Raw genomic sequence first — 126,509 nt, 5'->3', positions numbered from 1 at the left:
CTGCCTCGGTGGAACCTCCAGCCATAGCAGGTGGTCCGGTTTCAGACGCGGATCCATCCTTGCCGGCTTCCTTCCAGACCATGTTGGAGAAGCAATTCATTCAGTTCCTTACTAATATGGGACCTAAGCTGCTTCCTTTCATCCAGCCTGGGCATTCAGCAGACTCCCGCGAGGTCGAGCCGCTTCCTTTGCCTCAGTCTGAGCTTACACACTCTTTGCAGGGAGCAGAGTCTCTGCGAGTGTCTGGTCTGGCATCCAAGCACGTGAAGCAAGAAGCAGAATCTTTGAAAGTGCTTCGGGTTACAACTTGCTTCGCCGGGACAGAGAGGGTAGGAAGGGAGGGGGTGTAGCATTATATACTAAAGATGACATTAAGGTCACGAGAATCTCAGATGTCCAGTATACTGGGGAATCCCTTTGGGTTAATTTGGCCAGAGGGAAGGACAAATGCTTGTATCTTGGCGTAATTTACAGACCCCCAAGACAACAGGATGACCTGGATATGGAAATAATCGAAGATATAGAAAATATCACTTTGCGTGGGGACACAGTATTGCTAGGTGACTTCAACATGCCTGATGTGGATTGGGTTACACTTACCTCTGCTTCCGGCAGCAGCAGGAGGCTATTAAACTCTATGAAAGGAGCAAGCCTCAGGCAACTGGTATTGGAACCGACAAGGGATCAGGCAATACTGGACCTGATACTTACCAATGGAGAAAGTGTCACAGAGGTCTTGGTGGGCGACACATTGGCCTCCAGTGACCACAACATGGTATGGTTCAATATCAGGAAAGGTTTCACTAAATCTACTACACTAACCAAAGTCCTCAAATTCAAGGACACAAATTTCAAAGAAATGGGAGACTTCGTTCACCAGGCGCTACAAAGCCAAGAAGAAACCGATAACGTGGAAGACATGTGGTCGACTTTGAAAGCAACCATACAAGAAGCAACAAACCGCTATGTAAAATCAGTAAGTAAACGGCGAAGGAACAATAAGCCACAGTGGTTTACTGCGGAGATCTCAGACCTGATCAAGGCGAAGAAAAAAGCATTCATCTCTTACAAACAATCAGGGAAGCAGGACTCTAGAGCAGACTACCTGGCCAAATCAAAAGCCGTCAAAACAGCAGTCAGGGAGGCTAAATTCCTCATGGAGGAGTCTCTAGCAAAGAACATCCAGAAGGGAGATAAATCCTTCTTCAGGTATATCAGTGATAGAAGAAAAAACTCAGGCGGGATTGTACGTCTTAGGAAACCAGACGGAGACTATGTGGAAAAGGATTCGGAAAAAGCCCAACTATTAAATGAATACTTCTGCTCAGTCTTCACACGAGAAGCGCCAGGGCTCGGCCCTCAGCTACAGACAAGGGTTGGCTCAGTTGACCCGTTTAGTAACTTTGAGTTTACGCCCAGCAGTGTCTACGGTGAGCTGTCAAGGCTCAAGGTTAGCAAGGCAATGGGGCCGGACAACCTGCACCCCAGGGTGCTTAGGGAGTTGAGTGATGTCTTGGCGGAGCCACTGTCCGCGCTCTTCAACCTCTCCCTTAGTACAGGCAGCGTCCCGTTGGACTGGAGGACGGCTAACGTCATTCCACTCCACAAGAAAGGCTCCAAGATGGAGACAGCAAACTACAGACCAGTGAGTCTAACATCGATAGTGAGCAAACTAATGGAAACTCTAATCAAACACCAATTAGATAAGATCCTGGATGAGGAGAATCTACGGGATCCCCGACAACATGGATTTACTAAGGGGAGATCCTGCCAATCCAACCTGATCAGCTTCTTTGACTGGGTAACGGGGAAGCTGGATATTGGGGAGTCCCTGGACATCGTGTACCTGGACTTTAGCAAAGCATTCGATAGCGTACCACACCGCAGGTTACTGAGCAAGATGAGTTCTATAGGATTAGGTGACACATTGACGAAATGGGTTGGGAGCTGGCTTGGAGGTAGGCTCCAAAGGGTGGTGGTGAACGGCACCCCCTCCGAAATAACGGAGGTGATTAGTGGAGTACCACAGGGCTCAATCTTGGGCCCAATCCTATTCAACATCTTTATAAGAGACTTGGCAGAAGGGCTTCGAGGTAAAATAACATTATTCGCCGATGACGCCAAATTGAGTAATGTAGTGGGCAAATGTACAACAGACGAAGATTCAGTGCCCGACAACATGATGCACAACCTACGAGCGATGGTCTAGGACATGGCAACTCAACTTCAATGCCAAAAAATGCAAAGTTATGCACCTGGGCAGCCAGAATCCATGCAAGTCTTATACCCTTAATGGCGAGATCCTAGCAAAAACGGTAGCAGAACGAGACTTGGGGGTAATCGTCAGTGAGGACATGAAGTCTGCCAATCAAGTGGAGCAGGCTTCGTCCAAGGCAAGACAAATCATGGGCTGCATACGAAGGGGTTTCGACAGTCGTAAGGCGGAAGTCATTATGCCATTGTATAGATCCATGGTGAGGCCCCACCTGGAATACTGTGTGCAATTCTGGAGGCCGCATTATCGCAAGGATGTGCTGAGACTGGAGTCGGTGCAAAGAATGGCCACCCGGATGGTCTCGGGACTCAAGGATCTACCATACGAAAAACGGCTTGACAAATTACAGCTATACTCGCTCGAGGAGCGCAGAGAGAGGGGGGACATGATCAAGACGTTCAAGTATCTTACGGGCCGCATCGAGGCGGAGGAAGATATCTTCTTTTTCAAGGGTCCCACGACAACAAGAGGGCATCCGTTGAAAATCAGGGGCGGGAAACTACGAGGTGACACCAGGAAATTCTTTTTCACTGAAAGAGTGGTTGATCGCTGGAATAGTCTTCCACTACAGGTGATTGAGGCCAGCAGCGTGCCTGATTTTAAGGCCAAATGGGATCGGCACATGGGATCTATTCACAGGGCAAAGGTAGGGGAGGGACATTAAGGTGGGCAGACTAGATGGGCCGTGGGCCCTTATCTGCCGTCTATTTCTATGTTTCTATACAAGGAGCAGAGTCTTTGGGAGTGCATCGAGGTTCATCCACAAAGCCTCTGGAGCTTCGATCTACAGCCTCTAGTCTTATCCATTCTTTGATAGCATCAGCTGCTTCTGTCTCCGAGGCGAAGTCTCCTTGATCTTCGAGATCTGCTTCCAGGCACAGTTCTCACCGACGATCGAGGCCTTCATCGAGGCATACTTCCAGGCATGGTTCTTCTTCTAAAGAATGACCCTCTTCAACTAAGCCTCAATCTACCCCTACTTCGACTAGACCATCGACTCCTCGTTCGAGGTCTTCTCTTCTGAACCTCAAGGATGCAGTGGTTTCAATTGCCTCGTCCAAATCGCCATATTCTTTTGATGCCTTTTTTCCTGCCGAAGCTTCATCTTCGACCCAGGCTGCCTCGACGTCCTCGAGTCCTTCTCGAGGCAAAGTATTGGCGGATCAGCTATCTTTCTCATCTTTTCTTCGACAGATGGCTGTGGACTTGGATCTTCAATTAGATGCTGGTTCCAAATACTCTAAGGAGTACCTCGAAGTCATGCATCTTCCTCAACCTCCGGCAGAGTCACTTAAGCTTCCTCTTCACAAGCTTTTGTCTCAGACTTTTGGTCGATGCCTGGAGACAACTTATACCATACCGGCTGTTCCAGGAAAATTGGACTCTATGTATAAAACTGTACATCGCAAAGGGTTTGACAACTCACAGTTATCTCTTCAATCCCTGCTTGTCGAGTCCTCCTTGAAGAGGTCCCATCCTTCCAAGGTTTATGCCACCGTTCTTCCTGGAAGGGAAGGGAAAACTATGGACAAATTCGGACGTCACATCTATCAAAATGCCATGATGTCCTCTAAAGTCCTCAATTATAATTTTCATTTTATTACTTATTTTGAGTTCCTCATTTCTCTACCAAAGTTCTTGACTTATTTGGATACTCAAAAGCACTTTGAATTTCAAGAAGTCCTTGCTTCTTTATCTCAACTCCGATTACATCTCCTCCAGTCATCTTATGATGCCTTCGAGTTGTCTGCCCAGGCAGCTGCTTGCTCTGTAGCTATGCGTCGCCTTGCCTGGCTTCGTATCATTGACATGGACCCTAATCTTCAAGACCGCTTAGCTAATATTCCTTATGAGGGCAATGACCTCTTTGATGAATCTATCGAGGCAGCCACCAAGAAATTGTCTGAACATGAAAAATCCTTGACCTAAGCCAAAGCCAGCTCCTGCCAAACCTACACGCCCTGCTCCTATCTATCAATGGCATTTTGCTCCGAGGATGGCTCCTTACACTTGCCCTCCTCTTAAAAAACAGCAGCCTCAGAAGCAACAAAAACCTCAACCTTCTGCTGCACCTAAGGCTACTCAGCCTTTTGACTGTTTAACACAGAGCATAACCTCCACTGTTCTGACTCTGTCTTCTTTTCCCCCTATAGGAGGTCTTCTCCATCATTTTTACCACCGATGGATGACTATTACATCTGATCTCTGGGTGCTCACCATCTTCAGGGACGGATACTCTCTTCATTTCACTCAGGTTCCACCAGAGCTTCCTCCAAGACAGTATCCTTCCCAGACCGCCCTTCTTCTTCAGGAAGCTCAAGCCCTGCTTCGTCTCCATGCCATCGAACCAGTTCCTTTGGACCAGCAGAACAGGGGGTTTTTTACTCCCGTTACTTCCTTGTTCCGAAGAAGACGGGCGATCTGTGGCCCATTCTGGATCTCAGGGCTCTCAACAAATTTCTGGTCAAAGAAAAGTTTTAAATGTTGTCCCTAGCATCCCTTTATCCCCTTCTCGAGCAGAACGACTGGTTATGCTCTCTGGATCTCAAGGAGGCCTACACTCATATTCCCATTCATCCGGCCTCCCATCAATACCTCAGATTTCGGGTGGGGAATCTACATAATCAGTACAGAGTGCTGCCCTTTGGCCTGGCTTCATCTCCCAGAGTGTTCACCAAGTGCCTCGTAGTGGTGGCAGCAGCTCTACGGAACCATGGTCTTCAGGTATTTCCTTACCTTGACGACTGGCTCATCAAAGATTCAACTTAACAGGGGGTTATTGTAGCGACCCAACGGACTATGTGGTTCCTACAAAGTTTGGGGTTCGAAATCAACTTTCCCAAATCCCAACTTCAGCCCTCACAGAATATACAATTCATCGGGGCTGTTCTAGATACTGTCCAACTCAGAGCATTCCTTCCACAACAACGTCTGGAAGCTCTTCTTCAACTCTGCCACACAGTGTCTTCTCGCTCTTCCATCTCAGCGAGACACATGATGGTACTCTTAGGTCACATGGTCTCCACAGTACACTTGACTCCTTTTGCCAAACTTCACCTCAGAATTCCTCAGTGGACCCTGGCATCTCAATGGACGCAAGTTTGCGACCCTCTTTCTCGACACATATCAGTCACTCCTTCATTGAAGCAGTCTCTCCGTTGGTGGATGCTCTCTTCCAATCTCTCCAGAGGCTTGCTGTTCTAATCGCCCCCCATCAGAAGGTCCTCACGACAGACTCTTCGACCTACGCTTGGAGCGCTCATTTCGATGGTCTCCGTACTCAAGGCCTCTGGACCAGTATGGATCATCAGTGTCATATCAATCTGTTGGAACTCAGAGCGATCCTCAAAGCTCTCAACGCTTTTCAACATCTTCACGACCAAGTAGTCCTCATTCGGATGGACAACCAAGTCGCCATGTATTATGTCAAACAGGGAGGGACGGGATCTGCCTCCCTTTGTCAAGAAGTTCTGAAGGTTTGGGACTGGGCAATCCGCCACAACACCTTCCTCAAAGCTGTCTACATTCAAGGGGCAAAGAATTGCTTGGCGGACAACTTGAGTCGTCTTCTGCAACCTCACGAATGGACACTCCATTCCTCACCTCTTCATCACATTTTTTCACAGTGGGGAACTCCTCAGATAGACCTCTTTGCAGCTCCCCACAACTACAAACTGCCTCAGTTCTGCTCTAGGATATACTCTCCTCATTGCCTCGAGGCTGATGCTTTTCTTCTGGAATGGACGAATCTATTTCTATATGCATTCCCTCCATTTCCTCTCATTCTCAAGACTCTGGTCAAGTTGAAGAACGATCATGCCACCATGATTCTAATTGCTCCTCGGTGGCCGAGACAACCTTGGTACTCCCTTCTTCTTCAACTCAGTAGCAGGGAGCCATACCTTCTACCAGTTTTTCCTTCTCTGCTTACACAAAGTCAAGGATCTCTGCTTCATCCCATCCTGCAGTCTCTACACCTGACAGCTTGGTACCTCTCAACATAACCCCTCTTCAGTTTTCTCAATCTGTAAGAGACATATTAGAAGCATCTAGGAAGCCTGCCACTAGACAATGCTATCACCAAAAATGGACTAGGTTTTCTACCTGGTGTTTTTCTCATCATAAGGAGCCTCAGCATTCCTCCTTATCTTCTGTTTTGGACTACCTTTTGCACTTATCCAATTCTGGCCTTAAGTCTACATCGATCCGAGTCCATCTCAGTGCAATTGCGGCTTTCCATCAGCCTATTGAAGGGAAACCCCTCTCTGCTCATCCGGTGGTTTCCAGATTTATGAAAGGACTTTTCAATGTCAAACCTCCTCTCAAACCGCCTCCTGTGGTTTGGGACCTCAATGTTATCCTTCCTCAACTGATGAAGCCTCCATTTGAACCTATTGATAAGGCTCATCTGAAGTATCTCACTTGGAAAGTGGTGTTTCTCATAGCCCTCACTTCTGCTCGACGAGTCAGTGAGCTGCAAGCTTTAGTTGCTGATCCACCTTTCACGGTGTTCCATCATGAAAAGGTGGTTCTTCGTACTCATCCTAAATTCCTCCCTAAAGTGGTATCGGAATTTCATCTCAACCAATCCATTGTTCTTCCAGTGTTCATTCCAAAGCCTCATTCTCATCCTGGAGAAGTAGCTCGTCATACTCTGGACTGTAAACGTGCTTTGGCCTTCTTTTTGGAACGCACCACACCACACAGAACTGCTTCTTAACTTTTTGTCTCCTTCGATCCAAATAAGTTGGGACATCCTATTTTTAAGCGTGCCATCTCCAACTGGATGGCTGCTTGTATCTCATTCTGCTATGCCCAGGCTGGATTACCCCTACACAGTAGAGTCACAGCCCATAAAGTTAGAGCAATGTCAGCTTCAGTAGCTTTCCTCAGATCTACTCCTATTGAGGAAATTTGCAAGGCTGCTACTTGGTCCTCGGTTCATACCTTCACTTCTCACTATTGTCTGGATACTTTCTCCAGACAGGATGGACAGTTTGACCAAACAGTATTACAAAATGTATTCTCCTAAATTGCCAACACTCCCACCATCCCATTCTGGTTAGCTTGGAGGTCACCCATATGTGAGAATAGGCTGCCTGCTTGTCCTGGGATAAAGCACAGTTACTTACCGAACAGGTGTTATCCAGGGATAGCAGGCAGCTATTCTCACAACCCACCCCCTCTCCTGGTTGGCTTCTCTGCTAGCTATCTGAACTGAGGAGACGCGCCCTACACTGGGCGGGAAGGCACTCGCACATGCGTGGTGCGGTCGACTCGAAACTTCTAGTTTCTTCAAGCAAGTCTGCTTGTGAGGCATCCGGGCTCCGTCGATGACATCACCCATTTGTGAGAATAGCTGCCTGCTGTCCCTGGATAACACCTGTTACGGTAAGTAACTGTGCTTTTGGGGCTTTATTTGGATATTTGAACAGATTTGTTTGTTGGCTGTGAAGGCTGGGGCGTCGGGCAATATAATAAAAACACTGGGTACTGAAATAAAATCAATTTGGTAATTACATTATGAATACAGTACAAAGTAAATAAATTCAAATTATTAGAATGAGGAAAAAAAATTTCTCCTCCCCTTTTTCAAAAGCGTAGAAGAGGTTTTTAGCACCAGCATGCTGAATGCTCTGCACGTCTCCGAAACTCATAGGAACTCTATGACTGTCGAAGCAGTGCAGAGTAGTGCTGCCCAATTCAGCAAAAAAAGTTTTGATTCGATTTGATTCAGCCTATTGAATTAGTTTTTCGATTCGATTCAATTTTCCTTCCCAATTGGGTGTTTTTTTCAAACATCCTGGTGGGTTTAGTTTATAGCCTTTTCACCCCCTTTGTCCACTCTTACCCACACTGGCGCTGTGGTGTAAACAAAATCAACAAAAAAGACTTTTCATCTCTCTGTTAAATCCTAGCTCACGTTTGCAGTCTAACACCAGCTCTGGCAGGATACACATTTCAAATCTGACAAATTGTAATCACTAAACAGAAAATAAAATTATTTTTCCTACCTTTTGTTGTCTGGTCATTATTCAAATCTTGTTGGTCCCAGGCTCTGGTTGTCTTCTGATAACTTGCTTGCCAGGGTCTCCTTTCTTCTTTCTCCATGCTAACCATCTACCTGCCATCTCTGTCCTCTGTCATCTTTCCTTTTTTTCGTCTCCCTCCACAGATCCACCTTTTCTTAACTACCTTTTCATCCAGCATCTCTACCTCCTTCCCCACCACCCCAGGGTCCACCATCTCTCCCTTTCTTTTCTCAACTACCCTCCTATCCAGTATCTCTATCCCCCCTCCATACCATCCCTTGTGTCCAACTTCTCTCCCTTTCTGTTCCTTCCCTCCCTAAATCTCATTGCCCCTCCCCTTTTTCAAAAGCGTAGAAGAGGTTTTTAGCACCAGCGTGCTGAATGCTCTGCACGGCTCCGACACTCATAGGAACTCTATGACTGTCGAAGCAGTGCAGAGTAGTGCTGCCCAATTCAGCAAAAAAAAGTTTTGATTCGATTCAATTCAGCCTATTGGTTTTTCAATTCGATTCGATTTTCCACATAATCCCTTGTGTCCAACTTCTCTCCCTTTCTGTTCCTTCCCTCCCTAAATCCCATTGTCCATCATCTCTCTTCTTCTCTATTTTTAGACCCATTATTTCTTCCCCCCCAAAGTCCAGCATATGCACGTCTCTTTGAACTCCCCCCTTTCTTCCTTCCCTCTGTGTACTTCTACGCCTGGGACCCTCCCTTGAAGGTTTGCCCCCCCATGAAGCCTGTCCCCTCTTGAAGGCTTGTCCCCCCCTCCTTGAAGGCCTGCTTGTCTCCTCCCTTGAAGGCCTGCCTGCCTGTTCCCCCTAAAGGCCTGTCCCACCCCCCACACCGAAGGACTGCTCACTCCCCCCCAGAAGGCCTGCAAGTTCCCCCTGGCCTCCCACTGGTGTCCGGCTTCCCCCCTGGCCTTCCCACACCATTTACCTTTGAAGAGCAGCCTGCACAGAAGATTGTGGTGTTAGCGATGTTTGCAAACAGCTTCGGAGCTGTTTCCTCTGCCGCGGTCCCGCCCCTTCTCTGACGTCAGAGGCAGGATCGCGGCAGAAGAAACAGCTCCAAAGCTGTTTGCAAACATCGCTAACACTGCGATCTTCTGTGCAGACTGCTTTTCAAAGGTAAACCGTTCAGGGAAGCCAGATGCCAAGGGGGGGGGAAGCGGACGCTGGGGGGGAACCAGATGCCAGGGGGGGAACTGTAGTGAACCGATTAGAATCGTGATTCGGGCAGAACTATTGCAGAGCATTCAGCGCGCCGACTGGTGCTACAAACCTCTTCTGCGCTTTTGTAAATGGGAGAGTGCGAGCACAGGGGTGGATGTGAGGAGGTTGTATGAGCGAGGCGGGAGAAAGTGGATATCTCCTGCCGATCTTCAATTTAATTTTTTTTTTATATGCAGGTGGATTCTGCACATGTGCTGATCACTACCAACAGCAACTCATCTCAAGTAAATTTAGGGAGCCTACACTCCCCTCCATGGACCTTATTTGCATGCGCTGTTTTTGGAGAATGACTCACCTTTCAAAAATCATTAAAAGAACTTCTTGACATCAGCCCGTCAGTTTTTATTGCAAAGCTTTAAGAATCTTCCCCTAAAAGTCCTAATATACACAAACGAAACTCTAAGATGCCAGATTCTGCATGCAGTACACCACCAGAGAAATAGAAACAAATGCATTTCTTCCTGCATAGTGCAGACATATCCTCCTCTCTTTGAAACCCCTCCCCTCAAAGGAGGGGCCTAGGGGATCTGGCCAATTAGAATTTTAGGCCACCCCCAGTGCATCCCAGAATGCACTGTGAGATGGGCTTAAAATTCTGGTTGGCCCAGTTGCCTAAGTCCCCTCCTACAGGAGGGCCTTAAGCGCCTGGGCTAATCAGGGCCTTAGGCCCCTCCCTGGTGCATCCACACCTTTCCAGAAAAGGCGGGCTTCCGAACAGATGCAGGAAGGACCCGTACGTCCATTTAAAAAAAGGTTAGGGGATTATGGGTGGGCTACTTTTGGGTGGGGGGAGATGGCAGAAGGGACTGGAAATCCCTCCTGCCAGAAAGCTTTCAGGGGGGGTGGAAATGTCAGCAGGAGAGATTGGGCATCTCTCCTGCCGGCGAAAGTTGCAGGAGGGGGGGGTTCAAGGGTGTCCGGCAGGAGGGACTGGGCATCCATCCTGCCGGCGAAGGTTGCGGGGGGGTTCGGGGATGTCCAGCAGGAGGGACTGGGCATCCCTCCTGCCAGCAATGCTTGAGGGTTGTGGTGGGTTTGGGCAGGAGGGATTGGGCATCGAAAAATGCCCCTTTTCATTCTGGGAGCACAGCGGCAGTGAAAAGACCTAAGCTGCTTATAGATACATCGTAAACCTGGTTCGATTACACAGGTCAACACATAATTTTCATCAGAGTTAATGTTGGGTGGGTTTTGTAGTATTTTTCATGCTGATTTCAAATCTGTTTTAGTTTTTCACAAGCAGGTCACATTTTTGTAATGAGGCTCATTATATATAATTATAAACATTAATTGGGCGATATATCATGCGTTTATAGGATAAACATATAAGGAAGGTTAACGACAGTTGTCTTTGTTTTTTTATGTTACAGATGGTAATTAATATATCTTTATCATGCCAAGACATTGAACTAATCATCCTGATAGTTTCTGTTACGTCTGTGGTTCATTCACGACGAAAGCACAACGTCGCCCAATTACTGTAGATCTGAAGAAGGTATACAAATTGTACTTGGCTGTCGACTGGGTGACCAGGATAAGTCTTGTGCTCCACATATCATCTGTACCAGTTGTTCCAACGGACTTCGTAACTGGCTGAATCAACGAAAGGCAGCGATGTCATTTGCAGTCCCAATGATATGGAGGGAACCGCGAGACCATATTAAAGATTGCTACTTTTGCCTTGTGAACACAAGTGGATTCTCAACTAAAACTAAGCATAAAATTATATATCCTACTCTGGATTCTGCTATTAGGCCTGTTCCTCATGATAACTCACTGCCTGTTCCTATACCTCCACAAGATGGATTTCCTTCTGTGGAACATGATGAGGAATGTGATGATGATACAGCAGCTGGTCACAATCCAGAATTATCTGATCCTGATTATGTGAATGATGAAGATTCAGAATCAGAAACCTTTACACAAGCTGAGCTCAATAATCTTATTTGTGATCTAAATCTTTCAAAAGAAAAAGCAGAACTTCTTGCTTCAAGGCTTAAGCAAAAGCACTTGCTTGCAAAAGATGCTAATATAACTCATTAAAGAAAAAGGAATCATAACAACATTCTTCACTATAAATGGCTCATTGTGCTTTTGTCATGACATCAACGGGCTCTTCAACAGTTTATCACAAGTGTATTGTCCAGATGAATGGTGTCTCTTCATTGATTCTTCACAGAGAAGTTTGAAGGCAGTGTTACTGCACAACGGAAATTCCAAACCAAGTATACCAATTACCCATTCTGCTCATCTAAAGGAGTCTTATGAAGATATAAATAATTTACTAGAAGCAATGAGTTATAAAGCACATCAGTGGAGCATCTGTGGTGATCTGAAGGTCATTGGCATGCTAATGGGAATGCAAGAAGGATTCACTAAATGCTGCTGTTTCCTGTGGTTGTGGGATAGCAGATCTACAGCTGAATATTATGTGTCTGGCAGCTGAGGAATACTTATAACCCAGGGACAAGCAGTGTGAAATTTATGCCATCGGTGGATCCTTATACAATATTTCTTCCACCTCTTCATATCAAGCTGGGGTTGAAGAAAAACCTGGTAAAGGCCATGGGTAAAAGAACTTCACCAGGTTTTCAATATTTTGTTAAGAAATTTCAAAAAATCAGCACTGCAAAACTGAAGGAAGGGATATTTATAGGCCCACAGATCAAGTCCGTTTTGCAGGATGAAGATTTTAAGCAATCACTCTCAGCAGCTGAGCTTGAAGCTTGGGAGGCATTCAAGTGGTTAGTGGAAAACTTTCTGGACAACCATAAGTCTCCTTAATACAAAGAAGGAGTTCAGAATCTCCTTGACTCATATCAGAAACTTGGCTATCACATGTCATTAAAAATACACTTTTTGCACTCATATCTTGACTTCTTTTTGGAAAATCTTGGTATGGTGAGTGACGAGCAAGGAGAATGTTTTCACCAGGACATTCAGTTAATGGAATGTCGCTACCAAGGTTTCTGGAATGAGAGTATGATGGCTGACTACTGCTGGATGTTGTGTTGTGACAATCCATACATAACTCACAAAAAGAAATCATACTCAAAGCATTTTTGAAGAAATATTGGTTGCTAAGTGACACAGTCCAGTATAATTATGCTATGCTGTGTGCTTATTTGACTTTGGACTGAAGATACTGTTGTTTGTGGGGAAATCTGACCAGGTTAATTGGCCAAAAACATTGAAAGTGATGGATGATGTATTGTTGGTGAGGGAGTCCATGACAGTCCTGGGAGTAAAATTGGACCCAGGGCTTATTATGAGTTGTCAAGTGCAAAACAGTGCAAATATGTTTTGCACAGATACACTTATTGTACCTTGTGAAACCAATGTTATCACCATCTGACTTTCGTGCTGTTGTACAAGCAATGATCTTGTCACGGCTGGACTACTGCAATGTCCTGTAGCTGGGAATAACCAAGACCAGGTGCAGGGCATTGCAGGTGATCCAGAATGCCGCGGCCAGATTGATAACTGGAACATCAAGATATGAGCATATTACTCCATATCTTTGACAATTGCATTGGTTGCCAGTTGCGTTTCAAATTCAATACAAAACAATTATGTTATATCATCAATTTCTATATGGTACGATGCCTGATCAACCACAAAGATCCCTGCCTTTGAAAGTGCCGCATTGCTGAAAACAAATGCTAACCCTAAATATGTGGAAACAAATGCCATGACTTTCACATGTGCAGGAGTCAAGCTATGGAATGGCCTTGTTGGCCAGATTTGAAAATGTGGAGAGAGGAATTCATTTAGGAAAATGTTGAAGACTCAGCTATTTGTTGATGCATTTCTCTGAGCCATTGCTTTTATGTAAGACTGAACTTGTCTGTTTTTATTTTATTTACAATAGACTTAATATTTTATGTATGTAACTCCTTGTAAACCGTTTTGGAAAAAAACAGTATAGAAATAAAAAAATAAAAAAATTTTCTTTAAGTTGATGCTGCAATCCTTAAAACCCTATATGCTAAAACACTATAAACTAACATTAGTCATAACTTTAAAAGTTTACATGACTGAAAAAAACTAATAATAGATCTGAAAAACTGATGTAGAAAAATGTGCTGTGTTGTCAGATGATTTCCCAAAAATTTATTTTCTTGCATTTTTGATCATCCAGGTGCTGATTTAGGTCAGTTTTTAGACGCATTTTCTTTTTGATCGAGCCCCTTAAGGATGACAATATTGAAAATATTTGTCAATGATATATTTTAGTCTCTGTTGTATAGATTCTCACAACATCCCATTTAAAACAAATATAAATTCTTAATAATGTTGGAAAAAAATGGAGGTGTTAAAGAGTTTAACCCATGAATAATTTTAATTTGTGTAGCAAAATATCTTTTCTTTAGTCTTAAGATACAATAAGATTTTAATATATATAAGAAAATACAAGATGAGGTATTTCAGTTCTTACAAAACAGTATGTTACAATAAAGTGCATTATAGTAAAATAGAATTTACTAATTTCAAAACCTATAATATTCTTAATATTTATTTTGTCATTGATTATACACTCTGTAAAATGTGTGTGCACAAATACATGCACACATACTCACACACACACACACACACACACAAACACACACACACACACACATGTACATATATTTTACATTTGTGTACAGAAATAACTTGGAATAGAAATCCAGTTTAGCATGGTTTTTAATAGTATCAGTATCTTCTTTGCAGTCGCGTTCGGCTGTCAGCTGACATGCTGCGATTCCAGTATCCTCCTAATGTGTCTGCAGACTGGGCTGATGTATTTTGGTGAATATTCTTCTAGACAATGATAAACAATAGTTTATTACAATTCTATCATCTTGATATGCTTTGTATGTTAAATCAAAATAAATCTGATGCTTTCATATTAATTATAATAGCTAGGAATGAAATATAAAACAGTGATCACTAAGCACATGAAATGCTTATATATAAATATGTTAATAATGGTTTGCAGAACTTTTTTGTGCTGGTTCTCAGCCAGCTGCTCTAATCATTAGCTACTCCTCCACATCAATATCAATTTGGCTATTTTATAGCATGGACGCCCCTATGTTGCTACAGTGACCTTCGAGAGCCTTGTTTTTACCCTGTTCATAGTTGGAACATTTCAGTTCGTAAAATAGATGTTTATACTGGATCTAGCCAGCACAATTAGATTGTAAGCCTACCGGGACAGATAGGGAAAATGCTTAGAGATTATTATTCAGTGTAAACTGCCTGAACTTCTCCAAGATACAGCGGTATATCAAATGCTAACAAAAAATACACATAAACACTTGGACATCCATTTCTCATGCATTTTAGAATAGGCAGTATGTCAGCAGATCCTTTTCTAAAATACATGAGAAATAGACCTCCATATGTGACAAACTGACTTGGACTTCCTAATTCTGTGTTGGACATCCTTTCTAAAATGTGCTTCTATGTTTCAGTTGAAAATCCATCTTAATTTGCTTAAAAGCCATACTTAAACATTTAGACCTGCCATTCATTTGCCTAGGAGTAGATGAGTCTAATATAGGAGTCTACTGCTAAAAATCAGTGCTAAGCTCTTAATTTCTTTTCCCCCACTATAAATTCATCCTGTTGCCATGCACATTTTGGCCCTGATTCTGTATAGGACGCCCAGGAGAGGTGTCCTATACAGAATCGGTCCTACACTAAACCCCGATTCTGTAAGTGGCGTCCATGGTACAGACGCCGGTTAGAGAATCGGGTTAAATTTGACACAGTCACTACACTTATCGCTGCAAGGGATCTCTCCCTGCTGCAATAAGTATAGCGGCTGCGGCCGCCTGTCCCATCGCCGGCAGGAGGATGCCTTAGGATTAGTGGGGATGGGCGGACCCGCTATGCCTAAGGCCTGATTGGTCCAGGCTTCTAGAGCCTGGGCCAATCAGGCCTTAGATTTAGCGGGGATGGGCCGGGAAGGGGCGGGCCCGTCTCATTTCCACGAGGCAAGCCTGTTGGCGATTACGTGTTGGGGCGGTTCCGGCAAGAGGAGTTGGGCATCCTCCTGCTGGCGATTACCAGTTTGGGGGGGGAGGGGGGTCCGGGGTTCCGACAGGAGGAATTGGGCATCCTCCTGTCGGCGATTACCAGTTTGGGGAGGGGAGGGGGTCCGGGGTTCCATCAAGAGGAGTTGCGCATCCTCCTGCCTGTGATGGGACAGGCGGCCGCGGCCGCTATACTTATTGCAGCAGGGAGATCCCTTGCCGCGATCAGTATAGCTGCCGCGTCTACTTACAATGTAGACCAGCATTTTGCTGGCCTACATTTTAAGCGTCTCTTCCTCTACTAGGAAGACGCGTAGGGCCGCCTAGGTTCGCCTAAGGCCCTTAGGCGAACTTAGGCGTCTTGCGGGCCTCCCTAGGCTCCCGGAGGCGCCTTCAATATAGGCGGCCTGCCTGGGGAGCATTTTTTTTAAAAACGTGCATCCCGATTGGCTGATTAGACAGCTGTAGGACGCCTACAGCTGCCTAAAATTGGGACGCACTTTGTAGAATCAGGGCCTTTGAGTATAAATTTAGACACTCAACCCTAGTAAATTTTCAAAGTGGACACCAATTTAGGAGCATCATTTTTAACATTCAGAATATAAACCTTTTGTATATCAGGCTTTAGGACTCTAATCTCCTCTTACTTTGTTTTATATGAAAGATATTTTTCCAGTTGTGCTGTGTCTAAAAAACATATTGCATACACTAGATATTTACAGGGGATCTTTAGAAATAAAAGAAATCCCCATAACCAATACCTGTGTTTTAAGGACTAAAAATGGCTTCTAAAATTACTCATACAACATATGGAAAAACTTGCAATTTCATATCACAAAAAGCAAGCTCTTTATACTGAAAATAAGTTTTTAAAACCACATTTTTATCATTCTTAGAGGCAAATGATACTATAAGGTAGGTAACTCAAGTATAAAATCCTGGGTTTCCTCAAGAAATTTAATTAAATCCCAAACATCTGATGGAGCACAGATATCCATCTCCCCTTCTACCTCATTTGCCATCTCACTTTACAGAAACAATGTATAACATTTATTGAACACAATCTGATATCCATTAGAAATTTTTAAGACATCCTTAAGATATTTGTTAAATGGGTGCTATCAACCAGATACATGGAAAACTGAAAAAACTGGGTTTTTTCCTTTTGAATTTTAAAAGCGCTGGTGTACTTTTTCATTGTCCGTACCGAGGCTTTGTGGATGACGACACCCACATGTGAGAATATGCTGCCTGCTTGACCCAGGATTATATATTTTCTAGTGGTTCAAATTGAAATGGAGACTAAAACTATCCTTAATCTCAAAAGCATTAACAGCATGGAGTAAAGTCACCTGTGATTCCATAGAGGTTATAGGTTTATCCAAACCTTGTGTTACAAATCCTCTAGTTTTCCTACAGTTTCATTAGTAAATTGCATAGCTGTGCTACATTTCTGTGCAGCATCTCCTCTGTCTGGGAAACAACCTTCTGAATATCTGTTAGTAATATTTCTGTAGCTGATATTGAAGCTACTTTAGGCATTGGTGCATTTTTCATTAATACTGCAGGGGAGGGGCTGGGGGTTCTATTCAAAAATATTTCCTGATACCAAAAAAGACTAGAGGCATCCATATTCAAGACCTCCAAGGCCTAACAAACTTTCTTAGCCTGGGACCAATATGATTTGAATAATAAAATGACCAGGCAACAAAAGGTAACATAGTAAATGACAGCAGATGAAGGAATGGTCCATCTAGTTTGCCCAAAGGTTATATGCATTATAAATTCATGATTAATAGAATGGATATAATGCCAGAGACTGTAGAAGTTTGCCCAGTAGTTCTTAGGTTCCAACTACTGGAGTTGTCGTTGAAGCTCACTCCAACCTATCTAAACCATCCAAAATTACAAGAATTCCCAAAGCCCTCCCCAGCCCATCCTAATCTTATCAGGCATATACATGACACAGACCTTGTAATTCTGCTCATTTGTGGGCCTAGTTCTTCAATTTATACCCCTCACTTTCTAATTAAAGATCCTCTGTGTTCGTCCCAGGATCTACAAAAGCTTATAGAATCGTCAAGTAATTGTCAACTAAGATTTAATGCTAAAAAATGCAGGGTTATGCACTTGGGATGCAAAAATCCAAGAGAGCGATATAGCAAAGTACTTATATGTAAGAAAGAAGAGCAGGACTTAGGGATGATTGTGTCTGATGATCTTAAAGTAGCAAAACAGGTAGAAAAGGTGATGGTTATAGCCAGGAGGATGTTTGGGTGTGTAAGAAGAGGAAAGGCAGTAGGAAAAGAAGTGATAGTGCCTTTGGCTAAGTTTCTGGTGAGGTCCCATTTGGAATACTGTGTGCAATTCTGGAGACTGTACCTTCAAAAGGATAAAAGTAAGATGGAGTCAGTCCAGTGGGCCGCTACAAAATTGGTTATTGGTCTTTGTCATAAAGTATATAGGGACAGACTTAGATACCTCAATATGTATACTCTGGAAGAAAGGTGAATGAAAGGGGATATGATAGAGACTAAATATCTCTGTGGTATTAATGTAAAGGAGGTGAATCTTTTTCAAATGAAGGAAAAATCTGGAATGAGAGGGTATAGGATGAAGTTAAGAGGAGATAGGCTCAGGTGAGATTGACGCGGTTAAATTTCCTGTCGGGCATCTCTTCCCCTTTCCCTTCCAGGGCTGGCGTTAGGATCGTCTGCGGTACTGCTACAACAGACAGCAAAAAGAAACACAGAAGCCGCGGGACTTTTCCTCTTGCCTGCATTGCTATAGGCTCTGCCGATCCTGATCCCGCCCCCCTCTGAAGTGACTTCCTGTGTTTGAGGGGCAGGATTGAGACCGGCAGAGCTTATAGCAAATAGCAATGCAAGCAAGAGGAAAGGTCCCGCGGTTTCTGTCTTCATTCAAGCCGTCTGATTTAGCGGTACCACAATTGAAGGCAGGGCTGATAGCAGTCGAGTACAGGAGAGACATCCCTAAGCCCCATGGAATGGGTGGCTCCCCCACCACTGCAGTTCAGCACTTGTCTGAGGCATGTCCCAGCGAGCAGGGGAGGCAGACAGCAGCATTATTGGGCTTAACTCTGAATGAAGAACAAGCTTTTCAAGTTGCTTTCAGAGTTCTGGGCAAGGGAGCTGTAAGTAAACTGATGTGAGTTAAGAACCAGGCTGCTTCCGATTTAGTGTCAGTTATGGTGAGACCAGCCATTGTGACACTGGAGTCACTCTGGGGCCAGCAGCCAAGGGAGGGAATAAGAGATGCTGGGGGCAGAGAGACATGGAAAATGCTGAACAGGAGGGTGAAGTATGAAGACAGAAGTGAGATGTTGGACATGGGTAGAGGGAATAGGGAGACAGAGGGGATATGCTGGACACGGTGAAGGGGGAATAGAGAGACGAGAAGATGCTGAATAAGGAATGGAGGGAGTAGGGTGATGGAAGGTATCTGCTGGATTAAGATGGGGAAAAGAGGGGAGGTACTGGAATACGTTCAATATAAAATCATAACTGAGGCTTGGATGGGATCAGATGGTTTGCGGGGACCGAGCTTGCGGAGATGGGGCGGAAATGTGGTTTTTCTTAGTAGTTTGCCGGTCCACAAAATAATTCTTTTATTTCTGCCAGTCCACGGGTGTAAAAAGGTTGAAAAACACTGCTCTAGGCAACCTGTCAAAGTTTTCGATTATGGCTGCCAGATGACTAAGTCTAGGTCGGCCTACATCCCCGCACACCTCCCGCCTTACTCACTTCTCCAAAAACGTCCCTTTTTGCTCTGGCGCAAGGAGGCAGGGAAAAGGCCTGAGCTGGTTTTAGATATGTCTAAAACCCTGTTTGATTATCGGTACTTAGACAACCTGTCTTTTGGATCGTCCAAGTACCGATTTAAGTGGGTTTTTAGATGGTTTTTAAAAAAATTATTATTATGAGCCGCATAATAACGTACTAAACAATGGCAGATAAAGACCTGAATGGTCCATCCAGTCTGCCCATCAGCTACACTCATTATAAAAAATTATACTTAAATTGAATCGTCTTTTTTTTTTTTTTTTTTTAATATTCCTGGGTGCTAGACCATAGAAGTCTGCCCGGAACTACATGCTTTCTTGAATTCAGATGCCATCTTGTTTTCCACCACCTCCACCAGGAGGCTGTTCCACACATCCTCCACCCTTTCTGTAAAGATGTATTTCCCTAAGTTACTTCAGAGCTGTAAGTGCTTGTGCAGTAATTCTTTTTAATGACTGCATGCTGGGGCGTGGCTTAACGCGAACACAAAATGGACGTGTGATCGCGACGCTCCTCTTCAACTAGGCAAAGATTATTTAAAAAAAAATTATCCCCTTATTCCCGATTTCAATGGAAAACAATTGAAGTTGATACTGAAATTGTGTGCAGATTAATATTGCCTTACTCTGCCGAAACTGAGACAGAAACTGAGAGAGAGGAGCCAAAAGTAAGATTGCCGATTTTTTCTCAGCGTCGGAACGGAAAGGCATCGGGGACAGATAACTGACTGAGCTTTTAAGATTTCTGTGAAGAAAAACTTGTACCGCTGTTGCTGAAACGGAATCCTGAGGGAGGAGAACTGGCAGATTAATATAACTCTCCTCCGCCGAAACTGAGGCAGGGCTTGAGAGAGAGGAGACAAAAGTAAAATTGCCGGTTTTTTTTTTCTCAGCGTCGGAACGGAAAGGCATCGGGGACAGATAACTGACTGAGCTTTTAAGATTTCTGTGAAGAAAAACTTGTACCGCCGTTGCTGAAACGGAACCCTGAGGGAGGAGAACTGGCAGATTAAAAATTACTCTCCTCCGCCGAAACTGAGGCAGGGCTTGAGAGAGGGGAGCCAAAAAGTAAGATTGCCAATTTTTTCTCAGCGCTGGAACGAAAAGGCATCGGGGACAGATAACTGACTGAGCTTTTAAGATTTCTGTGAAGAAAAACTCGTACCGCCGTTGCTGAAACGGAACCCTGAGGGAGGAGAACTGGCAGATTAATATTACTCTCCTCCACCGAAACTGAGGCAGGGCTTGAGAGAGAGAGGAGACAAAAGTAAAATTGCCGGGTTTTTTTTCTCAGCGCTGGAACGGAGAGGCATCGGGGATAGATAATTGACTGAGCTTTTAAGATTTCTGTGAAGAAAAACTTGTACCGCCGTTGCTGAAACGTAACCCTGAGGGAGGTGAACAGGCAAATTAATATTACTCTCCTTTGCCGAATCTGAGGTAGGGCTTGAGAGAGGAGAGCCAAAAACGTTGGAACGGAGAGACATCAGGGGCAGTTAACTAACAGAGTTTGAAGAGTACTGTGAAGAAATAACTTATGCCTGCCTGAAGCTGGAAAAGAACTCTGAGGGAGGAGAGGAAAAGGGGAAAGAGAAGGAAAGAGAAAAAACTGGTGAAAATAGTGCCAATTAAAATCACTTTCCAACGAAATTAGACAATAACCCTGAAAGACAGGGATCCAAAAAAGTTTGTTATTTCCTCAACAGCATAACATCGAAGGCAAGCTATAGTACATTGTTGTGGACAAAAATTTCATTGAACATAAAGATTGTGGAAAAGGTAAAATCTGTAAAAATATAAAATAAATTCAGGAATATGGCAAGTACCAGACAAAACAAAAATGAGACTAGTATGTCAGCAAAAAGACAAAAACAGGATCAAATAACACCAAGCAAGATCCCACTTCCTACTGAAGAACCAGACATATTGAGTAAAGCAGAAGTTATGGAAGAACTTAGACAAATTAAACAAATGCTTAAGGAAACTGTAACCAATATGTCTGAAATGAAGGAAGAAATATTGAACATCCACAGACAAATGGAAGTTAATAATAAAAGAACAACAGTATTAGAATCTAAAATGGAGGTCATAGAAGGTGAAGCAAATAGATGCAAAAATGACAGTCTGGAATTGAATAAATTGAAAGATCAACTGGAAGACTACGAGAATCGAGGAAGAAGGAAAAACATTAAACTTTTTGGAATACAAGAAAATTTAGAAGGAAAAAATGCTATACATTTTCTAGAAAACTTAATTCCAAAAATATTACAACTGGATTTAAAACAACCACTAGAAATAGAAAGGGCGCATAGGATCCCAGTTAAAAATGTAGAAAATCAAGGCAGGCCAAGACCACTAATATTCAAAATGCTTAGATACCAACAAGCATTAGAAATATTAAATGCTGCCAAGAAAGACAAAAATCTAAATTATAAAGGATCCAGAATATGGTTTTTGCCGGACTTTGCTAAAAATACAGCAAATAAAAGAAAGAGACTATTAGACATGAGACCACAATTAAAAGAAAAAGGATATAAATATGGACTGTATTATCCGGCAAAAATGAGAGTATCATCAGGAGATAAATCCTTATATTTCGAGGATCCAGAAAAACTAAAAGCCTTTCTTTCTAAATCAGAACCTATGACATTTTAACATAAAACATTAAGATTGGTTTTGATGACATAGTGGAAAATTATAAAAATATGAGATATTGAAATACTGAAGTAAGAAAAATATGATCTAAAGAAAAGACAATAAAAATACAAAGAGAGAAAGAATAAGAAATAGAAAAAATATTAATACCATATTAAATATATGTTTAAGATATAAATGTAAGATGTAAAATATAATACTAGAAAATATAAATTAAAATTGATGAAAGAATAAAAATACACTAATGAAATGTTAAGACATAAAAAATGATTAAATATAGTAAAGATTAATATAGATAGATAGAAGGGGATATTGATTGAATATTGGTTGCCTAGGGGGAGGGGAATGTTCGGGTTGCTGTTCCAATGTGTGTCCTTAAGCAGTCATTAAATTGGGTGGGAAAGGGAGGGAAAAAGATGAGAATTATTACAATGATTAAAAAAAAGATTAGTAAGGGATTGGATACTTTAGGGGTAAAAATGTGTGTCATTGAGAATATTTTTTGGATTCTAAATATGAAAGAAGAAGGGAAAAAGATTATAATGATAAGTATTAGAATATATAATGTCTTTTAAGATATATTCTATTAATGTCAATGGCCTGAATCATGTAATTAAAAGGAAAAAAGTATTAGCATTTTTAAAAAAGCAAAATGCGGATATTTACTGTCTGCAAGAGACCCATCTTAATACAAAGGAATCACAGAAACTAACGGGTGGGTGGGTAAAAGAATGTTTATTTGCTCCAGCAGAGGGTAAAAAAGCAGGGGTAGCAATTCTTATAAATAAAAAATGTATGGCCAAGATTAAGGTAATAAATTCAGATACACATGGAAGATGGATACATATTGATATAAGTATGGGAAATAATGCCCTGACGTTGTTTAATATATATGCCCCTAATTCGAATCAATCAGAATTTTTTAAAAAATTACAAAATATGTTATTACCACTGGCTACTTCTAATTTAGTGGTGGCTGGAGATTTTAATGCTGTAATGGATCCATTATTGGATAAAAAACCAGGTAAAAGTATAAAATCTTTAGGTTTAGATAATTTGGCTCAATCATGTGATTTGAAGGATATATGGCGTATTCTTCATTTTAATGATCAGGAATTTTCATTTTGTTCACAGGTTCATAAATCATTTTCAAGAATAGATTATATTTTTGTTTCAACAAATAAAGTACAACAGGTGATTAAAGCTTCCATAGATCCTATTATTATATCGGATCATGCGGGAGTATGGATAGAATTACAATTAGATCAAGTAGAGAATGATAGACCTCTTTGGAGATTTGATAATGCATTGCTTGTGGATGACAAATTTTTGGAAAATTTTAAAACACAAATTAACGATTTCTTTCAAATAAATTTAGTAGAGGATACATCTATTGAGAATGTATGGGATGCATTTAAAGCAACTATGAGGGGTAATATTATATCATATTCAGCTTTTATTAGGAAACAGATTAAAATACAATATATAGAATTAGAAAAAGAAATAAAAATATTAGAAGCTAAATTGGTAAATAAATGGGAATATGAAGTTTTACAAGCTCTTTTGAAAGCAAAAGGTAAATATAATGAATTAACTTCAAGAATGATAAGAAGAGATTTGTTTTCCAAGCAAACAATGTATTATGGAAATTCTAATAAGGCGGGAAGATTATTGGCAAATTATCTTAAAGTAAAAAAAAGAAGAACTAATATAAATGGGATAAAAGATGATAATGGTATAATAACAAATCAAACAAATATAATTTTAAAACAATTTCTAAAATTTTATAAGGACCTGTATTCTTCCGAGCCTTATTTGGAGAGACAAAAAGATGGTAAAAATTTTTTAGATTCTATTAATGGACCTAAGATCCCTGATCATATAAAACGGAGTTTAGATGAACCTATATCATTAAAAGAATTAGAAACAGCATTGAGATCTCTTAGAGTTGGATCCGCTCCAGGTGGTGATGGATATACAGTAGAATTTTACAAAACATTTCAAAATGTCCTTTCCCCATATTTATTAAATTTATATCAGACACATCACACAACTTATAAAAGGTAATATTAAAGGTACTATGGCTGAATCAATAATAATTGTTTTATCTAAGCCAAATAAAGATCCTACTTTGGTTTCAAACTACAGGCCTATATCCTTGATAAATGTGGATAATAAACTTTTGGCGAAAATTTTGGCTTTAAGATTAGCCAAAGCTCTCCCACATATTATAGATATGCATCAAACGGGTTTCGTTGCTAAAAGACATTCCTCTAATAACTCTAGATTATTGTTTCATATGTTAAATTTATCAAAAAAAATGGATGAACCGACTTTTACAGTTTCATTGGATGCAGAAAAAGCATTTGATAGGGTAGAATGGAATTTTATGTATCAGGTTTTAGAATGGTTTGGTATAGGTTCTGGATTTATACAAATGGTAAAAACTTTGTATAGCTTCCCGATTGCAAGACTAAATATTAATAATAAGATATCTGATGGTTTTCAATTGCAGAGGGGAGTTAGACAGGGTTGTCCTTTATCTCCTTTATTATTTGATGTTGTATTAGAACCCTTATTGTTAGCAATACAGCAAACGAGGGAGATACAAGGTATTCCATATTCAGATATGGAATATAAAATTTCGGCTTATGCTGACGATATTTTACTTTATTTGAGAAATCCAGAGTCTACCTTATCTTCTTTATTGGAATTAATTGATAAGTTTGGCAAATTTTCAGGTTATAAAATTAATTGGAATAAATCTGAAATTATACCTTTAAATATTCATTGTGTAAAAGGATTATTTGACACTTTTCCATTCATATGGAAAGAAGAAGGATTTAAATATCTTGGCATTCAAGTTAAAAATACAATTGAAGATACTGTAAAAGAGAATGAAAAATATGTATTAAAAAAAGTTACGGAGTTATGTGAGCAATGGAACCCATTACATATTTCTTGGTGGGGAAGAGTTCAAACTATTAAAATGATGATGTTACCTGTAGTTTGCTACCAAATGAGTATGATACCTATTTATTTTCAGGGGTCCTTTTATAAAAAGCTTAATAGAATTTTAACAAAATTTCTTTGGCTTGGTAAAACACCTAGAATAGCTTTAGTAACTTTGCAAAAATCAATTAAGGAGGGTGGGGTAAATTTTCCAAATTTCTATAGGTACCATCAAGCCTATATTCTACGTCAGGGTATGTATTGGATCCTCCCAGAACTTATGGATAATGCACCGGATTGGTTATATTTAGAATGGCGCCTTATGTTTCCCCTAAATTTAGTTCACCTTCCAAGTATTAACATACCTAGAAGATATAGAGAAAATAAAATATTAATGGATACTTGGAAAACGTTGAGGTTTATTGATAAATTAACACCTATCCCAATAAACAAATCAACTAATCAATCTATATGGATAAACTCCAAGATCAAAATTGGCGGAGCTCAAATCCTTTGGAAGAACTGGATTATTGCAGGCATTAGATCTTTAGATGATGTTATTTCAGAAGGTAAACTGCTGGACTTTTCACAATTGCAACATAGATTTGGTCTTAATAAAACACAAAGTTTTAAATGGTTGCAATTGAAGCAGGCCATTCAGGTTGGGTTCCCTGAATGGAAAATTTTAAATAATCAATATAGTTTAAAGTTCTTATGTTTTCAAGCAGACTTCCTAGGACATCAAGCCGCATTGTGGTATAAATTAATATCTGGATATTTGAATAAAAAACCAAAAAATGGTCTAAGAGACATTTGGAGCATTGAGATTAAGCATCAAATTAATGCATCTCAATGGCCACTAATTTGGTCTTGGAGAATAAGATGTACAGTATCAGCATCTATGAGACAAACTTGGTTCTTTTTATTACATAGAGCTTTTTGGACCCCTACACGTTTGCAAAAATTAGACAGTTCTAAGTCCAATAAATGCTGGCACTGTAATCTGGAACCAAGGACATTAGATCACTTATTATATCATTGTCCCTACATTAAAACTTTTTGGAATTCAATTTGGCCACAAATTAATAAACTGATGGAAAATCATATATCAATATCATATGATACAATATTATTTGGAATGATGATGAGAAAAAAAAGTCAAATTTCGCCAGAAAATAACAAGCTTTTATTAATTATGACAGGAGTTGCCATTCAACATATAACCAATAACTGGAAGAATTATAATAACCTAAATTATACATTTTGGTGGAATACAATTTGTCATATATTCAAAATGGAAAGAGCAATAGCAATACAAAGAGGGACATATATTAAATTTATAAAAATATGGGGGCCATTGACAAAATATTGCAATGAATAAACAATAGAATTTTTCTTCTTCTTTTCTTCTTTTTAATAAATTTTTTAGTGACACACATAGAGGGGAGGTAGTGAAAATAATTTATACATAATATGATATAATATGATATATAATATGTAATATATGATTGAAAAGTAATAGAAGGGTGGGGGGAGGGAGAGGGAGAAAAATATATTTAGAACATGATGTATTAGATATAAAAGTGATATTGTATATTCATTAATTGTATTTTAATAGTTTGTTCACTTTATGAAAAATTTGAAAATAAAAATATTGGGAAAAAAAAAAAATGACTGCATGCTAATGACAACAGCACATGGCCATTAATAGTGAAAAATAGAAAACTGGCCATTTTCTGGCTGTGTAAAAATGGCCTTAGCACACAGGAAAATTGGCATAAGAGAATGCTAAAGCCATTTTGTACTGCAGCTTAGTGAAAGGACCCCTTAACTTCTTAACAGTTGAGTGCTTACCTGTAAAATGCCTGGCACATATGGATTTTTAATAGTGGCTTCTTTGACATCTAGAAATTAGTGGACAAATAAACAAATATCAGTGTTAAACAGATCATGATTTATAAAACAGCAAATAAGGTCTAAACATATACAAGATTTTGCTTTCTTTTGTATTTTCTTTACACATTGTAATATGTAGAAATAAAACAAAAACATAAAGGAAAAACAGAATTCCTTTTTTATTGGACTAAGTATGTAGTTTATGATTATAGCTTTCGAAGGTAACCCCTTCTCCCTCAGATAAGAAATCTATATACATTGTGAAACACTGGGTTAGATTTTAAGATTAGGAAAAAACAAGTGTAAAACTTTGCAAGTTTGTACATAAAAATGTATATCATAACATTGTTGGAAGGGGAAAAATCCCACAGAAGATCTTGTGCAAGTAAAAACTATAAAGCATGAAGTAACAATTTCCACATTTTTATATTTAACTATTATAGCAGTTCTTTAAACTGCTAATCAAAGTAGATGTATTTCCGCCTAAAATAACAAAACCAGGTAGAAAACAATGAAAAGCATAGCTTATGGAAAGATACAATGCGCTGGATTCTACAAACGATGTCCCAATTGTAGGCGGTGGCAGGTATCCTACCACTATCTAACGTACTAATTGGGACACACATTAAAAAAATAAAATTGATGGGGTGAAGGACGCCTACGATGTAGGTATTGTTTGCATGCATATGGAGACATCTAGGTACACCCTATGGATGCCTATGGCCAGTGTAGGCATGGTTTATGCTGGAAGTGGCTTTAGGCATTTGTAGGCATGCCTAAGCACTTTTCGTAGATGTGAGTCAGACACCTTAAACGTAGGTCTGAAAAATGCTGGCCTACATTTAAGGCGTATGTAGAAGAAAATAGACGTGATTCTGGAAACGGTGCCTACTGGTGATTGACAGGAGGTTGGTGCCCATTTTGCAGGTGTCTTCCGCAGCAGGCACTGTTTCAAGAATCAGGCCCAATGAGGCCAGAGAGGACAAATGAAATGATCAAACATGGTTATAGAATAATGACTAGCTATTCAAAAATGCAAAACCCAGAAGATAAGTGACAGAGAAACAAGGAAACAAAGTAGTTAATCTCACTAGTCAATTATGACATTTAATGGTAAAATAATGTTCAGTGTTTTGCTACTTTGAAGTAGTAATGATGACTTAACTCCATAACACATAAATTATACAATTCTGGACATATGCTTTAGAGCAGGAGTTCCCAAATCTGCCCTGACTATGCATGGAAATTTATCTCATGAGTACTCATTATGGAGATCCTGAAAATCCAAATGGCAGGGTGACACCAGACAGCTTTGGGAACCAATGCTTTAGAGAATCAACATATTTACAGATGTGAACAAAATGAACACAGATTAAGCTTTGAAAGGGCAATTTTCAAAGCTTATGTCTAGGGAAATTGGCTTGACAAAGTGGCTGTCCTCACAAGGGTGTGCTTAGATTGGGGATCTCAAAATGTACACAAAAAGGGCAAATAATGTAGATGGCTGCATTTATGCATTCCTTGTGTGCATAAATGAATACAATGCTAACAAAAGTGCCAGCAGGGCATCTGAGCGCAGTTCTATAGCACATGTAAGTGCCATAGTGCATAAATACAAGGAAGCATATACATGGGAAGAATATAGGCAAGTCTCCAACTTTACAGAATACTCTCAATTATGCATTTCGCTGCTGCACTACAGTTACACCAGGACTATGGATGGTATAACTACAGGTGCATAAATGTTATCTATGCTGACACTGGGTTACACTATATTCTATTGCCCATGGGTAGCCAGGTGCTGTTAAAGCAGTGTTTCTCAAACTTTTTTAGCCCTGCCACACTATACAGAGCAAATGTTTTTTACGGCACATTATAATTGAAATTATAAAATTGCAAAACAAACAAAAAATTAAATTTGAGAGTTAGTTATTTAAAGTTCTTTAAGCTATGTATGGATAATTGTAACAATGGTGAAACTAAAGTAGATAGAATTGCTAATCAATGTGATGGATGTACTTGTTTTTGAGTGCAAATTATCTCAAAATGCAGCTTGATAGTCGATAAGCAAACACACATTTCATCATCCACCATCTCCAGTCATTCTCTTTTTTCGATTTAATTTCTGTCAGAGCTGAAAATCCAAGTTCGCAAAGATAATGAGATCCAAACTAGAGAATGACACAGGGGCAATTTTGTCCCTGTCCCTGCTGGAACTCAATTTCCCCTCCCTGTCCCCTTGAATTTTCTCGCTGTTGCTGTCCCTGCCCCATTCCTGTAAGCTCTGCCTTAACAGCACAAGCCTCAAACACTTATGATTTTAAAGTGTTTGAGGCTTGTGCAGATGAGGATGGAGCTTGCAGGAATGGGGCCAGGGACAAGAATAGAACTAGCGGGACGGGGTGTCATTCTCTAATCCAGGGGTCTCAAAGTCCCTCCTTGAGGGCCGCAATCCAGTCGGGTTTTCAGGATTTCCCCAATGAATATGCATGAGATCTATGTGTATGCACTGCTTTCAATGCATATTTATTGGGGAAATCCTGAAAACCCGACTGGATTGCGGCCCTCAAGGAGGGACTTTGAGATCCCTGCTCTAATCCAAACGGTAACAAAGCCTTGACTGCTTTGTTGCTCAAGTTAGGATAACTTTTGCATAAAAACTAAAATTACTTATTGTTAGTTTTCAAGGGCCAATCACATCAAAGAATGATGCTTGTCTGGGCAGTTGTATCCTTACGCACATATAACATTAACAGACTCTTGTATACATGACGTACATGTCATCTATTCTAGTACAGTGGTGCCTCACACAACGGACGCCTTGCACAGCGCACGCTGCGCACAACGAACTTTATGTCTTGATTCGTACAACGAACTTCGTTTCACACAACGAAGTCGCCCGAGCTGCATCCTTCCGTGCAGGCACTGCGCTTAACTGCCCTCTCTCCGCCTGGCTCCCTCTTGCCCCCCCGACTCCCCGACACGATCGGGGCAAAAAGGAGCCCAAGCCCTCTTGCCCCGCCGATTCCCCAACTCCCCGACAATATCGGGCCAGGAGGGAGCCCAAGTCCTCCTGGCCACGGCGACCCCCTAACCCCACCCTGCACTACATTACGGGCAGGAGGGATCCCAGGCCCTCCTGCCCTCGACGCAAACCCCCCCTCCCCCCAACGACCGCCCCCCCCAAGAACCTCCGACCGCCCCCCCAGCCGACCCGCAACCCCCCTGGCCGACCCCCACGACACCCCCAACCCCCTTCCCCGTACCTTTCTGTAGTTGGCCGGACAGACGGGAGCCAAACCCGCCTGTCCGGCAGGCAGCCAACGACGGAATGAGGCCGGATTGGCCCATCCGTCCCAAAGCTCCGCCTACTGGTGGGGCCTAAGGCGCCTGGGCCAATCAGAATAGGCCCGGGAGCCTTAGGTCCCTCCTGGGGGCGGGGCCTGAGGCACATGGGCCCAACCCTACCATGTGCCTCAGGCCCTGCCCCCAGGAGGGACCTAAGGCTCCCGGGCCTATTCTGATTGGCCCAGGCGCCTTAGGCCCCACCAGTAGGCGGAGCTTTGGGACGGATGGGCCAATCCGGCCTCATTCCGTCGTTGGCTGCCTGCCGGACAGGCGGGTTTGGCTCCCGTCTGTCCGGCCAACTACAGAAAAGTACGGGGAAGGGGGTTGGGGGAGGCGTGGGGGTCGGCCAGGGGGGCCGCGGGTCGGCTGGGGGGGCGGTCGGAGGGTCTGGGGGGGGGCGGTCGTGGGGGGGAGGGGGGTTTGCGTCGAGGGCAGGAGGGCCTGGGATCCCTCCTGCCCGTAATGTAGTGCAGGGTGGGGTTAGGGGGTCGCCGTGGCCAGGAGGACTTGGGCTCCCTCCTGGCCCGATATTGTCGGGGAGTTGGGGAATCGGCGGGGCAAGAGGGCTTGGGCTCCCTTTTGCCCCGATCGTGTCGGGGAGTCGGGGGGGCAAGAGGGCTTGAGCTCCCTCTTGCCCCGATCGTGTCGGGGAGTCGGGGGGGCAAGAGGGCTTGAGCTCCCTCTTGCCCCGATCGTGTCGGGGGTGCCAGGGACCACACGGAGTCACCCACCGTACCACCCGATTCGGGTAAGCGCAGGTATCGGTGGGTGGCTTATTTGCGGGGGAGTGCCTTATTTTACATTTTTTTCTAAAAAGGGGGGGCTGTCTTATTTGATGGCCCTGCCTTATCATCGGGGAAACACGGTAGAAAAAAAAAAAATGAACAGTTAAGTCCCAGTTTTTGCCGCTGAGACTCTGCCCTCTCTCACTGTAAAATTAGACTCTACTTAGTCTGTCTTTAAATTTAAAAAATGTGTGTTGTTTTAAAAAACAATTATGTTTTTAGATGTATCTAAATAAAAATAATAACCAAAAATTTATCTTTTTTTATGTCATCTTAGCATATTTTATGCTACAGAACGAATTATTTTTTTTAACATGTATTGTTATGGGAAAACGCGTTTCACATAACGAACTTTTCGCATAACAAACTTGCTCCTGGAACGAATTAAGTTCGTTGTGTGAGGCACCACTGTATATACTTATGAAGGGAAATTTTTTAAATAAAGTAAAATTCTGGAATCTCTCATGGCACACCCGGAATCTCTTCGAGGCACACTACTGTGCCATGGTACACAGTTTGAGAGTCACTATGCTAAAAAATAGACTCCTACTGCATTCCCTGGAGGTGCCTAAATGGAAGCACCCAGATGTAGAATTGTCTACAGACTGTTTCGTCCCCAGTTATCTGCACACATAAAGAGCAGACCCCCAAATTGGTTTTTTTAATGTTCATATTATGCAGCAGCTAATTTTTTTAAATCTACACATGCACAAAAGTGTAAACATACCCTGCATGTGGGCACATTGTTCAAAAAATAGGAGCTGAAAAATATAGGAGCTGGAAAATACATCAGTATTCATAATATACAAATATGCTGAAAATATATATATATGAATATTCATTAGATGCAAATTAGCTGGAGAAATAGATGAATATTCATGATATGCAAATGAGCTAGAAAAAATCCATGAGTATTCATGATATACGAATAAGGTGAAAATATATGAGCCAAATGGAGCTTTGGAAAAAATATGTGCGAAGGGCATAATCAAAAAATACGTCTAAGTCCGTTTTGGGCCTAAGTCACTAGTCGCCCAAAGTTGGACATGTCCAAAGTCCATTCTTGAAAAATACGTCCAAAATATATATTTTTTTAGAATCGTCTACTTGTACGTCCAGCTGTTTGATCATACAGACCACCAAGTCATCTATCTTTATACCCCATTCTCGTCTAAAAATTCATCCCAAGTCAAAAACGCCTAGAACAAGACCTTTTGGACATGGGAGGGGTCAGAAAGTGATGGATTGGACACCCAGACATGGCAACAGAGTAGTGGGCACTACTGCGAACTTCACAAAAAGGGTACCACATAAACATCTCAAAACAACTCCCTTGTAGGTCAAGGTGAGCCCCCCAAAACATCCCAAAAATCTACTATACCTAACTGTCTACCACCCCAATAGACCTTATGGCTGCAGGTGCCACCTATATGGCAGTACAATAAGGTTTTGGGGGATGCATTTGTTTCACCTTGAATGCATTGGTTAGAGTGGCTTATGAGCCTGGGTCCTCCTCTTTATGGTTCACTAGCCCACCCCCAGACAACTTAAGCCACCTCTTTGCAGCTCTACTAGGCTTTCCTATGCCAGATGCTGATGTTCTGGAGGCAGGTATGTACGTATTTATTCTGATTTTTATGGTAGTGTGTGTGTGGGTGTGGGTCTGGGGTCAGTGATCACTGGTAGAGTGTATGGAGGTCTGTACTTTGTGTCAGCAGTGGTTATCTGGTCACTTTGGATACCTTCTGGGCACTTAAACTTGTTTTTAGATCACCTAAGTTGATGCAATGTCTATGTAATATGTAATTTGATTTGATATGTAAGTATGTAATTTGTTATAATCTAATCTAATCTACTATTTCTGCGTCGCTCATACCTAGGCAGGCTGTGAAGTGTTTTGTATGATAAATGTAAATTTTTTATTTTGTATGTTAATATGTAACTCGCCCTGGATAAGGCCGGGTGATAAATAAACAAACAAACTACACATAAGTTCCATCTAGGCAGTTTCATTAAACTTTTGGTTATACTTGCAGTACAACTAAATCTACGTCAGCTTAAGTCCTGCCCAAATCCCACCCTCACCACTCCTTCTAAAATGCCCCTTTCAGCTCTGGGCGTACAGTGGCACTGAAAAAGCCTAAGCTGTTTTTAGATACGTCTAAAACCCGTTTCGATTATCGGTACTTCGATGACCTATCTTTAAGGTCATTCAAGTGCTGATTTGGGTGGGATTTTAGACGTATTTCTGTTTCGATTATGAGCCCCATACTGTATTTTGTATTAAAGTTTTGGGATTGTGGAATGAATCGTCTGAGTTTCCATTATTTCCTATGGGAAAATTTGCTTTGATATACAAGTGCTTTGGATTACAAGCATGCTTCTGGAACTAATTATGATCACAAACCAAGGTTTTACTGTAGTTTAAAATTTAAGATGACTGCCACCAATGAATTTGTGAAAAAAAAAAATCAGCCCGTGGGGGCTCCCCAAAAGACCAAAAAATCTAGGGAAAGAGGTTTTGGAGGTGGGGGACCCTATCTCTGGCCCCAGAAACCTTTAAAAACCAAATTTTCAGATCCCCGATTTTCCCCATAGGGAATAATAGGTATACTCACTGTGCTGATGCCTACCTGTGTCAGCTTTCTCTGCAGCCTGAATGAATGGAGAAGACTTTCTGCCTCAATTCCTGTCAGAATGATCCAAAACTAGAGATCTTTGGACTGCCAATCGGTCTGGCATCGACTGTAAGCTCAATCCCCAAGGATCCTCATGTTGCGATGGGGGAAGCAGAAAACACAGCCAGCTTCCTGAAGCCCAAAGGGACTAACACAGGGGCCCTACAATCTGTGCTCAAGCCTTTGAAAAATCAGAAGGCAAGCTAGTTCCCAGGGAAATGGTCCCAAAAACTTCCAAAATGTACACAGCAGGCAACAGGTACATCTAGGTGTTGCCCTGCGAGCTGCAGACCACCCGTGTGGAATCTATGTCCTCTCCAAGGCAGAGTAGCCCCAAATTGGGGATCTCTAGGCATCTAAGTCTCATGAGATGGCTAAGAATACCAGAAAATAATAAAACTGAACAGAGCAAATCAGAATGTACCTTTTCAGTTCGCTTGCAGAAGGGAAAAACTGAAGAGGGCATTATACTCCACTAGTGAAGGAGAAGGAGCTGAAAGATACGATTGACATCCTTCTGCAACAGAGGATATTCACCTAGAGTACAGACTCCTATGTTTATATAATAGAAAAGAGGTTTCTGTAAAGACTACTATGGATACCATGAGCTTGATTCTATAAATGGTGCCTAACTTGTAAGCATCTGCGCGGTTGTCAATCAACCTCTAGGCATCCTTTATAGAATCATGCCTAATGGTGCCTATGCAACCCTAGGCATCACTTAAGTAGGCACTTTACTGATGCCTACCTTGCATGCCTAGCAATGCCTAGGTTCACCACGCCTATTCTCTGCCCCTAATCATACCTACTTTTCAGGTAGGCATCATTACGTATTGAAGAGTACCTGGACTTAGGTGTCACCAGGCACTGCATGGAAATCCATACACAACTTTAATTAGTAATTAAATAATTGTTTTTAATTGCTTTTTAATGGTGTGGTCAATTACCATGCCATTTAACCAATTAAAAACCAATTTAGTTAGGCACCTATAGTTACCCCTGTGCTTAAAGCCTCTAAATTGGACCCTGCTGAAGTTACAAATTATAGGCTAATCTCTACTTTCCCTTTTCTTTCTAAAATTACTGAAAAGGTAGTAGCAGCACAACTTTGTGATTTTCTTCACTGAACAAAGATGCTTCACATATGCCAAACAGGCTTTCGTTCACAGCACTCAACTGAACATTATCTTCATTTCTGCTTTGGTTATCAGATGGAGTCCCCCTTCCTTTTGTATTTCCCCTATATGGCTCTCTTTCCTATTTTATAATGTACTTCTTTACCTTAATCCTATCGTTCCAGTAGGTCTTAATGTATGTTACCCTATTTTACTATTTTTATTATGTACAAACCGCTTAGAAGACTGATAGGCGGTATACAAATTTTTATTAAACTTGAAACTTGAATATTGTTCCAATAAAATGCACTGTTTCTTCTTCAAAACAGAACATATATAAGAAATAAAATATCTTTGAAAATTCAGAAGAATCCCTATAAAACGATAAAGGGAATTACAAAACCAAGATACAGGAAAGATAATATTGTGAAGAATGTATTAAAAAAAAGCAATAATCTTGCTTTATAAAGCACCTTTTATCCAAATCACACAGCCTTTATTTACAACTTAATACTTTAAAAGTGTAAAAATAAGTGCCACCTGGTAGAAATTATGGCTACTAGTTTTTAATGCTTAATTTATATGACATCTTCCTCTAGGGACAGAAAAGAAGGAATAGAGTTATTATTATGTTTATTATTACTGCTATTACCCTTATCCAAGCAGAATTTGGTAAGCAAAGGCACTAAAAATATAATTCCAGTATGATCTAGGTGCAGGACTCTTAATTAAGAAAAGTATGTTTGTTGTTATTTGTACTTAGCACAGCACAGTACTATACTTACACTGCAACCTTTGATTGAGACGGTCTAGGGACTGAAGAAGCTTCTGTTCTTCAAGCGACAGTGCACTGATGCCTAGATGCTGGGCTTTGTTTAGCAGCATAGTTTGTCTATTTGGTTGCATGGATTCCATAGCAGTCAGGATTTCTCCTTCTGCAGCTGATGTTTCCACCATGTTTTCCGCTAGTAAAAACTGTGCAGTGCTTTCTGAAACTTATATAGTCACTTATAGTATTAATTTTCTCAGGTAAAATACCAAGCACAAAATCATTTCTCTCTAGTTTATGAAGAGGTAATTATTGATTCAAGATATGAAGTCATGTGTCTTATACCACACACAGTCACACTGGCTACCGATATAGAATTACTTTGCTATTATAATTACTGATCCTGCAGAAAACAATAGGCTGTACTGAATTTAAACAGGGATAAACTACAATGAAATCTTCTAGGATCCTTATTTAAAAACATATATCTGATTGTGACTGTAAATACCCCACAGTATTACATATAACAGAAAAAAGTCAAATGTTATTTTAAGGATATGAATTGTATTTTACTGAGAAAACTTTTTCATCAGAATGGAAAACCTCACAAACCTGTAACACGAGCTATACTTTGCTATTATATAACAACCATTGTTTCTATAAAGAATGGTTAAATATACCTTCTTCGGGATCAGTGGTGCCATTCATAGTCTGTCCTGGCTCAACTGCACTTGGAAATGGATTTATCTGGACAGTGTATATTGAATTCTGTAAAAATATAAATTTTGCATAAACATCTTCACACATACAAAATCTTTACATAGAGAATATAAAACACATAGGAGCTTATTTACCAAACTGTGCTAAGCAGTTAACACAAGAATTAAGATAAGCTAATAGTGAAGCAGCTTGACAGTATGCACTAATTCCCGTAACAAAAAATGGCACAGGGACTGTGCCTTACATTTAACATAAAGGAAGTTACCATGTATTAACTGTTACTACATTAGATAACATGGAGCAGTCAACATCACTTCAATGGATGTGGTTAACTGTATCTCACTACCTGCAATGCAGTTAATGCATGGTTAAGTGTATTACCTGTATGTGTAAGAATATCCCTAAATGTTAAACATATGGAGGGGCATAATCAAAAAATACATCTAAGTCCGTTTTGGGCCTAAGCCGCTAGTCGTCCAAAGTCAGACATGTCCAAAGTTCATTCTCGAAAAATATGTCCAAAATATATATATATATATATTTTGAGAATTGTACTTGTACATCTAGCCCTTTGATCGTACAGACCACTAAGTCGTCTATCTTTTACCCATTCTCGTCCAAAAATTAGTCCAAGTAAAAAACGCCTAGAACAAGACCTTTTGGATGTGGGAGGGGTCAGCAAAGAGATGGATTAAACACCCAGAGTAGTGGAGCACCTTACAGGGCACTGCTATGAACTTCACAAAAAGGATGCCACATAAACATCTCAAAACAACTCCCTTGTAGGTCAAGGTGAGCCCCCCATAACATCCCCAAAAACCTACTATACCTACCTGTCTACCACCCCAATAGCCCTTATGGCTGCAGGTGCCACCTATATGGCAGTACAATAGGGTTTTGGTGGGTGCACGTTTCACTATGCAGTGGTTAGACTGGCTTATGGGCCTGGGTCCTCCTCTCTATGGTTCACTAGCTCCCCTCCCCCTCCCCAACTACTTAAGCCACTTCTGTGCAGCTCTACTAGGCTTTCCTATGCCAGGTGCTGATGTTCTGGAGGCAGGTTTGTACGTTTTTATTCCAATTTTTATGGCAGTGGGAGGGGTCTGTGATCACTGGGGATGTGTGTGGGGGGGGTCTGTACTTCATGTCTGGTCACTTTGGGTACTTTCTGGGCATTTAGACCTGTTTTTAGATCGCCTATGTCACTATGTATAAGTTCCGTTTAGGCAGTCTCATTAAATTTTTGGTTATACTTGCAGTTTGACTAAGTCTAGGTCAGCCCACATTCTGCCCAAATCCTGCCCTCATCATTCCTCTTAAAATGCCCCTTTCAGCTCTGGACATACAGCGGCACTGAAAAGGCGTAAGATGTTTTTAGATACGTCTAAAACCTGTTTCGCTTATTGGCACTTGGACAACCTGTCTTTAAGGTCGTCCAAGTACCGATTTGGGTGGGATTTTAGACGTATTTCTGTTTCAGTTAGAGCCCCATAGGTTTTGCAGGTAGCATATGATAACTGTCAACCTTATCATGCCAGTGGTTCCCAAGTCTGGTCCTGGAGACACCCCAGCCAGTTATGTTTTTAGAATATCCACAAAGAATTTTCATGAGAGACATTTGCATATACTACCTTCACTCTATGCACATGCCAATGCATGATCCTTTTGCCACTGAAGAAAATACAAAGCTACCTCTCTAATGTTCCATTCTTCATTGTCCTTTATATCTCGTTCTGGATGCCCTGGTGATACCGTGGACTTAGTCATTACTCTACATATATACTCCAAATCCCCTAACACCAAGAGTTCTACACAAGTTTCACAAGGCTAAAGCACCATGATTTTCATAGGGCTTAATTTTATAAATGGTGCCTAAATTATTGATGCCATTGAAAATGGTCATTCAAAGTTAGGCGTCACTTACAGAATCGTGCCTAGCAGCGTCTAACTCAAGTTAGATGCCAGTATATTAGGCCAGGGAGTTTTCCATTCTATGCCTAAACTCCGCCCCCTAACCACATCCACTTTTTGAATAGGCACCAGTAGGTGCTTCTTTGTAGACACCTACATGGCACCTACCGAATTAGGCACCTGCCCGAAAATTAATTTTTTTAATGTTTTAAAATTGTTTTTTAATGGCGTTGATTTATTAAGAATGCCACTTGACACAATAAAAAAAATTAAGTTTAGCAAATTGGCTTCTTTCATGTATAAAGGTTTGATATGAACCAGCGAAGAGAGAGAAGAAAGGAAGGGAACAATATTTGAGGGGTGTGGGATAGCAGATAGGGAGGAGAGGAAACAATTTTTTGTGAGGTGGGGGGCATTGACTCCCAAATGCTGAATTGGGGGCACTGGGATTGGTTGAATATGGGAAATGATTGAAGCTTGATTAATTGGGCAATATGAAATACAGCGGAAAGTGTTACAAGAGAAATGGCCACTTCATAACATATGTAGCTATGGCTTGAAGTTCTGGTTTTTGCAGGCAATGAGAAAAAGATAGTATTTGGAAGATAGTTCCCCCCCCCCCCCACAAGCTAATGACCAATTAGCTCTGTAAGGCATGCATACATTTGCAAAAAGTCTGGTATGCTTGGAAATACTGAAGTGACTTGCCAAAATCAGAATGGAATGGGATGATTCATTGCAGGACGTTATCATGGGATGCGTTAGCCATAGAAATTGACTTTAGCCAGTGCGTTAGCCATAGAAATTGGTTTTTAGAAAACTGCCCACTCCATATATAAGTAAAAGTATATGAATAGATTCAGGTTTACCACAGTAGGATGGAGGCTTCCTTGGTGGTGAGGTTTCAAAATGTATGTAGTTTGGAATTTTCAACAATGTGTATTTTGGACCGAAGAGGTACTCATGCAAATTATGGGTACTTTTCTGTAGGCAACTTTCAAAGTGGCATATCTTCATATTTTCAGGGCACTCTGAAATTATCCCCTATACAGCTAAAATATGCACATAAATTACTTTGAAAATTTATTTCTGGATTTAGCAAGAACTGCATACCTTACTTCATTGCGAAGTCAATCTCTTAAATCTACAAAGTTCAAGATGTAATTTTAAAAATCTATTTTTCAATGATTTTTGTCATAAGCACTTACTGTAACAATTTTTTCTGAAAATGAGTTGTTTAGTTTTCATGATAACTACCTGAGAATGTTGAGCAAGCCGTCGTGTTACAGAGCCTATTTGTCTTCTCTGCTCTAAAAGAGCTCTGTGTTTATTTTCATTGCTGTCCACAGTTGGTTTTCTTCTTGTAATGGCAACAGTCCCTAAATGAGTACCAAAAATTTCTCAATTACAAAAAAGATAAGTAAAGGCATCATCTTTTGATTAAGCAAAATAACTGACCTACTTTTTCCTTTACTTTTTCACAGCAATGTTGGCATCTTTTAATTTCAAGTATGGGATTCTTAAAATATGTGCGACCTATCACCATATTCTATATACAGTACTCCCTCGATATTTGCGGGGGTTCCATTCCAGGAACCCCCGTGAATCTCAAAAAAATGCAAATATAGTTTTTCATGGGGGAGCCTGGAGGATAGCAGGAGAGCAGCCGGAGCGCCGCAAGTGCAGGAAATCACTCGCGGTATGCTCTGACCGCCTCTTCCTGCACTAAGTCGGGCCTTATCTAATCAGGAGCTGCGTGTCAAAGCAGCTCCTGATTGGATAAGGCCCGATTTAGTGCAGGAAGAAGTAACTGGAGCATACCGCGAGTGATTTCCTGCACTCGCAGCGCTCCGGCTGCTCTCTCCTGCCTCTCCCACTGCCCTCTCCTTGTCGGCGGTTCACGGTCGGAAAATACCGTGAATGACCGGGACCGTGAACCGCCGACCGCGAACGACTGGGGGAACACTGTATAATTTGTTCCATTTACAGTATGTTTTGTACACTTTTGAGTGTTATAAGGTTATTTCATTCTCAGTTCCAGTTCCTTAAATGAGGATTGTATCTGAACTCAAAAAGCATGCGATAAACATAGAGGATCTCTAGTGGTTGATATGGATGGACAGACTAGATAATCTATGTGGTCTTTATCTGTCATTTTCTGGTTGGTCAATATTCATTTATCGAGGACATGCAGGCATAATATATTCCTGCTGTCCTCAGAGAACACCTGCTACAGGTAAGTAGCTTTTGATGGAGTGGGAGGCATTGACCCCCAAATGCCGAAGTGGGGGCACTGGGATTGGCTGAATATGGGAAATGACTGAAGCTTGATTAATTTGGCAATATGAAATACAGCTGAAAGTGTTACAAGAGGATTGGCCATTTCATAACATATGGAGCTATGGCTTGAAGTTCTGGTTTTTGCAGGCAATGAGAAAACATCAAGGCTGGCCTAGGCACTAAATAAACTAGGTAACTACCAAGAATAGTAGGATTTTGAGGGCAAGCAGATTGGAAGTGAAGTAAAACACTACTGTCAGAGGAGAAAAGATAGAGCTGAGGAACTTGATCCTGTTGCAAGAAGGAGTACAAGAGCGAAATGATCATGACCTGACCGGGGGAGGGGAGGGGGGGGGGAGAAATTGACCTTTACAGCAGTGAGATGAGGAGACACAGTCACTGTGGCTACCTATAGTATGGCCTCTTCTCCCGGTTCTCTATGCTATACTTACTTCCCAGCAGGAAGAGATAAATAAGCAGTATTTATCTGCTGCTGCTTTCTCTGGCTGTAGTTCTTCTGTTAGCTATGGCTTCCCTTTGAAGTTGAAAAATACAGAATTGGTAGGTTTTAAGAGATTATAAGGCCCTGTCTGATTAACTTTATAGGAAGGTAGAGCTGGCAGAGAGGGAGGAGGGAGTAGTTGATTAAAATGCTACTTCCCACAATTACTCTTGCCAATTAGAGGTGATCTAGAAATGGAACAGGGGAAAGTGATTATGCTTGAAAAGCTGAGAGGAGGTGCAAGGTTCACCTACAGTGCCAAATATGCTGGTTCATAGTCATTGGCGTGTGGGACTTCGGCACGCCAATATTGCAGCGCAGAGAATTTGGCGCAAGACCCAAGCGCGCCGCCTATAAACTTACTTTTAAAGAGTTCTGACTGCGGGGTGTGAGTGGGGAACCCCCCCCCAGTTTACTTCATACTCTTCGCGCTGTCGTTGGGGGGATTGGGGGGGTTGGAACCCTCCATTATATAGTAAACTTAACTTTTTCCCAATTTTTAGGAAAAAATTAAGTTTTCTCTATAATGTGGGGGGTTGCACCCCCCCTACCCCCCTCCATGGCAGCGCAAAGAGTATGAAGTAAAGTGGGGGGGGTTTCCCCCCACCCCCCATCGGATCTCTTTAAAAGTTTTTAGGCGGCGCACTTGGGTCTTGTGCCAAATTATCTGTGCTGCAATGTCGGTGCGTCAAAGTCTCGCGCGCTTTTGTCCCGTTACTAAATATGCTTGCAGTGGCCCTGTTTGACACATGGCTGCACTAGAATGCAGAGGGGGGAGTTTTAAAATTGCCATTTAATGTGGGTAAAATGATGTTTTAATCTGTGTAAGTGGCTCTGAAAATTGCTTCCATCATGGTTTTGACATTAACTACATAAATAATGCTAGTGATTCTTACCACTAGGAGGAGAAGAGAAAAATCCATTCATTCTAGACGCAGCTCTAAGGTTGCTCAGCAAGCTTCCTCCATCGATAGTAACATGGGAAATATTAGGTCGAGAAGATTGCACATTGGTAGAATAGGGAATATTGCAGTGCCCATCAAAATAATGGAAATCACCTGAAAAATTGAGAATGAGATTAAATTCTTTGCAAAGTGTGAAACAAAACAATTTTAAAATTAGATGATTTACTATGATGTTTCCCAAAAGGTCTAATTCATCAAGATCTTTTTCTATAGGCACAAAATGAGAAAACAACTTTAATGAATTGGCGTGGACAGTTATTCTGGGCATGATTCTCAGCATGACACCTTGTCAGTATGTACTGCAGCATGGCCATGGTATTAAGGCCAAATAAAATTACTTGAACAAAAACTTCAATATAAATTACAAACTGACTCAGAAGGTAAAGCAGAAGTGATTAATTATATGTAGGAAGGAACACTAGATTAGGTTCGTACCTCGATAATCTTGTTTCTGTTACTATACACAGGAGTCCGTACTTAAGCTGTTGATTCCCACTAATCGTGAATCTGCAGAAGGATGTCACTTTAAGACCTTGAACTCCTCCCCTTCTTCAATGGAGAACAGCAACTTCTTCAGTTGTTACCAAAGCAATCGAAATCCACTGAGACAGAAGAAAAGGGAAGGAGGTGCACGGGGAGCTTCCCTGGTAACAAACATATTCTGTTCTGCTCTGAAACTTAGGCTATAGAACAACGATCAATAAATATTTAGCAAGTTAACACTGACCAACAAATTAAGCACGAGTAACTAGGAACCAACCTGCTAAGTGCAACTAGTAGGGGCTAGAGAACCCTCCAAAGGTAGTAACATCTCTGCTTAGTCTTAGAGGTCCCGAGATAAACACTGGCAACGTCCGAGACAGAAATCAGGTGAATCAAAAGTCTGCACAGGGAGGGCAGTACAGACTTCTATGTATATTAATAGAAACAAGATTATTGAGGTAAGAACATACTCATTCATTCTGTTACTTATACACAGGAGTCTGTACTTTAGCTCAGTGGTTCCCAACCCTGTCCTGGAGGACCACCAGGCCAGTCGGGTTTTCAGGATAGCCCTCATGAATATGCATGAGAGAGATCTGCATATAATGTAAGTGCCAGGCATGCAAATCTGCTCCATGCATATTCATTAGGGCTATCCTGAAAACCCGACTGGCCTGGTGGTCCTCCAGGACAGGGTTGGGAACCACTGCTTTAGCTGATGTACCAAAGCAGTGCCAGACGTCTAAGGAGGGACAGATGAGCCTGCCCATAGAACAGAGGACACAAAAGCGGCATCCTCTCAAAGCACATCTACTCTGTAGAACTTCCACTTTACAGTCCTGTGCGTCCTTTAGCATCACTCCACCTTTACTAGGAAGGGAGGTGCACTGGGTCATTTTCGCTGTGGAATCTACCTTTGGTTGTACAAACAGATGCTGGAAGTCTGGAGCTATAGGACAGAGCCTAGACATAGCTTTGGAGCAGGTCCTGCTCCAAAGAGTCACTGACACTAGGAACTTGTGTGAAATGAGGCAGAGATACTTGTTTGGGAAAAGGATTCCCCTGAGGCGAAGCTGGCGCACCCTTAGGCAGCACAGCATTTCCTGGACCTGTTAAATAGGCTTTCCATAAAAGGCTGACAAAATCAAAGAAGTCTTGCATCAGAGGACCTGAGACTCCTTGTACAACCCCAGGCTGGGGAAAAAGAGATTTGTCTGCCACCATCTGCTTGCATTTTGCCCCATCGCTGCTTAGATCTTCTGAGCAGGATCTCTTCCTCTTAGACCAGATCTTCCAGGATTTCAGGGGTTCCAAAGCCTTGAAGGATTAAATGGAGGCCAAGTCCACAGCTCCTACCCCTTCCTCTTGCGCCCTATGGCACGTGGAACATGGCTGCTCCTTAACCGGTAAGTCTGCACAAAAAACATTGGATCCAGGCCCAGAATGGCCTGGGGAATCCATGAAAGGTGGATTCTAGTCAAATTGAGAAGGTTTGAGACAGAGAACATGAAATTTAAAAAACCAGATAAAAAATCAAGATGGCCATCATCAGGAAATTTGCGCCAAAAATGGGCTGCTGGAGCTAAATAAAAAAATAAAAAAGTGATTGTAGGGTTTTGGAGGAGGGGGAACTGAATCCTAATCTCAGAAACCCTTAAACATGAAAATTTTCAGACCCTCCCCCCCACCCCCACCCCAATTTTCCCCATAGGGAATAATGGGAGTACTCACTGTGCCTGTCAGCTTCCAGTAGATTGCCTACAGAGAAAGGATTTCTGCCTCCGAAATTGTCAGACCTCGACCATAGATGGAAATCTGACTGCCGGTTGGACTTCGACCACAGACTCCCACCCCTGCAATTCCTCACACAGTGACAGGTGGAGAAACTAAGCAGCCAGCTCCCTGATACCCACAGTATTGTTACACAGGGACCCACAGCCTGCACTCAAGCCTCTGAATAAGTCAGCAGGTAAGCAGCTCCCAGGGCAGGTGAGCAACTCCTCGAATTTCTGAAAGGACACAAAGCAGGTTGGCTCCACAGGTAATTGATGAGATTGGCCTGTGAGCAGTAATCCACCCACGCTGGACTGCACCCTTTCCTCAGTGAAGAAAGCCCAAGAAGAGGGCCTATGAGCACTGAACCATGATGAAGATCAAAATTGCAAGACAAATACCCCAAAATAACAAAAAGCAGCAGAGCTGAATGCACCTTCTGTGTTTGCTTTCAGAAGGAAAAACTGAAGAGGGAGCTGTTTTCCACTGCATAAAGATGACACTTTAAAATCCTGAACTCTTCCCCTTCTGCAGATTTGTGATTAGTGTGAATCAACAGCTAAAGTATGGACTCCTGTGTATATGTAACAGAACCTAAAATTCTGTGTATTTTAATTAAGGGGTCCTTTTACTACGCTGTAGTAAAACATGGCTTTAGTGAGCCCTTTACATGGGTCTTTCCTATGCGTTAAGGCCATTTTCACAATTAAAGGCCTTGCTCTGATATTACCATTAGCATTTGACTATTAACAAAAATTTGCATGTGAGCCCTTACCACCACTCATTTTGTAGCCGGTGAGGGGAGGTGTTCAGGATCTCAAAGTGACTCTCTTCTGCAGATTCACAATTAGTGGGAATCAACAGCTAAAGTATAGATGCCAGTGTACATGTGACAAAAACTAAAATTCAGTGTATTTGAACTAAGGAGTCCATTTACCAAGCTGCGGTAAAACACAGCCTTAGTGAGCCTTTACATTAGTCTTTCCCATGCATTAAAGTCATTCATCCCAATTAAAGGTCCTATGAACATAAGAATAGCCTTATTAGATCAGACCAATGGTCCATCTAGCCTAGTATCTCATCTTTACAGAGGCCAATCCAAGTCACAAGTACCTGGCAAAACCCCAAAAAGTAGCAGCTTTCCATGCCACCCACCAATCCAGGGCAAGCAGTGGTTTCTCCCATGTCTGTCTCATGCCTTGCTCTAATATTGTCATTGCCATTAGCATGTGACCATTAACAAACATTAGCATGTGAGCCCTTACCATCACTTAATTTGTAGCCAGTAAGGGCTCACATGCTAATCAATTAGCATGCAGTAATGTGGTTGCGCTGGTTTGTACTGTCACACCAACTTTCTGCCTTCAGATATGCCCCTTCAAGAAAATTCAGGATTTTTTTTTAGCTCATGGAAGTTTACTGCAAGACCCCTCAGCACATGCTGCAATAATAAGCCCTTTTAAGGTACAATAAGCTTTTTGTAAATAACTTTACTATTATGAGACCTCTGATCATTTCCTACATAAAGCTATGCTCTTGAAAAAAAAATGTATTTAATTGCTTACAAAACAAGCCTTCTCATTTTCAGATGGTTTTAATTATTTTGATCTTTCAAGATGAAAATTCCACCATCCAGAATCACTGCATTGGGACTTTCTAAATTTGCCCTATTGATACTATAGGAGTTGGATTTACAGGATATTTGCAATGAATAGGCATGAGATAATCTTGCATATGCTGGGTTCCCAGTGCATGTAAATGGATATCTTGAAAACTTGTCTTGGTTGTGGCTTATCAAGGTAGATTTGGGAAGCTCTGGTCTAAATATAGCCAGTAAAATATTGGGAAGTCCTGGTAGCACTCTAAAAACAGGGAAGCAGTTGACTGGCTAGCTTTAGTATTTCATGCAAGCTGATTTACTTAGCTGGCTGTCCCTAGGAACAGTTATAGCTATCTTAAGTCTAGTCAACTGGCTAGTAAAGTTGCTTACTTGTAATGGGGATTCCCTGTAGACAGCAAAATAAAAAGACACACAAATGGGTGATGTCATCTTATTGGCAGCATCAGTAGGGAAAACTCTCCCATATTCTGTTATTTTTTCCATTGACATTGGACAGGACTGTCCTATTTTGATTTAGTTTGATTCTCAAAGGCAACCAAGACAGTTACATAATGTGGGAACTGAAAGTCCTTGTAGAGCTGTTTGTATCATCTTGTTGAGAAATAATAATCTAGACAGCAATGGGATATAGGGGTGTGAAGGGATAATCATATTACAACTCTTCATATATCTCTAAATAAAAATTTATCAGAGATAAATTTGCAGTGGTTCTCTTTAGCTGTAACCCTGCTATAATGTAGTAATGGAAATACCATCTTATAACCAGTTTGATAAAGTTCTTTGGCTGCTGCAGTCCCTAATCTGATAGCATCAAAAATATGATTAATTGCATGGAATAAAAGTACAGCTGTTTTGTTTTGGTATAATAGACCACCACTCCTTTAGTTTAGCAGTTCACCTTTATATGCATATACCCTTGGAAAGAAAGTGAGAGGAACTATGCACTGATTGCTTTGAAGTGTTATACCACTTTTGATAAAATGTATAGTGGGTTTGAAGGTATGAAGAATAAAATATAAAATGCTTGATGCTTGCTTAATCTTTGGATTCAAGTTACTTTTACTAAGAAGAGAACTGTCTGAGGTAGATATTTCAGCTCTGCTGATAGCATGGATTCAAAGAGAGGTTTTATTAGCTGAATTAGAACTAATTCCTATCTCATGAAACTAGTGGTTTCCCAATTTGGGCTGTCTGTCATAACCCTCTCATAAACTTGAGATACTAATAAATTCAGCAACACAGGGTTTACATCAATATGAGAACAGTACTTACCACCTTCACATATCACCTTCGCTAAAGATGTTTTTAGACCAGACAACAAAAGGTAAAATACTGTATATAGTGAAGCACATCTCATGGCAAGCAGGTTTAGGAGTCAAGTGTTTCTTATATACATACCAAAGAATCTCTTATGTTTAAAGTCTTATGATTTTCATGTGGATTGTTTTCTATAAGCTGTTAAGATCATCATTCATTTCAATGTAAAGCGCTGCGTATGTCTTTCAGCGCTATATAAGTGATAAGCAATAGTAGTATTTCCTGAGAAATTTAGAGAGATATGTCCTTGACCCTCAATTAAGGTAATCAATAGCGGAGTTAGATGTTCAAAAGCATCAGGTAGAAGTTTGAGTGGACATGAATTGACATGATCAATTGCCTAGTTGACCTCAAAGGGAAAGTGCAGATCATCTCTGAAGTGACAAAGCCATTAATCAAATGTGTATGTGCCATAGCCCATCCGAAATTGGTTTAGCACTGACCACAATAAGCATTCACTTTGCAGGCCCCATGTTAGCCAGGAAAACACATGATCCACTCAGCGGTCTAAATTAAGATGCTTGACTCTCAACTCAGTGTTGCAGCCTGGGCTAAGCCTTAGTTGAGCTTATGGCAAATGAATATCGAGTGCTTCTTAGATATAAAGTGGATGATTATCAGTGATTGGGAGTAAGTCATAACATTGATTTCATCTGCCTACAAGGTAATAAATAGAAATATAACAAAAAAGATGATACCTTTCTATTGGACTAACTTAATATAGTTTTTGACTAGCTTGCAAAGGCAATACCTACTACTTTGGGTTAAAAATGAGCAAAATATGACAAATATCAGAATATATGGGGTAAGGTAGGGGTGGGAGATGGGGATAAGAAACAGGGAGAAATGGATGGGTGATCTAAGTATAACAAATGGTTTATAATAGGATAGGAAACCCAGATATGTTACATCCTGGTTGGTGGGTGTCAAAATATTCAATCATTTTAACGTCAAAGACTTTATGGTTCTGGATTGTTTATATATATATTTTATGGTATATATATATATTATGGTATATATAGATTTTATGGTTCTGGATTGTGTTTATATATATTTCTCAGAGGACAAGTAGGCATGATATTCTCACATGTGGGTAATGTCATTCGTGGAACCTGATATAGACACTGTCATGTGTACTGTCACTTTAAATCTATGGGGAATTACAGGCCAGTACGTCTGACTTCTGTGGTAAGCAAATTAATGGAAATGCTTTTTAAAACAGAGAATGCAAAAAGTTTCTGGAATCCTGTGGATTACAGAACTGGAGGCAACATGGATTCAAATTTCTTTGACTGGGTGACCAGATAATTGAATAGAGGGAGTGCGTTAAATGTGGTGTATTTAGATTTTAGCAAAGCCTTTGACAGTGTTCCACACAGATGTCTAATAAATAAACTGAGTGCCCTCGGAATAGGCCCCAAAGTGACAGGCTGGATCAAGAACTGGTTGAGAAGATGGCAATGGGTAGTGGTTAATGGAGATCGCTCTGAGGAAAGGGATGTTACCAGTGGTGTGCATCGTCAAGGTTCTGTTCTTGGGCCTGTTCTTTTTAACATTTTTATATGCGATTTTGCTGAAGGTCTGTCGGGTAAGATTTGCGGTGTGAATAACATGAAGAAAGATCTAGTGAATCTTGAAGAATGGTCTGAAATCTGGCAGCTAAAATTTAATGCTAAGAAATGCAAGATCATGTGTTTGGGCTGCAAAAACCTGAAGGAACAGTACGGTTTAGGGGGTAAAGAACTTATGTACACACAAAAGAGCGGGACTTGGGTGTGATTGTATGTGATAACATAAGGTGGCCAAACAGGTTGAAAATATGAGGGCGAAAACTAGAAGGATGCTAGGGTGCATAGGAAGAGGAATAGCCAGTAGGAACAAGGAGGTATTGATGCTCCTATATAAGACTCTGGTGAGACCTCATTTAGAATATTGTATACAATTCTGGAGACCGCACCTTCAAAAAGATATAAAAAGGATGGAGTCGGTCCAGAGGAAGGCTACTAAAATGGTGTGTGGTATTCGTCATAAGGCGTAAGGGGACAGACTTAAAGATCTCAATATGTATACTTTAGAGGAAAGGTGGGAGAGGGGAGATGTGATAGAGATGTTTAAATACGTATGTGGCGTAAATGCACATGAGTTAAGACACTCATTTGAAAAGAAGATCTGGAATGAGAGGGCACAGGATGAAGTTAAGAGGTGATAGGCTCAGGAGTAATCTAAGGAAATACTTTTCTACTGAAAGGATGGTAGATGTGTGAAACAGTCTCCTGGAGGATTATAAAATATTGTAAAAGGTTATCGACAGGGCCAGAGAGATGCTGGGATATATACAATTGGAAGAGACATAAATAATAGAAAAAATGTGATTATGCTAAGGAACATGCTGGAGAATATGTCATTGACTATAGTATACTCCAATACTAGGAGGAGCTCTAGAAAACATATGAGGGCTCTGAAAAGCAGTGTTTATATGATTCCTAGGAATGGTAGCCCCTAGGAGATCTGAATTGACAAAGTAAGCTCACGAGGAAACAAGTTGGTTGGGAGCTGTGATAGGAAAGTAGCTTGGACTCAAAGCCCAAGTGAAGGGATTTAAAAACAATTGAGGCCAACAAAGCAGCCTGCAAGTGATGGAAGGAAAATCCTAGATTGTGATTAGATAAGACAGCTAGAAAGAGAAGAAAGCAACAGAATCCTTAGAGCCATAAAGCCATAAATGAATTTAAAAGAAGCCAAAACAGAGTTGGGAAATGGTATCTTACTGGCTTAACTATGAAAAGATGCCAGGAAACCGAATGCTGTTAATTAAGGACATAGAAACATAGAAACTGACGGCAGAAAAGGGCCATAGCCCATCGAGTCTGCCCATACCAATGACCCACTCCCTGATTCTTACTCTCCTAGAGATCCCACATGAATATCCCATTTTCTCTTGAAATCTAACACGCTGCTGGCCTCAATCACCCGCTGAGGCAGCTCGTTCCAATGATCTACCACCCTTTCAGTGAAGAAGTACTTCCTAGCATCACCCTGAAATTTCCCTCCCCTGATTTTCAGCGAGTGTCCTCTGGTTACCGAGGGCCCTGTAAGACTGAAGATATCATCTTTCACTTCTATACGCCCAGTAATATACTTAAAGGTCTCAATCATGTCCCCTCTCTCTCTTCGCTCCTCCAGTGAGTACATCCGCAGTTTCCTCAACCTTTCTTCATACGTGAGTTCCCCGAGCCCCAAAACCATCCTGGTAGCCATTCGCTGAACCGACTCAATTCTCAACACATCTTTTCGGTAGTGTGGTCTCCAGAATTGAACACAATACTCGAGATGAGGTCTCACCATGGATCTGTACAGTGGCATTATGACTTCAGGCTTTCTGCTGACAAAACCCCTACGAATACATCCCATCATTTGTCTTGCCTTGGATGAAGCCTTCTCTACTTGATTGGCAGCCTTCATATCGTCGCTAATGATCACTCCTAAATCACGTTCCACCGTGGTCCTGGACAAGGTTTCACCATTTAGTGTGTAAGTTCTGTGCGGATTTTTTTTGCCTAGGTGCATTACTTTACATTTTTTAGCATTGAAGCCCAGCTGCCAAGTTGATGACCACTGTTCAAGCTGTCTTAGGTCCTGCGTCATAACGTCAGGCACACTGCTTTTGCCAACTATGTTGCATAGTTTGGCATCGTCGGCAAACAGTGATACTTTTCCTCTAAGTCCTTGGGTCAAATCTCCTATGAATAAATTGAATAGAATCGGCCCTAAGACGGAGCCCTGAGGTACTCCACTCATCACTGCTGACGTTTTGGAGGGGGTACCGTTTACCATCACCCTTTGAAGCCTACCATCTAGCCAATCCCTTACCCATGTTGTGAATGTATCCCCTAATCCCATCGATTTTAGTTTGTTCAACAGCCTGCGGTGTGGGACGCTATCAAAAGCTTTGCTGAAGTCCAAATATATCACGTCAAGGGACTCACCGGCATCCAGATGACTGGTCACCCAATCAAAGAAGTCAATCAGATTAGATTGGCAGGACCTTCCCTTGGTAAATCCGTGTTGATGTGGATCGCGTAAATTTTCTTCGTCTAGAATTTTGTCAAGTTCCTGTTTGATCAGTGTTTCCATGAGTTTGCACACTATGGATGTAAGACTCACCGGTCTGTAATTTCCTGTCTCCGTTCTGCAGCCCTTTTTGTGGAGTGGAATTACGTTAGCTGTTTTCCAGTCTAGGGGTACTTTTCCCGTGCGCATGGAAAGATTGAAGAGTACGGATAGTGGTTCAGCCAAAACTTCACTCAGCTCTCTGAGTACCCTGGGGTGTAGATTGTCTGGTCCCATGGCTTTGTCTACTTTGAGTCTTGAAAGTTCGTGGTAGACATTACTAGGTGTAAACTCGTAGTCACGAAACAGGTCATTTTGGCTGTTTCTTATTTGTAGTTGCGGACCATCTCCCGGTGCTTCACAGGTGAATACTGAGCAGAAGTATTCGTTTAGCAGTTCTGCTTTGGTAGTATCAGATTCTGCGTAGTTTCCATCTGATTGCCTAAGGCGTTCTATTCCATTTTTGTTTCTCTTCCTGTCGCTAATGTACCTAAAGAAGGATTTGTCCGCTTTTTTAATGTTCCGTGCTAGATCTTCCTCTGTTTGAAGTTTGGCTTCCCTGACTGCCTTTTTGACAGCCTTAGATCTGGCCAGATAGTCTTCTTTTGCCTCCCTTTTCCCAAGATGCTTGAAGGTAATAAATGTTTCTTTTTTCATTTTAATGAGGTCCGAAATTTCCTTGTTGAACCATTGTGGTTTTTTGTTTCTCCGGCGTTTGCTTACTGTTTTTACGTAGCGGCTGGATGCTTCGTTCAGGATGGATTTTAGGTTTGACCACATAGTTTCCGGATTGTCAGTTTCTGCATGGTTTTGCAGCTTTTGATGGACAAAGTCTCTCATGTGGTCGAAGTCTGCCTCCCTAAAGTTGAGGACCCTCGTTGCTGTGTTTGATTTAGAGAAGCCCTTCCTGAGGTTGAGCCATACCATGTTGTGGTCACTGGAGGCCAGCGTGTCTCCCACTGATACTTCTGAGACACTGTCTCCATTCGTGAGCACCAGGTCCAGTATCGCTTCTTCTCTGGTGGGTTCTAATACCATTTGTTTTAGTTGTGCACCCTTAATGGAGGTCATTATTCTTTTGCTACTGCTCGTAGTTGCTGAGAGGGTGTTCCAGTCTGCATCTGGCATGTTGAAGTCGCCTAACAGTACTGTGTCACCACGTAAAGTGATGTTCTCTATGTCCTCAATCAATTCTTTGTCTTTGTCTTCCTTTTGTCTCGGAGGCCTGTATACCACACCGAGGTAAAGGCATTTTTCGTTCCCTCTGGCCAGGTTTACCCAAAGTGATTCCCCTGCCACAACTTTTAGTAGGGATATGGCAGTGTGTTTGTACTTATGGGATTTTGACTAGAAGTATAGGAAGAATTCACTTATTACCTTAAGAAAAATATTCTAATTAAATTAATGTCAGGGAGAAAGAACTATGAGATGCAGAGAAAGTAAAGTCACAGGTGCACTTAAAAACAGGAAAAATAGTTTGTATAGCAGGTAGTCATGTTTATAATTATGAGGAGGCAGAAAAGCCAGCTGGAAGAGGTTGTAGAAGTTAACTCTTTACAGAAAGCTTCCAGTTAATTACAGTACTTGCTGTGGAGGTCGACTGTAAGTTTGTTATTTAAAACCTGTGGACTGCAGTTTGGACCATGGCAAGACTAGGAAATGATATTGTTAGTGGAATGCACTTTCAATTAAGAAATGTCACTGATTGTAAATGTGTTGTGGCTTCTGTAGTGGAAGAGACTGCATTTTAATCAATAAAGATGATAAATAAGAAGTCCCTACTGAAGGATTTTCTTAAACTTGTAAATAAAGCTTGCATATAGTATACCAATGTCCTCTCTGATCCTTAGAAAAGGAGATTAGTGCCGAGTTATTGACCAGATCTTGAGGGACCTTCTTACCACAATTGTTGGGTATAGTTAGTGTATCATCCCAAGCAGCCATGTCTGAAGGTAAGCGTGGCTTCCCAGGCTCAGACAATGACATACTAGTCTCCAGTTCAGAGCCTTTGACATAAACTCCAGGGAGAAATGGAGAACATCCACTTCCCATCAAGTTGATCCCAGTATTGTCTTTGGCACTCTGTAAAGTGAAGTTGGATAAAAGAATTGTCAAAGTGAATATTCGACATAAGAAGGGAGTCAGTTATGGCATTATGCACGTTGACTCATCTTAATACTTTAAGCAATCTTTCTCTTGATGACTTTCTTTCTGAGTTGCTGTCATCCAGGTTTGGAGTGGAAAACATCTGCTCACCCTCAACGTCATTTGGTCCCAGTGCATAAAGAGCCAAATTTTAGGCTATAGAGGCCTTCGGTTCCAGGACTGATGTATTCCTAAGCATTCAATTGACCAATCTTTTCTAAGTTAGAGTTTGAAATGTCTTTGGATCCTGGGTATCTGTTATTAAGGGGAATACTCCACTGACTTTCCATTGAGGCTTTCTCCATCTTTTGAATAGATCTCTTCACCTCTGCTGAACATTCACAAATAACTTGATGCTGCTAAAAGGCTGTTAACATTGCCCATTCACTTTTCTTAACATGATGTATGAAACAGAACATAGAATACCCCATACATTGTACTTCCTATTGGTAAAAAGGTAAACCTGAAATATCATATCCAAACAAATAAGAGGTTCTACAAACACATTACACACTAAATTGCGACATTTAAATTGGGGGAGGAGGGTAATTTTATAAAATGTTTCTTCACACACATATACCTTTATATGTATGTAGAAGCCCTCATATAAAATTACCCCATGTGTAAAAGTACATGTTGTGACAAGAAAGCATACTTGTATATGACCCTGGTTTAGGTATGTTTGGGTGAAGAGTTTGTGCAGAATGCATGAGAAGAAACAAATAATGTACATATTTTATAAAATATGCACCTACATGCACATTTCATCTGCACACATTTAAACCAGTTCCAAAGCAGGTTTAAACGTACACAGCTGAATTTTAGTTGTGAGTTCCATGGGTTTTGTAGGACAACTATAGTGACCTTCTATAAAATTATCCTCTACATAGCTAGGATGTCTAGAAATGAAAGAAAAGCACCATGGGCCTTCAAGTATGAGGCAATTAAATATTTTATTGATGGACCTGACAAAGGCCATATTTTGGTGCAACTGCCTGCATCAAGGATCAGCCAAATAAATCTGTTTACTATTGTGAGAACTTTGAAAAATGAAGTGCTGTGATAAAACCAATATGACAAAAGGTTCTCCTTCACCTGATTACTTTTTAGGGGCATTTTCAGAACTCTTAAGATGTCAAAAAAATGGCATAAATTGGAACTTGGACATTTTTCTTGCTAAAATGTCCAAGTGCTGATTTTCGAAACCGTCTTTCTGGATGTCTTGTGAGGTGTCCTAGTCATGGTGCATCTAAAACTAAAGGGGGCATGTTGGAGGCATGTTCTGGGCTGGCTTTGGGTGGGCTTAGACTTGGATGTCTTGCGGTAACGATCAAACCTTTTCCAAGACATCCTGGATGGAAGTTAGATGTTTGGAGCTAGACCTGTTTTAAAATTGTCTAAGTGCCAAAAAGGTACCTGAACTGACCAGATGACACTGAAGGGATTAAGTTATGACCCCCAAACTCCCCCAATGGTCACTGACCCCCTCGCACCCCCCAAAAAATCTGATTGACACAGTACATACCTGTCTGTAGAACAGAAGCACCTAGTATGGGAAAGCCTAGTAGAGCATCACATGAATGTCTTAAGTAGCCTGGTGATGGGCTAGTGAGCCATAGAAAGGATGACCCAGGCCTAAAAGCCACTCTAATCACTACATTTATGGTGTAAAGTATGAGCCCACCAAAATCCTAAAATACTACGTCATAGGTGCCACCTACTACTATTACTATTTAACACTTCTATAGCGCTGAAGGGCATACACAGCACTGTACATTTTGGCATTAGACAGCCCTTCTCAGAAGAGCTTACAATCTATCTTGGACAGACAGACATGACATAGAGGGTTGGGGATGCAGAACCCAAAGTGAGAAGAGTTAGGTGTTAAAAGCTCACCTCCTTGAGACTGCTTTCAACTTGGACTTGAGCACTGCCAGAGACAGAGCCCGCTGTAGGGATTTGGGCAGTTTGTTCCAGGCATATGGCACAGCAAGACAGAAAGGACAGAGTCTGGAGTTGGCAGAGGAAGAGAAGGGCACAGATAGGAGGGACTTGCCAGCTGAGTGAAGCTCGGGGGGGAGGGGGGATATGGAAGGAGAGAAGTGAAGAGAGATGAGGGGCAGCTGAGTGAATGCATTTGTAGGACAGTAAGAGGAGTTTGAATTGTATTCAGAAATGGATGGGAAGCCAATTAAGTGACTTTAGGAGAGGGGTAATGTGATTTTAGTGGATCTCACACAATATAAGTTATGCAAGTTTTCAAGTTTTTTAAAAAAAAAATTATTTCAAGTTCCAAGTTTATTTAAAATTTGATAAAATCGCCAAATTCTGGACAGATTGAAGGGGAGAAAGATGGCAGAGCAGAAGGCCTGAGAGTAGAAAGTTGCAGTAATCTAAGCATGAAGTGATGAGAGCATGGATAAGGGTTTTGGTAGTGTGCTCAGAAAGGAAAGGTTGGATTTTGGTAATATTATAGAGGCAGAAGTGGGTGGAAAAGGAGAGGGAGGAGTCAAAGATGACCCTGAGATTGTGAGCAGACAAGACAGAGAGGATGAGAGTGTTTTCCACAGAGACAGAGAACAGGGGAAGTGGGGAAGTGAGTTTAGGTGGGAAGATAAAACAGCTCCATTTTAGCCATATTCAGTTTTAGATGGCAGTGAGATATCCAGGCAGCAATGTCAGACAGACAGGCTGAGACTCAGGTTTGGGTTGCAGTAGAGATATCTGATGCAGCAAGGTAGATCTGGGAGTCATCAGCATATAGTATAGGTGTTACTGGAAACCATGGGAGGAGATCACCACTCCAAGTGAACAGGTATAGATTGAGAAAAGAAGTGTCCCAGGACAGAGCCTTGAGGTACACCAATTGACAATGGTATGGCTATGGAGGAAGAACCACCGTTGTATACACTGAAGGTGCGATGGGAGAGATAGGAAGAAAACCAAGAGAGAGCAGAACCCTAGAATCCCAGTGAGGACAGTGTATCAAGGAGCAGGCGGTGATCAACAGTATCAAAGGTAGCAGATAGATCGAGAAGAATGAGGATAGAGAAGAGGCCTTTGGATTTGGCCAGGAACAGATAATTGAAAACTTTAATAAGGGCAGTTTCTATGGAATGCAGCAGGGGAAAGCCTGACTGAAGTGGATTAAGAATAGCTTGGGATGAGAGGAAGTCCAGGCAATGGTAGTGAACATCACATTCAAGTAACTTGGATAAGAAGGGGAGGAGAGCGATGGGGCAATAGCTGGAGGGGCACATGGGGTCTAGTGAGGGTTTTTTGAGGAGGGGTGTGACAACAGCATGTTTGAAGGCATCAGGGGCAGTTGCAGTGGAGAGTGATAGGTTGAGGATGTGACATATGGGAGGGATGACAGCAGGAAAGATAGCGCTGAGTAGGTGAGTGGGAATCAGATCAGAGGAGCAGGTAGTGGGTTTGGAGGGTGAGAGGAAAAGTGCGGTTTCCTCTTCAGTGACCTCAGAGAAGGAGGAGAGGGTGGCAGGTGTTGAAGGGAGGAGAGGTTAGCAGAAGGGACAGATGGATAGAGGGGAGGGGGAGACAGCAAATAAGCTAGAGATATGATATTTTATAGTACTATCCAAAAAATCATTTTGTAGGAGTTTAAGCTTTACATAAGCTTCAATGAGCAACCAATGAATTTTTTTTCAGGAGCGGAGTAGCTCTCTTAAATCATTGTGCTTGAAATATCAATCTGGCAACAGAGTTTATGTTTATTTAAGATTTGATGTACCACTCCTGCATTTTACTGACCTAAGCGGTTTAGAATGTTCTGCAGTAAATGTAACCACTGATTTGACCTTATTGAATATCCTGCATAATCTAACCACTAATTCCTAATGAGAAATGATCATTAAGAAGTATCTAATCTTTCAAAGTTGTCATAAGGGCTATTGGGGTGGTAGACAGGTGGGTATAGTAGGTTTTGGGGGAGTTTTGGAAGGCTCAGCATAAATTATAAAGGGGCATATGGTGAGATGTAAATCTGGCACCCTTTATGTGAAGTTCATAGCAATGTCCTCTAAAGTGCCCCACTGCTCTACTGGTATGTCTTTGTGGCTTGTCCATTACAGTGCTGGCTCCTCCCACATCCAAATGGTATGGATTTGGAAGTTTTGTGGTTGAAAATGGTGAATAATGTTGGATATCCTAAGGATTGGATGTCCTGGCTGCCATGACATCAAAGTAGGCAATTAAAAAAAAAAATTGGATGTCTTGCAGTGTTGTCGGTTTTGAAAATGGCCGTTTGTCCGCCTCTGACTTTGGACATCTTATGGGAAATGTTCAAAATCAGACTTAGGAGACCCAAAATCAAACTCGGGGAATATAAATCTAATATTTTGTGGATCCAACTGATGAACAGTTCAAGTATATAAATAACCGATCCCCTCCCTATATCCTTTTAAACTTAATACATTATATGTGAACTAACTTCAGAAGTGCTCAGAACCCTCAGGTAGGGAAGCTGCAAAAGGGGACACGCCCCAAAATGCAAACCCCCTTGGACTATCACTGCACTTCCTCCTACACTGAAAGTCTGTTTAAATAATCTTATTATATAAAGTGCTTAGTGCTTGAGATTCATGCTTGAGATTTCAATCATTTAATATGAATGCTAAAAATCCATACCTGGTGAAGTCAATGAAGCTGACTGTGATTGTACTATCAGGTTCTGATGCGTTTCGCCCTCGTGGGCTGCGTCAGAGAACCCACCACTTCTTGTGACAACCAAGAGGACTACTGCTTCTCCTGCCATTCTTCAGTGCTGCATATGAAATGATTGAAATCTCAAGCATGAATTTCAAGCACTAAGCACTTTATATAAAGAAGAAAAATCACATTAAAATAATATAATAAGATTATTTAAACAGACTTTCAGTGTAGGAGGAAGTACAGTGATAGACCAAAGGGGTTTGCATTTTGGGGCGTGTCCCCTTTTGCGGCTTCCCTACCTGCGGGTTCTGAGCACTTCTGAAGTTAGTTCACATATAATGCATTAAGTTTAAAAGGATGTAGGGAGGGGATCGGTTATTTATATACTTAAACAAAGTCAGAAAGACATCTTATTGAAAATGGCCCCCTTAATCTTATTGGTTTTATCACAGTACTTCATTCTTGAATGTTGTCATAATAGTGAAAATATTTATTTAGAAGGCCTCTGATGCAGGCAGTTGTGCCAAAACACAGCCCATATTGGGTTCATCAATAAAATGAATTTTAATTGCCTCATTCTTGAAGGTCCCTTGTGTTTTTCTTTCATTGTTTTGTGGTGTATACTTTGGTTTCCCTCTCTTCATTGTTTGTTTAGGATGTCTAGAAACCATTTCTTGGTATTTCCTATATGTCATTATCAGACTCTGGATCCTTTTGCAAAGAAACATTATCAGAATAATACTCTCTAACGGCTTACTAGATCTATATGATATAATACTTGCATAGACATTGAAAGGGGCATGGAAATTGTTTCTCTTGATGGAGAAACTGGGCAAAAAGAGTTTAGTTACTTGATGCAAATTGCTAAAGAATGTGAGAAGAATATGGTACACATAAGCTTTATGGCTTTTGACATGGAATTAAGAGATTCTGCCCTGGCTACTGGTGCCCACATATGATAATGAAACCTCTGTGCTCCAAGTTGTGTGTTGAAGTGCCACAACAATGCTTTGCTACTTTCATTTGATGCTGAGTTTCTTCAGCGCCACTCTTGTGTTAAACCATTATTTTGGTTCAAGAAAGAAGAATGAGTTTTCTCTTAATTCTTGGACCCATTTTCTGACTGAAGGAGGTTCAGGATCTAGCTGGACACCAATAATTAATGTGGCTCTGTGGTCCTTATGTCAAACCTCTGCAGATTCAATAAACTTGATTTTTGTTCTCTGCAGCTTAAGCAAAAAGCCTGATCCTCTAGGCCCAAACTATTCTACCATCCTTTGACAAACACCATAGCTAGTACTGTCATGACCTTGAGGCAAACATTTATAGAAGACAAGTTAGGGATGGATATCTTCTATTTGCATATGGTTAGTATTTTGAAGCTGATAGTCTGCTGTGAAAACTGACAAAGCAAAATCAAAGAAAATTCTCTCTTCTGAAAGATGGAACAAAGATGTAAAAATATATCCCCTCTTTTACAAAGCCCGATAGTGTGGGCCGCTGTGGTAACTGCCCAGAAGCCCATAGGGATTTAAAGGGCTTTGGGGCTATTGCCATGCAGCAGCCACTAGCACGGCCTTGTAAAAGCACGGGTTACTTAGCTGTATTACTGGCTTGGCAGATTAAAAGCATGCATTGGGTTATGGATTGACAAAATAATTTCTTTCTTCTAGTGCCATAATCCCTCATTGGGTGATATAGGTTGTTTTCACACAAAACAAAGAATAGAAGAAAAAAAAAAAAATCAATTTTTCAAACTACAGGGCCAATGAAAGAAAAATGTATTCACTGGTCTTGGTGGAGAAAACCAAACTGAGGGATCTTATGGCAGTGGTTCCCAACCCTGTCCTGGAGGAACACCAGGCCAATTGGGTTTTCAGGCTAGCCCTAATGAATATGCATGAAGCAAATTTGCATGCCTATCACTTCCATCATATGCAAATCTCTCTCATGCATATTAATTAGGGCTAGCCTGAAAACCCGATTGGCCTGGTGTTCCTCCAGGACAGGGTTGGGAATCACTGTCTTATGGGACTGTAGCAGCACAAGAACTACAATGTACACACCATGAAAGGCTTTTGCCTTCTAGATAGCTTTGGCCAATTTGGTCCATTTGGCACCAAACATGGCCATAGAACTCACTTGTCTGAATTGAAGAAACCAATTTGTCTTCAAACCAAATTATATCAAAGTTGGCTGATAAATAGTGGGCTCTACTTCTTGGTGCCTTTGCATATGATGATCACATTCTATTTTTTTCCTTAATAAATGGAGAATATAGAACCATACCAGCAGCATGATCCTTATGAGCCAATGCATTACGCACTCCATTCCACAAAAGAGAGATTTCTTCATCAGTTGGTGTTCTATCCAAACGCAATCCATTTTCTCCATAAATAGGGCTCCTTTTGGTATAAGGTGTTGAGCTATCTTGTGGGACAATTATTGGGGTACTGTTAACAGAAAAGGTGGTTTTTTTCATAGCTTCATATGAAGGTGCATTGTATGAAGGTGAAGGTAGTATTCCAGTGACTGAAACTGTGCTATGTGCTCCATTCTGCAACGAAGGATTCTTTTCTACAGTATCTTTGTTTAAAATCTGATCGGTTAATAAAGTATCTTGTGTATCAACATGGCTGTTTGTACTATTGCTTTCAGGTTTTGGAGGAATCAATTGCTGATGCACGATGTCTGTTACATTTGGAACAGTCTTGATATCTGCTACAAATTTTGGTGGAGGATGAGGTAAAATGATTTTACCCTGAGATTTGACAGGATTGCCAGCTTCAGTTGCAGATTGTGGTCGGATCACTGTACCCTTTCTATTCTTATAAGTAAAAGCTGATTGAAGTTTGGCAGATCTTGGTCTCCTGGTCAATTTTGACTTACTTTTTACTGGGCTATTTTTCTGTAGGACAGAATCACCAATATATCCAGAGGAATTTGATTCCTCCCCTTTAGATGCCATCCAGGCTTGTTTAGTAAAATGGTAACCTGTAGAAACAAAAGAATTTAAAGGAATACCAGAAGTTTCAGATCCTCCTAAGGTTATCGCTTTTGCAGCTAACATGGCATATCCCTGATTGTCATTAAAGGCTGGATTTGTGATGCGCGAGTTCATATTTCTTAGGTTAATGCAAGAAGCATTGCTTCTGGTTTGAAAATGAGGCGACTGTGACTCTGATATATTATTTGTGCTCTTTTTTGAGCTTTTTTCTTCTATTACAATCTTTTCAACTTCATCTAGCCACCTTAGTTTCTTATTGGCCTTTGGCGTTTCTGGAATTCTTTCCTTTCCTTTTGCCAGTTCCACGCTGTCTCTAATAGAAACTGCACTCCGAGTCCCAATTTTGAGACCTCGGCTTATAATAAGTGCTCCAGAATAGCCATTCGTATATTTAGAGTCTTTCTTCAAAATACCTTTCAGTAGCTTTGATCCCCCTCGCTCTGTATTTTTAATTTGCAATTCTATGTGCTGTGCAGACAAGTTAGGATTAGATTTTACATGAAAAGTTGATGGTGGTAGCCCAACCACATTTTCCATTTTGTCTTTCCTTTCCATGTTATTGGTGTTGGAGTGTTTTGATATGACATGAAATATAGTTGATCCCTGATTTATAGCATCATTGGATTGATCCATTTTGACAGAGTAACAATCATCATTTCTCTCTGACAAACTACTTAGATTATCAGAAACTGGCACAACAGCTACTTCTTTTAGTTGTTTATTCTTTTGTACAGGACTACTTGATATTATGCTGTAGTGAGTACCAGTGGAATTACTAAATTGATTAGGCAAACATATGACAGAAGTTGCCGTGGAGAGGTTTGAATTGGTTCTGAAGTTCTGCATCACATCTGTGTTATCTTCCTTTACAAAGATCTGACCTGTTTCTCTTGGAGTAGGATCAGGTGTGCTCCAGGCCCTGCTCGGTTTAAATGCAGGACTATGAGAAGCATAAACACCTTCACTGTTGACTACTTCACAAGTAGATGTTGGAGATTTACATTCAATGTTTTTTGCCAAGGATTTTTCTTCTCCTTTATCTTGAGACGTACACTGTATATTAGCATGAGGAGATATATCAGAAACCCTAATATCTCTCCTAGGTTGCTCATTCATGACAGAATTGTGGTTGTTCAAATGATCATCAAAAGATGGAATTCTGATTGTGAGTTGTGTTTTTTGAGAACCAGCCACAGTATGAAAATTTTGATGGTCTAAATTTTCAAACCAGTTATTTACATGCTGTTTTTTAGGATAAGTCAAATCAGCTAGGCTGGCTATATGAGAGAAAGCATTATTTGTTGGCTCTAGTATGTCCAACTTGCAAGCTGCAGAGTTCTCTGATGTTTCCTGGGATACATTTTCACAGTATGCTGTATCAGTTTGTGTTTTTCCTTCATCTTCAAGACTGTCCAAACTTGACACACTTTCAGAATGTGCTACCTGGTTGACTTCTTGGTGAAAATTCTGTAACAAAAGAGAAAGTAATTTTTTCTTCCAAACTATGTGTTTTGAAATCATAACAAGAATGGCTACTAAGTTTTACTGTAGCTCCACTAAAGAAAGATTTCTGTAAAGGGGGGAAAAATGAAAACAAAAGAATCCTAGTAGCAATGATACCCACAATAATTTATGCTCTACAGAATATCTTAAAAGGAAAACAGTAATAGTAAAGGAAGCAGTTATATAAAAAGGCATCGCTCATTTAATAGAAAAATACATAAAAAACCATTTGAAACAGATCATCAGAACTGAGACATCCAGATTAGAACATATTTAGTCCCTTCAGAATTTTACAATGGCTCTGGAGAATGTGAATGCTTTCTAAAATATGTAAGGATGTATAGGAGCAACTATTTTTACAAATATACACATTGAAAAATAAAATCTGTGGCAGCAATTTTACAACTTCCAGATGTAACTATCCCATCTTACAAACTGTGACAAACCTGTGGCCAGCTTTGTCACTGTAATAGATAAAAGCAGAGCACGATACCTGGTTAGGAGAGCTGACCAGATTAAAAGTAAGGATATAGAAATGGCTGACTACCCCTCAGATAGTGAGGTAGAGCAGGAAGGGTATGAGCCTAAGAATATCCAGCAGAGAGTGTCATACCAGAAGAAATTCATCAGAAAGCCTTTTAGGACTTTTACTGAGAAGTGAAGACCTAATTCTGCAGGGTATTCACATTATCAGCCCAGGAGAAGCCAGAGTTATTTCCCTAAGGATTTCCAGCCCAATCCCCCTGCTTCTAGGAGAGAGGAGTGGGACTATGACACACATAAAAGCAGAGCCCAGTATCACAGAGAGAGGGAAGGTAGGGAGGGAGGCACAGAGGACAGAGAAACAGAAAGGCACGAACATCAGAACAAGCAGGAAGGTGAGGGGAGGAATCTCTCTCCTCAGCCCCACAGCAGTGAGGATGTGGATATGGTGGAGGACTTTCCTAGCTTGAGCCCAGCTACTGAGAAAGCTAAGGCAATGGTCACAACTGAATTGCTTCTGGATGCCAACGGTAACCCAGAGAGAATGGAGGTTAGTCCATAAGCTGAAGGGAAGCAAGGAATCTGTCTATCTAAGCTGTATTTGTGTGCTGGCTCTCTGTAACCAGAGACCAGGTGTCACTGATTAAGGAGAGAAGGAAAACCTCTCTTGCTCTGAGACTGCCCAGAGGTTTTGTTTGCTAAAGAAACTGTATCTTTGATCTTGTAAAACTAACAGCTTATCAAAAGCCCTGCTGTGCTCTGAGGCTGAAAGCTCAGCTGATGCTGATAAGCTCTATTGAACGGCAGAGCTCTGAAGGGAGTCAGAGCTAGGAACTGAATGCTTTATCCTGCAAAGTTAGCTGGGGAGCTTGTATTGTGTTTCCAAAGTTTGCTACTATACTCGCCTTCTTTGTTTGTGCAGTTTTTCTTTTCTTGTTTGGAATTTATTTTCATGGCATTTCTGTTTACTTGAACCCTGGTGAAGAGGACTGTCTTTAATCAGAGAAAGTCCAGGGGAATTATATTGTATGCCATACTTGCACTTTGATTTAAATCATTTATCACATTTTAATCATTTATCACAACTCTCAGGGCTTCAGACATGCCATTTGGTCATCCATGTTTTTTCAGTGACCAAATATATTTCAGTGGCTATGGCTTCTTCATTCACCCCCTCTATATGTGTTAAAATTTTTTAATTTTCTTTTTCTTGTTTTTTTTGTCTTCTTATATCTTAAAGTGCTTAGTGCTTATATAAATATAAATATCAATAACTTATCTTAAAAATTTTCTTCTATTCATGCAATCTCTCTTTATCATGAATAGAAGAAAATTTTTAAGATAAGTTATTGATATTTATATTTATATAAGCACTTTAAGATATAAGAAGATAAAAAACCAAGAAAAAGAAAATTACAAAATTTTAACACATATAGAGGGGGCGAATGAAGAAGCCATAGCCATTGAAATATATTTGGTCACTGAAAAAACATGGGTGACCAAATGGCATGTCTGAAGCCCTGAGAGTTGTGATAAAAGATTTAAATAAGAGTGAGATATTGACCTTGTGGATAGCTCTATAAAGGATTGGTCAATATTACATGAATGACTGAGACATTTACTTATATACTTGCACTTTGGCCGTTTCTGACAACCGTGTGGACTATTTTTATTTTTGCCTAATTTATGCATGTCATGATTGTGGCTGATGGTGTTCAGTCCACTTATCAAATAAAGCCTAGAATTGAGAATTTAACAGTACCTGAACTGTGTCTCCCTTTATTGGAAAAACTCTCTCAGTGTGGCCTGGGCAGACTAGGCAGGGGCCTAGGTCTGTTTTACCTGAAAGGCCTTCCTCTTTCCTGAGGAAGCCACGCTGACAGGTCAGAGTAAAACACGGCTCAACCGCCTGCAGGCCTAGGCAGGAGGATAGTTGTGTGACAAAACGTAGGGGTCCTTTTATTAAAGTGAGCTAATGGATTTACGCCCCCCTTTTACAAAACTGCACAAGAGATTTTAGCGCTGGCTTGGCATGCTGAATGCTCTACACTGCTCATAGGAACTCTACGAATATTGGAGCAGCACAGAGCATTCATGCACCGGCTGCTGCTAAAAACCTCTTTTGTGGTTTTATAAAAGGGAGGGTTAGTGCGCACTAATGTCTAGCATGCATTAAATGCCAATTTATCATGCACTAAGGGCTCCTTTTACAAAGGCGCGCTAGCGGTTTTAGTGCGCGCTAAAATGTCACACACACTAGCCGCTACTGCCTCCTTTTATGCAGGCGGTAATTTTTCGGCTAGCGTGCACTAATCCTGTGCGTGTGCTAAAAATGCTAGCGCACCTTTGGAAAAGGAGCCCTAAGTCCATTAGCGCAACTTTATAAAAAGGTCCTATTACATGTATAAATGCCACCAATTAAGGACTCCTTTTACGAAGCCGCGTTAGCGGCTTTATCGCATGTGACTTTTTATCATGCGCTAACCCCCGTGCTAGCTGAAAAAATACCGCCTGCTCAAGAGGAGGCGGTAGCGGCTAGCATAGCCAGCAGTTTAGTGCGCGCAATTATGTGCGTTAAACTGCTAACTTGGCTTTGTAAAACGAGCTCTAAGTGATGAGTCCACAATGGGAGAAATTCTACAAACGGAGCCCTATCCGCGCCAAATCTTGGCCTACATTTCTGGCACCTATCTTTCCAGGCGGTATGATTCTCTATATGGCGCCATCGCGTGATTGACACACGATAGGCAGCCACCAATATCAGCGCCATATAGAGAATCTGGTCCAATGTTTATATTTCATCATTTTGGAGGTAGAAATGAGAATTAAGGAGAATAATTCCCTTAATCACTTCTGTTAAAGCCATGGCTGAAATGAGCACTTTTAAAAAATTTGTGCTTGCTTTATAGCTGGTCTAAAACCCAACAATGAATTTTTTTCTCATAAACATGAAAATAGGAAATACATCTGTAGATTTTTGTTTTCCTTGTACTCTAAATGGTATGAATTTATACATGTAAATAATGGCTTTCTGAAACTGCCATTTATACATGTTAGTGAACTACAAACGAAGATGCTTCTATAATAGCCCATGAAGTAAGTCAGAAATCATGATATCAGTAAACAATCACAAGGCTATTTTGGTAGTAAAATTTTTCTTCCATTGCCTTCAAGCTTATCAAATAGTCAACAAATAATCCATAAATTCAGGTATCAGTTTTTGTAAAGAAAAAAAAAAACCAAAACATATTGGGGTAGACAAACTAAAGTGTAATAATTATGGAAAGGTACTGCAGGCAACTAACCAAAATTTTAATGTAAAAAAAGTACAATATTAATATTTATGACTTTTTAATCAGGCTAGACAGATTTTGATTCTATTGTCTGCAGCTGGGTTCTAGAATGTGCTGGTGGTGGATTCTTAAGTGATGAAGCTGAAGGAGAAAGATGAGTTCTTGTGTGACCATTGTACTACCTCTAGAGTTACATATCATGAAACTGCCTACCATTTATACTTTGAAATGTATGTGTATGATGAGAGGAAGTACCTGCTCTGTTGGTGTTTGAAGGAGATTTTTTGACTATTGCTGACTGCCTCGGCGGCTCCATTTGGTACCATCTTGACTGCTTTGGATTGGTGCCAGTTTGTGGGAGACGGACGCCTGACGTAATTCGGGCCCATCTCCTGGGTGTGAAAAGGATGCCACTGTTGTGGATTGCGGCCACAGGATGTGGTCAAAGGGGCATGCCCTAAGGGGCACACAAGGCCCCTTGGAGCCATGAGGAGCAGTGGCAAACAGCGATCCTATGAGGAATTGGGTGAGCGTGTTTTTCCTTATACAGTATATTAATATGGGTAAAAGAAAGGTTAAACCCAAGAGCTCAACTCCTGCTATAACTAGCCATAACATTTGGTGACAAATGTAATAATGGCATCAAGTAAGGAGCTGGACTCATTATCAGGGGTATCCTTAAGTCCCCTTGATAGAACTTCTCCACCCCACCAGTTTCCAATGGTTTGGGTACCGATTTGGTTATCCAGGGTTTTATTGGGCAATCCAATGACCCACAGTTAACCTCTATGATATGCTTTAAATCACTGCCTAAAATTATTTCCATTCAAGAGGATAGTGTTGCGGACCTTGGATCCCAAGAGACTCCACAGGACACTTTTGAATGATATATATTTTCCATTGATTCAAGTTTGGAATATATAATATGAGAATCTTTAACAGCAGAGGCTGAAACATTCTCAGAACAGTCCAAGCAACAATCATCTTTTTGACTCCCTTCTAGACAACATTGCCAACATCTCACGCGATCTCCTTCCAGATCTTCCAGTAGGATGCAGATGTCATCACTTTCACCAGCGCTGGACTCTCATATCATCAGATCAATGGGTATCCCAAGCAGTGGCTCAGGGTTATGCCTTATGCCTACTATGAACACCTCTGAACCACCCTCCAAGAGAGTCTCTTTTCAACTCCCTCCAGAAGACCCTCCTTCACTAATAGCTCTTAGCTCTTCTCCAGCTCAATGCAACAGAACAAGTATTTCCTGATACTGAAGAAAACAGGCGATCTAAGCCCAATTCTAGACCTCGATGCTCTCAATAAATACTTAGTGAAGGAGAAGGTCTCTCTGGGAACTCTCTTACCATTATTGGAGAAAAATGATTGGCTTTGCTCTCTAGACCTCAAAGAAGCTTAAAACCCACATCTCAATCTTACCTATCCACAGGAAATACTTTCATTTCTGAGTAGGTTCTCAACACTTCCAGTACAGAGTTTTACCCTTCAGACTAGCATCAGCATTAAGAGTGTCATGAAGCACCGGGTAGTAGTAGCTGCAACCCTATGTTTTGTCACAATCCTATCCCTAAAGTGCATCTTGCACCAGGGCAGGAGCTAATTAAACCTGGCCCAGGGATTCAGAGGGCCAACCATGGGGATAGGATTGTGACCAAGCCTAAGGAAAAACCTAGCTTGCCCTTTAATTCAGTCGGGGCTGATCTCCATGGAGGAGAGGAGGAGGTTGAGAACAGCTTACAACAGCCCCAGAGAGATCTCCCTCCCCCTGGCTTCTCCCAGCTGAAGGGAATGATTAGGCTCCCAAAGCCAGCTAGGGGAAATCGGCAGAAAGCTCCACCCCCTCCAAGGGCAGGTCAGATTCCCCTGTGTACTTTAGAGACTGCTCTGAAAAGGAGGGAGGCAGTCTATCCAGGGCCAGCCCTGGAAAGGGTCTCTCCTGTTGAAGGTGTTCCTGAGTCACGGGACTGGGAAATGCAGGAGCCTGACACAGACCCTTTGGCCAACCAGCTACCCAGTGAGGAGGCTATGGAGTTTGGAGAAACTTTCAGTCTGCCTGAAGATGTGCAAATGGAAATCAGCTAAGTGGCAGGGCTGGGAGTTGTAAAGTTTCTAAACCTCCTGGGTTTGGGTTTGCACTGTGTGGGAAAAGGGTGTTTGATTCCTGTATGCCTTTGAAGGACTTGTGCTGGCTGTACCTGTCCTGCTTGGGAGAAGCAGGAAGAAGAAAAAAAAAAACGTTTTTCCTTTTTCTTTATTTTGCAAGTGTAAGGGTGTCAGCTATAGTTAAGCTGACTGGGGCTGTCAGATGGTGAAAGTCTTGAGGGAAGGCAGAAGGGGAGAATCCACTGTACATCAGGTTGGGTTAGTGGGGCCATTAGTGGCAAGTCTGCAAATCAGATTATTTAATTAGTGGATTCGCTGACTTCCTTCCCCCTCCCCAGCAGCTCCTGTTGAGCTGGCTGGGAAACAAGCCAGAACAAGTTTAAGGCTTGTGCATTGGTTCTTTTGGAGCAACGCTGTGCTCATGGACTTTGTGTGCCACTAAAGAGAACTGGTGAATGTTTTTCTTTTTGATTGAAGATTTATTTTGGTGATTGCTTACCTGACCAAAGGTCCAGGTTGGCCTCTTTTGTTGTGGGCCATCCTAGCCTGAGTTTTCTGACATAAAGGATTGTGTTATAAGACTGTGAGTGTGTCACTCTATTGAAGAATGCACCTTAATCATACCACCTAATAAAGGGGAAATTTAAAGATTAAGGAAGTGACTCTTTTTTGTCTTTTTGATTTGCTGACAAGACAGTGCATATTATCCAGCAGGACCTCCCTCCGGCTAGGGAGGCACGTCGGAGCAGCGCATATGTGAGCGTGGCCGGGCCAGCGTGAAACCACAGGTACCGGCCCGCTACAGTTTATGGGGATTTCATTTCTTCCCCTACCTAGATAACTGATTGATCAAGGCCTCATCACAAGTTCAGCAGTAAAACTACTGGAAGTCACATCTACAACTGATGCAGATCATGAAATTCATTGAAGCTCTCTTGGACACCACTTAAGGTTGAGCTTTTCTACTGCAGCAGAGTTGACAATCTCCTCCACCTGTGCTGGAAAGTCTCTGCCCTGCCAGATATAACAGCACATCAAATCTTATATCTCCTGGGATACATGGCCTCCACAGTTCATGTCACTCCATTTGCACCCCTCCACTTCAGAATTCACAAATGGACTTGCTTGTCCCAGTGGTCACAGGCCACCAAATCTCTCTCAGCAATGATACAGGTGACCTCAGACCTTTGACTCTCCCTCCAATGGTGGATGATTCTGTCCAATTTGACCAGAGGCCTTCTCTTTCAACCTTACCAAAAGCTACTCATCACAGACACTTCCATGCTGAGCCAATTTCAAAGGTCTTCACACTCAAGGAAGTAGACTCCCCCACAGAAGACTCTCTATATCAATCTTCTAAAACTACGAACAAGTTGAAATGCCCTCCTCATCTTCCAGGACTGCTTATAGAATCAAGTAGTCCTTGTATGCATCGATAATCAAGACACCATGTTCTACTTGAACAAACAAGGGTCTAACCCTCTCTGCCAGAAAGCCATAGACATAAGAACTTGGGCGATTGCTCATAGCATACTACTCAAAGTACTACACCTAGCAAGAAAGAGGAACATTTTAGCAGACAAGCTGAGCAGACTCCTTCAACCCCACGAGAGGACTTGCAACACATTAATGTTATTACAGTTATTGTTATTACACATTTTTTGCAATTTGAGGGACCCCCAAAATAGCCCTCTTTGCATCCCCCCCCAGAATCACAAATTTCTACAATACAGCTCCATACTCTTAACTCATAATCGTCTGGAGTCAGAAACTTTTCTGCTGGACTGGTGACAAAAGTTCCTCTATGCATTTCCTCCAATCCCTCTCATCAGGAAAACTTTACTCAAACTTCACCAGGATTGAGGCACCATGATTCTCATTGCACCTCAATGGCCATGTCAACCATCATTCCCTCTTCTCCTATAGCTCCCTGTTTGTGAACCTATCACACTTCAACTATTTCCAATATTGCTTGCACAGAACAAATGTTCTCTCCTCCCTCCCAACCTGTGCAGGTCAGAAAGACTCCTTCCGGCACATGTGCAGAAGGAAAAACTGAAGGGGGCAGCAGAGCCCTCTGGTGAAGGAGGAGGGATTGAAAAACTGGAGTGGATTCCTTCTGCATGGGTTGTGAGCACTGGGATATTACCTGCACACACCTATTGCACTAGAATGTATATTTAGATCACACTTTTTCATTGGTAGTCTGAAGTGAGTTATATTCAGGTACAGTAGATATTTCCTTATTCCCAGAGGGGTTACATACCACAGACAATAGAGGATTAAGTGATTTAAAGGCATGTCAGTGGGATTTGAGCATTGGCGTTCTTGGTTCTCAGCCCACTGCTTTGTAGGCTAGTCCTTCACTCCATGGATCAGATTTATTATTATACAATGAAGCACACAGCAGACAGTCATGTCTGCCATATTTTAGAAAGAATAAAATATGAATTAAGACATCCAGGAGAGAAAGCAGATAAAGGTAAATGCTGCAGTTCCTCTGATAGCAGAAAACAGGGATGTCCAGAGATCATTAGAGGATCATAGGATAGGGGAGCAGGAAGGAGATAGGCTGCTCTTCTGAGAGGTTGATGAGGGAATCAATTTAAAAAAACCACAAACACAACTTTCTCCAGTGAGAGCATTGGCAAGTGCTGCTTACATACTTTGGGCTCCTTTTACTAAGCTGCGATAGCGGTTTTAGCGCATGCTTAGCATGTGCTGAATTGCCCCGCACGCTAGACCTTAACGCCAGCATTGAGCTGGCGTTAGTTCTAGCCATGTAGCACAGGTTTAGCGTGCGCTAAAATCCTGCATGCGCTAAAAACTCTATCGTAGCTTAGTAAAAGGAGCCCTTTGTCTTCTGTAGCAGTAGTTCCCTAAAATAGGCCACAGTAACTGTAATTCAATTAATTGTATTCTGTTTTTCTACAAATTTGTTGTTCAATCTCATTTTAGAAAGGATGTCCAACTGCTAGATGTTTGCATAAAATGTCTTTTTATCAATGTATCATTGCCGAGTGTGAAAACATATAAGCTATAAATATAATACCATGTAATTTGCTCCATTAAGCAAAAATAATAGCAAATTTTAAGAAAAATGAAACTTTATGTAATCGTTGGCCTTGAGTGACCCCAGGGTTACAGCTGCACTTGATTTTTCCTACCCTCAGCCTGAAGACCCCAAATATTACACACTGAGTTGGGAGATCACTAGACACAAAGACATAGTACATTCATATCAACCCACTGTGCCAGCCCACTTACTAAAGTTCTAGTGTTCCCAGAGTAAGCGGCTGGTCTGAGTTTAGGCCGACTTCAGGATAACCAGTGCCTTTTGCAAAAATGGAGATTGAAACCCTTTTTGGAGGTGGCAGCTTTGGCATAACATCCCCTAGTCTAGTAGTAAAGGTGATTCCAACACATCCCTTTCTTTTTCTTTTTAAAAAAATGTTTGGATAATTCCTAAAAGAGAAGTTCATAAGCCATTATTAAGATGGCTTGGGGAAATCTACTGCTTATTCCTAGGATAAGCAGCATAAAATCTGTTTTTCTCCTTGAGATCTTGCCAGGTACTTGTAACCTGGTTTGACCACTGTTAGAAAAGGATACTGGGCTTGATGGACCTTTGATCTGTCCCTGTATGGCAACTCTTATGTTCTCCTCCACTATCTGACAGCACTATCATCCCCTACCCATTTCCCTCTTTTCCCAGTTCACATGTGAAAGGATATGGGGCTAGTGTACCACTAAAGCAGTATTCCCTCTTTCACTGTACCCCACAAAGCCACAAGATCACAAACCCTAAAAGCTGAGTCAGGTGTTGAGCACAAGAGCTCTGCTGAGAGTGAGAAAGGATGCCAGGGTTCACTAGGGAAACTAAACAAAAGAATAACCACATATTAATTGAGCAGGCACTAAACCTCTTGCCCCTTTCCAAACTCTACATATTTCTCTTGTCACCTCATCCTGCTGCCATCGCCAATACAACATAATGAGCCCCCACTTATTATGTTCTAAGCTATGTACATTGAAAACATACATATTAAACATAATAAAATGCTTAAGATATTAATTAACAAAGAATATGAATGAAGTAATACAATATTCAAATCATTCTTCAACATCAGGGTATAACTAAATGCCCGATTATAAAATAAAGTCTCTTCAGCTGTTTTCTAAAGACACAGTACTCTTTCAGCATTTTGATTTTATCTGGCAATCTGTTCCAATCAGAAGGTCCAGCTAGGGTAAAAAGACTAGAAGATATAATGAGGCAATTTGACAAACTGAAGAGTAGCAAATCACCTGGATCTGATAGAATACTGCACATCCCAGAGTATTGATAGAATTGAAAAATAAACTTGCAGAGCAATTGTTAGAAATTTATCTTTAAAACCCAGCATTGTAACACAAGAGGATTGTGAGAAATTGCAAGATGACCTTGGGAGACCTGGCATCAAAATGGCAGATGATATTTAATGTTAGCAATTACAAAGAGATGTATGTGAGAAAGAGGAACCTGAACTATAGCTACATAATGCAAGGTTCCACATTAAGAATTACCACCCAGGAAAAGGATCTAGGTACCGATGAAGATAAACTGAAACCCTCTGCTTAATGTGAAATGGCAGCTAAGAAAGCAAATAGAATGTTAGAAATTACCAGGAAATGACTGAAAACAAAAATGAGATTATACCTTTATATCACTCTTAGTGCTACCGCACCTTGAATACTGTGTGCAATTCTGACATCCCATCTTAAAAAAGATATAGTGGAATTAGAAAAAGAGTAGAGAAGGATGACAAAAATGATAAAGGGGATTGGATTACTTCCTATGAAGAAAGTATCTGGGTGTCATTGTAGACAATATGATGAAACCTTCCGCCCAATGTGTGGCGGCGGCCAAAAAAGCAAACAGGATGCTAGGAATTATTAAAAAGGGATGGTTAACAAGATTTAGAATGCTATAAGGCCCCTGTATCACTCCATGGTGCAATCTCATCTGGAGTATTGCATTCAATTCTGGTCTCCTTATCTCAAGAAAGATATAGTGGTGCTAGAAAAGGTTCAAAGAAGAGTGACCAAGATGATAAAGGAGATGGAACTCCTCTTGTATGAGGAAAGACTAAAAAGATTAGAGCTCTTTAGCTTGGAAAAGAGATGGCTGAGGGGAGATATGATTGAAGTCTACAAAATCCTGAGTGGAGTAGAATGGGTACAAGTGGATCGTTTTTTACTCCATCAAAAATTACATAGACTAGGGTGACACTCGAAGTTACAGGGAAATACTTTTAAAGCTAATAGGAGAATTTTTTTTTTTTCACTCAAAGAATAGTTAAGCTCTGGAACACATTGCCAGAGGTTGTGGTAAGAGTGGATAGTGTAACTGGTTTTAAGAAAGGTTTGGACAATTTCTTGGAGGAAAAGTTCATAGTCTGTTATTGAGAAAAACATGGGGGAAGCCACTGCTTGTCCTGAATTAGTAGCATAGAATATTGCTATTCCTTGGGTTTTGGCTAGGTACTAATGACCTGGATTGGCCACCATGAGAATGGGCTACTGGGCTTGATGGACCACTGGTCTACCCCAGTAAGGCTGTTCTTAAGGCTAAAGTGGTGAGGGATCTTCATCTTGGAAAAGAGAAGGTTCAGGGGAAATAGGACAGAGATCTATAAAATACTGAGTGGAATGGAACAAGTAGATGTGAATTGCTTGTTTTCTCTCTCCAAAAATATTAGGTCTAGAGGACATGCAATGAAGCTACTTGTACTTTTGTCTTTTCAGCTACTACTTTTGCGAACCAAAGCAGCCTTCTTTTTCTCTTGCTTTTTATTTACTTTCCTAACAAAAAAGTTTGTCACCCCTAAAGTCGCTCCTTTCAGTTTTGCTCACTGTTTCTCTACTTCCCCCAGATGTTCCCATCCAGCTAACAACTCTTGAAGATATTCCTGCTTCTTGACAAAAGTTAGGTTTTTGAAGTTTAGAAGCTTCACTTTTGAATGAACCATCTGGTGAGCACTGGATGTCAGATAATCACCCACCATAACATAAAAAGCACTCTCTCCATCTGAAAGCATCAAGGCCCATATGCAGAAAACTCAACGATCGTTGCTAAACCGGCTTTAACCAGTTTAGCAATGAAGTTTTTCAGCTATCGAAGCAAAAAATGGCAAATTGCAATCTTTTCCATGGTTTGTAGCAGCCTCCGATAATCGTATCTATATATTACAATGAACTCATCAATATTAAAACAAGCATTCTGATCGATGCCCACATGATACACAAAATGAAGTTCTGGTTTTTAACGCTCTGAAATCTCCAACAGGCCTGGATGTATTAGTAGCGTTAGAGTGCTGAACAGCAGCTTTAAAATTTTTTTAATGGGCATAGATGTTTTGTGTGTGTTAATACATGCACAATATCTGAAAGTTGTGCTGAGACCTCCCTGCATGATGCCCCCCAAAAAAAACTTATAAAAAAATCAATTGGCAGGAGGGAAGCTCACTCCCTCCTGCCTTGGACCCCCCAGACCCTTTAAATGCAAGATCGGAAGGAGGTATGCCCACTCTCTGCCACAGGGCTCCCCCAAATTCCTGACACCACACCTTGAACCCCCGACACTCCCATACACTACCCCATACCTTTTAGATGAAAATCTGGCAGGAGATATGTCCACTCCCTCCTGCTGGCAGGCCCGCCTCCAAAATGCCAAGTCTGATGAACGTCTCTGGCTTAAATCCTACATTCATGATGACTTCATTCACTTTAAATTCCTCCTGACCTCCTCCCAGTCTGCTCTCTCACTTGCCAAATAAAACTACTATACCCATCTGACTCTCTTGGCTTCAACCCTTGTTACCTCTTTGCCACACTGAACTCCTTACTAAAGGTCCCCCCACCTCCAACCCTTCTGTCACTCTCCCACCAGACTATGGCTGAGAACTTCTATGATAAGGTTCACAAAATTAATCTTGAATTTTCAAGCAAGTCACCCCCCTAGTCTGCTCTACCAGCCCCCTGCCCCCTCATTCCCCCCCACCTTCTCTTCCTGTCCTGAAATTACTGAGGAAGAAACCACACATTTTCTTTTCTCCTCCAAACTCGCTACCTGTTTCACTGATCCCATCCACACCCACATCCACACTATCTCTCCTACTTTTGTCCTCTCTATCTGCCATAACTTCAACCTATCACTTTCCATCGCAACTGTGCCTGATGACTTCAAACATGCAACTCCTCAAAAAATCCTTGCTGGACCTTTCTTGCCCTTCCAACTATTGTCCCATCTCCTGCTTCCCTTCTTATCCAAACTACTTGAATGTGCTGTTTACTGCCATTGTCCTGACTTTCTTTCATCTCGAGCCATTCTTGACCTGCTTCAATCAGATTTTCACCCTCTTCATTCTACAGAAACTGCCCTTTCTAAAGTCTCCAATGACTTGCTTCTGTCCAAAGACAGAGGCCTTTACTCCATCCTCATCTTCCTTGATCTATCTGCAGCTTTTGACAAGGTAAATCATCACCTACTCATCGATATATTGTCCTCATTTGGGTTTTAGGGTTCTGTTATCTCATGGTTTTCTTCCCATCTTTCCTATTGCACCTTTAGCTTATGCTCTGGTGAATCATCCTCCACAGCCATCCTGATATCGGTCGGTATATCTCAGGGCTCTGTCCTGAGACCACTTTTTTCCATCTACATGTCTTCCCTTGGTGCTCTAAATCTCCTCACATGGTTTCCAGTATCACCTTTATGCCAACAACTCACAGAATATCTCTCTACACCTGAAATCTCGATGGATATTCAGGCCGGGGTGTCAGCCTGTCTGTCTGACATCGCTATCTTGAAATTTCACTGCCATCTAAAATTAAACATGGCCAAGACTGAGCGCCTTATCTTTCTTTCTAAACTCTCTATTTCTGTGGACAACTCCCTCATCATCTCTGACTCGGTGGTTCATAACCTCAGAGTAATCTTTGACTCATTTATCTACTTTTCACAAATCCAGAGCACCAAAAACCTATAATTTCATTCTCTACATCGCCAAAATCCAACCCTTCCTTTCTGAGTGCACTGCTAAGACCCTCCTCACCTGTCGCCTAGACTACTGGAACCTACTTCTCACTGGTATTCTGCTAAACCATCTCTCTTCCCTTAAATCTGTTCAGAACTCTGCTGTGGAGCGTGTGGCGCAGATGTTGGAGCTACAGCCTCAGCACCCTGGGGTTGTGTGTTCAAACCCCGCGCTGCTCCTTGTGACCCTGGGCAAGTCACTTAGTCCTCCGTAGCCCCAGGTACGTTAGATAGATTGTGAGCCCACCGGGACAGATAGGGCAAATGCTTGAGTACCTGATTGTAAAAACCGCTTAGATAATCTTGATAGGCGGTATATAAAAACCTAATAAACTTGAAACTTGAAACTTGCTTGCCTCATATTCTGCAAATGTCACTATGTCCACGCTACCCCTCTCCTCAAGTCACTTCATTGGCTCTCTCTTCGTTTATGCATACAGTTCAAACTCCTTTTACTGACCTACAAGTGTAGTCACTCTGCAGCTCCTCAGTATCTCTCCTCTCTCTCTATACTCTGCTCAGGGAGCTCCGCTCTTTTAACTGTACCCTTCTCCTCTATGGCCAGCTCCAGACTCTCTCCCTTTTACTTTGCAGTACCATATTCCCAGGAACAAGCTATGTGACTCGGTAAATCAAACTTCATCCCTGGCAGCATTCAAATCCAGACTCAAAGCCCACTTGTTTGAAACTGCTTTCAATTCCAGATTCCAACCCACCTGCTAAGCATCCATACCAGTCTTATCATTCCCTCTGTAATTCCTCCACCTGAGCACTGTGTATAGATGCACCTTTTTGTCCAGTTTGTCCATCTCAACTAGATTGTAAGCTCATTTAAGCAAGGACTGTCTCTTCCATATTTTGGTGTACAGCACTACATAAGCCTGGCAGTGCTATAGAAATGATAAAAAGCAGCAGTAGTAGTAGTAGAAGAGTCTTAGGCCCCTCCCAGGATGCACCAGGAAGGTGTCTAACACCTTGATTGGTCCAGGTGCCTCAGGCCACTTCTATAGAAGGCTAATCAGTGTCTTTGGCCCCTCCTAATGCATCCCAGGATGCACCAAGAAGGGGAAGGCCTGCCATTTTGAAGAGGCGGGCCTGCTGGCAGAAAGGAAGTGCTTAGGTCTTAAAGTGGAATAGAAATTTTTAAAATAAAAGGTATGAGATGGTGGGGGCTGTCGGGGATTCAGGGTGGGGTGTCTGGGGGTTTGCATGAGGCCCTGGTGGCATGAGGGAGTGGGCATCCCTCCTGCTGCTCTTTAATTTAAAGGGGAGGGGGCATCCGGGTGGCCAAGACAGGAGGGCGTGAACTTCCCTCTTGCTGATTTTTTTTTTTTTTAGTTCAGGGGTGTGGGTTGTCATCGGGGGGGGGGAGGGGGGGCGTTGCTTCAGCACAACTTTTTTTTTAATGGGCAGAGATGCTGTGGTGTGTGTAATGCTTAGCTGCTCCCTGTCGGCTCTGCGCATGCATCATTATTTTTCCCCAACTGATTGGATGGGATTATGGCAGAACTCTTTGCATGCAAATTTGTTTGAACATCAATCGCTGATTTCAAATCAGACTTTTACCGGCCCCACAGTGATCCACAGGATCCATAGGAGATGGAACAGTTTTTCCTATACAGAATCAGGATCTCCCTAATTCTAGATGACCCCCACAACAGGGATTTCCAAGCAACATCAGGCATGCTAAAATCACCTATTTAATAGCATGTCCCCTTTTACAGTTATATAGTGTGGGAATGTCTTTACTTTAATCTCGGTCTGCTTGCTCTGCCTGCTTAACTTAGTCAGTGGTCTCTGTCATAAAGTGTATCGGGACAGACTTATAGATCTCAACAGGTATACTCTGGAAGAAAGGCAGAAGAGGGGGATTTGATTGAGATTTAAACATCTCTGGGACATTAATGTACAGGAAGTGAGCCTTTTTCACATGAAGGAAAACTCCGGAATGAGAGGGCATAGTATGAAGTTAAGAGGTGATAGGCTCAAGAGTAATTTAAGAAAATACTTTTTTACAGAAAGGGCAGTAGATGCATGAAGTAGTCTCCAGACTGAGGTGGTAGAAACAAAGACAATACCTGAATTCAAGATAGCATGAGACAGGCATGTGAGATTTCTCAGGAGGAGAAGGAGATAGTGGATGCTGTGGAAGGGAAGACTTTAGGGGCCCTTTGACTTTTATCTGCTGTCATATTTCTTTCTTTATTTGCAAGGGAGCATATACAGGAGTGAACCATGAGCAGGACATAGGTGGGGTTCCCACATTTGTGTGTAACTTACAGAATACCATAAGTTATGCACATCCCTGCTGTACTTAGAATGTACTTACACCAGCTCTATGGGTGGCGTACGTATAAGCACCTAAATGTTAGGTGTATTAATACTAATGGAATGTAGGTGGCTATTTTACATTATAGAATAGGCTTCTATTATGCGCATAATTGGAGTGCATAATCACAGACACCCATTTATAGAATTGCCCCCTAACTGAACAAGTTCTGATTCTGATTATTATTATCCAAACATTCAGCGCTGATTACTAGCCAGATAATTGCACTGAATATTCAGTGTATTAAAACACCATGTGACTGAATATTCGCCCAAGTCTGTCTACATAAGGCTGTTACATAAAGGAATTTAGCAATCTCTAGTGGCTATTACCTTAAAATACTGTAAGAGGTGAAATACAGATGTAGCATGATTTGCAAATATCTACCACATTCCGTACACAAAAGTCTCTCTTTTCCCCTCCCCCCTCTTTTCCTTTCTCTTCCTTTCTTTCAAGGTTTAATAAGTATTTTGTATATAATAAGTGCATCCTTAGTAGACTGTGTGCTTTTATTCCCAATTATTATATGTAGTGTTGGAGGTAAATCATTTAAGTGCTTGAAATTATGGACTTACAGTAAAAATGATTTCTAACTGGGATTCTGAAAATTCTGGGAGTCCACCCCTGCCTCAGATATCTTATCCAGGTGCTGTGCTAAAAGCATCTATTCCAAAAGATATGGCCAGACAGAGGTAGATAAGGTGAATAAACAAAAGCATGGATCCCTGCCATGCCCACTGTCTGCCAGAAAATCCCATCATGATATCACCGAAATAAAGACTGCCCTGCTCTGTGATGCACTACGGTATGATTGGATGTGGGATAGAGACAGCCCCTGTGTTTTGATGCATTCTGGGAATCCTCCCCACATCTATAAAGCATGGATATCATGTGGGGTCCGCCCTCTTTCTTTCTTCACTCTTGCCATCTTCCTTCGGACCAGAGCTGGACCAAGCTGCAGCCCCTGCAAACATGTGCTGTTCTGCAAACATGTTCTCGGCCTTCTAAGGAATATTTCAACCACCAGTGTGAGTAACTTTGAACCTTGAATCTTAAAGCTACTTTGTCTGTGTATGTTTGTTAATTCTTCCTTAAAGATCCCATCTGTAAACTGTTTCTACTGGTTTGGTTACAATTTTATACTGGCTCTAAAAAGAATTAAATTTTCTGTTTATTTGTAAATGTTCTGGGTCTTGGTCCTTGATTCATATATATATTTAATTACAGAGCTGAGTGTTAATCAAGCGAGCTAACTTCCCAAATTAATAGTTCTTTATAAAATATATTCCTCTGAGAGATAATTTTTATAACATATTTTAATAAAGAGAACTTGGACAGTAAATAGTAACACAGACAGGGAAAATCAAAAGAGATTACAATATGCTGGTAATAAAAAAGTTGTCAGGCACAGTATTATCACAAATTAAAATGTCTCTAGTAGGTTTAAATGGTCAATATTCTTAATGGAGAAGGGTAAATAGTGGGGTTCAACAGATATATACAGGAATTGAGAGAGAACAAAATAATCACTATGAATACCTCTCTCTAGGTAATTTATATGCATATAATACTGCTTCAGAATAGTGAGGAATGTTCTTCTTTCAGCAAAATGTTGCACAATTGCTTATATCCAAGCTAATTTTAAAGGGGAAAGAGCCTCAGATCCCCGAGTGTTGTAAATCTTAAACAACTACACTAGATAGGGAAATAATCTTACTGGCTCAAAACCTCCTGCTGTCCAAACAAATAAACGTGGGAATTTCTTATTTATGTTCATAACGCATTGAATAGATTAAAAAATACTTGCTTGGACAGAGTCCGTTGTTCAGTACAGGTGATCAAAGCAACTGCTGTCTTTGCCAATCCTTTTTGCCAATGATGTTCGCTAGCTGCTGTTTCACTTTCCAGCTCCGTCAAGGCAATTGACCAACCCCTCCCCCAACATCCTTCGACACCCCTGACAGCACTGGCCACACCCCCACACAATCACTCGACACTTTGCACAGCACTGGCAACCCCCCACATCACCCGACACTCCAGACAGCACTGGCAACATTCCCCCCACATCACCTGACACTCCTATACCTTGCGCTGCAAAATTGTCAGGAGGGAAGCCCACTCCCTCCTGCCTACAGGGCTGCGTGCTGCAAATGACAGGCCTTCCCCTCCCAATGCATCTTGGGTTGCAGTGGGAGGGGGCCTAAGGTCCTGATTGGCTGGGGGATTGTTGCCAGTGCTGTCCAGAGTGTTGGGTGATGTATGTATGTGCATGTGTGTGTGTGGGGGGGTTGTTGCTAGTGCTGTCAGGAGTATCGGGTGATGTGTGTGTGTGTGGGGGGTGTTGCCAGTGCTATCAGGGATGTCGGGTGTTGTTGCCAGTGCTGTCAGGGTGTCAGGTGATGTGTGTGGAGGGTGTTACCAGTGCTGTCAGGGGTATTGGGTGATATGGGGGGCTGTTGCCAGTGCTGTCAAAGGACATTGGGGGGAGGGGTGTAGTGCGGGGCTCTCTGTGGAGGGGGTTGGGGGATCGATGTCTGTGAGGGAGGGAGGGAGAGAGAGAGGAATCTCCCTGCCAGTTCAGCTGATCCTAGTATGGGGATTCCCCATCAGCTGAATCAGCAGGAATCCCCAAAACAGGCTCAGCTGATGGGGATTCCCTGCTGTGATCAGACAACATAAGAACATAAGCAATGCCTCCGCTGGGTCAGACCTGAGGTCCATCGTGCCCAGCAGTCCGCTCACGCGGCGGCCCAACAGGTCCAGGACCTGTGCAGTAATCCTCTATCTATACCCTTTTATCCCCTTTTCCAGCAGGAAATTGTCCAATCCTTTCTTAAATCCCAGTACCGTACTCTGCCCTATTACTTCCTCTGGAAGCGCATTCCAGGTGTCCACCACACGTTGGGTAAAGAAGAACTTCCTAGCATTTGTTTTGAATCTGTCCCCTTTCAACTTTTCCGAATACCATCTTGTTCTTTTATTTTTTGAAAGTTTGAAGAATCTGTCCCTCTCTACTCTCTCTATGCCCTTCATGATCTTGTAAGTCTCTATCATATCCCCTCTAAGTCTCCTCTTCTCCAGGGAAAAGAGACCCAGTTTCTCCAATCTCTCAGCGTATGAAAGGTTTTCCATCCCTTTTATCAGACATGTCACTCTCTTCTGAACCCTCTCAAGTAATGCCATATCCTTCTTAAGGTACGGCGACCAATATTGAACGCAGTACTCCAGATGCGGACGCACCATCGCCTGATACAATGGCAGGATAACTTCTTTCGCTCTGGTTGTAATACCCTTCTTGATTATACCTAGCATTCTATTTGCTCTCTTAGTGGCCGCTGCGCACTGTGCCGTCGGCTTTATTGTCATGTCCACCATTACCCCCAAGTCCCTTTCTTGGGTACTCTCATTCAATAGCATCCCTCCCATCGTATAGTTGTACCTCGGGTTTTTACTTCCCACGTGCAGTACTTTACACTTCTCAACGTTGAACTTCATCTGCCATCTCGTTGCCCATTCCCCTAGTTTGTTCAAGTCCCTTTGTAATTCTTCACAGTCCTCTTTAGTCCGAGCTCCCCTAAATAGTTTGGTGTCGTCCGTAAATTTTATTATCTCACACTTCGTCCCTGTTTCTAGATCATTTATGAATATATTAAATAGCAGCGGCCCAAGCACCGAGCCCTGCGGAACACCACTCGTGACCTTCCTCCAGTCCGAGTAGTGGCCCTTTATCCTATCCTCTGTTTCCTACCCGCTAACCAGTTTCTGATCCATCTATGTACGTCTCCGTCCACCCCATGGTTCTTCAGTTTCCGGAGCAGACGTTCATGAGGTAGTTGTGTACGTCTGCAAAACTTGCTTTTGTGCGTTTTTCATGTGGACGTTTTTATTTTTGAAAATGGTCAAAAAAGGTAGACGTCCTAAGGACCATAACTTATGCATAGGTCATTTTCAAAAATAAAATATAGATGCCTTGTCGATTTGTAAATGGACATTTATCTACTGGTTTTGTGGACGTCTTGCCCAAAATGTTCAACTTCAGACTTAGATGACTTATCAAAAATGCCCTTCTAGAGCTCTTCAGCTTGGAGAAGAGAAAACTCAAGGGTGATATGATAGAGGTCTAAAAAATACTGAGTGGAGTGGACAGGGTAGATGTCAATCACTTGTTCACTCTTTCCAAAAATACTGGGGCTAGGGGGGACTTGCGATGAAGCTACTAAGTAGTAGATTTAAAACTGGAGAAAATATTTCTTCACACAAAGTGTAATTGAACTCTGGAATTCGTTGCCGGAGAATGTGGTGAAATCAGTTAGCTTAGCAGGGTTTTAAAAAGATTTGGATAAATTCCTAAAAGGGTAGTTCAAAGGCCATTATTGAGATGACTTGGGGAAATCCATGATTATTCGTACAATAAGCAGCATAAAATCTGTTTTATTACTTGGGATCTAGCTAGGTACTTGGGATCTAGGTTGACCACTGTTGGAAACAGAATACTGGGCTTGATGGACCTTTGATTTGTCTCAGTATGGCAATTCTTATGTTCTTATGTCTCTTATTTTAATTTGCCACTAGTAACACAAATAAAAAAAAAATATATATATATATATGCTTCACTATTTTTATAATTTTAGAAATTTATATCATACCTGCAGGTTACTAAGGTGTTGTGTCTCTAGAAGACGTTGTGTTTCCTCCAGTTTTTGCTGGAATGGAAGTTGGTTATCTAAATTTGCTCCATGTATTTCTTGGATCACTTTGTCATAATTTCCTCGCGTGGACAGCTGCTTTTGGAGCCAGACATGATTTCCTATTGGTGATGAGTACAAGGGGGAGTCTGCGGTTCTTAAAAAGATGAAAGTCTATTAGTATGTTTTGTTTTCATAAATATTTTACTGTTTATTATAGGGAGGAGATTAAGAGTTATATTTATTAATATGCATTACTCAATTACAATAAGTTAAATCCATTAATGCACACTATTAGTAAATAGCAACCATTGCATAAAATGAAACCTATGGTAAATGGTGCACATTAATATATGTTAGTGTGCAGCAACATAGTAACACTTAGGGCTTTTACTAAGGTGCGCTAGCGGTTTTAGCACACCCAGGATATTACCATGCGCCATGCGGCTAGAACCAACGCTAGCTCAATGCTGGCGTTAGCGTCTAGAGTGTGCGGCAATGTAGCGTGCGCTATTCCGCGTGTTAATGCCCTAACGCAGCTTAGTAAAAGGAGCCCTTAGTAACTATTTGGGGGGGGGGTGATTTAGTAACTGCCTTTATGAAGAAATTTGATTCAGAGCAGTATACAACTTGACAAACGTGTTAAAATCATAACAGTAGTAAAATGACCACAAGCAAGCATAAATACAATCAATTAGAAATAACTGGAGATAGGCTAACTAAATTCTAGCAGTAACAAATGGCATAATTCAACATCAGAATTATTTAATTTGTTTTCTATCCTGTTCTCCCCCAAAGAGATCAGAACAGGTTACAGGTTAACATATATCATATACAGTTAACAGGTTACAATTTGCCACAGTTACAGTGCACAATTTTTCTCTACAAGTTTTTATCCTAATGCAACACAAACAGAGGATCAAGTACCAATAGTATTTCTTTGTAATCCATCGGTCATAGGCAGGGGAGTTAGGTGAAGAACATAAGAATTGCCCCTGCAGGGTCAGACCAATGGTCCATAGTGCCCAGCAGTCCACTCACACAGCGGCCCCTAGGTCAAAGACCAGTGCTCTAAATGAGCCCAGCTTCACCTGCATACTTTCCAGTTGAGCAGGAACTTATCCAACTTTGTCTTGAATCACTGGAGGGTGTTTTCCCCTACAACAGCCTCCGGAAGAGCGTTCCAGTTTTCTACCACTCTGGGTGAAGAAGAACTTCCTTATGTTCGTACGGAATCTATCCCCTTTCAACTTTAGAGAGTGCCCTCTCGTTCTCCCTACCTTGGAGAGGGTGAACAACCTGTCTTTATCTACTAAGTCTATTCCCTTCATTATCTTGAAAGTTTCGATCATGTCCCTTCTCAGTATCCTCTTTTCAAGGGAGAAGTGGCCCAGTTTCTCTATGGCAGTTAGGCTGTATGGCAACTCCTGCAGCCCCTTAACCATTTTAGTTGCTCTTCTCTGGACCCTTTCAAGTAGTATCGTGTTGTTCTTCATGTACCAGTGCTGGACGCAGTACTCCAGGTGAGGGTGGACCATGGCCCAATACAGCGGCATGATAATCTTCTCCAATCTGTTTGTGATCCCTTTCTTTATCATTCCTAGCATTCTGTTCACCCTTTTCGCCGTCGCCACACATTACATGGACAGCTTCATCGACTTGTCGATCAGAACTCCCAAGTCTCTTTCCTGGGAGGTGTTTCTAAGTACCGCCCCAGACATCCTGTATTCATGCATGAGATTTTTGTTACCGACATGCATCACTTTACACTTATCCACGTTGAACCTCATCTGCCATGTCGCTGCCCATTTCTCGAGCTTGATTAGGTCATGTTGCAGATCTTCGCAATCCCCCTGTCTTCACTACTCTGAATAACTTCGTATCATCCACAAATTTAATCACCTCACTCATCGTACCAATGTCCAGATCGTTTATAAAGATGAAGAGCACGGGTCCAAGCACTGAGCCCTGCGGCACCCCACTGGTGATGCTCTTACAGTTTGAGTATTGTCCATTTGCCCCCACTCTTTGTTTCCTATGCTCCAGCCAGTTTTTAATTCACGTGAGTATTTCACCCTCAATTCCATGGCTTGCAATTTTCCGAAGTAGTCGTTAATGTGGAACCTTGTCGAACGCCTTCTGAAAATCCAGATATACAATGTTGACCGTGTCACCCTTGTCTATCTGCCTGTTTATTCCCTCGAAGAAGTGCAGCAAGTTCGTCAAACAAGATCTGCCTTTGCTGAAACCGTGCTGGCTGGTCCTCATCAGCCCGTGTCCGTCAAGGTGATCAATGATGTGGTCCTTTATCAGCGCTTATACCATCTTTCCCAGTACCGAGGTCAGACTCACCGGTCTGTAGTTTCCCGGATCTCCCCTTGAACCTTTTTTGAAGATCGACATAACATTCGACACCTTCCAGTCCTCCAGAATCTTTCCCGATTTGATCGACAGGTTGGCTACTAGTTGAAGCAGTTCAGCTATAGTCCCTCAAAGGTGTGTAGATGACTAATTTATTTTTAAATACTTTGGCCTTTAAAATCACACATAGAAACATGATGGCAGATAAAGGCCAAATGGCTCATCCAGTCTGCCCATCTGCAGCATTCACTATTTCCTCCTCTCCTTAAGAGATCCCATGCAGAGGCGTAGTAAAGGGGGAGAGAGGCAGTCCGCCTCGGGTGCCATCTTCATGGGGAAACTGGCATCCCTCCTCCTCTCTGTCCCTCCGCTCCTTGCCACTCCTGGCAGCTGGCACTTTACAAAAACTAATAGCGTGACCGCCAGTATCTGAGTAGTAGCTAAAATTGAATATTTGGATAGAGCAGTGCATAAAACACTGTTCTACACAATCAAGTTGCTTATTACAGTATTTACTCAAATATAAACCTATTTGAGTATAAACAAAGGTATTCAAGTGTATGGTAACACCCCTCTCCCACCCACTCCATGCATTTCCTCCTCCACACAACCCTCTCTGTCACTACAGTTACTGCCATTTCTTCCTCCATACCCTTTCCCTCTCCCTTGCGGTTACAAACATTTTATTGAGAGTTCCTTCCTTTGGTGCTCAGGGCCTTGCACTGATCCTACACCAGCCCAGCACATAACTTACTTTGTCCTTTGAGGTAGGAAGTAACTCCCAATAAAATGCTTGCAATCACAGGGAAGGGGTATGGAGAATAAATGGCGGTAACTACTGCAGCGGGGGAAACTCAAATATAAACCGAGACCCCAGTTTTTGGGTCCTTTTTTTATGGCCCCAAAATCTCAGTTTATATTTGAGAATATACAGTAAATCACAACCAAAGAGGGCAATTTTCACAGGCATAGAAGGTCTACTTTTTCGTACCAAGATTTAGCAGAGAAGCATCCTGGAGGGTGGAGTTAGAGCAGGGGTTGCTACAATGAATGTAATGGTGTATTTCAAAACTACATGATCGAAACATTCAAGATGATGAAAGGAATAGACTTAGTAGATAAAGACAGGTTGTTCACCTTCTCCAAGGAAGACAGAACGAGAGGGCACTCTCTAAAGTTAAAAGGGGATAGATTCCATAAAAACGTAAGGAAGTTCTTCTTCACCCAGAGAATGGTAGAAAACTGGAATGCTCTTCCGGAGGCTGTTATAGGGGAAAACACCCTCTAGGGATTCAAGACAAAGTTAGACAAGTTCCTGCTGAACCAGAACATACGCAGGTAAGGCTAGTCTCAGTTAGGACACTGGTCTTTGACCTAAGGGCCGCCCCGTGAGCAGACTGCTGGGCACGATGGACCACTGGTCTGACCCAGCAGCGGCAATTCTTATGTTCTTATGTATGTTTCCTTGGAGAAAATTCTTGTAGTTTTAAGATGCTTTTTCCTTAAATGAATGTAGTTTCACTTTTGAAAACTGGTGCAAAGACCATGTGTGCACAGTTTACTTCCAGAGAGTGATGGTGGGACAATTAGCCTTTAATTTAATGCCTGTAAATTACAATGCTTTGACCACTCCCATGGCCAAGATGAGTGAATGCAAGAAGCCTCATGGCCAAGATGAGTGAACTAGAGGTCGTGGCCAAGGGGGAAGACCTGGATATAATTGGAATTACAGAAACATGGTGGACAGAGGAGAATCAATGGGATGTGGCGCTGCCGGGGTACAAGCTCTACAGGAGAGACAGGACCCACAAGAAGGGGGGAGGCATAGCACTATATATAAAGGACTCTATCTACTCGGTCGGGATGAATATAGCAACGAAGGCAGAGTGGCTGGAATCGCTATGGGTCAAATTGCCGGGAAACAAGGGTGCAGGCATAAAACTGGGGCTGTACTATCGCCCACCTGGCACGCCGGAAGGACTCGGACACGACCTGGAAGCTGAACTGAGACAGGAGTGCAGGACTGGAAGTGTAACAGTGATGGGGGACTTCAACTACCCAGGGATAGACTGGAGTACGGGTCACTCCAACTGCACTAGGGAAACAGGATTTGTAGAAGCTGTGAGGGACTGCTTCATGGAGCAACTGGTCAGGGAACCAACGCGGGGGAGTGCTACCCTTGACCGCATCCTGAACGGATTAGGGGGGCCTGCAAGAGGGGGAGAAGTGGGAGGACCACTAGGCAACAGTGACCACAATGCGATCAGATTCACATTAGAAAGGGGGACACCCATAGTAAGGAGAACCGCAACAACTGCGCTCAACTTCAAGAAAGGGAACTATGTTGCTATGAGGGAAATGGTGGGGAGGAAGCTCAGAAACATCTTTAGGATGGAGACTGTGGAAAGCGCCTGGACCCTATTCAGGGACACCCTGCAGGAAGCACAAAAAACGTACGTCCCAAGTTTCAGGAAAGGCTGCAAGAACAAGCGATCAAAGGACCCGATTTGTATCTCAGCAGAAGTAAAGAAGGCAATAAATGACAAAAAAGCATCCTTCCGGAGATGGAAAAAGGATCCAACTGAGGAAAATCACCAGGCGCACAGAAAATGCCAAAAAGAATGCCACCGAGAGGTTAGAAAAGCAAAAGGGAAATACGAAGAGGGGCTGGCCAGGGAGGCAAAAAACTTCAAGGCATTCTTCAGTTACGTAAAGGGGAAACAACCAGCGAGAGAGGAGGTGGGGCCGCTGGACGATGGAGAAAGGAAGGGAGTGATTAAGGAGGATAAAGAGGTAGCTGAGAGGTTGAACACGTTCTTCTCGTCGGTTTTCACGAGAGAAGACACATCTAATATACCGGACTCAGAGGAGCTCATGAGTGGGGAACAGGCTGAAAAATTGGAGCATATAGAGGTCAGTAAGGAGGATGTCCTCAAACAGATAGACAGGTTAAAATGCGGCAAATCACCGGGTCCGGACGGGATCCACCCAAGGGTTCTGAAGGAACTAAGACAAGAAATAGCGGGCACAATCCAGCATGTTTGTAACCTATCTTTGAAAACTGGAGAGGTACCAGAGGACTGGAAATTGGCGAATGTCACACCTATCTTCAAGAAGGGATCGAGGGGTGACCCCGGGAACTACAGGCCGGTGAGCCTGACTTCAATTATAGGGAAGATGGTGGAAGCTATGATAAAGGACGGCATTTGTGAGCACTTTGAGAGAAATGGCCTACTGAGAACAAGCCAGCAGGGATTCTGTAAGGGAAGGTCGTGCCTAACGAACCTTCTGTACTTCTTTGAGGGAATAAGCAGTCGGGTGGACAATGGGGAACCCATCGACATCATTTACCTCGATTTTCAAAAGGCTTTCGACAAGGTACCACATGAAAGGCTGCTTAGGAAACTGTGGAATCACAGGGTGGGAGGGGATGTGCACAGATGGATCGAGCACTGGTTGTCGGGTAGACTGCAGAGGGTCGGAGTAAAGGGCCAATATTCTGACTGGCGGGGAGTCACGAGCGGTGTGCCACAGGGATCGGTGCTGGGGCCGTTGCTCTTCAACATATTTATCAATGACCTGGAAAAGGAGGCAAAGTGCGAGGTTATAAAATTTGCAGACGATACGAAACTGTGCGGCAGAGTTAGCTCCAGGGAGGAGTGTGAGGACCTGCAAAGGAACCTAGACAAGCTGGAAGACTGGGCAAACAAATGGCAAATGCGCTTTAACGTGGAAAAATGCAAGGTCATGCATATAGGGAAAAAGAACCCGTTGTTCAACTACAAATTGGGGGGGGCATTGTTGGGAGAAAGCAATCTTGAGAGAGACTTGGGTGTGCTGGTGGATGCATCACTGAAGCCATCTGCACAGTGCGCAGCGGCCTCAAAAAAAGCCAACAGGATGCTGGGCATCATAAAGAGGGGCATAACTACCAGGACGCGGGAAGTCATCATGCCACTGTATCGAGCGATGGTGCGTCCACATCTGGAATACTGCGTTCAATATTGGTCGCCGTACCTCAAGAAAGACATGGAGGTACTTGAGAGAGTCCAAAGGAGAGCAACGAAACTGGTAAGAGGGCTGGAACACTACCCATATGCTGAGAGGTTGGATAGGCTGGGGCTCTTCTCTCTGGAAAAAAGGAGGCTCAGGGGTGATATGATAGAGACCTTCAAGATCATGAGGGGCATAGAGAGGGTGGATAGGGACAGATTCTTCAGGCTGAAGGGGACAACAGGTACGAGGGGGCACTCGGATAAACTGAAGGGAGATAGGTTCAAAACGAATGCAAGGAAGTTTTTTTTCACCCAGAGGGTCGTGGACACTTGGAATGCGCTACCGGAGGAAGTGATCAGGCAGAGTACGGTACAGGGATTCAAACACAGACTGGATGGATTCCTGAGGGATAAAGGGATCATGGGATACTGAGAAAGCTAACCAGAAAATAAATGTAGAAACTCAACCAGGTCGTGCAGATGCAAGACCGGAGGGCTAGGACGTTGATGGGAAGATAGGACTCAATTAGGAAACTGAGGTGGCATGGGGGCTCCTTCTGGTGATTTAGACAGGTCGTGACCTGGGCCGCCGCGGGAGCGGACTGCTGGGCAGGATGGACCTATGGTCTGACCCGGCGGAGGCACTGCTTATGTTCTTATGTTCTAATACAGCCATTTAGCACCAGTGCTAAGTTTTCATAACTGAGCCCCTATAATTTTTTTACCTGGTGGATGAAGGCCTGTTGGTAGTACAGTAGAATGATGATATGACTGATCCCTGGATTTGTTCAAGAGCATCTTCCAGTCGAGGAGTTGGTTTTCTGTAAACTATACAGGCTACATTAGATATTTATTTATGATTACAATTTATCTAATTAATTTTGTGATTAAAGCAGATATTTAATTAATTCCGTAGTAAAGGGGGGAGCGGTCCACCTCGGGCACCTCCTCTCCGCCCCATGCACCTTCTCTCACCGCACACATGCCTTAATTACACTGTACCTCTAGCTCTTCATCGTCACAAGCAGCAACTCCAACCTGCTGCACACGCCAGCGTCAGCTCTCCCTATGATGTCACTTTCGAGACCCTCACCTAGGAAGTGATGTTAGAGGGAGAGTCAGCGTGGGCAGCAGGTTGGAGTTGTAGCTCGCACTGGTGAAGAACAGAAGTACAGTGGGGGAAGGAGTGCACTTGTGGCAGAGGTGGCGAAGGTGGAGAAGAGGGTGGAGGGGTGCCATCGCCCCAGGTTTACCCTCACCCTCCCTACGCCATTGTATTTAATTATGATTAAATTTATAAGATGAATTTTGTGTAAAATGGGATTAGGCTCTTACCTTGCTAATATCTTTTCTAGTAGATAGGTGTATCATTCTGGACAGTAGGGCATTCTCCCTATGCTTGCAAGCTCTGCAGAAGGAATCCACTCCAAGTTTTCAATTCCTTCTCTAGAGGGCTCTGTTGCCCCCCTTCAGTTTATATCAAAGCAGTCGATAGCCCTATATCGAACATATATGAAGGAGGGGTACAGGGAGACTCCGACATATATTTCTGTTCTGCTTTGAAAGAAGTATAACAAACATGTTAAACATTGTAAATCAACAATCCAAACATCGAATGAACAATCCAAACATCGAAATATACTTGGAAATGTTTGAGCTCCATACATGTTGTTAAAGCAATAGATTATTCTTCATACCCTTAAGGTTTGACCGACATCAAAATCTCAGTTTTGACTTGAACTTTCTGATTGAGACAGTAGGCAGGTAGAGTAAATAACAGACAGGGTGGGGATCCAGAATGACATACCTATCTACTAGAAAAGATATTAGCAAGGTAAGAACCTAATCATTTTTTCTAGTTCAATAGGTGTGTTATGTTGAACAGTAGGAATCGATTAAACAAGGAAAATAAAGAAATGTCCAATGTATCAATACAAAATATAAAATAATGAGGAAGTGAATTTTTTACTGGACCTCAAACACCTAAGGCACTACTCATCAACTTTCTTCATGCCCTTGCTGGGGTGGTGTTTTCATCATTGGTCTTAGCAAGGTAACATATGCAAAAAAACGTTTTTATATATATATATATATATATATATATATATATATATATAAATTGATTGCATACAGGCTCTGTATAAATTATAAAGTGCATCAAGTGCTGTAAAGGAAAGGCATTGGATCCAATGGATCCAAACCACACTCAAGGAAGGTCAATTCCCATTTGAACTAGGTGAGATTATATTCACCCCTCTATTGAAAGATCTCAAAGGCCCAATAGACACCCCCTCCAACTATAGACCCATGGCCTCAATCGCACTATATGTTAAAGTAATAGAAAGTCTAGTAGCATAATACCTCACCAACTACCTAGAAGACCACAACATACTTCACCCCTCTCAATCAGGATTCAGATCCACCTATAGTACAGAGACATTATTAGCAACACTACTAGACACAGCTAGACAGCACCTTAGTAAAGGAAGAAGAATGTTGCTAATTCAACTCGATCTCTCAGCGGCATTCGACCTGGTAGACCACACCATACTACTTCAGATACTAGACGCCATAGGGATCTCAGGAGCGGTATATAACTGGTTCCAAGGATTCCTAAAAACAAGAACATACAGAGTGAAGTCAAACGACCACAAATCGGACCCCTGGTCTAGGATCACCGTTGTCGCCCATGCTTTTCAACCTCTTCATATCCTCCTTTGGCACCACTCTAGATACCCTAAATGTAACATCTTTCAGCTATGCAGATGATATAACCATACTCCTCCCCTTCGACACCCAAGACCCCACCTCATCAGGCAACCTAAAAACAACACTGGAAGCAGTGGAAGAATGGATACTAGACCACAAACTGAAACTGAATTCGGAAAAAACAAAATTTCTACTACTTGAAAAGGACAAAACCCCATCCATAACAGAATTAGAAATAAACGTCACCAAATACCCCATACAGCCCTCTCTCAAAATCCTTGGAGTGTCAATAGATAGATGCTGCACAATGCAGATCCAAATCAACAAAACTACTCAAAAAGCATTTTTCACCATGCACAACCTACGAAAAATAAGAAAATTCTTCGAAAAAGATCACTACAGGATCACAGTCCAATCCCTTGTCCTAGGACTAGTGGACTATTGCAATATTCTCTACCTACCATGCCCCACAAATTTGATAAACCAACTACAGACCATTCAAAATACAGCCCTCAGACTGATCTATTCACTCGGAAAATTTGATCATATCACCAATGCCTATCTAGACTCACACTGGCTACCGATAAGAGCTCAAATCCAATTCAAATTTTACTGTTTATTATTCAAAGTAATAAACGGAACTGCACCCACCTACCTAAACAACCGTCTAAATCGTAACTGCACATCCAGACTAAGAAGAACCCAGATCCTATTCTCCTACCCACCACTCAAGGGAACTCAGCACAAGAATATGTACGACGGCCTCCTAGCGACGCAGGCAGCGAAGCTGGACCCCCCATTTCTAACCTGTTGACAACTACAAGTGACTTTAAATCATTCCGAAAGGAAATCAAAACACTGCTATTCAAAAAGACTATACAGCCTTCTTATCCCCCCCTTGCATCCTCCCCCCTCCATGCAAATTTCCAGCTGACCTCCTACCCCTCTACTAATATCTCCCCAATGACCCTATCAAGTAACCAACCCTAAACTACTTCTTCCTTACTAGTAATCCTCAATTCTCCTCCCTTCCTCAATTTCTCCCCTTTGCATCTACTACTTAACGTCCCCTAAACTGCAATTTCCCCTGCATCTACTGTGTATGCGTCCCCTAAATTGTAACTTCCTGGAAATGTCCAGTTGTCTTATTCTGTAATCCACTTAGAACTGCAAGGTACAGGCGGAATAGAAGTCACTAATGTAATATAATTTAATTTATCTTTATGCTGAACAGTAGAGACATAAAAAAGCAGTCCCATAAATTTAGGGTGGGACATCTGAGCCTGCTTGTAACACTGAAACCTCAAAGATGGTGTCCTCTCATGTTGCCAAGTCCACTTTTTAAAACTTGGAGAACATATGCAGTGTAGACCCTACACTGCCCTACAAATCTCCTCGAGTGAAATGCCTGAAGAAGAACATAACATAATAGCCTTACTGGATCAGACTAATGGTCCATCTAGCCCAGTATCCTGTCTTCATGGAGGCCAATCCAAGTCACACAAGTACCTGGCAAAAACCCAAATATTAGCAGCATTCCATGCCACCGATTCAGGGCAGGCAGTGGTTTCCCCCATGTCTGTCTCAACAGCAGACTATGGACTTTTCCTCCAGGAACTTGTCCAAACCTTTTTTAAAACCAGCTACATTAACTGTTCCTACCACATCCTTTGGCCTTCAAGGAGATCGGTGACTACTTGCCACAGGCAATGAGAAGACCATGTATATCCATCTTTTTTTTTTTTGGTTTTAAGTTTTTTATTGATTTTTTCACATATCAACAAGTGTTATAAATTTTCCATACATTTATCTTAACAATACACTTGATATCTCTATAATGTATTTTATATAAACCATATTTTATATTATTTTTCTTATGAATTTATATAACATATATATTGTAATGATTTTATCAATTATTATTTAATTATGAACCCTTTTCCCTCCCTTTATCACATTAATTTCTCATAAGACTATCATTCATTCATTATGATATATTTTTTATAATGTATAATAAAGAGAATAAATTCTTTACCCCTTCCCTCCCTCCCTTCTTTAACCATTATCTTATTATGGGAAAAAATTAAAATCAGTCATTGCAAAAATCTGTTAATGGTCCCCAAATCTTCTTGAACTTATCCATATATCCTTTTTGTGTTGCAAATGTACGCTCCATTTTATATATATGGCAAACTGAGTTCCACCAAAAATTATAGTTCAATCTGTCATAATTTTTCCAATTATGTGTAATTTGCTGTACTGCTACTCCAGTCAATATAAATAAAAGTTTATTGTTATTTGATGAAATTTGACTTCGAGCTCTCATTGCAGTACCAAACAAAATCGTATCATATGTCAAGGCTACCGGATTTTCTAACATCCTATTAATTTGAGGCCAAATTGATTTCCAAAATATTAATATGAATGGACGATAGAATAAAAGATGATCTAATGTCCCTGCTTCAAGATGACAATGCCAGCATCTATTAGACTTAGAGCTATCTATTCTATGTAAATGTGTAGGGGTCCATAAAGCTCTATGTAAAATAAAAAACCAAGTTTGTCTCATAGAGGCTGACAATGTGCATTTTAACCTCCAAGACCAAAGTCTTGGCCATTGAGATGCATTAATCTGATGCTTAATCTCAATGCTCCAAATATCTCTAAGACCATTTTTTTTCTTTTTATGTACGAATCCAGATATTAATTTATACCACATTGCGGCCTGGTGACCCATGGAATCTATCTGAAAACATAAGAATTCCATACTATGATAGTTATTAAGATTTTTCCATTCAGGGAACCCTACCTGAATGGCCTGCTTCAATTGCATCCATCTGAAATATTGTGATTTATTCAAACCAAATTTATTTTGCAATTGTGAAAATTCAAGCAGTTTACCTTTATTTATTACATCTTCTAAAATCCGAATTCCAGTAATCATCCAATGTTTCCAGATAATTTTAAAACCGCCAACTTTGATCTTTGGATTGAGCCATATTGTTTGAGTCGTTGATTTAGTTATTGGAATAGGAGTTAGATTACTTATATATCTTATAGTTTTCCAAGTATCAACAAATATTTTGTGATCCTTATATAACCTTGGCATTTGAATACTGATAACATGACTCAGACGTAAAGGAAACATTAATCTCCATTCTAACCAGAACCAATCTGGTATATGTTCAATGGGCTCTGGGAGGATCCAATACATACCCTGATGCATAATATAGGCTTGATGGTACCTATAAAAATTTGGAAAATTTACCCCTCCCTCCGCAATTGGTCTTTGTAAAGATACTAGAGCAATTCTGGGGGTTTTTCCAAGCCAAATAAATTTTGTTAACATCTTATCCAATTTTTTGTAAAATGACCCCTGAAAAAAAATTGGTATCATACCCATTTGGTAACAAACTACTGGTAATATCATCATTTTTACAGTTTGTATTCTCCCCCACCAAGATATGCATAAAGGATTCCATTGTTCACACATTTCTGACACTTTTTGTAATAAATTTTTTTCATTAATTTTCATAGTCTCATCCACAGTTTTTGTAATCCAAATTCCTAAGTATTTTAATCCTTCTTCTTTCCAAATAAAAGAAAATGAGTCAAATAAACTTTTTGTACAATGTACATTGAGTGGAAGCACTTCTGATTTATTCCAGTTTATTTTATAACCTGAAAATTTTCCAAATTTTTCAATTAATTCAAGCAAATTTGGAATAGTTGTTTCCGGATTTCTCAAATAAAGTAAAATATCATCCGCATATGCTGATAACTTATATTCTCTATCTGAATGCGGAATACCCTGTATCTCCCTTACCTGTTCTATAGCTAATAATAAGGGTCCTAAAACGAAATCAAAAAGCAAAGGAGATAGTGGGCATCCTTGTCTAACCCCCCTTTGTAAAATAAATCTTTCTGAAAAATTGTTATTGATATATAATCTAGCAGCAGGGGAGCTATACAATGCTTTTATTATTTGTATAAATCCGGATCCTATTCCAAACCATTCCATTGCCTGAAACATGAAGATCCATTCCACTTTATCAAAAGCTTTTTCAGCATCTAATGAAATAGAGAATGCTGGGTCATTAATGGATTTTGTCAAATATAACATGTGATGTGCCAGTCTAGTATTATGAGATGAGTGTCTTTGAGCAACGAAACCTGTCTGATGCATATCTATAATGAAAGGGAGAGCTTTAGCCAATCTTAATGCTAATGCCTTAGTTAGAATTTTTCCATCCACATTTATTAAAGAAATTGGTCTATAATTTGAAACCAAAGTGGGATCTTTATTTGGCTTAGGTAAAACTATAGTTATTGATTCAGCCATAGTACCTGTAATACAACCTTTATTTAGTTGTGTCTGATATAGTTTTAATAAATAGGGCATTATAATGTTTTGAAATGATTTATAAAACTCCACTGTATAACCATCTCCACCTGGAGCGGATCCAATCCTAAGGGATTTCAAAGCTGTATCTAATTCTTTTAAGGATATTGGTTCTTCTAAACTTCGTTTTATATGTTCAGGAATTTTTGGTCCTTTTATTAACTTTAAAAAATCTAAACCATCCTTTTCCTTTTTCGAATAAGGCTCAGAAGAATACAAATCTTTATAATATTTTAAAAATTGTTTTATAATGGGATCAATTTGAGATAAAATTTCACCATTCTCATTTTGAATAGCAATTATTTTTGTTTTTCTTTTTTCGCTTTAAGATAATTTGCTAGCATTCTTCCTGCCTTATTCGAATTTCCATAATACAAAGCTTGCTGTACAAATAAATCTTTTCTAATAATTTTTGAAGAAATTTCATTATATTTACCTTTAGCTTTTAAAAGTTCTTGTTGTGTCAAATAATCCCATTTTTCAATTAATTTTGATTCTAGAGACTTCACCACTTTTTCCAATTCTGTAAATTGTTTTTTTTCTTTTTTTATTTGCAATGCTGAATAAGAAATAATTTGTCCTCTAATATATGCTTTAAAAGCATCCCACAAAGTCTCTATTGAAATTTCTTCTGTATCATTAATTTGAAAATAATCTTTTATTTTTTCTAAAAGATTTTCACAAAAATCAGTATCTGTGAGCAGTGTATTATTTAATCTCCATATAGGTCTATTTCCATTCTGATCTATTATTTTAATTTCAATCCACACTCCGGCATGATCAGATAGTATAATTGGATCTATGACAGCCTGTGTGACTTGATGTACTAATTGATTAGAAACAAAAATGTAATCTATTCTAGAAAAAGAATTATGAACCTGTGAGCAAAACGAAAATTCCCGACCATCAAAATGAAGAATACGCCAAATATCTTTTATATCACAAGATTGTACCAAATTATCAAGGCCTAATGATTTTATAAATCTTCTCGGATTTTTATCCATCAGTGGATCCATAACAGTATTGAAATCCCCTGCTACTACTAGATTTGAAGTAGCAAGTGGAAGAATTAATTGTTGCAGAGTTTTAAAAAATTCATTCTGGTTCGAATTAGGGGCATATATATTGAAGAGCGTCATGGTGGTATTTCCCATGTCCATTTCCACATATATCCATCTTCCAAGAGGATCAGCTGCCTTAAATTTAAATGAAGCAGAACATTTTTTATTTATTAATATAGCAACACCAGCTTTTTTTCCTATTGCTGAAGAAAAGTAACATTGTTTGACCCAATCACCTTTTAGCTTTATAGATCCGTTATTTGAAAGATGGGTCTCTTGTATGCAGCATATATCAGCGTTCTGTCTTTTTAAAAATAATAATGCTTTTTTTCTTTTAATCGGGTGATTGAGACCATTAACGTTTAAAGATATTATCTTAAGACCCATTATGCATTAATATAATTTGTAATGTAACATCCCAATCTTCAATATTTTTTTAATCTTTTTTTCCCCACATATAAGATAAAATAAAGAATTACCTATTGTACACAGACCCTTGAAATTTAATACCCCCTATTTCCTCCCTCCCCACCCCATACATATACGAATACTTGGAAACGCAAAATTAGATCAGGTTTAACATCACTCCTTACAAGCTATAAAATACTTTAATATCACAAGCTCCATAGTAATAATATAAATACTACTATTAAAATTCAACAATTTATATATCTTTGTTTTCTTATTTATATGAATACTTTTATTTATTTATCCAAATTTTGTTATGTTCAGCTAAATTAAATATATATAAGATATTTTGAATTTATAAAAAGGATAAGATTATTAGAATACTTTAAGCAAACATTTTATCTTTTATAACTTCAATCATTCATCTCATTCATTATAATTTCTATTCTATGAGATACATTCATCTAAAATTAAAAGGTAAAAATTGTGAAAAAAATAAAAATAAAATTAAAATCTATCATAACCCATTCTCTTACTCATTCTTATTCCTATTTTAATAGGTCAATTGAAAACTTTAATGATTCCTATCCATAAACCTTTTTCTCTATATCCGGTAAAGAACTGTATCTTATAGAGAATGGATTCAGCTTATATCTGAATCATAAAACATATTCTTACTATGAAGTTATTATTATTTTCTTTGTAAATACAGTTTATTTCATTCTATATTTTATATCTAATATTAAATATATTTTCATTCCGTATAGTTCCGTTGGTATGAATGCCTTTTTTTTTTTTTTCCTTCAAGTTTCCTCTTCTTCCTCCGTAGACGTGATGACGTGAAAACAACCTTTTTTTTTTTTTTTTCCATTTCCGGTGTAGTTCATTGGTTGAATAGAGATTTCCTGTAAATGCATGCTTCTTCATGTTTTTGTTCAGCAGTGTCATAGCAACCATCATATCTCGGGTATTTCTGTGTCTCTGAGGGACTATATGGCAGGGAGACATTCACCTCGCAATCCTCTCAGTCTATTTGAAATCCGACTCAATCCTCCAACTCCCTGAGTCGTGCAGCAACACACAGCATGAAGTCAACATTCCGCCCCTCCCCCATGTCAGCCACTCATCCATGCTCTCACCGAACCAAGTTCCGTGCTCGTGTCATCGATCTTTCTCTTTTTTAAAAGTAAGTTGGAAGATTCTATATATTCGAATCAGTTAATTCAAACTGTTTTTTTTCAAAGTTTATTTTCAGTAACGATTTAAAATAATATGAAATATAAACACATTCATTTGGAAAAAAAAAAAATATCAATCTTGATAAACTTACTCAGCATTTTATTTAAGAAGTCATTGGTTGTTCACATTGTTCTATATATTCTGCTAATTTCTTGTAATCTGTGAAGTTTTGTGTTTTATTTCCCAAAGTTACTTTCATAATCGCTGGATATAGAAGTCCATATCTTGCTCCTAGTGCTCTTAATTGAGGTCTTAAATCCAGTAGTTGTTTTCTTTTTAAGGCAGTTTCTCTGGCAAAATCCGGTACAATGTGTATACGTGCATCTTGACATCGTAAATTTTTATTTTCTTTAGCCAGTTGACATATTTCAGCAACATGTTGGTATCTTAATAGTTTAAATATTAAAGTTCTTGGATCTTTTTGTAATGTTGTTTTTTGTCCTGGTATTCTGTGTGCTCTTTCAATTTCGAGAGGCACTTTGGATTTAAGAGGCAGGATTTTTGGAAGAAATTGTTCCAGGAAAGTGATGGGATCATTTTTTTCCACTCCTTCAGGCATCCCTATAATTCTTAAATTATTTCTTTTTTCCCTATTCAAACAATCTTCCAAGTCTCTCTTCATTATTTCCATTTCTTTCCAAGCTTTTTTATTTTGCATGACTTCAGTATGTACCTCTTCCGATTTTTCTTCTAAGTGAGTTATTTTGTTATCTATTAGGTCCACTCTTTTTGTAAGCATGGCTACATCGTCAATTGCCTTTTGAAGTTGTTTTTTGATTTCTAAAATTATATCTTTGATCTGTCTTATTTCCACCATCATGTCTGTTTCTCCTTCTGAAGGCAGCGGAACCTTTGAAGGTGTCCCTGGTTCAGGCTTTGATCTTTTATTACTGCTTGTTCCTGATCCTCCGGCTCCTGTATCGTTTTTATTTTGTTTGCCCGATGCCATGTATATCCATCTTGATATGGTAGCCTTGGATGCTGGTGTGCTGCGTCTAGCTTGACTGGTGAGCACAAACAGATGGTCAGATAGAACTCATTAGTAACCTCTAGATAAAGTAGGAGGACTCTCCTCACATCCAGCTTTCTCAGAGTCTGTTCTTTTTTCTTTGACCGTCTGAACCAGAATGCTGGTAATCTTACTTCTTGATTGACATGGAAAACTGACAAAGTCTTAAGCAAAAAGGACAGGACTGTGCTTAAGGAAACACCACCTCTGTGATCTTGAGGAAGGGCTCCCTGCATGACAGTGCCTGTAGCTCCGAGACCCATCTCACTGATATAATGGTCAGGAGGAAAACGGTCTTGATAAGATCCATCAAGGACGCCTCCTGAAGAGGATCATAAGGAGCCTGACTGTGCATGACCACATTAAGGTTCCATGATGGAAACAGATGTTTTACCAGTAGTCTGAGCCTTAATTCCCCTTGCAGGAATCTGGTTATGTTGGGATGAGAAGCCGAAAGAGCTTTGCATTCTCAGGCTCTGAAGCATGGACCTTGAGCGACACCACTGCGAGGCCTTTGTCAAGACCTTCTTGGAGGAAAGCCAGCACCATTGAGGTTGGAGCACTAACGACTCCACCTTTCATTCATGCACCACTGCTGAAATGTCTCTCATACCTTACCTTTGAGTATCTTTTGTGCTCTAATGCTGCGTGCTCAAAATTCATGCTGTAAAACAATAGTGATCCAGATCTTCTATGACCACTGGGCCCTGAGAAAGAAGATCGAGATGTACCTGTAGTCTGAGACCTTTATCCCTCTGCAAATGTACCAAGTCCGCATGTCATGGACAATCTGGTGCCATGAGCACCATTCTTCCTGGGTGGCTTGCTATTCTGTGGAGTATTCACCCTATCATGGGCCATGGCAGAAACATGTACAAGAGCTTGTTCTTTGGCCACAACTGAACTAGAGCATCCAACTCTGCACTTTCAGATCTTTGACTGATGAACTGGTCTGCTTTCTTGATGCTCGCCATAGCCATCAGGACAAAAGTTGGGCAGCACCAGTAACAAACAATGGCTTGAAATGCTTTTGCAGATAACGTCTATTCTCCTGGGTTTAACGTCTGCCTGCGGAGGTAAGCAACCTGGAGATTGTCCACTCCTGCTACTTGCGCTGTGGAAATCGCTTGAAGATGGCGCTCTGCCCATCAGAACAAACAGGTTTCCAGACCCAGCTGGGCACTTTTGATGCCTCCTTGGCGATTGACATATGTCACCACTGTAGCATTGTCCAAGAAGACTCAGACCGCATGTCCCTCAAGATTCTTCTCCAGCTTCTGTAACGCTAATTGAATGGCCTGAAGCTCCAACCTGTTGATGGACCACTTTCTCTGGGAGGCCAACCACCACCCCTAGACTGGGTGCCCATTGCAATGACCTCCCCATTCGAACAGGCTAGCATACATTGTCAGAATAACCCACACACTTATATGGAGGGGCATGCCTCTTAATATTGAATGTGGACAGAACCACAAAGGCATACTTTTGTGGGATTCCAGAGTTCACGGGAGTGTCATCTGAAAAGAGTCCAAATGCAGAGACCACTAAGACACAGCGTACTCTGAAGGGGGCGCATGTGAGCCTTCATCCAAGGAATCACTTCTATAGGAGCTGCCATGGAGCCTAGCACTTGAAGGTAGTGCCAAGCTGATGGGCTAGCCAGGGCATCATCTCTATAATGAGAGCAAATCTGTCTTCATGACTCTGGAAGATAAACACGACTTTCTGCTCTGTTGAATAGAACTCCAGGGATTGGGACCGAACTAGTTGGCTCTTGCAAAAATTCACTATCCAACCCAGGTTCTGCAAGATCTGGACTGCTTGATCCACTTCTTGTTCTCCTTACAAGAATGACAAGGCTCTGATCAGTCAGTTGTCCAAGTATGGATACACTTGTAATCCTGCCCTGCAAGAGATGTGCAGCAACCACCATCATCACCTTGGTGAACGTGCGAGATGCTGTTGCTAGAACAAAGGGGAGCCCTGAGAACTAGAAATGTTTCTCCAAGACATGGAATCTCAGAAACTTCCTTTGCTCTGGAAATATGGGAATATGCAGGTAGGCTTCTATCAAGTCTAGGAAAGCCAGAAATTCCCCCAGTGCTACTGCTGTGATGATGACTGACTGCACTATTTTAATGCAAAAGCATGGCATTTTCAGAGCTGCGTTAATGTGAGTGAGATCCAGTATGGGTCTCCAATCTTCTGAGCCTTTCTTGGGCATTATAAAGTATATGGAGTATGTGTTCAAGCTTGATTCTTCGGGTGACACAAGCTCTAAGGCCTGAATTTCTACCAGTCTCTGCATTGTTGCTAAGACTTTGCTTGCCTTCTCTAGTCACTCCGCCAGGAAGTCCACAAAATCTGTCTGTTAAGGGATAGGTGGACAAGCTTATAACCTCCCTGAATGATCTCTAGAACCCAACAGTCTGATGAGATCTGCACCCAGGCCTCCCACTTACTCTGAAAGCCTTCCTCCTATCCTCAAGGAAAAGACTGCAGTCCTGGTATCATTACGTTGCACTGGATGCTGGAACAGGATGAAAACTGGAAGCTTGGTTTCACCTCAGTCCTGTAAATCTATTATCTTGAACCCTGATAGGAAGCACCACATCTCAGAGATCCTGGGTATTGACAAAAATGACTGGAAACACAAAAATTAGACCACCCAGAACCTCTAGAGGCTACCAGTTTGCTGTCATGTAAAAATCTCAACTGATGATCTACCATGCTGGCCATAATATTGTCCAGTCCCTTTCTGAACATCTGTTCTTTGAAGAGAAGTCTGCTGAGAGTAGCCTTAGAGGTGGAATCTCCTGCCCATTGCCTGATCCAGAGTATTCTGTGGGCTGAGATTGAATAAGCTGAGACTTTGCTCATGACCTTGATGATGTCGTAGAGAGCATTGGACACATAATCCACCCCTGCTAGCATAAGCTGGGGTAAATGCTTGTCCTCTGCCAGGGTAACTCATGCATCTTGGTAGGACAAGCATGTGACACAAAAGAAACTGCTGCAGCTGCTTTAATCCCTATGGCCAAAGCTTCAAACTGCATTTCGGGACCATATCCACTCTGCGATCCTGAATATTATTTAATATTATGCCCCCCCTCACTTGGCAGGGACATGCACTTGGACACCTGGACCACCAAGAAATCCACCAAGACCACCAAGAAATTAGGCTGAGTGAACATCTACCGACACTCCTGAGTCATACACAGAATTGTTTTGGCTACCATTAAAGAGCCCTCAGAAGCATCCCAGTGCTTCGTGAATAAAACACTCATATCAGAATGCCAAGGAAATGCCATAGACTGAACTCTTACTCCGCTCAGGATAGAATACTATGTGGATGAAGACTGCTGGGGGGTCTAACTGCAATTCTCACAAAGAGTCAGAAATGAACTCTAACAGCCCTGCAGGCTTGAACAGCCAGCGTACTGTGGGGGTTTTCTTCTTGGACAAGGGCTACCACCGTCTCTAACGTGCTTGCCCCCATTTGTGATCCTGTATCTCCCAGCAGGGAATACACGCTCCATGAGAGCATGGCCATACACTCTGACCCCTCATTTTCAGAGAACCTGCTAAAAAGGTTCACAGGATCCTGGCCAGCCTCTGTAATTGGGACAGATGTGCCCTAGGAAAACCCCCCCCCCCAGGGTGCGGTCCCTGACTCACTGCCAGACCTCACTTGAGGATCTTGGCTAAGCTCTTTATATCAAATTCACAAATTTAGGAGAAAAGGCTGTACTAGGCAGTGTTGCGACCTCTTTAGGTAGCTCTACCTTATGTCTCTTGGGGTCCGCGGCTTCCATGCTCCTATGCTTAGTTAAGCCGCTGATCTAGGGCTCTGGAAAAGATTTTCTCCCAGCAGACAGTTTCCTCAGCCCTAGACACCTGAGGGGAGGCTAAGTCCAAAGCTCCTGCCCCCCTTCGTGCGCTGCACGGCATGTGGCACAAGGGTGCTTTTTTGGCATCCATTCTGCACATATTTCCAAGAATTAAGGGTAAAAGAGCCTGAGAACTCCATTCCTGCCAGTTTAGGCAAAACGAGGAGTTTTGAAGGGTTTGGAGAACTTTGAAAAAAAATTTCAGGAAATCCACGATGGCCACTGCAACAATATTTTGGCACAAAAAATGGCTCAAAAATGCCTTAACTAAACTTAAACTCTGAAAACAGGATTTTAGAGGTGGGGGATCCTAGAGGAAGTGGCAGAAACTTTAAAAGCAACTTTTTCAGAACCCCCCACCTCCCAATTTTGTCTGTAGGCTGTAAGAGCCTTACTCACTGTGACATGTACTCTGAAGGTGCCTCAGCTCTAAAAATAGCTTGATCTGGGAGAACAATGCCTCAATTAGCCAGTCCTCCAACGCCCAGATCTTCGGGCTGCCAATGGGGATTATCAATCAGACTGAAGTCAGACTGATAATCCCTACTGAACCATGCATGTGAAAGGGGGGGGAGGAGGCAAAATTGCAGCTGGCATCTTGAAGATCCCTGCTGAGCCCACTGAAGGTGCCTAACAGCCTGCACTCAAGCCCCTGAAATTAAGTAGTTTGCTTCATCTCCATGCAGGCAGAAGCTCTGGTATACTGACATTTGAAAACACCGCAAAAAACACTGAAAATAATATAAAAATATACAGAGCAAATCAGAAAGACACCTTCCAGCTCATGTGCAGATGGAAAAACTGAAGGGGGCAGCACATCCCTCTGGAGAAGGAGGAGGAATTGAAAACCTGGAGTGGATTCCTTCTGCAAAGCTTGCGAGCATGATATACCTATTGCACTAGAAAATACCCTTATTTTTTGTTAATAGTCCTCATTTCTGGACCTTGTAGAGCTACAAACTCCTCTGATTTTCAAGGTAACCAAAATGTGTAAATTAAGAACATATGAGAGAACAAAAAGCCAAACTCAGTAATACCAAGGTCCATATCACCCAGTGCCATGTTTCTGTCAGTGGCCAGTCTGGGTCATAAGTACTCAACTGACTCCAAAAATTTACATGCTAATAGCTTTTAGGGACTTTTCTTCCAGGAACTTGACCAAATTATTTTGAACACTGTTACATCAGTTGCCTTGGTCATATCCTTTGGCAAAAGGCCCCATAACTGGGTACTGCATGAAAAATCTTTCTGCAATTTGTTTTCAGACTGATGTTTGTTAGTTTCATGAAGCTTCCTCTTGCTTCAGAGTTGTTCAAAACTCATTCTATCCCATTTGTGATTTCATAAACATCATATTCCCCATTAGTCACCTCTTTTCTAAGATGAACAGCCCTAATATCTTCAGTATAAGGGAGGTGTTCCATCCCCTTTATTACTTTTGTTGCCCTTCTCCGAACCTTTAGTTCTTCCGTATCCTTTTTCAAATGGGAAGACAAGAACTGCACACAATACTTGAAGTGTAATTACTCTATTGACTTATACAGAAGCAAAATTATACTCTTTTTTGATACTCCAATCTTTTCAAACAATCCCTAACATTATAAAGTCAAATCTCGGTTTGCGAGTAACCCGGTTTGCGAGTGTTTTGCAAGACGAGCAAAACATTCTCGCAAAACTTGTCTCGCAAACCGAGTGTTGACTCGATTTGCGAGCACCCACCAAGAGAACCGGCATCGCTACCCCCCCCCCTGCTCGCAAAGGCCCCCCCCCACGCGAGGGAGAAATAGAAGGGCTTGAGCATGCGCAGATGCATGCTCAAAGCCGGCAGAGGCAGGAAGAAGATCTTCAAGCGGCATTGGCACATTCTGTGGGCTGCGTGCCGGTGCCAGACGGGGGGTGAGTTAAAGTTGGTCGAGGGGGGTGCCGATTCGAGCGGGGGGGGGCGCCTTTGCGAGCGGGGGGGGAGCGATGCCGGTTCTCGTGCCGGTGCCAGACAGGGGGTGAGTTCAAGTTGGTCAGGCTAGGGGTGCCGGTTCGTGCGGGGGATGGGAGGGAGCAGCGCCACTGGCCTCGAGGGGGGGGGAACGTATCAAAGCGAGTTTCCATTATTTCCTATGGGGAAACTCGCTTTAATATATGAGTATTTTGGTTTACGAGCATGCTTCTGGAACGAATTATGCTCGTAAACCAAGGTTCCACTGTATTTGCTTTTTTTAACAACTGAAGTTCTGGCGGCTCCACTAGCAGACCTTTTTAATGCTTCTCTAGAGTCGGGAGTGGTACCGTTGGACTGGAGAAGGGCAGATGAAGTCCCTCTCCACAAAAGTGGAAGTAAGAAGAAGCAGAGAACTACAGGCCAGTAAGTCTGACTTCTGTGGTAAGTAAATTAATGGAAACACTTTTAAAACAGTGAATAGTGACGTTTCTGGAATCCAGTGGATTACAGGACTCAAAGCAACATGGATTCACTACAGGCAGGTCTTGTCAGACAAATCTGATCAGTTTCTTTGACTGGGTGACCAGAAGATTTAGATTTTAGAAAAGCCTTTGACAATGTTTCACAGAGCCATCTAATAAATAAACGGAGTGTCAGACTAGGTCAGGATCTGGTTGAGTTGAAGGCAACAGAGGGTTGTGATCCATGGAGTTCACTAAGGAAAGGGATGTTACCAGTGGTGTGCCTCAAAGATTGGCTCTTGGGCCTGTTCTTTTTAACATTTTCGTAAGTGATATTGCTGAAGGGCTGTCAGGTAATATTTGCCTCTTTGTAAATGATACCAAAATCTGCACTAGAGCAGACACCGTTGATGGTGTAAATAACATGAGGAAGGACCCAGCAAAGCTTGAAAAATGGTCTGAAATTTGGCAGCTAAGATTTAATGCTAAGGAATGCAAGGTTATGCATTTGGGCTGCAAAAACCTGAGGGAATGCTCAGAGGAGCCGACTTTTGAACAAACTTTGCCACCGGAGAGCCTGCCTTCCTTCCAATACTCCCTGCATCGAGAGAGGAGCGTGGGAGCCTAACATAACATTTAACATAACATAACATTTAACACAGGAAGGACCTACAACAACCAGCAGACATGAAGCTTTTATTGATCCTATTGATCTATCTATTAAGCAATAACGTTAGGGACGTTATCTCACTCTATCCAAAACCTTACTCCATTCACTACCCTGACACACCCATTAGGCTGCTAACTAACCAACAGGAAGAAAGAATAAATCATATTAAAATAATCACAAGCAACAGTAGACCTCACCGCACCCTCAAAAAAAGGACAAGGGAAATAAAACCCATCAAAATCACTACACACACCTCAACCATCACTACTACCTCTATTCCCTGCGCCTACCTCAACACCAGATCAGTAAGGAACAAAGCTTTCTTAATCAAAGATTGGATCATCAGCAAGAAGCTAGCCTGCCTCTTTCTAACAGAAACATGGCTACTGTCAGAAGAGGATCCAATACTTAACGACCTAATACCAGATAACTACAAAATTCACATGTTAAATCGTGAAGACAGAAGAGGGGGAGGACTGGCTGTCATCCTTAAGGAAGAACTTGAACTTAAATTAACAGACTCCAAGATAACCAACCAATTAGAAACACTAGCATGCAAAATTAGTAACAAGGATCTAGAAGAGTACCTCTCCTGCATTCTATTTTACGTCCCGCCAAAAAGCTGGTCAAAGGCCAGAGAGGACTTCTACGAATTCATCTTACATAACTCAATTACCCCATCTTATAATATTATAGCAGGAGACATAAACCTACACTTAGAGAACAAGGACAATCCCGACACAAAAGATTTTAAAAACTTCCTATCCTCACTCAACTACAATCTCCCTTCATCCACACAAACTCATGAGAAAGGCCATCAGTTAGACTTGGTATCTATGTCCTCAAAAGAAATCCTAAATCCCACTATTTCTATATCCGATGGCTTCTGGTACCACGACATCTGGTCCGATCACTTCACCTACTACTTTAACTTAATCTGGAATCAACCAAAAGAAAAAACTCACCCAAAGATAAAAATAAAAGAACATCTCACAAGGGGCCACATCAACCCAGAGGAATACTGGGCACACTACGAATCGCGCGAGGAGATAAATGAAGGGGATGAGTTCTGGGAACAGTGGACAAAAACAAGCACATCCATCTTAGACAAAATAGCCCCTAAACGAAACAGAACAAAACGCTCAAATAAATATAATAAATGGTTCGACTCAGAACTATTAAAAATGAAACAATCAGTAAGACGACTAGAAAGAATCTGGAATAAAACGGGAGAAATACCAGACCGGAACAACTGGAGATCCAACATAAAGGACTACAAACAACTGATAAAAGAAAAACGAAAAACATTCTACTCGTCCAAAATACACACATCCAACACGAGTTCAAAAGGAATCAACACTAAAGAACTGTTTAACCTGGTCACAAATTTATTTGATACCACACGCCACAATCAATCCATGCACGACACAAAACTCTCATCAGCAGACGATCTAGCACAACACTTTGACTCAAAAATTGTGAACCTAAGGAACATGTGCCCAACAAACAACACACATGCACATCAAATAGCCAACACACATGAAAATGAAATACCAGTGGATATGTTTTGGAACTCATTTCAAGATCTAGAATGGAATAACTTCATAAAACTCTATAACAAATATACTAAATCACAATGCATTCTAGATCCCTGTCCCCCCAACATTATGAAAGCAGCTCCTTTAGACTTTAAACTAACACTATGGAGCTGTATGACCAATAAGTTCAAAAGCGGAAAATTCCTAACGAATAACGGTCACATTATAATCACCCCAATTCCAAAAAATCGCAAACATTCCCTAACATCAGTAACCAACTACAGACCGGTAGCGTCCATTCCATTCTTTGTAAAAATAATGGAAGGTTTAGTACATACCCAATTGATGGACTACCTTGATCAGTTTTCTCTACTACACGAAACCCAGTCCGGCTTCAGACCTCTGTTTAGCACTGAGACGGTGATAGCAGCGATCCTAGAACACTTACGCAACCTATTCACCAAGGGCCATAACGCCTTAATCATGCAATTTGACATGAGCTCGGCCTTCGACTTGGTGGACCACAAAAAATTACTACAATGTTTAGACGCAATCGGCATTGGAGGTGAGGTACTTGACTGGTTCCGAGGATTCCTTACGGCCCGCACCTATCAGGTACGCTTCAACGGCAACCTCTCTAAAACATGGAGAAACCCATCAGGCGTTCCACAGGGGTCCCCATTATCCCCTCTACTCTTCAACGTCTATATATCATCACTAGGCATGCAGCAAGCCCAGCGAGGTATAAAAGTATTCAGTTACGCGGATGACTTTACAATCATTATCCCGTTTATTACGTCACCCTCCGAAATCACCCCCACAGCAACAGAAGCGCTAAACCTGATGGAACAATGGACCACAGAATTCAAACTCAAGCTCAATTCAGATAAAACTAAGTTCTTTATAGCCTCGCCACACCCACATATCACGACTAAATCACTACGCATTAACAAACTCAACTACCCTATTCAACCAACAATGAAGGTTCTGGGGGTAATACTGGACCAAGGTCTAACTATGAAAGACCATGTAGACTCCCTAGTCAGAAAAGGATTTTTTACTCTCTGGAAACTTAGGTCCATTAGAGCATACTTCGACACCTCAGCATTCAGAATTCTGGTACAATCCCTAATACTAAGCCACCTTGATTATTGCAACATTACCCATCTGGCAATCTCTAGGAAGCAAATGCAGAGACTACAACTTATACAAAATGCAGCAGTCAGGTTGATCTTCGGATTGAAGAAGTCCGATCACATAACCCCTTCCTACCGACTCCTGCACTGGCTGCCAATGGAGGCTCGCACGAAGTTCAAGCTAGGATGTCTCTGTTTTAAGGTATTATCAGGTCTAGCCCCTAAATATATAATAGACCTCTTCTCATTCCCAACTAACAGACATGAGAGAAGCACACACCTGAAATTCGTTTCCCCACCGGCTAGAGGATGCAGATATAAGAGACATCATCAACAACTTCTATCGTACCAAGCAGCCTTATGGGGCAAAGACCTAGGAAAACTAATCACACACTCAAACAACTATAGCGAATTTAGGAAACACCTAAAAACATACCTGTTCTTGAATTACATAGGTAACGAATAAGGTCAATAGCCCCCTTCGTAATTCCACCCACATCTGATCTTGCAAACTGTTAACCTCTAATCTCTAAACTATGAATGTTCCAATCAATTTATGAAACTTTTCTAACTCATTGTAAATAGCACGGAACTTCCCGTTCCGGCAGTATATAAACTGTTGTTATTATTAATGTTGTTAATATCAGATGTTCACTGTTATACTCTGTAATTCGCTGTCTGTACAGTTTCACCTCATTGTAAACCGCCTAGAAGTCGCAAGATTATTGGCGGTATATAAGAATAAAGTTATTATTATTATTATTTAGGGGGTGAAGAACTTTTGTGCATGAAAGAGAAATGGGACTTCGGTGTGATAGTATGTGATGATCTTAAGGTGGCCAAACAGGTTGAAAAGATGATGACAAAAACTAGAAGGATGCTAGGTGCATAGGAAGAGGTATGGCCAGTAGGAAAAAGGAAATATTGATGCCTCTGTATAAGACTCTGGCGAGACCACATTTAGAATATTCTGTACAGTTCTGTAGACTGCACCTTCAAAAAAGATTATAAACAGGATGAAGTGAGTCCAGAGGAAGTCTAATAAAATGGTCGGTGGTTTTTGTCATAAGGCATATGGGGACAGACTTAAAGTTTCAAGTTCAAGTTTATTAGGATTTTATATACCGCCTATCAAGGTTGTCTAAGCGGTTTTTACAATCAGGTACTCAAGCATTTTCCCTCTCTGTCCCGGTGGGCTCACAATCTATCTAACGTACCTGGGGCTATGGAGGGATCTCAATATGATCTCAATATGAAAACTTTGGAGGAAAGGCAGGAGAGGGGAGTTAAGATAGAGATGTTTAAATATCTACATGTCATTAATGTGCATGAGGCAAGTCTCTTTCATTTGAAAGTAAGCTCCAGAATGAGAGGGCATACTTTTTTACAGAAAGGGTGGTAGATGCGTAGAATAGTCTCCCAGTAGAGGAAGTGGAGATAAAGACTGTCTGAATTCAAGAAAGCATGGGACAGGCACTAGGGATCTCTTAGAGAGAGGAGGAGATAGCGGATGCTGTGGATGGGAAGACTGGTTAGGCCATTTGGCCTTTATCTGCCATTATGTTTCTTTGGACTTTAGGAAAGCTGATTGTGGTTGTTATTTTACAGGGGAGATATATCAAGTCATCCATCGTGAGAATGCTTTCTTCAAAGTGGGAGATACAAGGAGAGAACACCAAGCTGCCTACCTTTAAGGCATCTGTATAAAAAAATAGACATGATTCTGGACGTCGCACCTACTGGTGATTGACATGTGGTAGACACCCGTTTTGCCGGTGCCTACTGCGACAGGCACTGTTTCCAGAATCAGGCCCCTTGAGCCCAATGCCTCTGATGTCTCAACGTCTATGGATCAGACTTAAAAGAGCTAAAGAGTTTCTTATGATGCTCTTTAAAAGTCTAGATTTCTCTTTATCATCTGTAGGCAAAAATGACATTGAGTGAGTTCAGAATCAAGTCTAAGGCACTGCAAGCATCAGTTATGAGTATTTGCACCATGTATGGTGTCACACTACTTCTTAAAGCTGCTGGGGGCTTTTTTTGGGGGGAGAGGGGATATACTACCTAAAAATACATCTTCTACAAAATCAAATGACTGTTTTGAAAAATAAGCCTGGACAGGTCACCTAGTTCCCAGATGAAGGCAGAGGGCAGACACAAACACTTTAAACCCTAATTAGGGATGTTAAAGAGAAAGACAAAGTATAGATCTACATGTGACCAATGCTTGGAAGTTACAATCAAATCACAAAATGTGGAAAGAGGAAAGTGGATACATCTTACTGACTCTGTGGAATAATAAAGACAAAGGATCTCCTGTGTGATGGCACAGAGCATGTACAGAAGGACCTCACAAAAGTTTCCAGAACTTTTCTAGCTGGAAGTGCCTTTTTCCTTCTTGGGCTCCTTTGGATAACCTCTGTCTGCTATACTTCTTATTCTCAGAAAAATATACATTGCTTTCTCATACATATAGGATTATTCAGGCATATGTTTCAACTACTGTATTTGAAAATCTGAGATTGCTTTATCAGGATTTACTAACTTCTTCTACGCTGAGAAGGGGGAAGATGAGCACGCTGGAACTTTTCTGTGGCTTCTTGCAATCTTTGTCGCCTTTGCTGAAGTACTTCTTCCCTGAATCTATGTTCTTTTTCTTCTTCTTCTTTGCGTTTCTCTTCAATTGCTCTATTTTGAAGTAACACAGATTTTACAACACAGAATATATAGGACAGATAGCAATAAGGGCTTGACACAACGATTTTACTCTTCTGCAAAGTACTGCAGTGCACTTCCTTGCACAAATATACTGTACAACCTTATCTGTCAGCCGAACATATACCGTATATACTCGAATATAAGCCAATCCAAATATAAGTCGAGACTCCCATTTTCCTCCCAAAAGGAGGGAAAAAAAAATGGTTGATTCGAATATAAGACGGGGGCTTAATATTTAAGTGCCATGCCCTGCCAGGATCTGCACCCAGTGTCCCCTCCCTCATTCCCTCCCCTACCAGGTTCTGCACTCAGCCCCCCCCCCGCCAAGTTCTCTGCACCTAGCCCCCTTCCTTCCCTGCCCTGCACTCAGTCCCATTCTCTACCAGGCTGTGACCAAGCCCCCTTCTCTGCCAGGTTCTGAACACTGGCCCCCCTCCCTGCCAGGCTCTATACCCTGTCCCACCTTCCTTCCCTGTCCCCTCTTCCCACTAAAAAGAGCCATACTCCCCTCTGCCCTCCAACCCAGCCAGCACATTAATCCTTCCCCTTAACTAAAACTACCTAGTGGTAGGCCAGGACAGGAGGAATCCCTCCCATCTCCTGCCCCGGCCGACACTAACAATTACCACCCTCCCTCCTTCCATCCCTCTCATATCTTTTCCCTGGTGGTCCAGCGTGTATCCTGCGCTGAAATCCTCCTGCAGATTGTAAAGGTAGTAGCCAGCGGCGCACTTGGGCTGGCATCGAGAAGTGAGCTTTTTGTGCTCCCAGCCAGCCCTGCACTGCTCCTTGATAGGCTGCCGCCTGTTTTTGCGGAATTCGCAGTTCTCGCGGCTCTTGCGGCAGCCTATCAAGGAGCAGTGCAGGGCCAGCCGGGAGCACAAAAAGCTCGCTCCTGCATGCCGGCCCAGGTGCACCACTGGCTACTACCTTCACAATCTGCAGGAGGATTTCAGCACGGGATATACGCTAGACCACCAGGGAAAAGGTAGGCAAGGGAGGGAAGGAGGGAGGGTGGTAATTGTTAGTGTCGGCCGGGGCAGGAGACGGGCAGGATCCCTCCTGTCCCGGCCTAAGGCAGGCCTGCAAGAAGTCTGGGAGGGTTTCATGTGGTCACTGGGGGATGACCCGAATATAGGACGAGACCCCCCATTTTTGGACCATTTTTTGGCCCCCCCAAATCTCATCCTATATTCGAGTATATACGATAATTGGACACCATCTTTCTTATTTCTTCATATGAATGAATATAAAATACTTTTATTTCTTTGTGAGCTCTGTTGATGAATCACTTAAATTTTGTTCTGATATCTGAGTACTTGTATATATAGTCTTTATCTAATGTTACCAACAACATTAACAAACCTACAGGTTTCTCCCAGTTGGAGGTCTTCCCACTTACTCCAAAAGATCAAGATAAATAATATGATATTGGTAACCTGGAAACCCATGTGAAGGCTACAAAACAAAATACTCAGATAGAAAATGACTTACTTTCTTCTTCGATTTGTCTCTGCGGAAAGTTTGTGTGCCCGAATCCGACATGCTTTTTGACTCTCTAGCAAAAGCTGACGCTCTTCAGCTAGCTCTATTTCAAACAGAGTATTTACATTTCTGGTACAATATATGTTAAGGACAAAGGAAAGCAAGCTCTTTTATGAGTTAAAGAATGTTAAATTGTTTTCTGTTCTGTGGCCCTATCATACCAGCTATCGAAAGCTTAGGTTCTTACCTTAATAGTCTTGTTTCTGTTTATATACACAGGAGTCAGCACTTTAGCTGTTGATTCCCACTAACCACTTTAAGATCTGAACTCCTCCCCTTCTACAGTGGGGAACAGCTCCCTCTTTAGTTGGTATCAAAGCAATCAAACTCCACTGAAACAGAAAAAAAGAGAAGGATGTGCATGGGGGAGCATTCCCAACAATGAACATATTCTGTTCTGTTCTAAAATGTATATAATAGAACAAAGATCAATATACAGTTAACGATGCAACATTGAACAACAAATAACACCCATGAGTAGCTAGGACTCAACCTGCTAAGTGCAACTAATAGGGGCTAGAGACTCAAACCTCCCCCCCCCCACCAAAGGGAAAAGGAAGTCCCATGTTCCTGTAGTGATATTTCAGCTGAATCTTAGATATTGTAAAAGAGGGCCTGAGATTGACACTGGCAATGTCCGAGGCAGAAATCAAGCAAATCAAAAGTCCGTGCAGAATGGGCAGTACGGTCTCCTATGTATATTAACAGAACAAGATTATCGAGGTAAGAACCTAATCTTTTATTCTGTTACATAAACACAGGAGTCCGTACTTTAGCTGATGTACCAAAGCAGTGTCAGATGTCTAGGGAGTGACAGTTGACCCGAAAATGGCATCCTCTTGAGCAACCACATCCACTCTGTGGAATTTCATATAAGTGTGAAGAGTAGCCCAAGTAGCTGCTCTACAGATCTCATCAGGCAAGACAGCCCAGGACTCTGCCCAGGAAGCCGCTACACCTCTTATCAGATGCGCTGCGATAGAGACTGTTTCCCGCAGGCAATGTAGAAAGAAGAAATTTCCATGCGAATCCATCTGGCAATTGAGGCCTTGGAGACTGGCTTGCATCATCTCCAGTGGCTATACAAAAAAGATGATCAGAAAGTCTGGACTCATTATAATAATAATAATAATTTTATTTTTTTATACCGCTATAACCAAAAGTTCTAGGCGGTTTATTCTAAAACGAGCTGGACAATCAGCAAAATACAATAATACAGTAAAAAAATACAAATATTTGTAAAATAGAATTTCAATAATAAAACTCACTAAGTAATAAATTTATTGAACAAAGTGGACTTAATTTACAATCGAAAAATCTGGCAACCCTAATCTCAGCAAGGCAGCACATTACACTCGACTCTGGTCTGGATCTCCAGAGTTACCAGTATAATCTTTATCAAATAACGTACACGGCCAAGTCTGCAAGGTCACAAGACGAACTTGGCCTATCTGTTGTATTTCACAGATATATGGTTGAATTGGACCTCGCTACTTCCCTCAGGCCTCCTTAACCTAGCTGGGCCCTGTCATCAAACCTGCAGATAAAGGAGATGCTGTAGTGATCATAAGGCCCACAAAAATACATACAAAAAGGGCACAGATAGCTCTCAAAAATACATCTCATAGAAAACTGACATGAAGCCAAATAGGATTACCGTATACAAAACAAATTTTTAAGTTTTATCAAGACATTTTCTATTTAAAAATCTTTATTCATTTTTTCACCTTACAACAAGTGTATCAAGAAATTACATTTGAACTTAAAAACATCACTTGATATTCTATTACAATCAACTTAAATTAATGAAATTATAACCCCCCCCAAGTCATTTTCATACAAGTAAAGTTACATCTAAGAAAGTAATACCAAACCATACTTTTGTGAGCTTGCTCTGTATGCCATCCAAGATCCCCTAAATCTGGAAACCCTGGCAGAATAATCATATCTGGTACTGGCACATTTGCACAGAAGATATATCTGGACCTCTAGTGGGAATTCTTAAACCCCTAGTACATATGACAAACAGCTTTATACAAGACACCACCAAAGCAAGCAGCTACCGCCTGACACTCTCCTAGTCACAATGGATGTAGAATCACTACACAGCAACATTTCCTATGTAAATGGCATAGCTGCACGTGACAAATTCCTAAAAGCATTAACCTGGACCACCTATATATATACTTGAAACTATTACTAAATTAATCAAAATTCATCCTAACTCACAACTTCCACTTCAATAATAATTCTACTGGCCACCAAGAAAGCACCACAGTAAACCAACTCTTCATGGCAGACGGAGACATTTTTGAATATACCAAACTTACCCCCCCCCCCCTTTTATATAACCATAGTGCGGTTTTTAGCGCTGACTGTAGTGGTAAGAGCTCTGACACTCATAGAATTCCTGATTGTCGGAGCTGTTACCGCCGTGGACGGTACTAAAAACAGCGCTACAGTTTTGTTAAAAAAAGGGGGGGGGGAGTAAATCCTTTAAATATTACACATTTTTATGATTTCGACTGAAGGAAAAGAGACTCAAATAATTTTATTATTCCTTCAATGCATTCCATCCAACAGATTCAAAAATCGACTATCGGTACTCCAAACAAGTTAACTTTCTAGACACCACAGTTTCTATCAATAATGTCTACATCCAAAAGGGAACAACTAACAGATGCAGCTTCTCCACATTTCCAGCTTTCATCCTTCACATATAAAAAAGTCTATTATACACAGCCAAGGTTTGTTTCTGATCCAAGACAGAAACAAACATCTCACAGTCTCTTGATTGAGTCCTTCAGACAGAACAGGTACAAAGAGAAGAAAACCATGGGGAGACATAAGGCTCCTTTTACAAAGGTAGGTTAGGGCCTTAACGCGCGGAATAGCGCATGTTAAACTGCCATGCGTGCTAGCCGCTACCGCCTCCTTTTGAGAAGGCGGTAGATTTTCGGCTAGCGTGCGCTAATCTGGTGCGTGCGTAAAAAACGCTAGCATACTGTTGTAAAAGAAGCCCATAATCTAGGACTAGAAAAATCATAAAAAAAAAATCTACAGCTACTCTTGGAGGATGAATTACTAAAAGATATTTCCAGGTCCACCAGTGCTGGCCGTCCAACAACCACCAAATATGAAGCAAAAATGAATGAAAAGCAAATGTCCAACAGAAGCTCAAAAAGAGAAGGGTAGTAGTCCTTGCTATATAGCAAACTGCATATTCTGCCTGCACATATCACAAGGAATCCCATTTATACCCTCCCTCAAATACTGTATATATTTTAATGTAGAAAATGTGGTGATGTGTTGGAGAAATGGAACAGATGCTAAAGAGGAGAATCAACTCCCACACACACTACGAGTATATCAGAAACGCAAATATTAAAATTATCCTTCCCCTCCTCAAAAGGTATCTCCCTCGTCGGTAAACTCGGGTCCTCCCTCCACTTCAGAATCGCTCAGCTCTGGAATAGTCTCCCTTCCCCTCTCCGCAACTTGAGCCCCCTTCTACCATTCCGTAAGCTTCTGAAGACTTGGCTCTTCTCCAAAACGTAACCCGTCCCCTCCCTAGTATTATCACACCTAACCTCTCTCTTACTTACTTCTATAAATCCACTGGAGTTCCGTTACTTCCCTAACCATGTAAACCGTGTCGAGCTCCACCTGTGGAGATGATGCGGTATATAAACCCAAGATTTAGTTTAGTTTAGTTTAGTTTAGAAACCACAAAGCAATTAAAGGCGACACCTTAGGAGAGCCGACGGCTTTAGGAGTGATGTAGAAAGTTGTATAGTTTCCCCATTATCTTGACAAAGAAAGCGAAACGCGTTGGTTAAGGGGATTTACATCGACGGCTGAAAAGCTAAGTTATTAAATGAAATGTGAAATTTATGAAATTTACCTATGAAATTAATTTATGGAAGTATCTAATGAAGTTATGATAAGTTTTGATATAAAAAAAAATAGCATAATATGAAGATAAAAAGTGTGCCCTCGGGAAGAATGAGGAAGTAAGCCCTAGTGAGCTACACTGCTCAGAGAGTGGTCTGATATCCCACTGGCACTTATATGAGATATTTTTGTCTAACATTGGACTGATGCCTATGAATTTTTGAGACCTCTATGGATGAACATTTCTCAGAACCTGGACACTGCATATATGGCCTCATGGTCAGATTACTAAGAGGTAACTTCAAAGTTCTTATGTTCCTGGACTATTTTAAAGTTAGAATAATGAAATATTTGGACTCTCTCCAGACTTAGCAAGAATCTGAGTTTCTTATCACATTACAAACTATAAACTGATACTGTTTTGTCACCTTCTGTTTACCCTTACATCTCCCTCTGTTTCTCCCTGTCACTCGTTCTCTCAACTGTACCTTTCTCTCGAGACTGTCATTTGAATGCTTTTCATTTTTCACTATATTCATTTTGATACAGTCATCTTTTCCTCATATCTAACCTGAATAAGAGAGCTCGTCAAAATATGTATTATATTAGTCCAATCAAAAATATTATCGCTTTCTCCCCCTTTTACAAACGCGCAGAAGCACTGGCTAGCATGCCGAATGCTCTGCACTGCTCCAACGCTCATAAGAACTCTATGACCGTTGGAACAGCATAAAGCATTCTGCGCATCGGCTGGTGCTAAAAACCTCTTCCGTGTTTTTGTAAAAAAATGGGGGGGTTATTTTCTTTTTATTTGTTTTACTTTATTTTATTTCTATTTGTTCTCTTTATGAGGGAACTAACAAGGTGAAAACACTACTCTGTTCTTTTTAGAATTATACTTTCTTTTTATCACACACCCCTGATGCAGGCTGATGCCAAAACATGGCCACACTGGATTTTTTGTTTTGTTTTTAATGTATTTTTTAATAAAGTGACATTTATCTGTCTTAGGTGCTTGCTTTGGTGTTTTAGCAAGTAATCGTCCTTTTTTTGTTGATGATACCTAGGGAGTAGCTTTATAAAGGGATGCCTATTTTTAGGTACATAAGAACATAAAAATTGCCACTGCTGGGTCAGACCAGTGGTCCATCGTACCCAACAGTCCGCTCACGCTACGGCCCTTAGATCAAAGACCAGTGCCCTGAGTCTAGCCTTACTTGCATACGCTCTGGTTCAGCAGGAACTTGTCTAACTTTGTCTTGAATCCCTGGAGGGTATTTTCCCCTATAACAGCCTCCGGAAGAGCGTTCCAGTTTTCCATCACTCTCTGGGTGAACAAGAACTTACTTATGTTTGTACGGAATCTATCCCCTTTTAACTTTAGAGAGTGCCCTCTCGTTCTCTCTACCTTGGAGAGGGTGAACAACCTGTCTTTATCTGCTAAGTCTATTCCCTTCATTATCTTGAATGTTTCGATCATGTCCCCTCTCAGTCTCCTCTTTTCAAGGGAGAAGTGGCCCAGTTTCTCTATGGCAGTTAGGCTGTATGGCAACTACTGCAGTCCCTTAACCATTTTAGTCGTTCTTCTCTGGACCCTCTCGAGTAGTACCATGTCCTTCCTCATGTACGGTGACCAGTGCTGGACGCAGTATTCCAGGTGGGGGCATACCATGGCCCGGTACAGCGGCATGATCTGTTTGTGATCCCCTTCTTAATCATTCTTAGCATTCTGTTCGCCCTTTTCGCTGCCGCCACACATTGCTCAGACGGCTTCATTGACTTGTCGACCAGTACTACCAAGTCTCTTGCCTATTTTCCTTCATAGAATATGCTACAATATACAGTGCTACCTTGGTTTGCGAGCATAATTCATTCCAGAAACATGCTCGCAATCCAAAGCACTTGTATATCAAAATGAGTTTCCCCATAGGAAGAAATGGAAACTGGGATGATTCGTTCCACATCCCCAAAACAGGCCTATGTTGCACTCAACTTCAGTGACTTAATACATCTTTCCTCCCCCTCCCCCCAATATCCCTTCTTCTTTCTGTCTTCTTGTGGTCCAACACTTTTCCCAATGTTTCGGCATTTCTTCCTCTTCTCCCCTCCCCTCTCCAACTAAATCCAGCATTTGTACTCCCCTCTCTTTCCATCCCCACAGACCATCTTTCTTTTTTCTTATTCCCCCATCCATCATCTTTCTCTCTTTGCTTTCCCCATCCCTTCCTTTTTCTTTCTCTCCACCGTGGTTTGCCTTTGAGACTGCCTTAACAGTCGCAGTCAGACGAATTGGCTCCTGCAGGCATCGCAGCATTTCCTTGGCCAAGCTCCACCCCATTTTGATTCCACTTCCTGTTTCCAGTGGAGCTGGGTGCGGCATGGGCAAGGTGGTGGTGCCGGCATGGGTTGGTGCTTGTTGTTTGCCGGTGTCCACTGGAGGTAAGGGTTTGGGGGTGGGCCGCAGGGGGAGAGATTCTGGTTCCCTGAGTGGGGTGGTGGCAGCTCGGTTTGGGGAGTGACGCGCTCGTTTATCGAGTCAACACTCATATTGCGAGTTAAAAGTTTGCTTGAGTGTTTTGCTCGTCTTGCAAAGCACTCGCAAACCGCGTTACTTGCAAACCGAGGTTTGACTGTACTAGCTAACAGGTTAATTATGTGTCTGTATTTTAGGCATGAGCACTTACAAGAGCAAAAGAGCAGGTATAAATTCTTCAAGGGGTCCCAGCGCTGGCACCAGCAATAGAAAAGCTTTTTTTTCCAGTGATGCTGCCTTTCCCTGACTTCCCAGTCCCCTACTTGCCGCAGCAGTGATTGAGAGAAAAGGGAGGATTCTGATGGCAGGCAGAAGGCTGGCTGTCGCATTAATTTTGCTCTGCCAGACAGGGTTCCTTCTTCCTGCTGTATCCTGCCTCCTGTGACTTAACTCCCTATTTCTGCATAGGTGAGATGCAGCAGGAAGGACTCTTGGCCAGCAAAACAGAATTAATGCGATAACCCAGCACAGGAGAAAGAAACTGAGCCAGCCTTCTGCCTGCCACCAGAAGCCTCCCTTTACACCCAGGTAAGTAGGAAGGGACCTGGCACAGGAATAGAAGACTGAGCAGTAAGTCACTGCTTCACAACCAGGTAGTTCATTTACATTCAAACTATGAGGAGTGCAGGGAGCATTGGGCATCCTTAAGATTGTTTGCCCTAGGCCCAGCTTGGTCTCTTGGTGGCCCAGGATACTGGGCTAAATGGACCATCAGTGTGACTCAGTATGGCTAGTCTTATGTTCTTTTCTTTATGTTGTGTTAATGTTGTCTTTTTTAATATGTTTATGTTTACTGTAAATTGAAGAGAACATTATGGATTTGTTGAGGTATGCGTATCAAATAAATGGGGAAATGACATTCTCCTGCTTATGGAATACTAATCTTGACTCACCTATTCTTCATTTTTTCAGATCAGGGCAGTGGACAAAACCACTGTGCACAATTTTGGAAAATATAGGTGTGCCTTGGGCTTGAAAAGATTGGGAATCACACTGGTATCAATACCAAAATTATGCACAGTGGTTCCGTTCACTACCCTGATGTCCAGAATGACATGGGGACACATTTTCCCCATCACCCGCGAGTTCTTTTCCTGTCCCTGTCCCATTTCTGGAAGCTCCATCCTCATCTGCACAAGCCTCAAACACTTTGAAATCATAAGTGTTCGAGGCTTGTGCAGGTAAGGCAGAGCTTACAGGAATGGGGACAGGGACAGCGACAAAACTCGTGGGGACGGGGCAGGGAAATTGAGTTCCTACTGGGACAGATTTTTCCCCCGAGTCATTCTCTAGTACAGAGCAAAAGTAATCTACTGTAAATAAATAAATAACATTTTCTGAAATTATATGAAATGTTATTCTAACATTATACTTCTATACTAGCTCCCTCGAATAGAAGTGCTATAGTAGCAATTCACAACAATGCACTATAAACAAAATATGCCAGTGAAAGAATATAGCAATAAAATCCAAAGAAAACGGGTCTTCTCTCTACAGTAGCTACACTTTAGAAACTACCAACTGAAATACACAGGAGGGTGAATAATACTAATGTTCAACCTTTTACCCCGACACCAGTTTCATCACAAAACTTTAGGAATATAAACAGGAAATCAAACAAACCCTCCCCTCCCCTCACGAGTCAACTGACAAGCAAATTACAATGAAAGTGTCACCCTAGTGATGACAATTATTTGAGAGGCATGACAGCTGATCTTAGGAACTGGGTTTTCTCAAAGCTTATTAGGTGAAATTAAAACATCAGTAAGCGTGTACCATTAAAAAGCAAGAACTAGTTCAGCATTTACCCCCAAACAGCACTTCTGCTGAAAGGATACGAGTAGGAACTGGATCGCCGATTTTGCATGTTGCTGTGAGGTGAGGTGAGGTGAGTTGATGCGCAGCCTACCCGGTGCAGTCTTTCACAGGCTTGCTCGTGGCGGCCGCTGTCTTGGGACACAGTCTTCCCCGGCTAAAATCCCTCATCGGGACCAAGGGATGCCCAAGAGGAGGCACGAGAGCTCTGGCGGACACCTCAGGACACGCTCAATTGGGCGTATCCGCCCATTGCGCCGCAAGCCCCTTGTACGCTGTGTTGTGTGCTTATTTTTTCCCCCCTCCCCCCTCTCACAGGTGACTGGAGCAGGTGCGCGAATCGACGACACCATGCTGCGCAGCGCTCACTCGTCCCGCCATCTTGACAACCAGAGACGCAGCTTCCTTGGCAACGGAAACTAAGGGCAACGGGAGGGGGCGGGACTGAGCTTGGGGATGGGAGGGAGGCTGTCAAGTAGATAGGGGTGGGTGGGTGGGGCCTGAGGACGAGAAGCGGTCGCAGTAGGGGAGGACGGGCGACTGTCAGGGTAGGAGGGTCTGGGCCAGAAGACGAAAGAATCGGGAGCCGAAACGATAGAGGGGCGGGCCAGAGGATCGTCAGAGTAGGAGGGGGTGGGGCGAGAAGACGAAAAGCTGGAGCTCTGGAAGAGAAGCTGCACCAAAGGAATGAAGGGGCGGGTCAGAGAATGGGAAGCGTCAGAATAGGAGGGGCGGGACCAGAGAACGATGAGCTGTAGAAGAGAGTCCGAACTAGAGAATTGCGCGGGGACAGAAATCCCACCCATCCCCGCCAGGATCCTCTCCGTCACCACTCATCCCCACAAGGAATTACCTCCATCCTCGCCCGTCCCCTTAAAAAGCAGCAATTACTTCTGACAGGATCATCAATTCCACAGTTTCTTTTGTGTTTGCGCTGCTGTTTTCCTTGTGGAATCTCTTTGGTGGAACCCTTTTTTTGTTTTCTGTTCAGGAAATTAACTTATAAACCCCCTCTTTTACTAAGGCTGTCGTGTCCATACTAGTCTTTAAGCCCGTTACATTAACGGGTGCTAGAAAGCAGCCCCCTTTCCCTCTCCCCCTCCAGTTCCTCCTTAACTGTTTCTGTAGCCCCCCTTCTGTCTTCCCCCCCTAAGCAAAATGATCTGCCTCCCAGCACACCCCTCCCCCCGAAGCAGCCCCCTTTCTCTCTACCCCTCCAATTCCTCCCTGACAGTGTCTCCGTGGCCCCCCTTCTGTCTCCCCTCCCAAGCAAAGCTGTCTGCCTCACAGCACACCCCTCCCCCAAAGCAGACCCCTTTCCCTCTGCCTCTCCAGTTCCTCCCTGACTGTGTCTCCGTGGCCCCCCTTCTGTCTCCCCCCCCCCCAAGCAAAGCTGTCTGCCTCCAAGCACAGCCCTTCCCCAAAGCAGGCCCCTTTCCCTCTCCAGCTCCAGTTCCTCCCTGTCTCTCCGTGGCCCCCCTTCTGTCTCCCCCCCCCCAAGCAAAGCTGTGTGCCTCCAAGCACACCCCTCCCCCAAAGCAGGCCCCTTTCCCTCCCTCCCTCTTCCTCTTCCTTCTTCCCAGTTCCTCCCTGTCTCTTCGTGGCCCACCCGGTCTGGCCAGCTCCCCTAGTCCCTTGCCGCCGCCGCCACCCCCTTCCCTTCCCGCGGTCAACAAACCTCTTGGCTCCAGCAGCGGCCGCAGCACTGTAAACACGCTGCTTCGCGGCCTCTACTGCCCCAATTTGCTCTTCTGTGTCCCTGATGACGTCATCAGAGAAACGGAAGAGCAAATCAAGGCAGTAGAGGCCGCGAAGCAGCATGTTTACAGTGCTGCGACCGCTGCTGGAGCCAAGAGGTTTGTCGACCGTGGGAAGGGAAGGGGGTGGCGGCGGCGGCCAGACCGTGAGAAGAGAAAATCGGGTGGGAGGCTCAACGGGGATTGGGGGGGTGGGGCGAAGACGACGACAAAGACTGAGCCCTTGCTTTCTCCCTAGCTCCCAGTGCCCTACCGGTCTGTACACCACGATCTGGAGAGCAGGAAGTGCAACGGTTGCGGCTGGGAAGCAGTAAGGCTGGGGACTCGCGCATGCGCACGTCTGCAAAGCCACGGACATACATCTCACAGATCAGGGATTTCAGATCACGCAGATCTGAGTGCGCATGCGCGTCTAGCGTTTTATTATATTAGATGGACAAACCCTGCTTCCAAAGCCTTCCATCCCCATGGGAGTCCCGTTGGCTAGAGGGGGTCCCTGTGGGAGTCCCGTGGGTTAGGGGTGATTCCCACAGGACCCGCAGGATTCTCGTGATCCTCATTCCCTTGCAGACCTCTAGTCGGAACTGGACTCGAGGGGCGGGTCTGAGACTGAAAGGATGGGGCAAAAGTCTGAGCCGAAAGAATAGTGGTGCTTGGGCTTTTGCGACTATTATGAGGGGGTGGAAGATGGGGCGAATAAGGTTTTGTGTTAGTAGACAGTCTAAAATCTCAGGTTTTTCTCAGTGGTCTTTATTTCGGCATCAACTTCAGTGATGTCGGATGGCGGGCGTTAATCTGTTCACCACCTGTATCCAGTCTAAACAGCTGTCAGTCTTCAGTTCGTGGCTTTTAAAAAAAATATCCGGTTTGTCACCCTGCTTGATATTTGCAAAAGATCGACTGTTGTATAAGAGCCTATCTGCATTCTGGGTACTGTAGCTCCTGAGGAAGCCTTAGTGCGGCGGTCTTACTCCTAGGAGCCAACTTTTGAAAATGATTGGGGGATGCTCAACTCAACTCAACTCAACTCACAACAAACTTCCCTCACACAGCAAAGGAAATAAAAGACTGTGGAAAACAAAATACATCTAGTAGCCAATGGCAGTGATGACCAGCCTGTATCTAAATGTCAAGAGCAGGGGCAGGGAATGTGAAAAGATCAAAAGCTAAAGTCCATCTACTTTCTTCTTCCCCTCCCAGCATGTCAGTATCATACTCACCCGCTCCCTCCCTCCATTTAAGCTATTTATAGCATTTTTTTTCTCTAACCAGTCCCTCTTTTCCCTCAACCCATCTACACACTCTATTCCCCCCATTTTTTCCATAATTTCATCCTCCTGTACTTTTTAATTTTTCTCCAACCTGCATAGGCATAATTTGATGCTTTATATTTGAGGGCAGGGAATTTAGTTGCTCTTGGCAATTCTGCGTGCGCTAAGCGTGCACTAAAACCGCTATCACAGCTTAGTAAAAGGAGCCCTAAGTCTTTTGAAAATGAGAGCTTAACTTACTAGATTTGTAGTGGCTAAGTATTTTACTGCCATTAATGTATCCCTAATAATATCTTTCTCTGTGTTCTCTATTTTAAGGGCATTGGTCTGGCTAAAGTCTGCTCTATCGGCAAGCTTTGAACTAGTGTCGGAAGACCACCAAGCAGCATCATCAAATAAAAATGCTTGATTAATAATGTGAAAAATAGGGAAAGTAACGCTTCCTCCATCTTTTGGCATTTGCTGTGTTTTAAGAGATATCCTAAGGAGGCTTGTTCTTCCGTAAGAAAAGTAGTGAGAATCTCGTTAATTTGTTTAAAAAAGACTGGAGGAAATTGGTATGATAGCATTGTCATTATATACGTGATCTCTGGTGCCAAC

The 126,509-nt window shown here is 41.8% G+C and overlaps 1 protein-coding gene across 9 annotated transcripts; it reads right to left on the bottom strand.

Moving 5' to 3' along the window:
* Positions 1 to 14,036: 14,036 nt before the first annotated feature.
* On the bottom strand, positions 14,037 to 123,252 carry CEP126 (centrosomal protein 126). 9 transcript variants are annotated; one of them, XM_033950414.1, is made up of 12 exons: positions 122,905 to 123,252; positions 114,589 to 114,708; positions 112,922 to 113,064; positions 90,643 to 90,754; positions 83,523 to 83,718; positions 60,353 to 62,537; positions 41,875 to 42,036; positions 39,454 to 39,575; positions 36,246 to 36,333; positions 35,582 to 35,791; positions 26,829 to 26,878; positions 14,037 to 14,345 (listed from the first exon to the last, which is right to left on the bottom strand). In XM_033950414.1, exons 1-12 carry the CDS (start codon positions 122,931 to 122,933, stop codon positions 14,238 to 14,240), a joined length of 3,525 nt encoding a protein of 1,174 aa, XP_033806305.1. In that variant the 5' UTR covers positions 122,934 to 123,252; the 3' UTR covers positions 14,037 to 14,237. The 9 variants fall into 9 exon arrangements, 7 of the variants coding, with proteins under 7 accessions (XP_033806305.1, XP_033806306.1, XP_033806307.1 ...); XM_033950415.1 differs by having other exon boundaries at positions 14,037 to 14,342; XM_033950416.1 differs by having other exon boundaries at positions 90,643 to 90,745.
* Positions 123,253 to 126,509: the final 3,257 nt, after the last annotated feature.

Source organism: Geotrypetes seraphini, chromosome 6 (assembly GCF_902459505.1).
Source record: "Geotrypetes seraphini chromosome 6, aGeoSer1.1, whole genome shotgun sequence".
NCBI lineage: Eukaryota > Metazoa > Chordata > Amphibia > Gymnophiona > Dermophiidae > Geotrypetes > Geotrypetes seraphini.
The sequence above is the reverse complement of the archived record's forward strand: the minus strand, read 5'-3'. Positions and strand labels throughout refer to the sequence as shown.

Coding starts and splice junctions, on each gene's coding strand:
- CEP126 (XM_033950414.1), bottom strand. CDS start 122,933: ATGCAAAATCGGCGATCCAGTTCCTACTC. Junction 90,755..112,921: donor CCCTTCTCAGCGTAGAAGAA/GTTAGTAAATCC, acceptor TATCTAATGTAG/CCTGTATAGTTTACAGAAAA. Junction 26,879..35,581: donor TCTCAATCAAAGGTTGCAGT/GTAAGTATAGTA, acceptor ACTAATTTCTAG/ATGTCAAAGAAGCCACTATT.